At 37.7% G+C, this 144,179-nt stretch overlaps 4 protein-coding genes and 2 pseudogenes across 10 annotated transcripts; all 6 read right to left on the bottom strand.

Moving 5' to 3' along the window:
- Positions 1–11,499: 11,499 nt before the first annotated feature.
- LOC137806644 (uncharacterized) lies at positions 11,500–12,528 on the bottom strand. The gene has a single exon (XM_068606862.1). The coding sequence runs from the start codon at positions 12,526–12,528 to the stop codon at positions 11,500–11,502; it is 1,029 nt and encodes a 342-aa protein (XP_068462963.1).
- Positions 12,529–36,891: 24,363 nt separating this feature from the next.
- Positions 36,892–38,621, bottom strand: LOC137806634 (uncharacterized). Its single transcript, XM_068606851.1, has 3 exons — positions 38,498–38,621; positions 37,361–38,297; positions 36,892–37,306 (listed from the first exon to the last, which is right to left on the bottom strand). Exons 1-3 carry the CDS (start codon positions 38,619–38,621, stop codon positions 36,892–36,894), a joined length of 1,476 nt encoding a protein of 491 aa, XP_068462952.1.
- Positions 38,622–70,666: 32,045 nt separating this feature from the next.
- LOC137828019 (L-ascorbate oxidase-like) lies at positions 70,667–79,844 on the bottom strand. Of its 7 annotated transcripts, none has more exons than XM_068634431.1 (9): positions 79,087–79,152; positions 78,855–78,948; positions 78,622–78,703; positions 72,404–72,624; positions 71,860–72,064; positions 71,605–71,731; positions 71,286–71,352; positions 71,010–71,138; positions 70,667–70,914 (listed from the first exon to the last, which is right to left on the bottom strand). In XM_068634431.1, the coding sequence occupies exons 3-5, from the start codon at positions 78,635–78,637 to the stop codon at positions 71,912–71,914; spliced, it is 390 nt and encodes a 129-aa protein (XP_068490532.1). In that variant the 5' UTR covers positions 78,638–78,703; positions 78,855–78,948; positions 79,087–79,152; the 3' UTR covers positions 70,667–70,914; positions 71,010–71,138; positions 71,286–71,352; positions 71,605–71,731; positions 71,860–71,911. The 7 variants fall into 7 exon arrangements, 5 of the variants coding, with proteins under 5 accessions (XP_068490532.1, XP_068490537.1, XP_068490521.1 ...); XM_068634436.1 differs by having other exon boundaries at positions 71,605–71,727; XR_011083808.1 differs by lacking the exons at positions 78,622–78,703; positions 78,855–78,948 and adding an exon at positions 79,571–79,844 and having other exon boundaries at positions 72,203–72,534.
- A 912-nt stretch (positions 79,845–80,756) lies between these two features.
- On the bottom strand, positions 80,757–103,740 carry LOC137806625 (probable terpene synthase 2; annotated as a pseudogene).
- Positions 82,655–82,801, bottom strand: LOC137812018 (U2 spliceosomal RNA; annotated as a pseudogene).
- Positions 103,741–103,812: 72 nt separating the features above from the next.
- LOC137806614 (secreted RxLR effector protein 161-like) lies at positions 103,813–104,145 on the bottom strand. The gene has a single exon (XM_068606829.1). It carries the CDS (start codon positions 104,143–104,145, stop codon positions 103,813–103,815), a length of 333 nt encoding a protein of 110 aa, XP_068462930.1.
- Between the last annotated feature and the right edge of the window lie 40,034 nt (positions 104,146–144,179).

The following is a 144,179-nucleotide window of genomic DNA, read 5'->3' as shown; positions in this document are numbered from 1 at the left end:
AAATTACCTTGTTGATACAAACCAAGCCAACAAGGAGATGACCAATGCACATTACCATTCACACCATAAGAAGTCATCTCAACAATCAAGTGAAGACCTCACCAAGTATCTAGCAGACCTCACTAGAGGGAGAAATGGACAAAAACCAGAGCATCTAATATTCTTCCTCCTAGTCTTCTAAAGAATTAAATAAGTTGTAAATAAATTGGGCTCACTCTAGAGGTCCAAATAGCAAGATAGGCTAACTTAGGTTCATATAGCATAATAGGGGAGGTGTGCTTATCACTTTAGCTTGTTTTTTACCTAGTTTCTAGAAGAACAAGCCCAAGGTGTGGTTTTGACTTAGTCAAACCCTAAAGGCAGCCCCATTTTTAGGTTTCCCATCGTACCCTTGCTTCTTGTTTTCCAAGGCACCACCTCCTATAAATAGGGTGCCATACTCCTTGTATTTTTTATGTTGAATTTGAATAGAAAAGTTACTTTGCACAATTTGTGTGAGGTTTTTGTGAGACTTGTTTCCTCTTATCATTAGGTCTCATCTTGAGTGATTTGAAAGCTCTCAAGTGGCGACCATCAACACTTATCTGGGAGGAAAACCACACTCCAAGTGGCATATCCAAGTCTCTTCCATCACATAAGTTTTTCCTTCTTTCATCTCTTCCATTTTTCCATTACTCCATTTATCTTTGTGTTATTATGTTCTTATTTTTCCTCCATTGTCAATTCGGTTTGATCATGCTTTTATGTTTCCTTCCATGATCATTTAACTTTCTCCCTTTATCATCAATCACCATATACTTATATTTTTCCTTTTCCCTCTAGAAGTGAACTTTCACACATACTTAACCACTTGGTTAAGTTCGTGTCCAGTGGGGATCTTCTTTGGGTTCTCACCATATAATTGATAAAAGTATCAATCTTAAGTAAAGTGTCATATCTAATATGGAATCATCTAAAATCAACTCACATCACTTGTCTTCCCTGGTTGCTCACATAATTAATATCCTCTTTAAATGGATTGTTTTGGTAAGAACAATGACCATTTGGGTGATCACCTCCACAAAAATCACACCTCATTGGTTGATGTTGACTCTGACAAGAATGTGAAACTTGTATTTGTTGTGGCAACTTAGACATCTACTTAGTCAAAGCTTCAATATGTTGTGTCTAGATTTTGTTTTGAACCAGAATCGCATATGAAGTATTAAGGTCCAACATCCCTTTCTTTTGCTCGATCTTGTCTATCATGATGGGCTTGATAGTTTTTTGATGCCATTGCATCAATAATCTTTGTCGATTGTTCTACATCGACAACCATCATTGTACCATCAACTACATCATATAAAAGCACTTTTGTGTCAAGTCTAAGGCCATTATGAAAGATGTTCATTTGTGCAATATCTTCAAACCCATGTTTTGAGCATTTTCTCAACATCACTTTGAATCTTTCCCATGGTTCACAAAAGGCTTCATCTAATCCTTGTATAAACATAGAAATATCGAACTTTGCTTTGATGTAGCAGGATAGTGGAAAAAATCTTTGTAAACATTTCTCCTCTACATATTTCCAACTTGCAAGGCTTTGATTCAGATGGGATTTGAGTCATTCCTTCGCTTTTCTTGCCAATAAAAAAGGAAACAAACACAAATATACATACTATATCACCTAATTTAAAGCTCATTGTTCCCACTAACTCATAAAATGTAGACAAATATGTATACGGATCCTCATGGTCCATTGTTGCAAATTGATGGATATTGATCAAACTCAGGAATGCATGTTTCATCTCCAAGGCCTTAGTTGTAGCAGGTATTTAGGAATTTTTACTCTCAAATTTTAACAAAATTGTTCCCTGACAATGATGCCAAAAACTTGATGCTTTATTTTAGCAAGTGTATCGAGTCAGAAGTGATAAATTGTCCCTAATATCTAACCCACAAGGAACAATTTTTTTTTTAAAATATCAATGAATAGTATTCACTAAATATCAAAGTATGTGTGAAAGTTTGATTGAAAGGTCATTGATATCATAAATTTATGTGAGAAATTAAATGAAAACAAAGTAAATGATTAAGATAATTCAATTGAGAAAATTGGGATTTGGGATTAATCCTTCTCACTCGTTTGTATTTTCAATAAATAAAAACATGTAACACTCTAACTTGATTGACATTGATGCACATATAAAAATCATTTGTATCAAATTCTCACATATAAAATTATTAAGATTGTCTCCTAAATATTGATTCCTCACAGATGTATAAAACATTCTTATCATTACGAACAAATGTTATAAAGAAATTAAAATTTCAAATATATTCTTAGCATTCAAATATGTTAAGCATTACCATTTAGGTCAGATACTCAAAAGTACTTTTCAGTCAAATCTAAGGATCAAAATTATGAATAAAGATTCAAACTTTAAGAATAAAATAATAATACCATTATCAATCAAGAACATGATATTATAAATAAATATCACCTCAATATATAAGAGTTTGAACAAATTACTCTCATTCCCAAAGGGAAGACTTAGTCACTCATATTGGCCATTATAAGCATTGAAAGCAAGAAAAGAAGATCTAGGGTGTTTCTCATTGACGAATGCCTCCTTTGGGATTTTCTATCTCTGATTATCCTTCCTTCTTCTTTGACGGCTATGCCTCATGCCCTTAATTATCCTAATTTGATGTAGGTTAAGTGACATCTCGCTCAAGCAAGATATTTCTTGCTTAGGTGAGTTTCACGAAAATAAAAACCAACTTCATTGGAGCAAAATCTCTTAAGCGAGACTAAGCGAGTCATAGGTGAGCATGAGCAATTTCTTGGAGAGTTTGCTCCAAAGAGCAAGTTTGCCTTTGGAGTGATTTCACTTGGGAGAATATGGGTGAGTTCTGGGCGAGTTTTCTCTAGAGAGCAAGTTTTCCTTTGGAGTGATCTTGCTTAGGCAAGTCTGGGCAAGTTTTGAGCGAATTTTGAATGCCCCAACTTTGACCATTTTCCTCGTCACTAAATTTCCATTCCTTCTTTAGCCTTTATCTCCCTCTTCCCCTAGATTCCTGATATTATCACAAGTTTGGAAATAAATAGTTCTTATTCATCTCATAATTTAAAAATATGTTAAAAGATTCAAATTCCTAAATTTAAGGTTGAATTATGAAACTATGAAGGCTACAAGCCTTTCATCAAGCTTCAAGCCTCCAACAGAAAAATTTCTCACTTTAGAGTGGGGATTCTTGAGACAACCTTTGTAAAACTAGATTTTGTTAAAATCTTCCACTACTCCGAGGTTTCCCCTATTTATTCTTAGTCCAGAAGACTTTAGCCCGGTCACAACAAACTATACCTCAGTTGTGATGATCATATCTATACCTTTGACATGAGAAACAAGTGAGTCACCATCAAAATTAAGGTTACTGTAGATTACCTTTACAAGATCAGGATAGATATTCCCTGTAAGTTCTAGGAATCTATTCAACTTTTGTTCTTTGAGAATACTCATTACAGAATCCAACTTTTGTTGTTTCATCCAAGTGAAGGAAATAACTTTTGGGGTATTCACATTCTTTCTACTAGTCTCTAGTAGATACTTGTTGATGAGATTGGTATCTCCTACAAACCATCCTTCAAGCTTTCTAGAGCTTTTGACGCCCCTGGACTTCATTTTTTGTGAAGATGGAGGAGTTCCAACCATTGCTTAAATCAGAAACAGTTTCTGCAAAGAAAGCTTTTTAAAGAAAGATAGGAATAACAGTTCTAGATTAACCGGTTATTTGTGAGTGGAAACAACAGATAAATGCATTGGGTTTTATAACAGAGAACCCCTGGTCAAAGCTGGTTGCATTCAACATAAAAACGAATCATAAAGCTGACATAGTCAGTCAAATCAAAAAGTACAGATTCACATGTGATATTTGACCAAGCATTTAAGACATTTTTTATTTTCAAAAATAGTAGTGATCTGATCTATTAAAATCAAATGTACCAGAGTTAAATTGTATTCAAACATTAATTAAAGCAAGTTTGACCATACACGTCACTAGGTTTATCAAAATCACAAACCACAAATTAAAAACCATACGTTCAGAGCTTATCAGATACAAAATAATCGGTTGTTTTGAGGAAATAATCGGTTAAATTTCTGTTATGAAGAAAAACAACTTGTTTTAAACCAAAAACACATGTTGCATGTAATTATTAATTTGTCACATATTTGAAAGCAATAAAATATATGAAAAGTAGATGGAACACATGGAAATTATGTTAGAATGTATGGCTTTAAACTAGAGGGGGGTGAATGGTTTAAATAGGGTTTTCGTAAACTTTTAAGTCTAGAATGAAATTACTTCGAGAAAACTTGATTAAGAAATCAATTTTTCAAAAACACAAAGCAATTTAGCACAGCACCAGAAAAACAATCGGCTGTTTCGCAGAAACAATCGGTTGTTTATACTAGTTCACAAATACAAACAGAAATTAAAGAGTTTAAGGGATAGAGAAATTGTACACACAGGTTTATACTGGTTCACTCTTAAACCAAGAGCTACATCCAGTCTTCCCAGAAACCACTGGGGAATCCACTAAGCAATTAACCCTAGATTACTTACAACACCACCAAAGAAGTGACCTTGATCCCCTCAAGACACACACTTCATTTGGCTCAGCACAAACACCACTAAGAATTCTGATCTTGACAACCTATAGAACATACAACACTTCTCAGCTTCACACACAGAGTTTCTTCAAAGTACAAAAGGATTACACTTGTTACAGAAAAGATCTGAAATCAATACAAGATGAAAATCCTATATCACACTCTCTTGATCAAAGCAATCTCAAAAGCAATCTTCAACTCTTCAAAAGAAAAATTAGTGAAAAACTCAAATCTATTTTTCTTTGATTAAAACTAAGTTCTTGTTTGTTACAAAATATGAACAAACTATTTATTGCATTCAAAGACTAGACAAAGCATTTAAAACTGGAGGGTATTCAGTTATAAAATCATTTAAAGCTCAGTCAAAGCACAAAACAGTTTTCTGTTATGGTCCCAAAACAAACAATCGATTGAATGCTCGAATCAATCGGTTGTTTTGGTTTCACAGCAAGTCAACCATCAAAAATAGTTTTCAACCTTTCTCAAAACACCTAAGTATAAAACAATCGGTTGTTTCGACAAAACAACAGGTTGTTTTTCACTTAGTTTGAAAAGCACTTTCAATTAAAAGGTTTGAGAATGCTTAAGCTTTGGATTCAATCAAGAGTGGATTTAACACAGATAATCTACCCCAAATCCTATTCTAAAACACATCAGCAACAACAAGCACATCCAGCCTTCCATCAACCTTTAAAGGGTTTGGATTCTTCAAAGCTTGAACACACTTGATTCAACAATCTCCCCCTATTTGATGAAGAGAAATCCCTGGTTGCTTGTGTTGGTTTTGATTGAATCTGAAGCAGTTCCTGCAAAAACAACATATATGCAATCCAATGTTTCCTACAGCAGCAGGTTAAATTTTCACATGTTTGAAAACAATATTCCAGACAAACAATCTGTTGTTTACACGAAACAATCGGTTGTTTCTATTAGCAGAAGCAGAAACAGTTTTGATATAAGAGATTTCAGCAGTTTTAAACAATTCCAGAGAAAGATACACAAGAACCAATCAATTCTCCCCCTATTTGTCTTCACAAATAGACTCTAACAAGTATTAAAACAGATTTAGGAAAGGTTTTGAAGGTCAAGGATACCTAACTCATTTCTCAAAAAGAAGAACCTCTCTTTTGGTAATGGTTTTGTGAAGATATCAGCTAGCTGCAGTTTTGTCTCAACAAACTTCACTTCACAATCCCCATTGCTCACATGATCCCCGGTGAAATGATGGCGTATCTCAATATGCTTAGTTCTTGAGTGCTGAATCTGATTTTTGGTAAGATTGATAACACTTGTATTGTCACACATCAAAGGGACCTTACTGATTTGCAATCCAAAGTCTACAAGTTGTTGTTTGAGCCATAGGATTTGTGCACAACAGCTTCCAGCAGCTATGTACTCAGCCTCAGCAGTAGAGAGAGCCACACATGCTTGCTTCTTGTTATGCCATGAGATGAGGCTTGAACCAAGAAGGTGGCAAGTGCCACTTGTGCTTTTCCTATCTAGCTTGCATCCTGCAAAATCAGAATCTGAATAGCCAATTAAATGAATGGGAGAGTGAGAAGGATACCATAACCCAACAGTTGATGTTCCTTTGAGATATTTCAGAATTCTCTTTGCAGCTTTGAAGTGTGACTCCTTCGGATTTGCTTGATATTTTGCACAAAGACATACCACATTTCAAATTTCTTGAGAATCTCTTTACAATACTTTGATTGGCATAAAAAGATTTCATCCTTTGTTTGCTTAACCTGCAATCCAAGAAAGAAAGACAATTCTCCCATCATAGACATTCCAAACTCACCTTTCATAGTAGCCACAAATTTTTCACACAAACTATCTTGTGTAGCACCAAAGATGATGTCATCAACATAGATTTGCACAAGGATAATTTCAGAATTTGACTTTTTGATGAAGAGAGTCTTGTCAATCATTCCCCTTTCATAGCCATGAGACAGCAAGAAGTTGCCAAGCCTTTCATACCACTGCCGTGGAGCTTGCTTCAGTCCATACAAAGCCTTTTTTAGCTTGAAGACATGATTGGGATATTGATGATCTTCAAAGCCCCGTGGTTGATCCACATACATTTCCTCATTGATGTAGCCATTCAAAAAAGCACTTTTAACATCCATTTGAAAGAGTTTAAAACCACTCATACATGCAAAAGCCAACAGCAACCTCACAGCCTCCAACCTTGCAACAGGAGCAAAGGTTTCACCATAATCAATTCCCTCCTCTTGATTGTAGCCTTTGGCAACTAGCCTTGCTTTGTTCCTTGTGATCACACCATCCTCATCCAGTTTGTTTCTGAACACCCACTTCGAACCAATGATGTTCATCTCAGCTGTTTTAGGGACAAGAAACCATACCTCGTTCCTTGCAAACTGATTCAGCTCTTCATGCATAGCTTCAACCCATTTTTCATCCTTGAGAGCTTCATTAATTGACTTTGGTTCAATTTGAGAGACAAAAGTAGTGTGCCTGCAGAAGTTTGAGATGGAGCTACGTGTAGAGACACCTTCCTTTATCTGCCCAATGATGTTCTCCACTGACAGATCTCTAGGAATCCTCCATTCTTTGGGCAACTCACTCTGCTGCATAATTTCAATCGGTTGTTTCGAGGAATCAACCGGTTGTTTTTCTACACAGATGTCCAGCTTCTCCAAACTAATGTTCTGCTCATCCCCTTCAGCACTGTTCTTCGAGATTTGAATGCTTTTGCGATCCATTTCATCAAAGACAACATGATCAGACTCTTCTACAGTCATTAGCCTCTTGTTGTAGATTCTGTATGCATGACTTGTTAGAGAATAGCCTATGAAGATACCATGATCAGCTTTTTCATCAAACTTCCCTAGGTTTTCCTTTCCATTGTTGAGAACAAAACAGCTGCAACTGAAAACTCTGAGATGATTGATGTTTGGCTTCCTTCCATTGAAGAGTTCATAAGGAGTCTTCTTCAGAATTGGCCTAATTAGCACTCTATTCATCGCATTGCAAGAGGTGCTCACTGCATCAACACAAAAATACTTAGGAAGAGAAGATTCACTTAGCATTGTTCTAGCTAGTTCTTCAAGGGACCTATTCTTCCTCTCTACCACACCATTCTGTTGTGGAGTTCTTGGAGCAGAAAAATTATGCAGAATTCCCATCTTTTCACAGAACTTGCTGAACTTTTCATTTTGGAATTCACCTCCATGATCACTTCTTATTGAGCCTATGTTGTTGTTCTTTGTATTTTGGAATCTTCTTGCAAGCTTCTTGAATGCAGGAAAGGCATCACTTTTTTATTCCAAGAAGAGAGTCCAAGTGAACCTAAAAAAGTCATCCACAATAACAAGAGCATAGTAGTTTCCACCAAGGTTCATGGTTCTTGAAGGTCCAAAAAGATCCATGTGAAGTAGCTCAAGAGGTTTTAAAGAAGAAGCAACATTTTTTATTTTAAAAGAGTTTTTCACTTGTTTCCCCTTTTGGCAAGCTTCACAAATATGGTCCTTCTCAAACTTGAGCTTTGGCAGCCCAATCACAAGATCTTTACAAATTAACTTGTTCAAGTGATTCATGTGAATGTGAGCAATTCTTCTATGCCAAAGCCAAGACTCATCATGCTTGGATAGAAGACAACCAATTGAACAAGGCGAAGAGATATCTAGAAGATAAACATTATTGATTCTCTTACCAATTAACATTACCTCTTTTGTGTTGGGAAGACAGATTTCACAGGAGTTTGTTTTGAAGATAACCTGATATCCTTTGTCACAGAATTGACTAATGCTTAGCAGATTGTGCTTTAATCCTTCTACATAGAGAACATCATGAATGACCAAGATATCTTTGTCTCCTATGGATCCTCTCCCAAGAATCCTCCCCTTGTTGTTGTCCCCATAGGTAACGTGCCCTTCTTGCTTAAAGGAGATGCTTAGAAACTTTGATTTGTCCCCAGCCATGTGCTTAGAGCACCCACTATCCAGGTACCATTATTGCATGCTCTCCTCCAAGGTTTCCTACAAAGAAGATTTTCAAGTACAAAGATTTGGTCCCCTTATGAATGTGGGTCCATTTGCTTTACATTCATCATTTGAACCTTTACTACACTTGGGAATCCACTTCATAAAGCCCCTAGGAACAACATATTTTTTGATTTTACAGAATCTGACAGAATGGCCTCTTTTCATGCAGTAGAAGCATGTAACAATCGGTTGTTTCGACAGCCCAATCGATTGTTTTTCTGGCAGTTTCGAAAATGACTTTGAAAATCTATCTTGCTTGTTCTGTGAGTTAAAACCCAATCCAGCTTTTCCAAAAACACAGTTTTGAGATGCCAAGACATTCTCAAAGTTGGATTGACCTTTAGAAACCTTATCCACAGTTTTAACAAGATAATGTACTTTCTTTTCATGATTTTCGAAATTTTCACAAACAAACCTTTAGAAAGCTTATCCACAGTTTTAACAAGATAATGTACTTTCTTTTCATGATTTTCGAAATTTTCACAAATAAGAGTATCACACTTGCAAGAGGAGTTTTTGTAAACTATTTCAAGGTTTTCAAAATCTGTTTTTGAATTTTCCAATTCCTCTTCCAGTGTTTTGACTCTGTTTTCAAGCCAGCTATTCATTCCCTTTAATCGGTTGTTCAAGAGGGCCAATCGGTTAGCTTCTTCATGTGTTTCTTGAAAAGCTTGAAGTAATTAACTGTAATTTTCAGAGTTTGAGGAATTAGAAGAACTTACACTACTTGTGTCATCTTCCTTTTTGGCCATGAAGCAGAGGTTGAGGCTTTTTCTATTTTGCTTCTTTTTCCTTCGTGCTTGACTTCTTGACCTTACTTCCTTTGATTCATTGATGTTCCCATGAGTAGCTTTGAGTGTGTCCCACATCTCTTTAGTAGATTTGCATTTTGATATCCTGAAAAACTCATTAGTATCTAGTGCAGAAGCTATTATGTTTTGAGCAGTACAATCAAGCTTGGCCATCTTACATTCCTCATTGGTCCATTGGGACTAAGGTTTTGCAATAAAAGATCCATTATTTTTAAGCTTTGGAATGAAAGGGCCATTTTCGATTGAATCCCAAATTCCTTGACCAATGGATTCAACAAAGATTTTCATTCTAGCCTCCCAATATTTGTAATTCAAACCACAGAATAAAGGTGGTTTGTAGATTGAAGCACCATTCTCAAAAGATAGTTTTCCAGCCATAGAAAAAGATTTTCGGATCAAACTTGATTATCTTTCAAGTACCAAGCTCTTGATGCGAATTGTTAGAATGTATAGCTTTAAACTAGAGGGGGGTGAATGGTTTAAAGAGGGTTTTCGCAAACTTTTAAGTCTAGAATGAAATTACTTCAAGAAAACTTGGTTAAGAAATCAGTTTGCCAAAAACACAAAGCAGTTTAGCACAGCACTAGAAAAACAATAAGTTGTTTCACAGAAACAATCGGTTGTTTATACCAGTTCACAAATACAAACTGAAATTAAAGAGTTTAAGGGATAGAGAAATTGCACACACATGTTTATATTGGTTCACTCTTAAACCAAGAGCTACATCCAGTCTTCCCAAAAACCACTGGGGAATCCACAAAGCAATCAACCCTAGATTACTTACAACACCACCAAAGAAGTGACCTTGATCCCCTCAAGACACACATTAACTTTGGCTCAGCACAAACACCACTAAGAATGCTGATCTTGACAACCTCAAGAACATACAACACTTCTCAGCTTCACACACAGAGTTTCTTCAAAGTACAAAAGGATTACACTTGTTACAGAAAAGATCTGAAATCAATACAAGATGAAAATCCTATATCACACTCTCTTGATCAAAGCAATCTCAAAAGCAATCTTCAACTCTTCAAAAGCAAAATCAGTGAAAAACTCAAATCTTTTTTTCTTTGATTAAAACTAAGTTCTTGTTTGTTACAAAATATGAACAAACTATTTATTGCATTCAAAGACTGGACAAAGCATTTAAAACTGGAGCGTATTCAGTTATAAAATCATTTAAAGCTCAGTCAAAGCACAAAACAGTTTTCTGTTATGGTCCCAAAACAAACAATCGATTGAATGCTCGAATCAATCGGTTGTTTTGGTTTCACAGCAAGTCAACCATCAAAAATAGTTTTCAACCTTTCTAAAAACACCTAAGTATAAAACAATCGGTTGTTTCGACAAAACAACAGGTTGTTTTTCACTTACTTTGAAAAACACTTTCAATTAAAAGGTTTGAGAATGCTTAAGCTTTGGATTCAATCAAGAGTGGATTTAACACAGATAATCTACCCCGGATCCTATTCTAAAACACATCAGCAACAACAAGCACCTCCAGCCTTCCATCAACCTTTAAAGGGTTTGGATTCTTCAAAGTTTGACCACACTTGATTCAACAAATTACTCACAGAAACATAGAAAAACATATTGCATTTAATTTTGTGCACAAGTAGTTCTCAACAAAGAATGAGAGTTTAATCCTCAAATCACTGAATTTCTAATTAGAGAAGTTCAAGAACCCAGCACTAGACCCTAATATGTAGACATGTACAAAACATTCAGTCCTTGCTAAACCTTTCAAAAGAAATCAGAAATCTGCAAAGCAGAACTTTGTCAAATCTTAAGATTTGATCCCTTAAAGAATTTGGGACCTTCGGTGTTAGTTTTATCTTTTATATTGACAATACATCTTGGAATCAACTTATAGATGCCTTTAGGTACAAGAGATTTACGAAACCGGCTATACCTGACAGAATGACCTTTCTTCATGCAATAAAAGCATGTAACAACCGATTGAAACGACACTTTAACCGATTGTTTTACTGAAAAATTTGAAAAAGGTTTTGCAATCCTTTTTTATTTGCTTTGAGGATAAAATCCCAAACCTGCTTTTCCAAATACACATTTATGTGAGGCTAAAACATCTTCAAAGTTGGACTTTCCAGTTGTAAGCTTTTCCAAGGTTTTCAAAAGATAACAAATCTTCTTTTCAAGAAGTTCACAATTTTCACAACTTATTTTCTCACAACTATAAGAAGAATTCTTGTAGATTAAATCCAGATGTTCTAAATCTTCATTTGTTTTACACAGCTCTTCCTCCATATCCTTAACTTTATTTTCTAACCAGTTATTTAATCCTTTCAACCGGTTGAGAGAAAGGACCAATTGGTTGGCTTCATCATGAGTTTCATAAAAAGCATTAAGCAATTGATCATAGGTGGTACCTTTACTTGTTGAAGTAGAGTCCACACTACTTGTTACTGATGCTAGAAGGCAAAGATTAGCTTCCTTATCATCTGAAGAACTTGAGGATGAGACATCATTGTCATCCCATGCTATATATGTTTTCTTAGCTTTTCTCATTTTCTCCCTTTTGAAGTCTCCTTTTTCCTTGACTTCATTGTTTGGGCATTCAGACTTAATATGTCCCTGTTCACCACATCCATAACAGGTATACTTATTAGAATTGAATTCACTAGATTTCTTTGAATCATACCTTTTAGAAGCTTGTTTCTTTCTCAAGAATTTGTTGAATTTTCTTGATAACAAACTTATGTTCTCTTCTTCACTTTCACTTGAAACATGTTGTTTGCTAGCTTTAAGTGTTATGCTCTTGTTATGCTTGTCTTCACTCTCTTGAACAGCAAGCCTTTGAATCTCAATTTCATGTTCTCTTAGTTTGCCAAAAAGAGATGCCACAGTCATTGAGGTGAGATCCTTTGATTCTGAAATGGCAGTAGCCTTTGGTTGCCATGTTCTATCAAGACACTTCAGTACCTTGATGTTGAGTTCTTTTTCATCAAACTTCTTATCAAGACTCATAAGATGATTCACAATGTGAGAGAACCTCTTTTGCACATCACATATTGATTCTCCCTTCTGCATTCTAAAGAGTTCATACTCCTAGATCAGAGCATGCTTCCTAGCTCTCTTTACATCATTTGTGCCTTCATGTGTGACCTCCAAGATGTCCCACATTTCTTTGGCCTAGCTACATTGCGAAACCCTGAAAAACTCATCACAACTTAGAGCAGATGTTATAATATTCTTAGCTATCCAATCAAATTTAGCTTTCTTACATTCTGCCTCTGTCCATTCAGATGAAGGTTTATCAACTAAAACATCATCTTTCTTAACTTGAGGTACAAAAGGACCATTTTCAATTGACTCCCAAATGCCTTTGTCAGTTGAGTGCATAAAGATCTTCATTATAACTTTCCAAAATTGGTAATTAACTCCACAAAACAGAGGTGGCCTATTTATTGAGGCGCCTTCCCCAAAGGACAAACAACCGATTATCTCAAAACTTTAATCGATTGTTTTTCCCTTTGCATGGAAAAAAACTTTAATCTTTAAAATAGATTGAAATAAGCTTTGTTTGAGAATCAATACTGATCTTACAAAGATTCTAAACCCCATACCAAAACCTAAACCTAAAACATCACCAACTTCAGGCTTCATGAGGATTTGACACATCAAAGTTTCCCATCTTCAACAGAAGATTGGTACTGGAAAGGAAATTTTTTTTTGGAAGACAATTGGCAGTTTGTGGTGCTTTGAAGAGAGTTTTATCGAGGTTTTTCTCCTTGAGCTTGTCAAAAGATTCTAAGGTGGCTGAGCTCGGGGTTTGGAATAATGGGATATGGGTTTGGAAATTTGAATGGAGAAGAAGTTTTTTCAAATGGGAAAAGTATTTGAAGTGTCCAAGGTGTGAGTTTTGAATTGGAAGGAAGATAGTTGGGCATGGAAAGATAGGGAGGTTCTACTTTATACATTTAAATCTACTTATAATCGTCTAAGAGGGGGGGGGGGGGGGTCGAGAAGGGGAGAATACTAACGTGTTTAAACAGTTTTGGATGAGTAAAGCTTTGTCATCTGCACTTGTTACTGCTTGGAGGATGTTGGTAAATAAGTTAGCCACTAGGGCAAACTTGGAGAAGTGTGGAATTGCGGTCGAAAGTCTTCTATGTAGTCTTTGTGGGGTGGAGGAGGAGTCTAGTAGTCATTTGTTCTTTGAGTACATATTTGCGTGGCTAGTATGGTGTTACTGCTTTGCATGGCTTGGAGTGCAGTTTGTGTCCCACAATGTTCCACTGCTAAATTTTTCTCAGTTCAGGTTGAGTAATGATCCTGCCTGTTGACCAAAGCGCTGGAGCCTTGCCTCGTCAACTTGGATCGACTTCTGCGCCGTGTTAGCCTTTGTCTTTCACCGCGATTCACCTCAAGAACCTGCAAAAGAACAGAACGGCGCCGCTGCGGCCGATCACGCTCCGACGCCCAAGTCAGCGACTGAACCACCAATTACTAAGAGTAAAACTCAAGAACTCTGAAGGAACCGTGCAATGTTCTCTCTCCGCGTACTCTTGTTCTCGCAATTGTAAAGAAGTAATCCAAACGTGTGCGTACCTCAGAAGTTCGTTGGAAACTCTTATATACCTGGATACTTTCTCTCTCCTGGCAGTTACATATCTGGACACGTGGCTCGCATCCAGCGGTACACGTGCCACCATCTGGAGCATCCTTGACTTGGGCGCTATTTCTGACTCTTCTTTGGCTAAGTTACTTATGCATGGTATACTCAGTGCATAGTTGCCTTGGAGCGTGATCTCTTCTGGGTGGCGAGTTCGGGTGCCTTCGTACACACCTTCCCTGTGGTCTCGCCGGCCGCCTTCATGATCTGCCCTACCTGCTTCACCGTGTATGTTCAAGTGTACTATCTCCCGAGCTTCATCCTCTGGCCAGCTGGGAAATGACCATCTGCCTTCATTTTTGGCGATGTCCTTGTTTCGGCGATCTCTAATCACTTGGTCGCCTGGGTTCACATCTGGCGACTTCATCTTCAACCCGGTGACTGCCGGTTCCAGTGTGCTGGAGATCGGAGCACGCCAACTTAATAACTGGTGACTACACGAGCCCCCGACTTCCTTCCCTTCTTCCAGCCAGGTGTCCCATCAACACGCCTATACAATAGCTTGATGCCACGTCATCACTTCCGACTACCAGGGCGGTACACAAGCCCCCCAGTCTTAAGCGAAGACTTGTCCAGCGAAAAGACTAAAGGAGTCACGTCAATACTGACCTACGTGGCGCTGGCGCAGAATTCCAAACGTTTGTACTTTCTGCTTCCCTGACGCTCCACCAAACATTCTCCCAATCGCTCGACACGTGGCTTCATCAACGGTTGTCTTTAGTTGTCGTTTGCGCTTCCAAAACCATTCGAAAAACCCTTAAACCCATTTCACTTCTACTGTTCCATCACCTCTTTGCTTTCTAACACGCTCTGAGTTTCTTCTGCAAAAACCCACGACGCTCTTCAACCTTCTGGATTCTCAACTTCCTTCATCGTTCTTCTGATCATAAAAAGGTACCCCCTTTACTTCTTCTGTTGATTTTTCCTGCATTTTAACCAATTCGCATCATCCATTAACTGTCTGGTGCATACGCTGTGGGCTGTTCCTTCTGTTTCTCCCTTCTCGTAACTTAGGGCTTCGTCTCCATTACAACGAACCTTCGTTCGTTCGTCTTTTCATCCTTCTTTCACGATCGAGCCAGCCTCTGCGAACCCTGCTCACCTTTCCCTTTCTTTTTCCTTTGCAGTTTACGCGATGGCTCGCTCAAAGATCACCCCAAATCCTCCTCCCTCGTCACGAAACCCTCCGTCTCAAGCTCATAACCCACCACGAGCACCTGGTGCTTCTTCTTCCCAGGCTGAGAGGCCTGCAACCTCTCGCCTTGACCTGGCTCAGGCTACTCCACCGGTCGCCGGAGGAGCTTCCATTCCTATCCCAGATTATAAGGTGCTATACCCCTGGGCCAACTCGACTTTGCTGAAGGAGACTTCCTCAGTAAACTCTGCGCTGGTGGTGCTAAGGTTGAAGAAAGGGGACCAACCCAATCTTTCGTTCCACAAGGAGCACGACGACAAGCTGGTGGTGCTGCCTTGCCCCCCCGACGTGCCAATCTGCGCGGATGACAAGGGGAACAACGGAAAGTTGTTCTGCTTTGTATACACCACCCTATTTAAGAAGGTGAAACTTAGGTTTCCCTTCACTCGTTTTGAAAGGGAGCTACTTACCGAGCTCGACATCGCTGCCGCCCAGCTCCATCCCAACAGCTGGGCATTCGTGCGGGCGTTTCAAATCATGTGCGCACATCTGGGGCTGCCAGCGTCAGTGGACGTTTTTCTTTTCCTTTTTGAAGCCAAACACCCAGGAGATCGCCTGTGGGTGAGTCTGAACGGGATTGCTGGGAGGTCGATCCTCTCTATCTTCCAACAATCCTACAAGGATTGGAAGGGCAAATTTGTCCAAGTGCGCCCAAACGACCAGGACGCCTCGCTGCTCGACGGCTTTCCCTTGTATTGGGTAAACAAGGGAAATAAAGAATCCAAGGGAAGCTTCAGGAGGCCAAGAAGCCCTGACAACATGGGAGCCTTGGACAAAGATCTGTGCCTCTTCTGGAAGAGCGTGGCAGACGCCAACATCACTTTCCTCACCACTGCGCTCATCTCCTTCGAGTTCTTCGAAGACCAACTCGAGGCTCGAATAGGTTAGAACTTCACCTCAATATCTAAGTTATTGCTCCTGGCAATACCTCTGTTAACTGTTTTTGGGCGTCTTGTCTGTTGTGCACAAGACTCGGGTTTATTTTCTGCACCACTTATCTGCTTTACTTGCATACTGACTCATGTGTTTATCTTTCTCTCTGAGCTGACCCATGTACCTTTGTATTATACAGATCGCATGTTGGGCAAGGGAAAACTGGCTGAATAAAGGGCGCTCGCCCGAGCCCATGGGTTGGCATCGGGCTCCCAAACTGTGCCCAATTCAGTGGTGGAGATCGCCGCTGCCCAGGGCAGATCGCCCCCTAAAGGCCCAGCTCCCTTAGAGGCCCAGCCCGCCCAACAACGCAAGAAGCTCATCCTCAGGAAGCCAAAGAGGAAAACTCCTCAGGTGGTCCAAGAGGATGAAGAAGAAGACGACGAGGCAACTGAAGATGGCCTTATCACCAAGAGGAAGAGGGTGGCGCCTTCTTCAGCACCTGTTCCACCTCCTCCCCCAACATCAACACCACCTTCCACACCAGCTCCGCCTCCAACACTGCTTCCTCCCCAGTTCCCGCATCACCAGTCCAAGTGGTTCCCTTGGCAGCTGCATTTCCTGTGGTTGAGGCTGCCGAGCCCAACTTTATGGAGGACCCCCCGAGCGCCTCCACGCCATATGTATCAGCTGGCGGGGGTCCTCCTTCAACTGCCTCAACCGCGGAAGCCGCACCAGACGGGGATGAAGGTGCTCACAACTCGCCTATCCTCATCACCGAATCCCCGTCGTCGCCACCACGCCAAGAAGCTCCCACTCAACAGCCAACTCAAGAAGGTGGTGGCGAGAACCAGCGACAAGCTCCCCTGGTGCTTCCACAAACAAACCTCTCCCTTGAGGTCAAAAGGGTGTGGGAACCCTTCTCAGCGAAACTCAAGATGATGGCAGAGGATTTCCCCTCTATCATATCAAAAGCTGTGGAGAGTTCCAGCAAGAAGCTCCAGGATGACATCTCCGCGCTCCAAGAGGAAAATCGCACAATAAGGATTGAGACGGAGAAGTTATCCTGCAATCTCGTGCTCGCGGAGATCGATCACTCCCGAGTGGAGGATGCTATGAGCACCGAGCTTCGAGCGGCATGCAAGGAGGCCACCGATCTACGCCATAAGGTGCAGCTCTTAGCTCAAGAGAAGATCGAGTTGGAGAGCAAGCTGGTCCCTTATCGCGTCAAAGTGGCTGACCTGGAGGCGTTGATCAAAGCAGATGCCGCCAAGGTAAAAAACCTTGAGAAAAGGTCAGCAGATCGGGAGGTCTTCTTGGGGAAAGTCGAAAAGGAGAGAGACGACACCATGGCCAAACTCGCCGAGGCCAAAGAGGAAAATGGGAAGGTCGCCGCAGAGCTGGTCCAGGCGCAGGAGGAGAACAAGAAGGTTACTGAAGACCTTCTTCAAGCTCGGGAGGGAGCTGAAGAACTGAAGCACCAGAATGAGGGGCTCAAGAAGCATATTGAAGAACTCGAGCTGAGCTCCGCCCAAATTCTCGCTGTTGGGTTTGACGCCGCCTTGGAGCAGTTCGCCTGCCAATATCCTGATCTGGACCTCTCCATGGTGTCTCTGAACAACGAGGTGGTGGATTGGAAGATTGTTCCTTCTGAAGACTAGTCGCTTCCCTCCATCCATTATGCTTTCTCCTTTATACGTACTTATTTGTAATAAATTTTTTCCTTTTCCTGCACATGTACTTTGAACTGATGCCATTATGTTATGACATTTTCCGCTCCTTACATAATCTCTCCTGTTAACTTTATCTTCCTTGCACAAGTCTCTTAGGCGAAATTAACTTAGTAATTCCGCGAGCGCAATTGTATACCAACTGCTTTGAACTGATCTGCCTTATCAAAACGGGCCTTGGCTTCTCGCCATCGTTTGAATTTCTCCTGGTCGCGAAAGAGTCTTGGCGATACCAGCTTCCTCTTGCCTTCACAACTTGGCCATTTTTCCCTCATCTGGGGGTAGAGGCGCCTTTCGGATCCTTCTCTACCCTCCCTGACTTTCAGAACAGTAAGCCGGATAGCTAGGTGTTCTCTTCGAACCTACCTTAGCTATCCTTTAAACTTCTTCCACCCTCCACGCCGTACCTGAACTCGTTCGAGACGAGAAGGATTTTATCTTGCCTGAACTCGCTCGACGGCGAGAAGGTCTTTAACTCGCCTGAACTCGCTCGACGGCGAGAAGGTCTTTAACTCGTGCCTCTACATTGCCCTAGGGGCTACATCTTCTCTCCCCCAGAAACACTGAGGACTTTTTGCTGGTGCCTCTACATTGCCCCAGAGGCTACATCTTCTCTCCTCTGGAAGCACTAAGGACTTTTACTGGTGCCTCTACATTGCCCCAGAGGCTACATCTTCTCTCCTCTGGAAGCACTGAGGACTTTTACTAGTGCCTCTACATTGCCCCAGAGGCTACATCTTCTCTCCTCTGGTAGCACTGAGGACTTTTTTACTCTTCCTCGCCTGCACTCGCTCGACGGCGAGGAGGTCTTTATCTCGCCTCAGGACGCGCGAGGGCGTTGAGGTCTTTCAACTGGTGCCTCCGATCGCCGAAAGACGATGAGGACTTAGAAAACCTTTTAGAAAGCATGCAACATAACTCCAACTCGCCTTAAATCACATATAAGTGACAAGGTCTTTCTTCAAAACTTTCGGAAAACAATAAACATGCAATCTAAAACACTTTAAACTTTAAAACTCTTCTTTATTGGGCGGCCTCATTAAAAACCCTCCTTAGGGAAAAAGAGTGCCCCCTCCAAACCGTTTTAACAGAAACATTGTAAAGCTCTTCGTGTTTGTTCTTACTTACAAAGTTCTTAACTGTAATATAACTTGAGGTGCGTGGCGTTCCAAGTGCGAGGAATCGCCCCTCCTTCCAACGTTTCTAAGCGGTAGGCGCCGTTCCTGAGCGCCTCGGTTATCCTGAACGGTCCCGTCCACTTAGGCGACAGCTTGTTCTCCATCTCGTACTGGTGGGCCTTCCTCATCACCAGGTCGCCTTCTCTGAACTGTCTTGGCATCACCTTCGAGTTATATCTTCGTTCAATCCTTCTTTTCACTGCCTCAGCCTTCACTCTTGCCTCCTCCCTGACCTCATCCAGCAAATCCAGATTCAGCCTTCTTTCCTCATTCGAGTCTTCCGCTACAAAGTTCTGGAATCTCGGCGAGCTCTCTTGGATTTCCACTGGAATCATTGCAGTCTTCTCTCATTGTTGGCCAGTAGTAACCTGCACGGAGAGTCCTTGCGGCCAGAGCTCGACCCCCGACGTGGCTTCCGCATATCCCTTCATGGAGCTCTGCCATAATTCTTGTACATTTCTCGCCATGCACACATTCCAGGAGTGGGTGAGTTAACCCAAACCTATACAGCTCGCCATCAATCATTGTGAACTTGCTAGAATTCTTCTTTATCTTCCTAGCCTCCGTCGGATCCAGCGGGAGAAGGCCATCCGTCAGGCATCGCTTGTACTGCGTTACCCAGGTGTCTGGCTCATGCGTAGCGCAGACCTGCGTCATGCTCACCCTCTCCCCCCGACATGCTCTTATTCTCGGCGATCTCAAGGTTTCTTGAGTCAAAGACCTGTGACTCCTTGCCGCTTTCTCCATCGATTTGCTTACCTGAAGAACCAGGTGATCTGCCACAAATGCTCTAGGCGTCTTCAGAGTTTCTTGAATCACCGTCCTCTGCCTACCCCCCTTGCCCGAACTGGCGAGCTTGGCTAGCAAGTCAGCTCGAGCATTCTGCTCCCTGGGCACATGCACTACTTCAAAGGAGACAAAGGAACTCTTCAATTCCTGTACATACTCCAGGTAAGCCGCCATTTGTGGATCTTTAGCCTAGAACTCGCCTGTTACTTGTCCCGTGACTAATAGCGAGTCACTCTTAGCCATCAGCACCCTAGCTCCCATCTCCTTGGCCAGCAAGATACCGGCGATCAGCGCCTCATATTCTGCATGATTGTTGCTGGCCTTGAAGGCAAACCTCAAAGATTGTTCGATCAGCACGCCGTTGGGCCCCTCCAAGATGACCCCAGCACCGCTACCCTGCTGGTTCGACGATCCGTCCACTGAAAGCACCCAACGGAAGTCATCCCCCTCAACTCGCATCGCTTTAGACGAGAGCTCGACCACGAAGTCCGCGAAGATCTGCCCCTTGTTCGGACCTCGGGGCTCATACTTGATGTCGAACTCCGACAGCTCCACCGCCCACTTCACCATCCTCCCGGCGACGTCGGGCTTCTTTAAGACCTTCTGGATGGGCAAGTCGATCATTACCAGTATCGTGAAGCTGTGGAAGTAATGGCGTAACCTTCTCGCCGAAAAAACTACTGCCAGTGCAGCTTTCTCCAAGGCCTGATACCTCACCTCCGGGCCTTGCAGCACCTTACTGACAAAATAAATAGGCTTTTGAGCCTGATCTTGGTCCTGGGCGAGCACCGCACTCACCGCCCTCTCAGTCACAGCAAAATACAACCTGAGAGGGGTTCCCGCCAGCGGTTTGCAGAAAACCGGCGGGCTCGCCAGGTACTCTTTAAGCTTGACGAAGGCTTCTTCACACTCCTTCGTCCAAGTAAACTTGTTGTTCCGCCTTAAGCACTGAAAATACGGATGGCCCTTCTCTCCGCTGGCCGACACGAAACGAGACAGAGCGGCCATCTGACCTGTAAGCTGCTGCACTTCCTTCACGGTAGCCGGGCTCCTCATCGCCAAGATGGCAGCGCACTTATCCGGGTTGGCTTCTATTCCTCTTTCAGTTAAGAGAAATCCCAGGAACTTTCCTGCCTCCACGCCAAAGATGCACTTCTCGGGATTCAGCTTTAACCTGAACTTGGCGATCGTGGTGAACAACTCCTCCAAGTCTGCAACGTGCTTGCTCTTCTCTGGCGAGGTCACGACCATGTCATCTACGTAGGCTTGTACATTTCTCCCCAACATTGGCGCAAGTACCCGATCCATCAACCTCTGGTACGTGGCCCTCGCGTTCTTCAGCCCAAATGGCATCACCTTGTAGCAGTAGCACGATCTCTCGGTCATGAAGGCGGTCTTCTCTTCATCCATGGGATGCATCTTGATCTGGTTATACCCCGAGAAGGCATCCAGGAAACTCAGCAGCTTACACCCTGCAGCACTGTTGACCAGGGCATCTATGCTTGGCAAAGGATATGAATCCTTCGGGCAGGCCTTGTTCAGATCAGTGAAATCAACACACATGCGCCATTTCCCATTGCTCTTCTTCACCAACACAACATTAGCTAGCCACTCAGGGTACTGGACTTCCCTAATATGGCCTGCAGCGAGGAGCTTCTGGGTTTCGTCCCTGATCGCCTGCCTCCTCTCCTCATTGAACTTCCTTCTCCTCTGTCGCACTGGTCTCACCTGGTTGTCCATCGCTAAATGATGGCACAAGAAGTCGGGATCGATCCCGGGCATGTCTGAAGCGGACCATGCAAACGCATCCAGATGCCGCTCTATCACCTTGGCGATCTGGTCCTGGAGCTCAACTTCCAGAGATCTTCCCAGCTTGAAGACCTTTCCCCCGATCTCTCTTTCGAGCCACTGCTCGACGGGTTTTGGTCTGGTTTCTCTGGCGATCACCGCCCTAGCGATTCCCAGCTCCCTCGCTTCCTCAGGGCGATTCCTCGCATCTTCTTCCTCTATACCAGCGTTCCCCTCCCCCAGCTCAGCATCTACCATCACCACGTCCCTCCCGGCGGTCTCCTCCGTCACCGTCGACCTGGGCTTCACACCGGGAGGCGGGGTGGTTGTCACGTAACTCACAGACCTCTTGTTCTTCAGGCTATTCTCATAGCACTTCTTTGCTTCTTTCTGGTCGGATTTGATGGTGATCACCACCCCCTCCATAGATGGCAGCTTCACTTTAATATGCCGGGTTGAAGGTATGGCGCCTATTCTGTTGAGCGTGGGTCTTCCCAACAGAATGTTGTATGCTGAAGGAGCGTTCACGACAAGGTACTTGATTTTCTCTGTTCTCGAGCCCGCCTCATCCGTAAACGTAGTCCTCAACTCAATGTACCCCCTGACCTCCACCTGGTCGCCAGCGAAACCATACAAACACCCTCCATAAAGCCTCAGCTGGTCAAGGGGTAGCTCCAACTGTGTGAAAGTCGGCCAGAACATCACGTCTGCCGAGCTTCCTTGGTCCACCAGAACCCTATGGACCTTCCTTTCCGCCGTAATCAGCGAGATGACTATGGGGTCGTTGTCATGAGGCACAACGTCCCGAAGATCTTGCTTTGTGAACGTAATGTCCACATCCGGCGAGTGGTCCTCAAACATATCCACCGTCATCACAGACCTTGCATACTTTTTCCTCTGTGACGCGGTGCATCCACCACCCGAGAAACCTCCTGCAATGGTGTGGATTTCACCGTGGGTAGGCATCTCGTGCTGCTGAGCCTCACCACCTGCTGGTTGGGAGCTCGACGCGCCCCCCGTCCTTCTATCCAGCAAATAATCATTCAGGAACCCGCTCTTGACCAGGTCGTCGAGCTGGTATCCCAAAGCTAAGCATGAGTCCACGGTGTAGCCAAAACCCTGGTGGAATTCGCACCAGGCGTCTGGCTTTGGTCCCAACACCTTATCACCCACCTTCTCGGGCGCTTTCAACCTAGCTGATATATTGGGAATGGCAATCAGGTCCGCCAGTCCCATGACAAACTTGTGCTTTGGCGGGCGATTGTACTCCCGGCGTGCTGGTTGAGAGCGCCCTGGGCCCCTGCCCTTGTTCTTCCTTGGATCATAAGGATGGCGAGTCCTCTGATCCCTCCTGGCCGCCGCTGTCTCCAGCACCCTCTGTGGCTGGATCCTGGTCTGGGCGCGTGGCCTAGCGGGGGCCACGCTTCCCCTCTTCTCGGCGACTTCACCTTCGTCGGCGATGTGAGCCACAACAAGTCGCCTGACCTCAGCAAATGTGGCGGGGTGAGCCCTGATCAATGCCTCACAGAATGGTCCCGGCAGCACGCCCTTCTTGAATGCGTAGACCAGCATCTCTTCGTCTTTGGCTGGCGAGCGGACCATCTGCGCCCCAAAACGATTCAGGTAGTCCCTGATGGACTCTCCCTGATACTGCCTTATGTCGAACAGATCGTAAGACACCCTGGGCGGTGCCTTGTAAACTATGTACTGCTCGATGAAGATCTTCGAAAACTGCTGGAAGTTGGTTATGTGACCTGTAGGCAGGCTTACAAACCATTCCAGCGCCGTTCCCTGGAGTGTGCTCACGAACATCTTACAATATACAGCATCTGATCCTCCTGACAACATCATCTGCGTATGGAACGTGGTGAGATGTGCCTCAGGATCCTCCACACCGGTAAAAACAGCCTTCACAGGTACCACACTTGCAGGGATAGGCGTGTCTGTAATCGCCTGAGCGAAAGGCATGGGAAAAACGCGAGGCGGCGTGGACGGCACGACCTCTTCAGCGACTGGGCGCCCTCGCTGCTCCTGAAGAGCTTGGCGCAATTCCTCCATCACTCTGCTAAGCTCATCATTCCTGGCCCGAGAGGCGACCAGGTCCTCGTGCATTCTTGCCTGCTCTATACGCGAGGCTTCCACATTCGCCTGTAGCGAACGCATGATTTCCACCATCTGCGCCATGGTCATGGCGCCTTCAGCAGCAACGGGCGCAACTGGACTTGAACGGTTGCTTCTCATTTTTCTCATGAAAACTTGACAAATCTCAGAGAGCGATGAACAACACCTTCTTCAGCGACGATCGATTCAGCGATCAATCGGTCAGAACTTCGCGAAACATCGAAAGAAACCTCAAGAACACAGCAAACCTCCACAGAAACCCGCAACTCCACCAAAAACCAACGCTTCTTCCCGAAAATTCAAACGAGCCAAAGAACTCAGATCTCACCGATCGAAACTCGCGCAAGCAGCAAAAAACCTCACTTCACCGAACAAAAACCCAAACGAACGGTGGAAAATGGTTGCACCGGCACACAACCAAACGGAAACCGCAGAAACCTTCAAGAACTCACGCTGTGGATGGGAACAGGTTTTACACGGCCCCACGGTGGGCGCCTGATGATCCTGCCTGTTGACCAAAGCGCTGGAGCCTTGCCTCGTCAACTTGGATCGACTTCTGCGCCGTGTTAGCCTCCGTCTTTCACCGCGATTCACCTCAAGAACCTGCAAAAGAACAGAACGGCGCCGCTGCGGCCGATCACGCTCCGACGCCCAAGTCAGCGACTGAACCACCAATTACTAAGAGTAAAACTCAAGAACTCTGAAGGAACCGTGCAATGTTCTCTCTCCGCGTACTCTTGTTCTCGCAATTGTAAAGAAGTAATCTAAACGTGTGCGTACCTCAGAAGTTCGTTGGAAACTCTTATATACCTGGATACTTTCTCTCTCCTGGCAGTTACATATCTGGACACGTGGCTCGCATCCAGCGATACACGTGCCACCATCTGGAGCATCCTTGACTTGGGCGCTATTTCTGACTCTTCTTTGGCTAAGTTACTTATGCATGGTATACTCAGTGCATAGTTGCCTTGGAGCGTGATCTCTTCTGGGTGGCGAGTTCGGGTGCCTTCGTACACACCTTCCCTGTGGTCTCGCCGGCCGCCTTCATGATCTGACCTACTTGCTTCACCGTGTATGTTCAAGTGTACTATCTCCCGAGCTTCATCCTCTGGCCAGCTGGGAAATAACCATCTGCCTTCATTTTTGGCGATGTCCTTGTTTCGGCGATCTCTAATCACTTGGTCGCCTGGGTTCACATCTGGCGACTTCATCTTCAACCCGGTGACCGCCGGTTCCGGTGTGCTGGAGATCGGAGCACGCCAACTTAATAACTGGAGACTACACGAGCCCCCGACTTCCTTCCCTTCTGCCAGCCAGGTGTCCCATCAACACGCCTATACAATAGCTTGATGCCACGTCATCACTTCCGACTACCAGGGCGGTACAAGTAACGTTTGTGTTTCAGTAAATGAGGTGTGGGGTGTGATTTGGATTATAGTAGCAAGCGAGTTGTGGAAGCATAGGAACAAAGTAATTTTTAAAAGGGGCATAGTCGATGATTTAGAAGTGTTTGCCTTGGTTCAATTAAGGGCTTGGTCTTGGGTTACAACCAAGTCACACTCTGGGTATTTTTTCATTTTATGACTGATGTCTTAACCCTCTGGTTTGTATGAGGATGGTCTTCCGATATTGTTTTTCGGGTGTCTTTTTTAGGTGGTTTTCTAGGTCCAGTCAGGTGTGTTTGTTCTCGATAATTGTCAGTTTGGAGCATTTTTCTTTTTGGTGAGGAAGACTTAGGGTTACTTCTATGTATACGGGTTGGACCACCCCTAAAATGGTTCACATTTATTTATTTTTTATTATTGATAAAAAGTGAGTTACTTTTTTTAATAAAGATTTTACTATAAAAGGATTTTACTATAAAAGGATTTTACTCTCAAGATATTATAGTTTGGTAAAGATTGACTTTACTGTTATATATTTAGGGTTCATACACAATGAAAAATTAAGCTTACACAGTTCTTCTTGTAAAAAACAATTGTGAGACTTGATAATTTATAGTTTTAATATCTTCTAGTATTATAGTGAGATTTTATATTTTTTAACTTCACGTTGTTCAAAAATATATAAGCTACGAAATACTATATTTTATAAATTCATTCAATGAAAAAATAAAATAAAATTCATTCAATGAGTAAAGGTGATGTAAACTACACATATACACTAACATGTAAGCTTTTGCATAAATCTTATTTATGAGAATATATTTAATTAAAAAATATTTTTTTTTTTATATTTGAAGCCACACCACACAGTAATGCATACATATATAAACAACTCTGGTAATATGAGAAGATGGTGTAAATCAGACAATTTCATTATAAAAGTTTGTGCAAATTTAACCTTGTTATTTAAAAGATGGTACGTGACCATGATTATATATTACCAACTGTTTAATGTATGAAGATAATATATATCATATACTTACATAAAAAAATCACCTTATACAATTACTTAAAATATTTATATAATTATTCTATATTCACAAATTTCAGCTTCTCGTTTAGGTGCTTTATCCTTTAAACTGTCTATACTCTTTAAGCTAGTTCAGAGTGTTGTTTGCCAGCAATTCAACCAAAAGGGACCATCTTTGTGCACTTGATGATGATTCTGTATCCACTTTGACAAATATATATCATAATTAAAGAGACTAATGGTAGCCACTCTTCAAATTGCTTTTTAAACTTCGAATAAATTTAGTTTAGTTTCTGAATATGCTTGGGACTTAGGTATTATGGAATGACTTAGTCTTACATTGAGCAGTAGGAGTTGTTTGGTAGTGTGTTTAAGTGCTTATTTCACTACTTTTCATAGTTTTTGAAGGTAAGAATATTATTTTAGTGATGGCTGAAGGGTTGGATAATTCTTCCTTCAAATCTTTGTACGAGGGTAGGGTGTGTCAATATTTTGTTTTTCCATAAACATACCCCTGGGCAGGCATATTTCTTATAAGAGAAATATAAATAAAAATATGATATAAATAAAATTTATAATTTATTTAAAAATTTAAATAAATAAAAAATTTAAATTATTTAATGTTCTATTTAAAATAAATAAATTATTTAAAATTGTAAATAAATACATATTCTAAATTATTTAATATCATTCTTAAATAAAAAATTTAAAATAAATAAAATATGTAAAATTTTCAAAATAGTAAATAAATACAAATCTTAAATCATTTTATTTCCCAGTTGAATAAAAATCTAAAATAAATAAATTTTTTAAATTTTTTCAAAATCTTAAATAAATACAAAACTTCAATTATTTAATATTCTACTTAAATAAATATATGAAATAAATTAAATTCTTAAATTTTTCCAAATTTTAAATAAATTGGGACCAAAATGGTCATTAAATAAAAATAAAAATTCTAAATTATCTAATGTATTATTTCAATAAAAATATAAAATAAATAAAAATTTTAAATTATTTAATATCCTACCTAAATAAAAATTGAAATAAACTAAATTTTTAAATTATTTAAATTTCTAAACAAATATAAACTTTAAACTATTTCATATCATACTTAAATAAAAATTTGAAATAAATTAAATTCTTAAATTGTAACCTTCCGTCAATAAAAACACGGAATAACAACCCTCCTCCCCATCATTTTCCTCTTTTACTTTTTCTTGCTTTCTCTCTACCAACTTCTCTCTTTTTCTTCTTTCTTCAATTTCTCTTTCATACTTCATCTATTCCAAAATCTAATCACGTTATGATGTAGCTGAGGAGTCAGGGAACATTTCTACCCAATCAAATTTTCAAACAGAGTAAGTTCATTTTTGCTCTAAAGATCATTTGTTCTCTGCTGTGTATTAAGTATTGATGCCTATGTGGTAATAGAGATCTCCGAGCTTCACTGATGATCTAAGTCACATAGACTAAGATATCATGTGGTGAGAAGCTGATGGGGGAGTTCATGCACACCGTGACATATGAGATGCACGGCTTGGGTTGTATTGAACTTACCCTGATCCTTTCTGTTGAATTCGCTGGTAATCTTTGGATCAGGTGTTAGTCTCTGGTAGGACTTACTAAATACAGGTCTTCCAGAAGACGTTGGTTGTTGAATATTCTGGATGTGTAGATCCATGTGAGATCTATGTGATTGTTTTATTGTTGAGATTTGAAAAAGATTGAATAATTGATAAAATTAATCATGTAATTTGGTTTTCCCTTTTGATTTAATTATGTATATTATAAAATTCTATTTTTCACTAGCTTACCCTTGGTTTTCTTGTTGTGTTTGAACTACGATGACTGTACTACGTACACGAGCAGATGATCTTACAGGTATCGGAGGGTGTAAAGAGCTTTAGGGTGCTGATTTTGAAACTTAGTAAATATTTGTATTTCTATATGTCTTAATCATGTATTAGAAATATTTTGAAAAACTCTAAACTTGTATAGAAATACGTAAAACTTGTATTGTAATAGTTAGACGTTATTTTTTGGGGTGTTACATAAATTATTCAAATTTCTAAACAAATATAAACCCTAAATTATTTAATGTCATACCTAAATAAAAATTTGTAATAAATAAAATTCCTACATTATTCAAAATCCTGAATAAACATGAATCATAAATTATTTTATGTCCTACTTAAATAAAAATTTAAAATAAATAAATTTTTTACATTTTTTAAATTATAAATAAATTGAAACCCTAAATTATTTAGTTTGCTACTTAAATAAAAATTTAAAATAAATAAAATTTCTAAATTATTCAAAATATTTAATAAATACAAATCCTAAATTATTTAGTATGCTACTCAAATAAAAATTGTACCGATCAGGTAATCGGAAGTAATGACGTGGCAGCAAGCGATAATATAGGCGTGTTGGACGGGACACCTGGCTGACAGAAGGGAAGTGCATCGGGAGGTCTGTGTAGTCGCCAATTGTTGGCTTGGCGTTCTCCGATCTCTAGTATGTATAACCGGCGGTCACCAGGCTTGCGTCATAGCCGCCGTATGTGAGTTCTAGGAGATCAGGTGGTTAGAGACCGCCGAAAGGGGCACGTCGCCGAGAGATCAGGAAGCTTGCTTAAGGCTTTCAAGAGGTACAAGCACGGAAGATGAGGTTATCAGATGATCATTCCCTAGCCAGAGGTTGAGGCAAGGGAACAGTTTCCCAGAACATGCATGATGTGCAAGTGAAGCAGATCGTGATAGCGGCAAGCGAGACCACAGAGAAGGTGTGCATGGTGACACCCCGTGCTTGCCACTTAAAGGGGTCGCGCTCCAAGGAAGCTGTGCAACGAGTTACTCCTTGCATGGGTAACTTAGTCGAATAGCTTGAAGAGTAGAAGTGACGCTCAAGTGGAGGGGGCTCCAGATGGTGACACGTGTACAACTGGATACGAGCCACGTGTCCAGAGGTGTAACCGTCAGGAGAGAGAAAGTGCTCAGGTATATAAGGAACTCTAACAGACTTTTGAGGTACGCGTTTTAGAACACTTCAGTACGCTTTCAGAGTATTTGCTAAGTACACTGAGATTCACTGCGCACGGTTCCTTGAGTTGAGAGATTTCCTCTCTTAGTTTTTGGTGATTCCGTCACTGACTTGAGCGTCGGAGCGCGATCGGCCACAGCGACGCCACTCTGTTTTCTTCAGGTTCTCGCGAGTAATTGAGGCGTGAAGATCGGAGGCTAACGTGGTGCGAAGCTGATCTAGAAGGAGAAACCTTTGACGTGGCAAGACTCTTGCACTCAGGTCAACCGGCAGGATCATCAGGCGCCCACTGTGGGGCCGTGTAAAACGTGTTTCCCATCCACAGCGTGAGTTTCTTGAAGTTCCTGCGGTTCTTGTGTGGTTGTGTGCTGGTGCAACCATTTTCGGCGTTTTTCACCGTTTGTTTGAGCTTTTGTTCGGTGAATTGAAGTTTTTCCCCGTTTGTTTGAGTTTTTGTTCGGTGAGTTGAAGTTTTTCACCGTTTGTGCGAGTTTCAATCGGTGAACCGAGAGCTTTAGTGGAGAAGTGGGAGGTTCGTGCTGAGATCGCGAGTTTCTGTGAAGGTTTTGACCGATTGATTGCTGGATCGATCGTTCCGTTGGTGAAGGTTTTGTTCGCTGAAGTTTGATCGGTTGGTATTTCATGAGAAAGATGAGAAGTACGCGTTCAAGTCCCGTTGTGCCAACTGCTGTAGAAGGCGCCATGACCATGGCGCAAATGATGGAGATCATGCGCACGTTGCAAGAAAATGTGGAGGCATCGCGCGTAGAGCAGGCGAAGATGCACGAAGACCTGGTCGCCTCTCAGGCCAGAAATGAGGAGCTCAGCAAGGTCACTGAGGAGTTGCATCAAGCTCTTCACGAGCAGAGAGGACGCACAATCGTTGAAGAAGTTGCGCCGTCATCGCCACCGAGCGTTGAAGAATAGGCGATCACGGACACGCCGATCCCTGCGAGCGTGGTACCTGTGAAAGCTTCCTTCACCGGCGTGGAGGATCCTGAAGCACATCTCATTGCGTTCCACACGCAGATGATGCTGTCAGGAGGCTCAGATGCAGTTTATTGCAAGATGTTTATGAGCACGCTCCAGGGAACAACGCTGGAATGGTTCGTTAGCCTGCCTACAGGTCACATAACCAATTTCCAGCAGTTCTCAAAGCTTTTCGTCGACCAGTACATCGTGAACAACGCGCCACCTAGGGTGTCTTACGACCTGTTCGACGTGAGGCAGTATCAGGGAGAGTCCCTCAGGGACTATCTAAATCGATTTGGAGCACAGATGGTCCGCTCGCCTGCCAAAGACAAGGAGATGTTGGTATACGCCTTCAAAAAGGGCATACTGCCTGGACCATTCTGCGAGGCGCTAATCAGGGGCCACCCCGCCACGTTTGCTGAAGTTCGGCGACTTGCTGTGGCCCACATCGCCGACGAGAGTGAGGTCGCCGAAAAGAGAGGGAGCGTGGCTCCTGCTAGACCACGGGCCCAGACTAGGATTCAGCCGCAAAGGGTGCTGGAGACGGCGGCGGCTAAGAAGGATCAAAGGACTCGCCATCCTTACGATCCAAAGAAAAACAAGGAAAGGGGCCCAGGGCGCCCTAGGGAGTTCAATCGCCCGCCAAGGTACAAGTTTGTCATGGGGTTGGCGGACCTGATCGCCATTCCTAACATAGCTGCCAGGCTTAAGGCGCCTGAGAAGGTCTCAGACAAGGTGTTGGGACCAAAACCGAATGCATGGTGCGAATTCCACCAAAGTTTTGGTCACACCCTTGATTCGTGTTTGGCCCTAGGTTACCGGCTCGACGACTTGGTCAAAAGTGGCTTCTTGAATGATTACCTGCTGCACAAGAGAACGGGGCAAGCGTCGAGCTCCCAGCCGGCGAGCGGTGAGGGCCAGCAGCATGAGGTGCCCACCCATGGCGAGATCCACACCATCGCTGGAGGTTTCTCAGGTGGTGGATGCACTGCATCACAGCGGAAGAAATATGCAAGGTCTGTGATGGCAGTAGATGTGTTCGAAGATCACTCGCCAGATGTGGACATTACGTTCACAAAGGAGGATCTCAGGGACGTTGTGTCTCATGACAACGATCCCATAGTTGTCTCGCTAATCACGGCGGGAAGGAAGGTCCACCGAGTACTGGTGGACCAAGAAAGCTCGGCAGATGTAATGTTCTGGCCGACTTTCACCAAGCTGCAACTACCCCTTGACCAGTTAAGGCCCTATGGAGGATGCTTATATGGGTTCGCTGGCGACCAGGTGGAGGTCAGGGGGTACATTGAGTTGAGAACTACGTTCATAGACGAGGCGGCCTCGAGGACGGAGAAGATCAAGTACCTCGTCGTGAATGCCCCCTCGGCGTATTACATTCTGTTGGGAAGGCCGACCCTCAACAGAGTAGGAGCTGTGCCCTCAACCAGGCACATGAAGGTTAAGTTGCCATCAATGGAGGGGGTGGTGATCACCATAAGATCTGACCAGAAGGAGGCAAAGAAGTGCTACGAAAATAGCCTCAAGAATAAGAGGTCAGTAAGTTACATCACCACGACGCCGCCTCCCGGTGTGGAGCCCAGGCCAGTAGAGGGGCGAATTGTTGATGCGGCAATGGAAGTGACCGCCGAAGGCGATGTCGTCATGGTAGACGCCGATGCAGGGGGAGAGAACGCCGATCGTGGGGAAGAAGCGAGAAACCGCCCAGAGGAGGCTAGGGAGTCGGGAATAGCCAGGGCGGTGATCGCCAGTGAAACCAGGCCCAAACCCGTCGAGGAGTGGCTCGAGAGGGAGATCGGGGGCAAGGTCTTCAGGTTGGGAAGATCTTTGGAAGGAGAGCTACAAGACCAGATCGCCAAGGTGATAGAAAGGCATCTGGATGCTTTTGCATGGTCTGCTTCAGACATGCCGGGAATTGACCTCGATTTCTTGTGTCACCATCTAGCAATGGACACCCAGGTCAGACCAGTGCGACAGAGAAGAAGGAAGTTCAATGAGGAGAGAAGACAGGCGATTAGGGATGAAACACAAAAGCTCCTCGCCGCAGGCCATATCAGGGAGGTCCAGTACCCTGAGTGGTTAGCTAATGTCGTGCTGGTAAAGAAGAGCAACGGGAAGTGGCGCATGTGCGTCGACTTCACGGACCTAAACAAGGCTTGTCCAAAGGATTCATACCCTTTGCCAAGTATAGATGCCCTGGTCGACAGTGCAGCAGGGTGCAAGTTGCTGAGTTTTCTGGATGCCTTCTCGAGGTACAACCAGATAAAGATGCATCCTATGGATGAAGAGAAGACCGCCTTCATGACTGAGAGATCATGTTACTGCTACAAGGTGATGCCCTTCGGGCTGAAGAATGCGGGGGCCACGTACCAATGGTTGATGGATAAGGTACTTGCACCGATGCTGGGAAGGAATGTGCAAGCGTACGTAGATGATATGGTCGTGACTTCGCTAGAAAAAAACAAGCACATCTCAGATCTGGAGGAGTTTTTTACCACAATCGCTAAGTACAAGTTGAAGCTGAACCCCGAGAAGTGCATTTTTGGCGTAGAGGCAGGGAAGTTCTTGGGTTTCCTTTTAACTGAAAGGGGAATTGAAGCAAATCCTGATAAGTGTGCTGCCATCTTGGCGATGAGAAGCCCGGCTACCGTGAAGGAGGTGCAGCAGCTTACAGGTCGAATGGCCGCCCTATCTCGTTTCGTATCAGCTAGTGGAGAGAAGGGCCATCCGTATTTCCAATGCTTAAGGCGAAACAATAAGTTTGTATGGTCGAAGGAATGCGAAGAAGCTTTCGTGAAGCTTAAAGAGTACCTGGCGAGCCCGCCGGTTTTGTGCAAACCTTTGGTAGGAACCCTTCTCAGGTTGTATTTTGTTGTAACTGAGAGGGCGGTGAGTGCGGTGCTCGCCCAAGATCAAGATCAGGCTCAGAAACCTATCTACTTCGTTAGCAAGGTGTTGCAAGGCCCGGAAGTAAGGTATCAGGCCTTGGAGAAAGCTGCACTGGCAGTCGTATTCTCGGCGAGGAGGTTGCGCCACTATTTTCACAGCTTTACGGTGCTGGTGATGACTGACTTGCCTATCCAGAAAGTCTTAAAAAAGCCTGATGTAGCTGGGACAATGGTGAAGTGGGCGGTGGAGCTGTCGGAGTTCGACATCAAATACGAGCCCCGAGGACCGATCAAGGGGCAGATTTACGCTGATTTTGTGGTCGAGCTCTCGTCGGAAGCAGCGCGAGTTGAGGGGGACGATTTTCGTTGGGTACTTTCGGTGGACGGATCATCTAACCAGCAGGGTAGCGGTGCTGGAGTCATTCTGGAAGGGCCCAATGGTGTGCTGATAGAACAGTCCCTGAGGTTTGCCTTTAAAGCTAGCAACAATCAAGCAGAATATGAGGCGTTGATCGTCGGCATCTTGTTGGCTAAGGAGATGGGGGCTAAGGTGTTGATGGCCAAGAGTGACTCATTATTGGTCACGGGACAAGTAACAGGCGAGTTCCAGGCCAAGGATCCACAAATGGCGGCTTACTTGGAGTATGTGCAGGAGTTGAAGAGTTCCTTTGTCTCGTTTGAAGTGGTGCATGTACCCAGAGAGCAAAATGCCCGAGCTGACTTGCTAGCCAAGCTCGCCAGTTCGGGCAAGGGGGGTAGGCAGAGGACAGTTATCCAAGAAACTCTGAAGACGCCTAGAGCGTTTGTGGCAGACCACCAGGTTCTTCAGATAAGTAGGTCGACGGAGAAAGCGGCGAGGAGTCACAGGTCCTTGACCCAGGAGACCTTGAGATCGCCGAGAATAAGAGCATGTCGAGGGGAGAGGGTAAACGTGGCGCAGGTCTGCGCTACGCATAAGCCAGACACATGGATAACGCAATACCAGCGCTGCCTGGCAGATGGCGTTCTCCCGCAGGATCCGACGGAGGCGAGGAAGATAAAGAAGAACTCTAGCATGTTCACCTTGATTGATGGCGAGCTGTACAGGTTTGGGTTCACACACCCACTCCTGGAATGTGTGCACGGAGAAAAATGTACAAGAATTATGGCCGAGCTCCATGAAGGTATATGTGGGAGCCACATCGGGGGTCGAGCTCTAGCTGCAAGAGCTCTCTGTGCAGGTTACTACTGGCCAACGATGAGGGAGGACTGGAAGAAGTATGCTCAATGTTGTAAGCAACGTCAGCAGCACGCCGATTGGCACAAGGCGCCTCCAGAAGAGCTGAAGTCAATTTACAGCCCTTGGCCGTTTCATACTTGGGGAATTGACATTCTGGGACCTTTCCCATTGGCGGTCAGGCAGATGAAGTACTTGGTGGTGGCGATTGAATACTTCACCAAGTGGATCGAATCGGAGCCAGTAGCCCAGATCACCGCACATAAGATCGAGAGCTTTGTGTGGAAGAACATCGTGTGTCGGTTTGGTGTGTCTAAGCGCCTGGTGTCGGACAATGGGACTCAGTTTGCAAGTCACCTATTGAAGAAGCTGTGCGAAGAGGTGGGAATACAGTAGGTGTTTGCATCCGTCGAGCACCCACAGACAAATGGCCAAGTAGAGTCTGCCAATCGGGTGTTGCTGAGAGGTTTAAAAAGAAGGCTAGAGAAAGCTAAGGGATCGTGGGCTGAAGAGGTACCCCGCATAGTTTGGGCGTACCATACCACTGAACAATCAGGAACCCACGAGACCCCGTTTAGCTTGGTTTATGGATGTGATGCAATGATTCCAGTTGAAATCCAGGAAAGCTCGCCGAGATTCCAGAACTTTGTGGCGGAAGACTCGAACGAAGAAAGAAGATTGAATCTGGATTTACTGGATGAGGTCAGGGAGGAGGCAAGAGTAAAGGCCGAGGCAGTAAAAAGGAGATTTGAGCGAAGGTATAACTCTAAGGTAATGCCAAGGCAGTTTAAAGAGGGCGACCTGGTGATGAGGAAGGCCTATCAGTACGAGATGGAGAACAAGCTATCGCCTAAGTGGACGGGACCGTTCAGAATAACTGAGGTGCTCGGGAACGGCGCCTACCGCTTATAGACGTTAGAAGGAGGGGCAATTCCTCGCACTTGGAACGCCACACATCTCAAGTTATATTACAGTTAAAGCTTTGTAAGTAAAGACGAACATGAAGAGATTTACATGCTTTCTGTTAAAACAGTTTGAAAGGGGGCACTCTTTTTTCCCTAAGGAGGGTTTTTAATGAGGCCACCCAATAAAGAAGAGTTTTCAAGCTTAAGTTTCTGAGATTGCATGCTTTTTGTTTTGAAAGTTTTTAGAAAAAAGTCCTTATCACTCGTACGTGATTTAAGGCAAGTTCAAAGATATATTGCATGCTTTAAGTTAAAAGTTTTAAAGTCCCCATCGTTTCTCAGCGATTGGCGGCATCAGCTAAAAGTTTTAAAGTCCCCATCGTTTTTCGGCGATTGTCGGCATCAGTTAAAAGTTTTAAAGTCCCCATCGTTTTTCGACGATTGGCGGCATCAGATGAAAGTTTAAAAGACCTCATCGTCTTTCGGCGATCGGAGGCACCAGTAATGATTAAAGACCTCAACGCTCTCGTGCGTCTTGAGGCAGTAGAAAAAGTCCTCCTCGCCTTTGAGCGAATGCAGGCGAGAACAGAAGAAGTCCTCCTCGCCTTTGAGCGAGTGCAGGCGAGAACAGAAAAAGTCCTCCTCGCCTTTGAGCGAGTGCAGGCAAGAAGAAGTCCTCCTCGCCTTTGAGCGAGTGCAGGCAAGAAGAAGTCCTCCTCGCCTTTGAGCGAGTGCAGGCGAGAAGAGAAAAGTCCTCCTCGCCTTTGAGCGAGTGCAGGCGAGAAGAGAAAAGTCCTCCTCGCCTTTGAGCGAGTACAGGCAAGAACAGATCGAAAGACCTCTCTGCACAAGCAGATAGAGGCAAGATTAAAAGTCCTCAGCACGTCCAGGGGGGAGGAGATGTACACCCTGGGCAAGCTAAGGCACCAGAAAAAGTCCTTCTCACCTCAGAGTGAGTTCAGGCAAGATGAACTGAAAGGCCAGGGGTGTTCGTGACCTTAAACGGTGGGAAGGGAAGGAAAACACCTTTTCCCCTTTAAGTGAAACATCAATATTGACCCGGTAAGACCAGATGAAACTTCCACGCTTGCAGGCGGTGTGAAGATGGACAAAATCCTCCTCGTCTTGAACGAGTTCAGGTACGGCGATCAGAAGAGTTTCAGGCGATGACAGGAGTAAGGGCTCACTTCGCTGGGCAGATCAGGTGAACTGTGTTTTAAATACCAGTTTGAGTTAAAACTTGCTGTTTAGTAAGTAGTTTTACGCTGAGGTTTGTTGCCTTAAGTTCGCAAGTTATATTAAAATGTCATCGCTTAAGAGTTAATAGTTGCTCAAGTTTTACTTTCAGTTAACAGTTCGATAAATTGTTATGAGATTAACAGTTTGCTCAAGTTCAAAGCAGTGTGTGAGTGGTTGAGCTCGAGTATTGCTAAGTTAATTCGTTTGAGTAAGTTTCACCGGTTATGTTGATTAACCACACAGCGAATAAGAGGCGTTTAAGGCGAGGTATCAAAAAGCAATACATTTCAACAATAGAAGTTATATAAAAAGTGGCAATTCAAGTCTGTATGCATATATAAGAAAATACATAGGCAGTGCAATTACAAGATAAAGTTTTTTACAAAGAAAAGGTGATGGAGGAAGGCAGCTAATCTTCAGAGGGTACAATCTTCCCATCCACCACCTCGTTGCTGATCGACACCATGGAAAGGTCGAGCTCAGGGTATTGACATGCTACTTGCTCCAGAGCGGCGTCAAACCCAGCGGTGAGGACTTGGGCAGCACTCTGCTCGAGCTCGTGTGTTTGCTTCTTCAGCTCTTCTGTTTCCTCGCGAGCTCGAGCGAGTTCTTCAGCAGCCTTTTTGTCTTCGTCCCGAGCATGGGCCAGCTCTGCAGCGATCTTTTTTGCCTCCTCGCGAGCTTCGGCGAGCTCGGCGAGAGCATTGTCCCTTTCTTTCTCGACCTTCCCAAGGAGAATCTCCCGATCTCCCGATCTCTTCTCCAGATTCTCCACCCTGGACGCTTCCGCCTTTTTTGCAGCCTCCAAATCTGCCACCTTGAGCCTATAGGGGACCAGCTTGCTCTCCAAGTCGATCTTCTATTGGAGTTGGAGGTGCAGTTTTTGGCGCAGATCGGAGGCTTCCTTGCGCGTGCTCCTTAGCTCAGCATCCATGGCGTCCTCCAGCCTTGAGTGTTCAATCTCCACCATCATCAGATTGCAAGAAAGTTTTTCAGCCTCAGCCCTTATCATCAGATTTGACTCCTTGAGCGCGGAGTTCTCCTCTTGAAGCTTCTTGAGTGAGTCCTTCACAGCTTTTGATACAAGCACGGGAAGATCTTCCGCCATAGTTTTCAGTTGGGCTGTGAAGGGCCTCAAGGTCACTTCAAAGGAAGTTGGGAGGCTTGAGGTTGCTGCTAGAGGTGTTGGAGGGGTTTGGTGCTGACTTTCACCACCACCCTCTTGAGTTTGTAGGGCAAGGGGGGCTTCTAGGCGTGGTGGTGAGGTTGGGGATTCCGTTATCAGTATCGGCGAGATCTGAGCGCCCTCATCTTCGCCTAACGCGGCCCCAGCGATAGATGTGGTGGAAGGAGGACCCTCTCCAACAGATATGAACGGTGTGGAGGCGCTTGGAGGGTTCTCTATGAAGTTGGGATCGCTGTTTTCGACCACTGGGGGCGCGGCGGCCAAGGGCGTTGCTTGGACTAGTTGTAATGGAGCTGGAGGTGAGGGCGGTGTTGGTGTTGGGAGTGCAGGTGGTGAAGAGGTGGCCACCCTGTTCCTCTTAGTGATGAGGCCATCCTCAGTAGCTTCATCATCCTCTTTTTCTCCTTGCACCACTTGAGGAGCCTTCCTCTTTGGTCTCCTCAAGACCAGCTTTTTCCTTTCTGGGGCGGGCAGTACCCCAGAAGAAGTCGGACCTCGGGGAGGAGTCTTGCCTTGAGCAGCGGCGATCTCCACCACCGAGTTGGGCACGGTTTGGGAGCTTGCCGCGAGCTTGTGAGATCGGGCGATCGCCCTCAATTCTGCCAGTTTTCCTTTCCCCAACATGTTATCTACACAAGGTAAAGGGTAGATGAGCAACCAAGGCAGAAGCAGAACATGCGAGTATGTCCATACAAAAAAAAACACAAGTAGCACATGGATGAAAGATTAATGCCAATACAGAATAGTGGGATGCCAAAAATAGAGTGGTAAAAATTCTAAGTTAGTTCTAACGCGAAGTGGGAGGCTTGGTGTTGAGGTAGGGGCTGACCTATGTGAGCTTCGAGTTGGTCCTTAAGAAACTCGAAGGAAATTATTGAGGCGGTGGGGAAGGTGATGTTGGCAGCAGCCACACTCTTCCAGAAGAGACAGAGATCTTTGTCTAGCTCCCCCATGTTGTCGGGACTTCTTGGCCTCCTGAAGCTTTCCTTAGAGTCTTTGTTCCCCTTGTTTACCCAATACAAGGGGAAGCTGTCGAGCAGTGAGGGGTCTTGGTCGTTTTGGCACACCTTGACGAACTTCCCCTTCCAGTCTTTGTAAGATTGCTGGAAGATCGAGAGGATTGACCTCCCAGCAATCCCGTTCAAGCTAACCCAGGGACGATCTCCGGGATTCTTAGCCTCGAACAGAAAAAGAAAGACATCCACCGAAGCCGGCAGCCCCAAGTGTGCACAGATAATTTGGAACGCCCTCACGAACGCCCAGCTGTTGGGATGAAGCTGGGCAGGGGCGATGTTGAGCTCGGTCAGTAGCTCTCTCTCGAAACGGGTAAAAGGAAGCCTGAGCTTCACTTTCTTGAACAATGTGGCGTAGATGAAGCAGAACAACTCGTCGTTGTTCCCCTTATCGTCCACACAGATCGGTTCTCCCGAGAGGCAAGGCAGCACGGTCACTTTGTTGTCATGCTCCTTGTGAAAGGAGAGGTCGGATTGGTCTCCTTTCCTCAGTCGGTGCACGCCCAACTCAGTATTTATCAAAGAGGTCTCTTTCAGTAGAGTTGGGGTGGCCCAGGGATAGAGTTCTTTATAGTCTTGCGGAAGAAGGGGGGCTCCTCCGGCGACTGGTGGAGTTGCCTGGTTAGGGTTGGCGTGAGAAGAGGTAGGCCTCTCAGCCAGATTAGAAGGAGCACCAGAGGCTCGTGATGGGTTGCGTGCTGGTGGAGGATTTGCCCCAAGGGCAACCCTACGCGTTTTGGGTGGAGGGTTTCGCGATGAAGGAGGAGGGTTAGCGGTGGACTTTGTATGAGCCATCGCAGGAACTGCAAAGGAAAGAGAAAGGGATGAAATGAAGATAGCAGAGAATGACTCGATTGAGGACGAAGAAGATAGAACGAACGATTAAGGGTTCGCTGGGATAGACGTTATCAAGGACGAAAACTTAGGTTACGAGGAAAAGAAAAACAGCCCACAACGTATGCTTCAGACAGATAATGGATGATGCAAACCGATTAAAATGCAACAAATACCAATAGGAGGAGTAAAAGGGTTACCTTTTTATGATCGGATGAACAATGAAGAATGTTGAAGATTGAGAGAGACGAGAAGCTTCGTGGTTCGTAGAGAAACGTTTGGAATGCTTGAGAATGAAGAAAGATGATGGAACAGTGAAAAGCGCGAAGGGTTTAAGGGTTTTCGAACGTTTTAGGAAGCGCAAACGACAGTTAAAAATGACCGTTGATGAAGCCACGTGTCGTGTGATTGAAAAGGGGGTTGGTGGAGCGTCAGAAAGGCAGAGAGTACGAACGTACGGAAAATCCGTACGAGTGCCACGTAGATCGACGACGATGTGACCTCTTAGTCTTTTCGCTGGTCAAAGTCTCAGCTTAAGACCGGGGGCTTGTGTACCGATCAGGTAATCGAAAGTAATGACGTGGCAGCAAGCGATAATATAGGCGTGTTGGACGGGACACCTGGCTGACAGAAGGGAAGTGCATCGGGAGGTCTGTGTAGTCGCCAATTGTTGGCTTGGCGTTCTCCGATCTCCAGTATGTATAACCGGCGGTCACCAGGCTTGCGTCATAGTCGCCGTATGTGAGTTCTAGGAGATCAGGTGGTTAGAGACCGCCGAAAGGGGCACGTCGCCGAGAGATCAGGAAGGCTTGCTTAAGGCTTTCAAGAGGTACAAGCACGGAGGATGAGGTTATCAGATGATCATTCCCTAGCCAGGGGTCGAGGCAAGGGAACAGTTTCCCAGAACATGCATGATGTGCAAGTGAAGCAGATCGTGATAGCGGCAGGCGAGACCACAGAGAAGGTGTGCGTGGTGACACCCCGTGCTTGCCACTTAAAGGGGTCGCGCTCCAAGGAAGCTGTGCAACGAGTTACTCCTTGCATGGGTAACTTAGTCGAATAGCTTGAAGAGTAGAAGTGACGCTCAAGTGGAGGGGGCTCCAGATGGTGACACGTGTACAGCTGGATACGAGCCACGTGTCCAGAGGTGTAACCGTCAGGAGAGAGAAAGTGCTCAGGTATATAAGGAACTCTAACAGACTTTTGAGGTACGCGTTTTAGAACACTTCAGTACACTTTCAGAGTATTTGCTAAGTACACTGAGATTCACTGCGCACGGTTCCTTGAGTTGAGAGATTTCCTCTCTTAGTTTTTGGTGATTCCGTCACTGACTTGAGCGTCGGAGCGCGATCGGCCGCAGCGGCGCCACTTTGTTTTCTTCAGGTTCTCGCGAGGAATTGAGGCGTGAAGATCGGAGGCTAACGTGGTGCGAAGCTGATCTAGAAGGAGAAACATTTGACGTGGCAAGACTCTTGCACTCAGGTCAACCGGCAGGATAAAAAATCTAAAATAAAAAAATCATAAATTATTAAAAAAGTCTAAATAAAGACAAACCCTAAATTATTTAATGTACTATTTAAATAAAAATTTAAAATAAATAAAATTTTAAAATTATTCAAAATCTTAAAAAAGTAAAAAATACTAAAGTATTAAGTGTTATACTTAAATAAATAGCTGAAATAAATAAAATTCATATATTATTTAAAATTTTAAATAAATTAAAATCCTAAATTATTTAAAGTTCTATTAATTAAAAGTATAACGACTATTTTGGTCCCAATTTTATTCTATCTTTTAAAAAACTTGAATTTGGTCACAATACATATAATTTTATACGGGGTGATAATAATCTAACATAAGAGATATTGTACTGAAAGTTTTAAAAAATATGATCATAGTGAACCATTAAAAAAGTGAGGACGAAATTACTTTTCTCTAAATAATATTTGAAAAGAAATGGTGATTAACCTAATATACAAATCCCAAATTATTTAATGTATTATTTCAATAAAAATCTAAAATAAAAAAAATATTAAATTATTTAATGTCGTATTTAAATAATAATCTAAAATAAATAAAATTCTAAAATTATTTAAAATCATAAATAAATATAAATCTAAATTATTTAATGTCCAACTCATAAAAATCTGAAATAAATAAAATTTTTAGATTACTAAAATTTCTAAATAAATATATATCCTAAATTATTAAATGTCATTCTTAAACTAAAACTTAAATAAATAAAATTTCTAAATTATTTAAAATATTAAATAAATATAAATATTAAATTATATTTAATGTCGTACTTAAATAAAAATTTCAAATAAATAAAATTCTTAAATTATTCAAAATTCTAAATAAATACAAATCCTAAATTATTTAATGTGTTACTTAAATAAAAATCTGAAATCAATAAATTTTTTAAAATCCTGAATAAATAGAAACTCTAAATTATTTAATGTCATACTTAAATAAAACTCTTACCTAAATAAAATTCATAGATTATTCAAATTTGAAATAAATATAAATCTTAAATTATTCAATTTCATACTTAAATAAAAATTTGGAAATAAATAAAATTTATAAATTATTTAAAATCTTTAATAAATAAAATATTGACTATTTTGATCCCAATATTTTTTTTAAATATAATTTCATATCAAATTTGAAAAAAAAAAATCAAATTGATCCCAAATATTTTTAAAATATTCAATTTCAACACAACACATGTAAATTGACAACAAACATTCAGGTGAATATATTATAATGATGACAATTTAACAAAAAGGGAAATAACACTTCACTTTTTAAGACCTTTCAGATCTTACTTAACTTTTTAAAAATCTAATGATGAAATTGTATTTTTATAAAAACTATTTTGATCCCAATTTTTTTTTTAAATGTAATTTCTTCCCCACTTTTAAAAAAAAAAAATCAAATTTGATGATAACATGTATAATTGAGAATCTGTTATAATTATAACAACCTAACAAAAGAATATTGCAATGAATTTTTAAAGAAAACTGAGATCATTGGAATCAAAATAGTTATTAAGCCTAAATACAAATTCAAATTATTTAATGTACTATTTCAATAAAAATCTGAAATAAGTAAAATTCTTAAATTATTTCATGACTTACTTAAATAAAAATATAAAACAAATAAAATTCCTAAATTATTAAGAAAACTAAATAAATAGAGATCCTAAATTATTTAATCTCCTACTTAAAGAAAAATTTTAAATAAATAAAATTTTCAAATTATTCAAAATCTTAGATAAATACAAATCATAAATTATTTAATATTATACTTAAACAAAAATATAGAATAAATAAAATTTCTAAATTATTTCAAATCTTAAATAATAATAAATTATTTAATGTGCTATTTGAATAAGAATATAAAATTAATAAAATTAATAAAATTATTAACTTATTTTAAATCCTAAATAATTGTTGAATTAATGGGGGACTAAGTTCAAGACGGGGAGGAAGGGGTGAATTGTATTTAGGTAAATTTTTGCAAAAAATAGTTTAGTCAATCCTGACATAAATTTAATTGATTGTTTTTTAAAATAATAGATTGAATTTTTCTAAAAGAACACTAATTTAGAAAAGGAACCTATTTTTATAAAAAAAATATTAAAAATTTCTAAATAAATTTAGAATTAATTTCAACATATTATATTTGAAAACAACTTATTACTTTTCTGGTTTTAGTAACAGAAAAAAAAATTAACAAATTAAACTTGAAAACAACTTATTACTTTTCTAGATATAATAAGAGGAAAAATATTATCAGATTAAACTTGAGAACAACAAATTGTTTTTCTGATTTTAGTAACCAGAGACCGGAGATATTTTTGCTTTAAAAAACCAATGTAAAATCCAACAAAATCAAACTTAGTTTTCAAGAAACTATTTTTATTCAAACAATCAATGCAAGTGTATTTAAACATAATCAATACACAAAATTCCACACATAATTGCTTAGGACATTAGTTAGTTCAATTCAGAAAGTCAAACAAACCTGCATATAAAAACAACCGATTGATTTTTAAAGTAGTAAGAACAGTTATGAAGAAAAAATAAAGTGCAGTGATAAAAAAAGCTTAAAGCACACAATGATTTATACTGGTTCACTCACAATAGAGCTATATCCAGTCCCACCTCACACCAAGATGGAATTCACTAAATAAAAAAAAATCTTTTTACAAAAGAAGATAAAAAAATAGTTCTTGAATACTACAAGAAACAAACCACAACCTACAACACCCTGCCATAGCTGTGATGTCAACCAAGAAATCCTATATTGGCACTTACAAACACAAAATTACAACACAATAATGAAAAGGAACGAATTCACCTTAACTATGAACCAATAACTACTAAGGGATCTCCCAATTCACATAAGCACTTTGAATAACCTTTGACTTCAAGTTGGATGATGAAAATTAAGCACCAAGAACACTCAAAGATTAACAAAGACTAATTTTCCCAAAAACAACTCACTCTTTGATTCTCTCGAGTTGTAAAAGTGTATTGTGTGTAAGCAATTCTCAAAACATTTTTCAAAAAACAAACTCACCCTTTTATAGGATTTAAAACATAAACAATTTTAAAACAAAACAGGGTATTGTCAAGAAAATCAATCAGTTAAAAATCAAAACAATCTGTTGTTTTACTTAAAACTAATAGTTTGTGTCAAGACTGTTTTTTCTTTAAAAAAAATGTATTTAAACTAAAAATACCTTATATATTACATATTAAAATATCGTTTTTCAGAGGTAAAACACATTACATAAAAAATATAAAACATTTCAGTATTTTCAATCAATTGATTTAAAAGATAATAGATTGAAAAAATGTAACTTTTCAGGAAAAAAAATTCAAACCGGTTAAAAACGTTTTTAATCAGTTGAAAACCTTTTTAACCAATTAAAAAAATAGTTTAACCAATTGAAAATCATTTTGTTCTTGGACCCTTTATCATTCCTAATGGTTAAAGATAAATGAAGACAACCAAAACAAAACCTAAGCTAGGTAGTCACAGGCACCAAGTTTTCACTCAAGGGTTCAATCATGGCTTCATCAAACACTTTGAGTTGGGATTCTTGAGATGTCCAACAAAAAATACAAATCATAAAATATTCTTTTTAATTTATTTTTTATTGTTTATTATTAATATTATTAAATACTTTTATTATATAGAAAAAATTATGTTCTAATTATTCTCCTCCTACAACCAGCACCCATTTCAACAACGACACCTATAGTAAGAGTCTAAAGGGAGCGTCTACGGGGAGTGTATACACCAGAGTGTGTACAACACGGATCCTAGTGTCTAAAGCACAAACCCTATGTCTATAACACCTGCAACTCAAGCATGTCTAAATGAGTGTCTATAGAGAGCGTCTACTATATATGGAGTGTCTACTATTTACTCCCTTTCAATCATTGAAATTTATTTCAATATTTAAATTTAAAAAATAAAATTATTTTTAAATATTTTGCATCAATTACCTTTTTATAAATTTTAATTATTTTCTTGTATAGTGTTTTTATTTATTTATTTATTTATTTATTATTATTATTGTTTTTATTATTGTTATTATTACTCATTTACGAATTGTGTGTTTGTTTTTTTTTTTCGAAAATGAAAAGTTTATACTAGTGTTAAATGATAATTTGTTGAGTTATCAAACAGTGATATGTGTTTCTAATAATCGAAGTTTGGTCCAATGTTTGCACTAAAAAAACAATACATTCATTTTTAAATATTTTGCATTAATTACTCTTTTACAATATTTTTAATTATTTTATTGTATCATATTTTTTTAATCATTATGATTATTACTCATTTACGAGTTGTGTGTTTTGTTTTATTAGAAATTGAAAAGTTTCCTATAATGTTCAATTATAATTTGTTGAGTTACCAAAATGTCACATTTGTTCACTCTCTTTTAATTATTGAGATATGTTCCAATATTTGAATTGAAAAAAAAATAGTAAATTTAATTTTAAATATTTTTGCAGAAATTACCTTTTCACAATATTTAATTATTTTTTATAGTATTTTTTAATTATTATTATTATTAATCATTTACGAATTGCATGTTTGATTTGATTGAAAAATAAAAAGTTTCTGACAATGTTAAATAATAATCTACTGAGTTACTGAAAGGTATACTCTGTTCACTCTCTTTCCATGATTGAGGTATCATCCAATATTTGAATTTAAAAAACAATATTTTGTTTAAAATATTTTGCATCAATTACCATTTTTCAATTTTTAATTATTATTACTCGTTTTATAATTGTGCGCTTTGTTTTATTAGAAACAAACCATCTTTCAACCATGTTAATGGATAATTTGTTGAGTTAGCAAGTTGTCAAGTTTGTTCACTATCTTGAATCGTTGAGAGATGTTCCAATATTTGATTTTAAAAAACAATAAATTTGTGTTTAAATATTTTTACATCAATTACATTAATATTTAGTTGTTGGACCACGTTAAACTAATGTTAAAAAAGTTAGGATGAAATTTAACTTTTAAAAATTCTTCAGGATCATACTAAATTTTAAAAAAATAGGATGAAATTGTATCCTTTTAAAAAACTATTGGGACCAAAATGGTGGTCATTAAGCCTAAATATATTTGCATCAATTACTCTTTTACAATATTTAATTACTTTATTGTATCATGTTTTTTATAATTATTATTATTATTACTACTTATTTATGAATTGTTTGCTTGGTTTTATTGAAAACTAAAAAATTTCATTCAATGTTAAAGTGATAGTTTGCTAAGTTACCAAAAGGTCAAATATGTTCACTCTCTTTCGATCATTGAGATGTGTTCCAATTTTTAAAAAACAATAAATTTGCTTTAAAAGATTTGTCATCAATTATCCTTTTATAGTTGTTCTTGCCGGCTGAATTTTTCGCCGGTTGACTCTGGTGAAAAGCTCCACTTTTGATCCGTCTCCTTTGGAATCTGTTCTACGTCTTCTTGTTGAACTGGAACGTGACTCTGTTGAAACAGAGAGGGCTCTACCTGTTGATCACACTCCGACGATCGAGGTAGTAAGAGCATACATTGACCGGGATACTCAAGCCCTCTTTATAACTAGTCTTGTAATAGCTTTTTCTCACGAGAATCTTATCTCTACTAAAAGCATAAAATAACAATAGAAAAATCACCTGTTAACGGGCACCACTTATCTTCAGGTGCTAACAGTAGGAAAATATTTTGTTTACGTGTGCACCCTTACTCACGGTGCTTTCCTCTTATTAAACAACTTTGTCTTTTCAACCAACAACTTTATGCATATATTTACTTAACTGACACCCACATATATTAATGTATACACTTATCTTCTAGGTTCAAAAATATATTCTACTAATAACTTTATATCAATATATGACAAGCTTATTATTTTAATTATACTCTAACGGGCTTATCAATATATCTGGGCCAAACTCACGACCCACCCTTTGGGCCCAACAACCGAACTAACCTACCCACGCCCATGCACCAAGGTCCGAGCACCCGAGCACTCTGTCCAGTACACATGCCCACCGGGCTCGAGCTGGGCTTGGCTAAGCGAAGAGGCTTCTGAGTGCTTTGGTGGCTGACATGACGATTTCCCAATGGTAGGTGTGGCACGACGCACGAAGTGTCTCTGAGGTTACGTCTCACCAAACTCAATCCCAAGCATACACGTGGCACCACCATCAACGGTGGGAAAGCATTGCCGCTTTACATTCCTCTTCGAAAATCTCAATCCTACTCCACTATTCCATTGCACCAAAATCTCTAAAACCCTCTTCTACTAACTTCTTCCTCACGCGAACCTTCACTCTTCAGAAAACTTCTCACACTCTCAAACTTCTTCCCAAAGCTTTCCTCTTCCTCTTGCGCCAAAGATAAAAACACCCGTTCATCGTAACAGGTATTTCCTCTTAACCATCATTCAATATTGTTGAGTATACTGCTTGAGCTCATCATCGACTATTCACATTATTATTCATATTGTCTGAGTTGGGAATTTCCCTAAATTACTGTTTTCTGCCAATGACTGCTACTAATTGCATTGCATGGATTTAATCTGTTGGTTTGAACAATGTTTACATCTGTTTAATTTTGTGTTCTAGATATACTCTGCAATGGATTACAAAACCCAGTATCCTTGTGCACCCCAAAATCTTTTAGAAGAAACCTCCCATTATACTTCACATGAGCACATCATAACCCTTAGAAAAAGCGATTGTCATTTTGGCAAAGAGAATGATAGGTTGAAAATAGTTCCATGTAGGGAGGATGAGCCTGTCTGTTGCGATGAGTCCTCGGACCCAGAGAGCCGTTGTTGTTCTTCTATGCAATTGTTCTAAAAAAAGTCTTTTTATGTCTTCCCTTGACCATTTTTTTAAAATTTTTTTTGACCGAACAGAATGTGACTCCTGCCTAGTTACATCCAAATAGTTGGGCATTTATACGTGCCTTTTCCATTCTTTGTTCCCAGCTCAGCATTTCCCCGACTGTGGAAGTTTTTCTTTACAGTTTTTTGGCCAAACGCTTGAGTTGCCAATTGTGGATATCTTTTAATTGTGTATCTAGAAGAGCTTTGTTCACCCTCATCCAGTCTTCATATAGAAACTTTAAGAGCAAATTTATGAAATTTCGATGTAACAAGAGGAATCCAACCCTTATGGACGGGTTCCCCTTATATTGGACCAAAGAGCCACGATTCCACGGTACTCGGTGCTTGGAAGATCTGCCCCCTTCAGATCAAGAGGTTTGCAAGTTTCTCACGAGCCTGAAGGTGGTCTTTGACACTGCCTTCCTCTTAAGCAAAGAGTTCTCTCCTAAAGTCTTAAAGGCTTACACCAGTACTCCCCATTCCCTACCCTTAGTGAGATGAATCTTTAATGGATGAGTAATCTTACTCTCCATCTATTTGTAAATCTCTGAACATTTTGAACAATATCATGCTCTTTATCTATAGGCACTTTACCTCATGCACGTTAACTATGACTTTTTTTGCTAGTTTTGCTATTTAACTTAGTAAACTTCGATTAGCGTAAGCCAGTATATGCCTCGTTATTTAACTTTGTGAACTTCGATTAGCCCAAGGATAACAACTATTACTAACATATCAATTTAAAACTTAGGCTAGCTCTTTAGGCTTGAAGTAATAAAACTAACAAGAACTCAATGCACAAACTAAGCACGAGAAATCACAAGGTTTTCAATGAACTAACCTTTTGGCGAATCATACCCCCTAGCCACAAGGAACTGATGCCCATTCTTGACGTACGTAGGCGTACTTCATATACTTGGTTAGGGGCTGACCTTGTCAGGCATTGCTTCGCATACTCGGATAGTTGCACCTTTCTGAGCTTGGTCGTCTTTTCCTGCGCTAAGAATGATTCCTTTATCTCTTAGGGTATCTAACTCGGATGCTATTTTATACACCGAGTCAACCCCAATTTATCATAAGCATAAGCGGACAATTTCACCGCGCATTACTTAATCATTCAATAGAGCACCTGAACTCGGGTGATCGTCCTCTCAACGAGCTAGCCCGACTTACCATACACTTAGACAACTTAGTCACAACCCACATCTGTAGAGCGGCTGAACCCAGGTGGTCATACTGACACCAAGCTTGGTCATCTTACCTTCCTATAGATGACAAATTTACACACAGAGCGCCTACTCGAACAATCTTACCGAGACAGATAGTCTTATCTGTCAATAGTTAATGAACTTAGACACATGGCGCCTGCTCGGATTATCTTACCGAGACAGGTCGTCTTATCTATCAGTAGTTAATCAACTTGCACACAGGGCGCCTTCTCGGATTCTCTTATCGAAATAGGTCGTCTTACCTGATAATGGATAATTAATTTACACACAGGGCGCCTGCTCGGATAATCTTACTAAGACAGGTCATCTTACTTGGCAATAGATAATCAATTTACGCACAGGGTGCCTGCTCGGATAATCTTACTGAGAAAGGTCGTCTTATCATGTACTAACAAATAAACAAATCTAATGCACCACCTTCCAAGAACAGTTTTTTCATTAGATGACCTTGTTAAAAAACCCTCTTAAGGGAAAAAAAGTGTCACCTTAAACATTACATTGTTCAGAAAGAAAGTATTAAAACAAAATGTCTTAGCTAAAATAAAATTTGAGATTCTCCCCATTCCATGTTCAAGGTATAGCTCCCCGCTCTAGGGTTTCTAGCCTGTATGCTCCATTCTCGAGCACCTCGACTACGCAAAATGGGTGTTAGAATATATGGCTTTAAACTAGAGGGGGTGTGAATTGTTTAAAGAGGGTTTTTGAAAACTTTTAAGTCAAGAATGAAATTTCTTCGAGAAACAATTGATAAAGAAAATCAGTTTGCCAAACACAAAGCAAAAAGCAACTGCACCAGAAAAACAATCGGTTGTTTCGCAGAAACAATCGGTTATTTATACCAGTTTGCAAATATTAAAACTGAATTTAAAGAGTTTAAGGATAGAGAGAATGCAGACAGATGTTTATACTGGTTCACTCTAAACCCAGAGCTACATCCAGTCTTCTCATAAACCACTAAGGAATTCCACTAAGCAATCAAACCTAGATCACTTACACCACAACCAAGAAAGTGACCTTGATCCCCTCAAGACACACACTTCTCTTGGCCAACACACCAACACTAAGAATGCTGATCTTGATCCCCTCAAGAACACACAACACTTCTCAGCAAACACACAAAGATACTTATTCAACAAATACAAGGATTACACTTGTTACAGAAGCAAATCTGAAATCAATACAAGCAGAAATCCTATCTCACACACTTTGATCAATCTCAATCTCTAAGCAATCTCAACTCTTTGAAAAACTCATAAACTTGTGTTAATTGTTATTACTCAAATTTGTTTTTCTGAATATATTCAAAGATGTTGTTTGTTATCAAATCTTAACAAACTTATTCATTGCATTTAAAAGATTGGTCAAAGCATTAAAGACTGGAGCGTAATCAGTTAAAATATTTAAAGCTCAGTCAAAGCAAAAACCATTTTTCTGTTATGGTACCAAAACAAACAATCGGTTGTTTCCTCGAATCAATCAGTTATTTTGGTTTTAACAACTCAATCATTTGAAAAACAGTTTTCAATCTTTTCTAAAAACACCTAAGTATAAAACAATCGGTTGTTTCGACAAAACAATCGGTTGTTTTTCACTTAGTTTGAAAAACACTTTTCTTTTAAAAAGATTGAGAATGCCTATGCTTTGGATTCGATCAAGGGTGAATTACAAAACTCAAACTACCCCAGATCCTATCTAAGAGAACTCAACAACAACAAGCACAACCCTTCAACATCCTAAATGACTCTAGAAGCTTGCAAGGACCATCCTAAATGACTCTACTCTACCAAAATGCTTTTGGGTTGATGTTGTGAGCACTGTCTGCTACGTGATGAATCGTGTGCTGATTCGGCCTATTCTGAAGAAAACTCCTTATTGTTGATCAAGAGTGATGAAGTGCTTTGAAGAATCCAAATCCTTTGTGTTTGATGAAAGGCTGGTGTTGTTGTTGTGTTTGGGTGGGATCTGGGTAGTTTAATTTGTAATCCACTCCTTTGTTGAATCTAAAGCTAATGTGTTTTAAATCCTTTTTGAAATAAAGTGCTTTTACAACTAAGGGAAAAACAACCTGTTGTTTTCTCGAATCAATCGGTTGTTTTACTCTTAGGAGTTTTTGAAAAGGTTGAAAACTATTTAAGTTTGGTTGACTTAACTGCCAAACCAAACAATCGGTTGTTTCGTGGTTTCAACCGATTGTTTATTTGAAAATCCTAACAGAATTCTGTTTTGGTGGTTGAATGTGCTTTAAAGGATTTCCAACTAAATACGCTCCTTCATTAATTGCTTTGACCAATCTTTGGAAAGTATAAATGGTTTGTTTATGTTTTCAAACAAAAAAGAGAAACAGATTTGAGTTTTTCAGTTGTAAATAAGTTGATTTCAAGATTTGAACATTCACATCAAGCTTTGGGTTTTCTAGGAGAGTGGAATAGGATTGCAATTGTATTGATTTCAGATTGTTCTGTAAACAAGTGTAATCTCTTCTCAATCTACTGTATTTCTGGTGTTGTGTTGCCAAGGAGTGTTGTGTGCTCTTGAGGTGGTCAAGATCAATACTCTTGGTGTGTGTTTTGCCAAAGGGAGTGTGTTTCTTGAAGGGTTTAAGGTCACTACTTTGGTGGTTTGTGTGTTGTAATCTGGTTTGATTACTTAGTGATTACCCAATGGTTTTCTGGGGACTGGATGTAGCTCTTGGCTTAAGAGTGAACCAGTATAAACTGTTGGTGTATCTCTCTCTTACACTCAAACTCATTTAAATTTTGTTTTAAGTTTTACTGGTATAAACAACCGATTGTTTCGCAGAAATAGCCGATTGTTTTTCTATTGCTTTGTTGTTTTATTGCTTGTGTTCTTGGCTAATCTGATTTCTGTTATGGATTCATACAAAGAATTTTGTTAAATTTGAAAAAGATTTCAAAAACCTCTCTTAAACAATTCACCTCCCTCTCGTTTATGGCCATATATTCTAACAATTGGCATCAAGAGCTTGGTACTTGAAAAATATTCAAGTTTGATCCTAAATTTTTTTTCTATGGCTGAAAAACCACCTTTTGGGGAGGGTGCCTCAATTAACAGGCCACCTTTGTTCTGTGGTTTGAATTATCAGTTTTGGAAAGTTAAAATGAAAATCTTTGTTGAATCTCTTGATAATGGAATTTGGGATGCAATTGAAAATGACCATTTTATTCCTAAATTTTAAAAGGATGGATCTTCTATTGAAAAACCTTGGTCCCAATGGACTGATGCTGAAAATAAAAAGGCCAAATTTGATTGCATTGCCAAGAATATCATAATCTCTCTTTTGAATTCGAATGAATTTTTCAGGATCTTACAATGTGCATCGGCTAAGGAAATGTGGAATACTCTAGAAATCACCCATGAAGGAACAAATGATGTGAAGAGAGCTACGAAACACACTCTAATTCAAGAGTATGAGATGTTTAGAATGCTCAAGGGAGAATCAATTTTTGAAGTACAAAAGAGATTCACTCACACCATCAACCATCTAATGAGTCTTGGAAAAACCTTTGATAAAGAGGAGCTAAACATCACGATTCTCAAGTGTCTTAATAGATCTTGGCAACCTAAGGTCACAGAAATCTCTGAATCAAAGGACTTGACATCATTGACTACGGCTTCCTTGTTTGGTAAGCTTAGAGAACATGAGTTGGAGATTAATAGAATCAATGTTCAAGAAAGTGAGGATAAGCATGTAAGGAACATTGCCTTGAAAGCTGCCAATTACAAGAAGAAGCAAGATTCAAGTGATGAAAGTGAGGAAGAAAACCTAAGCTTGTTGTCCAAAAAATTCAGCAAATTCTTGAAGAGAAATCGCAACAAAGAATCCAACAAAGAAAGGTATGGAAACAAGAAAACTAGTCATTTCAATTCTAACAATTATACCTGCTTTGGTTGTGGTGAACAAGGGTATATAAAAGTTGATTGCCCAAATAAAGAAGGCAATAAAAAGAAGTCAAGCAATAAGGAAAAGAGAGGGAAATCAAAAGGAGCATATATTGCTTGGGATGAAAATGAATTCTCTTCATCAAGCTCCTCATCAAGTGAAGATGAAAAGGCCAATCTTTGTTTAATGGCAGAAGGAGATGATGATTCAAGCAGCTCAAGCAGTGTATTGTGCTTCCTTAAGTGCTGAAAATTATAGCCAATTACTTCAAGCTTTTAAAGAAACTCATGAAAAAGCTAACTGATTGGCTCTCTCAAACAACTGATTGAAGGGAATGAATAACTGGCTTGAAAACAGAGTCAAGACTCTTGAAGAAGAACTGCAAAAGTCAAAAATTGATTTTCAAAACTTGAAATGCATTGCAAAAATTCTTTTCACTTGAGTGACTCTAAGTTTTGTAAAAACCGTAAAACTCTTGAGAGTAAGACCCACTATCTTGTAAGAACTATGGATAAACTTTTAAAGGGTAAATCCAACTTTGAAATTGTCTTGGCATCCCAAAAATGTGTTTTTGGAAAATCTGGTTTGGGGTTTTATCCTCAAAACAAGAAAAAAGGGATTTCAAAGCCTTTTCCAAAAGTGCCAGAAAAACAACCGATTGAAAGATCGAAACAACCGGTTGTTACATGTTTTTATTGCATGAAGAGAGGCCACTCTGTTAGATTCAGTAAAATTAGGAAATATTATGTTCCTAAAGGTATCTTGAAATGGATTCCCAAAGGTTGTAAGGTTTCAATTGCTAAAATGAATAAAAAGGACCCACATTTGTAAGGGGACCAAATCTTGTTGCTTGAATTCATTATGATGCAGGGATACTAAGAGAAACATGAAGTCCTGAGTTATCTGATCAAGCCCTTGGAAGAAAACAAGTGAGACTTGAACTGAATGAACCAGTCCAAAATTTTTTGAAAGCCAAAAGAAGCATTCTTGATCACAAACAATGATTCATTGAAAGAACTTCATAACAAAAGGATAAAACCTTCCCTATCTCTGCTTTTCAATTATAAATTCATATTAAATTCTTCATTTACATAAGAGAAATTGCATTTGTTTTAAACTCTTCTCAGTTTTTGTTTAAAATAAAAACACTGTTGTTGCTATAGAAAAACAACCGATTGTTTCTTCTCTGACAGCACTGCATAAACAAATTTAATTTCTTTATGCATTCTATCTTTTGCAGATTCATATCTTAAAGAGTCTTTAAGTAAATAAAGCAATCATGAAAGCCTTATTTGGTTTTGAAGGAAGTTACATCTTGTCATAAAGGAATATATTCCATATCTTTGAAATTCAAGTGCCTTTATGTCTAATCAAAGTCACATGTGCTGACCATGTGTTTTTCTGCTGTATGCTAACATTTTTTTTCTGTGCAAAAGCTGGACCAGAATTCTTCCTTGAAGACTAAAACCCACTTCAACCAAAGGTTCAAAGAGGGATTCTGTTTTGCTATAAAACCCTCTGCAACTGTTTTCCTTCACAAAAACAACCCATTGGCTCATCTCTTGCTACATCTCTTTCTCTCCTTGTGTGTGTGTCTTTTTCTCATTCTGTTTTCATGGATTCCACTCTTCCTACATAAAAAAGAATTAAAACAAGGGCTGTGAGATCAGGAGGACATCTTGAGGGCTGGTTTTCAGGTGACAATGAATTGATCGAGAGATATCGCTCTGAAACAAGTAGAAAAGTAATAAACAACCCAAAAGTTGTCTCTTTTGACTGGTGGAAAAGCAAAAAGCTGGACAATGTGAGGAGGCTTCTCAAAGAACAGTTGTTGAAGAGGTTCTTGGAGATGAAAGGAAACATCTATCCGGATCTTATTCGAATTTTCTACACCAACTTGAAATTTGAAGGTAACAATCTTGTTTCTCATGTCAAGGGTGTGGATATGGAGATCACTCATGAGGTATGGGCTTCTGTGCCTGGCCTAAAGTATGTTGGGTTGAGAATCAACAAAGGGAACATTGGTGTGGTGGAAGACTTCAACAAGATTCAATATTACAAAAGCTGTTTGAAGAATCCACATGCACAAGTAAGAACATGTTCGGTTGGAGGGCTGAAATTATATGAAAGGTTGTTGGCTCTCTTTGTCACTTGGATTCTAACACCAAGAGGAAGCAACCATTTTGTTCTAACTGAGGAAGATCTTATCTACATCTACTACATAATGAACAAAGTCAAGATTAATTGGATTCATATCTTTGAGGTTAAGTGATTACGATTACCCTTATGCCATCTTGATTTCTAAATTCTTACACTATTTTGAAGTGAATCTTGAGGGTGAAACATCTGAGTTGGTGAAGTCAACATTTGAAGTGAACAATGGATCATTAAGCAAGATGGGTTTTACCAAGATCAATGAAAAATGGGTGAGTAAGGATGATGGACAAGGTGGTTCCTCAAGTGGCCTTCATGCTGAACATGGTGAAGAAGATCAAGAGGATGCTGATAAGGAGTTTCCAGATGCAGATCAACCTGCAACTGGTTTTGGTGCTGGAACAAGTGTTGGACATCAAGGAGATGGGACTCCTTCAATGACTTCCTTTGAGAGCTACATGGTGAATAAGCTAGATGACTTTGCGGAAAATTAAAGGAATCTTCATGATCTTTGTGTTTCAAACTTTCAGAACTTTGATAATAGATTTCAAAGCATGGATACAAGATTTCAAGCGCTTGATGAACAGATTGGAGCTGTTCAGAATCAAATTTTCGAGCTGTAGTATGGAAAGGAAGACTGAAGAAAAACAACCGGTTGATCTGTCGAAACAACCGATTGTTAAGCTTGACTGTCAAGGCTTTGTTGTTTTTTGTCTTTGTATTTCCTTATTCTAAACTTTTCTATTACATCTTTGTTTTATCTCTTCCTAAAGTCTATTTGCGAAGATAAATAGGGGGAAAATATTTGGTTTTGTGTTGCCAAACTCTGATATGTTTGAATGTTGGTTAAATTCTGTTGCTACTGCTGATGTTTTTTAACTTGTTTTTTGGCTGTTTTTTCTGCTCTAAGGTTTATGCAGAAAACTAGTTAATGTGCCAATCTAACCTGCTGTTAAAGATGCTTTGGTTTGCATAAGTTTTGTTTTGCAGGTGTTGCTTCAGATTCAAACAAAGACCAACACAAGCAACCAGGGATTTGTCTTCATCAAATAGGGCGAGATTGTTGATCAAGAGTGATCAAGTGCTTTGAAGAATCCAAATCCTTTGTGTTTGACGAAATGCTGGTGTTGCTGCTGTGTTTGGGTGGGATCTCGATTGTTTAATTTGTAATCCACTCCTTTGTTGAATCTAAAGTTAATGTGTTTTAAATCCTTTTTGAAATAAAGTGTTTTTACAACTAAGGGAAAAACAACCTGTTGTTTTCTCGAATCAATTGATTGTTTTACTCTTAGGAGTTTTTGAAAAGGTTGAAAACTATTTAAGTTTGGTTGACTTAACTGCCAAACCAAACAATCGGTTGTTTCGTGGTTTCAACCGATTCTTTCTTTGAAAATCCTAACAGAATTCTGTTTTGGTGGTTGAATGTGCTTTAAATGATTTCCAACTGAATATGCTCCTTCATTAATTGCTTTGACCAATGTTTGAAAGTATAAATGGTTTGTTTATGTTTTCAAACAAACAAGAGAAACAGATTTCAGTTTTTCAGTTGTGAATATTTTGATTTCAAGATTTGAACATTCACATCAAGCTTTGGGTTTTCTAAGAGAGTGGAATAGGATTGCAATTGTATTGATTTCAGATTGTTCTGTAAACAAGTGTAATCTCTTCTCAATCTACTGTATTCTGGTGTTGTGTTGCTGTACCGCCCTGGTAGTCGGAAGTGATGACGTGGCATCAAGCTATTGTATAGGCGTGTTGATGAGACGCCAGGTTGGCAGAAGGGAAGGAGGTCGGGAGGCTCGTGTAGTCGCCAGTTATTAAGTTGGCGTGCTCCGATCTCCAGCAGCACCAGAACCGGCGGTCACCAGGTTGAAGATGAAGTCGCCAGATGTAAACCCAGGCGACCAAGTGATTAGAGATCTCCGAAGCAAGCACATCGCCGAAGATGAAGGTGGTGCAGATTATGAAGGCGGCCGGCGAGACCACAGGGAAGGTGTGTACGAAGGCACCCTAGCTCGCCAATCCAGTAGAGATCGCACTCCAGGACAGCTATGCACTGAGTAGTATCATGCACAAGTAACTTAGCCAAAGGAGAGTCAGAAGTAGCGCCCAAGTCAAGGAGGCTCCAGATGATGGCACGTGTACAGCTGGATGCGAGCCACGTGTCCAGATGTGTAACTGCCAGGAGAGAGAAAGTGTCCAGGTATATAAGGGTTTCCCAACGAACTTCTGAGGTACGCACGTTCAGATTGTCTTCTTTACGCTTGCGAGTTCTAGAGAATACTGAGAGAGAACTGGTTCACGGTTCCTTGAGAGTTCTTGAGTGTTACTCTTAGTAATTGGTGGTTCAGTCACTGACTTGGGCGTTGGAGTGCGATCGGCCGCAGCGGCGCCACTCTGTTCTTTTGCAGGTTCTTGAGGTGGATCGCGGCGAAGGACGGAGATTGACGCGGCGCACACGTCGATCCAAGTTTGACGAGGCAAAGCTCCAGCGTTTTGGTCAACAGGCAGGATCATCAGGCGCCCACCGTGGGGCCGTGTAAAACCTGTTCCCATCCACAACGTGAGTTCTTGGAGGTTTTGCAGTTTTCTGTGTGGTTGTGCGCTGGTGCAACCATTGTTCGCTGCTCATCTAGGTTTTGTTCGGTAATTTCGCGTTTTCCACCGTTCGTTTGGGTTTTTGTTCGGTGAAGTGAAGTTTTCTGCTGTTTTCGCGAGTTTTGTTCGGTGAGATCTGAGTTCTTTGGCTCATTTGGTTTTTCTGTGGAAGAAGTGCTGGTTTTTGGTGGAGTCGCAGGTTTCTGTGGAGGTTTTCTGCGTTCTTGAGGTTTCTTTTGCAGTTTCACGAAGTTCTAACCGATTGATCGCTGAATCGATCGTCGCTGAAGAAGGTGTTGTTCGTTGCACTCTGTGATTTGCCAAGTTTTCATGAGAAAAATGAGAAGCAACCGTTCAAGTCCAGTTGCGCCCGTTGCTGCTGAAGGCGCCAGCGCCATGATTATGGCGCAGATGGTGGAAATCATGCGTTCGTTGCAGGCGAATGTGGAAGCCTCGCGTATAGAGCAGGCGAGAATGCATGAGGACCTGGTCGCCTCTCGGGCCAGGAATGATGAGCTTAGCAAAGTAACTGAAGAACTGCGTCAAGCTCTTCAGGAGCAGCGAGGGCGTCCAGTCGCTGAAGAGGTTGCGCCGTCAACGCCGCCTCGTGTTTTCCCTATGCCTTTCGCTCAGGCGATTACTGACACGCCTATCCCTGCGAGTGTGGTACCCGTGAAGGCTGTTTTTACCGGCGTGGAGGATCCTGAGGCTCATCTCACCACGTTCCATACGCAGATGATGCTGTCGGGAGGATCAGACGCCGTGTACTGCAAGATGTTTGTGAGCACACTCCAGGGAACAGCGCTGGAATGGTTTGTGAGCCTGCCTACAGGTCACATAACCAACTTCCAACAGTTTTCAAAGATCTTCGTCGAGCAGTACATCGTGAACAAGGCACCGCCCAGGGTGTCTTATGATTTGTTCGACATAAGGCAGTATCAGGGAGAGTCCCTCAGGGACTACCTGAATCGTTTTGGGGCGCAGATGGTCCAATCGCCGGCCAAGGATGAAGAAATGCTGGTCTACGCATTTAAGAAGGGCGTGCTGCCAGGACCATTCTGCGAGGCATTGATCAGGGCTCACCCTGCCACGTTTGCTGAGGTCAGGCGACTTGCGGTGGCCCACATCGCCGATGAAAGTGAAGTCGCCGAGAAGAGGGGGAGCGTGGCTCCCGCCAGGCCACGCGCCCAGACCAGGATCCAGCCACAGAGGGTGCTGGAGACAGCGGCGGCCAGGAGGGATCAGAGGACTCGCCATCCTTATGATCCAAGGAAGAACAAGGGCAGGGGCCAAGGGCGCCCGCAACCAGCACGCCGGGAGTACAATCGCCCGCCAAAGCACAAGTTTGTCATGGGATTGGCGGACCTGATCGCCATTCCCAATATATCAGCTAGTTTGAAAGCGCCCGAGAAGGTGGGCGACAAGGTGCTGGGACCAAAGCCAGACGCCTGGTGCGAGTTTCACCAGGGCTTTGGCCACACCGTGGATTCGTGCTTGGCTTTAGGATACCAGCTCGACGATCTGGTCAAGAGCGGGTTCCTAAACGACTATTTGCTGGACAGAAGGACGGGGGGCGCGTCGAGCTCCCAACCAGTAGGCGGTGAGGCTCAGCAGCACGAGATGCCCACACACGGGGAAATCCACACCATTGCAGGAGGTTTCTCGGGTGGTGGATGCACCGCATCACAGAGGAAGAGGTATGCGAGGTCCGTGATGACGGTGGATATGTTTGAAGACCACTCGCCGGATGTGGACATTACGTTCACCAAGCAAGATCTTCGGGACGTTGTGCCTCATGACAACGATCCCATAGTCATCTCGTTGATCACGGCAGGAAGAAAGGTCCACAGGGTTCTGGTGGACCAAGGAAGCTCGGCAGATGTGATGTTCTGGCCGACTTTCACGCAGCTGGAGCTACCCCTTGACCAGCTGAGGCCCTATGGAGGGTGTTTGTATGGTTTCGCTGGCGACCAGGTAGAGGTCAGGGGGTACATTGAGTTGAGGACTACGTTTACAGATGAGGCGGGTTCGAGAACAGAAAAAATCAAGTACCTTGTCGTGAACGCTCCTTCAGCATACAACATTCTGTTGGGAAGGCCCACGCTCAACAGAATAGGCGCTATACCGTCGACCCGGCACATGAAGGTGAAGTTGCCGTCTATGGAGGGGGTGGTGATCACCATCAAATCCGACCAGAAGGAAGCGAAGAAGTGCTATGAGAATAGCCTGAAAAACAAGAGGTCGGTAAGTTACGTAACAACCACCCCGCCTCCTGGTGTGAAGCCCAGATCGACAGTAATAGAAGAGACCGCCGGAAGAGACGTGGTGATGGTGGATGCTGAGCTGGGGGAGGGGAACGCCGGTCTGGAGGAAGAAGAGGCGAGGAATCGCCCTGAGGAAGCGAGGGAGTTGGGAATCGCCAGGGCGGTGATCGCCAGAGAAACCAGACCAAAACCCGTCGAGCAGTGGCTCGAGAGGGAGATCGGGGGAAAAATCTTCAAGCTGGGAAGATCACTGGAAGTTGAGCTCCAGGACCAGATCGCCAAGGTGATAGAGCGGCATCTGGATGCGTTTGCATGGTCCGCTTCGGACATGCCCGGGATCGATCCCAACTTCTTGTGCCATCATTTGGCGATGGACAGTCAGGTGAGACCAGTACGACAGAGGAGAAGGAAGTTCAATGAGGAGAGGAGGCAGGCGATCAGAGACGAAACACAGAAACTCCTCGCTGCAGGCCATATCCGGGAGGTGCAGTACCCTGATTGGCTGGCCAATGTCGTGCTGGTGAAGAAGAGCAACGGGAAATGGCGCATGTGCGTCGATTTCACCGATCTGAATAAGGCTTGCCCAAAGGACTCATATTCTTTACCAAGCATAGATGCCCTGGTGGATAGTGCTGCAGGGTGTAAGTTGTTGAGTTTCCTGGATGCCTTCTCGGGGTATAACCAGATCAAGATGCATCCCATGGATGAAGAGAAGACTGCTTTCATGACCGAGAGATCGTGCTATTGCTACAAGGTGATTCCGTTTGGGCTGAAGAACGCGGGGGCCACGTACCAGAGGTTGATGGATCGAGTACTTGCACCAATGCTGGGAAGGAATGTGCAAGCGTACGTAGATGACATGGTCGTGACCTCGCCAGAGAAAAGCAAGCACGTTGCAGACTTGGAGGAGTTGTTCACTACGATCGCCAAGTTTAGGTTGAAGCTGAATCCTGAAAAGTGCATCTTTGGCGTGGAGGCTGGAAAGTTCTTGGGTTTCCTCTTAACTGAGAGAGGAATAGAAGCCAACCCTGACAAGTGTGCCTCCATCTTGGCGATGAGGAGCCCCGCCACCGTGAAGGAAGTACAACAGCTTACAGGTCGGATGGCCGCCCTGTCTCGCTTCGTGTCAGCAAGCGGAGAGAAGGGCCATCCATATTTCCAGTGTTTAAGGCGGAATAACAAGTTTGCCTGGACGAAGGAGTGTGAGGAAGCCTTCGTCAAGCTGAAGGAGTATCTGGCGAGCCCGCCGGTCTTATGCAAACCGCTGGTGGGAACCCCCCTCAGGTTGTATTTTGCTGTAACTGAGAGGGCGGTGAGTGCGGTGCTCGCCCAGGACCAAGATCAGGCTCAAAAGCCTATTTATTTTGTGAGTAAGGTACTGCAGGGCCCCGAAACAAGATATCAGGCCCTAGAGAAGGCTGCACTGGCAGTAGTCTTTTCGGCGAGGAGGTTACGCCACTATTTCCATAGCTTCACGATACTGGTGATGACCGACTTGCCCATCCAGAAGGTCTTGAAGAAGCCTGATGTTGCTGGGAGGATGGTGAAGTGGGCAGTGGAGCTGTCGGAGTTTGATATTAAGTATGAGCCCCGAGGTCCGATTAAGGGACAGATCTTCGCAGATTTCGTGGTCGAGCTCTCATCTGAGGCGACACGAGTTAAAGGGGACGACTTTCGTTGGGTGCTTTCAGTGGATGGATCGTCGAACCAGCAGGGTAGCGATGCTGGAGTCATCTTGGAGGGACCCAACGGCGTGCTGATCGAACAATCTTTGAGGTTTGCCTTCAAGGCCAGCAACAATCAAGCAGAGTATGAGGCGCTGATCGCTGGAATCTTGCTGGCCAAAGAGATGGGAGCTAGGGTCCTGATAGCAAAGAGTGACTCGCTGCTAGTCACGGGGCAAGTAACAGGCGAGTTCCAGGCCAAAGATCCACAAATGGCGGCTTACCTGGAGTATGTGTAGGAATTGAAGAGTTCCTTTGCCTCCTTTGAAGTGGTGCATGTGCCCAGAGAGCAGAATGCCTGAGCTGACTTGCTGGCTAAGCTCGCCAGTTCAGGCAAGGGGGGTAGGCAAAGGACGGTGATTCAAGAAACTCTGAAGACGCCGAGAGCATTTGTGGCAGATCACCTGGTTCTTCAGATAAGCTAGTCGACGGAGAAAGCGGCGAGGAGTCACAGATCCCTGACTAAGAGACCTTGAGGTCGCCAAGAATAAGAGCATGTCGGGGAGAGAAGGTGAACATGACGCAGGTCTGCACGACCCATGAGCCGACACCTGGGTAACACAGTACAAGCGTTGTCTGGCGGATGGCCTTCTCCCGCTGGATCCGACAGAGGCTAGGAAGATAAAGAAGAATTCTAGCAAGTTCACAATGATTGATGGCGAGTTGTACAGGTTTGGGTTTACTCATCCACTCCTGGAATGTGTGCATGGGGAAAAATGTACAAGAATCATGGCAGAGCTCCATGAAGGGATATGCGGAAGCCACGTCGGGGGTCGAGCTCTGGCCGCAAGGACTCTCCGTGCAGGTTACTACTGGCCAACAATGAGAGAAGACTGCAAGAAGTATGCGCAGTGCTGTAAGCAATGCCAGCAGCACGCCGATTGGCACAAGGCGCCTCCCGAAGAGTTGAAGTCGATTTACAGCCCTTGGCCGTTTCATACTTGGGGAATCGACATCCTGGGACCATTCCCGCTGGCGATCAGGCAGATGAAGTACTTGGTGGTGGCGATTGAATATTTCACCAAGTGGATCGAAGCAGAACCGGTGGCCCAGATCACCGCACACAAGATCGAAGGTTTCGTGTGGAAGAACATTGTGTGCCGGTTTGGTGTGCCCAAGCGCCTGGTGTCGGACAGTGGGACTCAGTTTGCAAGTCACCTGTTGAAGAAGCTGTGCGAAGGGGTGGGAATTCAACAAGTGTTTGCATCCGTCGAGCACCCTCAGACGAATGGCCAAGTAGAGTCAGCCAATCGAGTGTTGCTAAGAGGTTTGAAGAGAAGGCTAGAGAAAGCCAAAGGAAGTTGGGCTGAGGAGGTACCCCGTATAGTCTGGGCGTACCACACCACCGAGCAGTCAGGAACCCATGAGACCCCGTTCAGCTTGGTCTATGGATGCGACGCAATGATTCCAGTAGAAATCCAAGAGAGCTCGCCGAGATTCCAGAACTTCGTGGAGGAAGACTCGAATGAGGAGAGAAGGTTGAACCTGGATCTACTGGATGAGGTCAGGGAAGAGGCGAGATTGAAAGCTGAGGCATTGAAGAGAAGGATTGAACGAAGATATAACTCGAAGGTGATGTCGAGACAGTTCAGAGAGGGCGACCTGGTGATGAGGAAAGCCCACCAGTACGAGATGGAGAATAGACGGGACCGTTCAGAATATCCGAGGCGCTTGGGAACGACGCCTACCGCTTAGAGACGTTGGAAGGAGGGGCGATTCCTCGCACTTGGAACGCCACGCACCTCAAGTTTTATTACAGTTAAGAGCTTTGTAAGTAAAGACAAACACGAAGTTATATTACAATGTCTCTGTTAAAACAGTTTGAAGGGGGCACTCTTTTTTCCCTAAGGAGGGTTTTTAATGAGGCCACCCAATAAAGAAGAGTTTTCGAAGCTTAAAGTTGTTTTAGATTGCATGCTTGTTGTTTTCCGAAAGTTTTGAAGAAAGACCTTGTCACTTATGTGTGATTTAAGGCAAGTTAAAGATATATTGCATGCTTTCTAAAAAGTTTCTAAGTCCTCATCGTCTTTCGGCGATCGGAGGCACCAGTTAAAGTTAAAGTCCTCATTGTCTTTCGGCGATCGGAGGCACCAGTTAAAAGACCTCAACACCCTCGCGCGTTCTGAGGCGAGACAAAGACCTCCTCGCCGTCGAGCGAGCGCAGGCGAGGAAGAGCGAAAAGTCCTTAGTGTTTCTGGGGGAGAGGAGATGTAACCCCTGGGGCAATGTAGAGGCACCAGTAAAAGTCCTCAGTGTTTCTGGGGGAGAGGAGACGTAACCTCTGGGGCAATGTAGAGGCACCAGCAAAAAGTCCTCAGTGTTTCTGGGGGAGAGAAGATGTAACCCCTGGGGCAATGTAGAGGCACGAGATAAAGACCTTCTCGCCGATGAGCGAGTTCAGGCGAGTTAAAAGACCTTCTCGCCGATGAGCGAGTTCAGGCGAGTTAAAGACCTGATCGCCGATGAGCGATTCAGGCAAGATAAAATCCTTCTCGTCTCGAACGAGTTCAGGTATGGTGTGAAGGGTGGAAGAAGTTTGGAGGGTGGCTAAGGTAGGTTCGAAGAGAACGCCTAGCCACCCGGTCTTTTGTTCTGAAGCTCAGGAAGGTAGAGAAGGATCCGAAAGGCGCCTCTACCCCCAGATAAAGGAACAATGGCCAAGTTGTGAAGGTAGGAGGAAGCTGATAAACGCCAAGAGTCTTTGGCGACCAGGAGAAATTCGAACAATGGCGAGAAAGTCAAGACCAGTTTTGATAAGGCAGATCAGATGAGCGGTGTCTTAAGCCGTTAGTTGAGTTGAAGTTTGTTATTTGAAGAGCGATTTCGCTCTAAGGTTCATTGCCTTGAGATTGCAAGTTGTTAAGAGTGTTTTTGTTCGAAGACCGGTGGTTCGAAGTAGTTAAGTATGCAATCGCGCTTACGAAATTGCTAAGTTAATTTCTTTGAAGAAAATTATACAAGAAGAGATAAAGCAGACAGAGAAGTTATAAGAAGAATACAAAGACTTTATAATGAAGTAAAACATCAGTTCAAGGTACATGTACAAAAAAATAGAAAGTTTATTACAAGCAGATCGGGTAAGGGAGAAAGCATAAGAATCGTGGATGGAGGGAAGCAATCAGTCTTCAGCAGGAACAACCTTCCCGTCCACCACCTCGTTGTTGAGAGACACCATGGTAAGATCCAAGTCGGGGTACAGGAAAGCGAACTATTCCCGGGCGGCCTCGAATCCAGCAGCAAGAATCTGGGCAGAGCTCAGCTCAAGTTCTTCGATTTGTTTCTTTAGCCCTTCGTTCTGCTGCTTCAGCTCTTCAGCTTGTTTCTTAAGTTCTTCAATGGTTTCCCGAGCTTGAAGAAGGTCTTCAGCAACCTTCTTGGATTCTGCCTGCACCTGGGCCAGTTCTACGGCGATCTTCCCGTTTTCTTCGGTGGCTTCAGCGAGATTGGCCACGGTGTCGTCTCTTTCTTTCTCCACCTTCCCCAAGAAGACCTCCCGATCGGCTGACCTTTTCTCGAGGTTCTTTACCTTGGCGGCGTCAGCTTTGATCAACGCCTCCAGGTCAGCCACTTTGACGCGATAAGGCACCAGCTTGCTCTCCAGCTCAATCTTCTCTTGAGCCAGAAGCTACACCTTATGGCGTAGATCGGTGGCCTCCTTGCGCGCCACCCGGAGCTCGATGCTCATGGCATCTTCTACTCGGGAGTGTTCGATCTCGGCGAGTGTTAGATTGCAGGATAACCTCTCCGCCTCAATCCTTATGGTGCTATTCTCAGTTCGGAGTGCGAAGAGGTCATCCTGGAGCTTCCTGGTGGAACTCTCCACAACTTTAGATATGATGGAGGGGAAATCCTCCGCCATCATCTTCAGTTTTGCTGAGAAGGGCTCCCACACCCTTTGGACCTCAAGAGAGAGGCTTGCTGGTGGAGGCACCGGGGGGGCTTGTTGTTGGTTCTCGCCGCCACCTTCCTGAGTTGGTTGATCAATGAGGGTTTCTTGGCGTGGTGGCGACGTCGGGGATTCAGTGATGAGGATTGGAGAGTTGTGAGCACCCTCATCCCCGACTGGTGCGGCGTTGGCGGTCGAGGCGTTTGAAGGAGGACCCCCTCCAGCTGATACATAGGGCGTGGAGGCGCTCGGGGGGTCCTCCATGAAGTTAGGCTCGGCGGCCTCAACCACAGGAGGTGCAGACGCCAGAGGAATCGCTTGGACTGGCGAGGCGGGAGCTGGTGGAGGAAGCAATGTGGGAGGCGGAGCAGGTGTGGATGGTGGTGTTGATGTTGGAAGAGGAGGGGGAGCAGATGGTGAAGAAGGCGCCACCCTCTTCCTCTTGGTAACGAGGCCATCTTCAGTCGCCTCGTCGTCTTCTTCTTCTTCCTCGTGAACCACTTGAGGGATTTTCCTCTTTGGTTTCCTGAGGATAAGTTTCTTGCGCTGGTTGGCGGGCTTGGCCTTGGAGGAAGTTGGGCCTTTGGGTGGCGATCTGCCCTGTGCAGCGGCGATCTCCACCACTGAGTTTGGCACGGTCTGGGAACCCGATGCCAACCCATGGGCTCGGGCGAGCGCCCTCAGTTCAGCGAGTTTCCCCTGGCCCAACATACGATCTGCATAATGCAAAGATACATGGGTTAGTTCAGAGAGGAAGATAAACGCATAAGACAGTGTGCAACAAAAGCAGATGAGTGATGCAGAAAGTAAAACCAAAGTCTTGTGCGCAACACACAAGACGCCCAGAAACAGTTAGCAGAGGTAATGTCAAGGAAATAACTTAGACGTTGAGGTGAGTTCTAACCTATGCGAACTTCGAGTTGATCTTCGAAAAACTCGAAGGAGATGAGTGTAGTGGTGAGGAAGGTGATATTGGCGTCTGCTACGCTTTTCCAGAAGAAGCACAGATCCTTGTCCAAAGCACCCATGCTGTCTTGACTCCTTGGCCTCCTGAAGCTGCCTTTGGACTCTTTATTCCTCTTGTTTACCCAATACAAGGGGAAACCGTCGAGCAGTGAGGCGTCCTTGTCATTTGGGCGCACCTGGACAAACTTGCCCTTCCAGTCTTTGTAAGATTGCTGGAAGATAGAGAGGATCGACCTCCCAGCAATCCCGTTCAAACTCACCCACAGACGATCTCCTGGGTGTTTGGCTTCGAAGAGGAAGAGAAAGACGTCCACTGACGCTGGCAAGCCCAGATGATCGCACATGATCTGGAACGCCCGCACGAACGCCCAGATGTTGGGATGGAGCTGGGCGGCGGCGATGTCGAGCTCGATGAGTAGCTCTCTTTCAAAGCGAGTGAAGGGAAACCTAAGTTTCACCTTCTTGAACAGGGTGGTATATATGAAGCAGAACAACCCGCCGGTGTTCCCTTTGTCGTCGACGCACACTGGCAGGTCGGGGGGGCAAGGTAGCACCGTCATCTTGTCGTCATGCTCCTTGTGGAACGACTGGTGAGGCTCGTCCCCTTTCTTCAGTCGAAGAACTGCCCCAACAGAGTTTACTGAGGAGGTTTCCTTCAACAAAGTCGAGGTGGCCCATGGGTACAATTTTTTGAAGTCGAGAGAAGGGACGGAGGCTCCTCCGGCGACAGGTGGAGTAGCCTGAGCCAGGTTAGAGCGGGAGGGTGCAGGCCTCTCAGCCTGAGAAGAAGAAGCACCAGGTGCTCGCGGTGGGTTGTGTGCTTGAGATGAAGGGTTTCGTGACGAGGGAGGAGGATTTGGGGTGATCTTTGAGCGAGCCATCTGCAAAGGAAGAAGAAAAGAAAAGGTGATCAGGGTTCGCAGAGGCTGACTCGATCGTGGAAGAAGGGTGAAAAACGAACGAACGAGGGTTCGTTGTAACGAAGACGAAGCCCTAATTTACGAGGAAGGAGAAACAAAGAAAACAGCCCACAGCGTATGCACCAGACAGTTAATGGATGATGCGAATCGGTTAAAATGCAGGGAAAACCAGCAGAAGAAGTAAAGGAAGTACCTTTTTATGATCGGAAGAGTGATGAAGGAAGTTGTTGATTCACCAGGTTGAAGATGAAGTCGCCAGATGTAAACCCAGGCGACCAAGTGATTAGAGATCGCCGAAGCAAGCACATCGCCGAAGATGAAGGTGGTGCAGATTATGAAGGCGGCCGGCGAGACCACAGGGAAGGTGTGTACGAAGGCACCCTAGCTTGCCAATCCAGTAGAGATCGCACTCCAGGACAGCTATGCACTGAGTAGTATCATGCACAAGTAACTTAGCCAAAGGAGAGTCAGAAGTAGTGCCCAAGTCAAGGAGGCTCCAGATGATGGCACGTGTACAGCTGGATGCGAGCCACGTGTCCAGATGTGTAACTGCCAGGAGAGAGAAAGTGTCCAGGTATATAAGGGTTTCCCAACGAACTTCTGAGGTACGCACGTTCAGATTGTCTTCTTTACGCTTGCGAGTTCTAGAGAATACTGAGAGAGAACTGGTTCACGGTTCCTTGAGAGTTCTTGAGTGTTACTCTTAGTAATTGGTGGTTCAGTCACTGACTTGGGCGTTGGAGTGTGATCGGCCGCAGCGGCGCCGCTCTGTTCTTTTGCAGGTTCTTGAGGTGGATCGCGGCGAAGGACGGAGATTGACGCGGCGCACACGTCGATCCAAGTTTGACGAGGCAAAGCTCCAGCGTTTTGGTCAACAGGCAGGATCAGTTGCCAAGGAGTGTTGTGTGCTCTTGAGGTGGTCAAGATCAATACTCTTGGTGTATGTTTTTCCAAAGGGAGTGTGTTTCTTGAAGGGTTCAAGGTCACTACTTTGGTGGTTTGTGTGTTGTAATCTGGTTTGATTACTTAGTGGATTACCCAGTGGTTTTCTGGGGACTGGATGTAGCTCTTGGCTTAAGATTGAACCAGTATAAACTGTTGGTGTATCTCTCTCTTACCCTCAAACTCGTTTAAATTTTGTTTTAAGTTTTACTGGTATAAACAACCGATTGTTTCGCAGAAACAACCGATTGTTCTCTGTTGCTTTGTTGTTTTATTGCTTTTGTTCTTGGCTAAGATTTCTATTCTGGATTCATACAAAGAATTTTGTTAAATTTGAAAAAGATTTCAAAAACCTCTCTTAAACAATTCACCCCCCCCCCTTCTCGTTTAAGGCCATATATTCTAACACTTATGAGTTGCTGAATGGAAGAAAGCCAAACGTGAGCCACCTAAAAGTCAGTCACACTGTTGTAGATTCTTGCGCAAATCCTCATTGGTCTTGCGCAATTCCTCATTGGTTGCCCAGGAAGCCTCTATCTTTGCCATCATCTGATCCTGCAGAAGCACTTGCTCAGCTCGGGCTTCTTCTTGTAGACTCTCTTGCTCGACTTTAGCTTCTTGCTGAATCCATTCCTAGTTCTGCCTGTTCTGCTCATTGGCTTCCTGAGAGCCCTCATAGTCTCCATGAGTTGTTGTAGGGGGGGGCATCACTTCCCTCAGATCCCAGTGGTGCTTGCCTAGGGTTCCTTATCATTTTGGAAGGCTTTAAACACGAATGTGGATGGGATCAGATTTTATCGGGCCCGCGATGGGCACCAAATGTTCTCGCCAGTTGACTCTGGTGAAAAGCTCCACTTCTGATCTGTCTCCTCTGGAATCTATTTTGTGTCTTCTTGTTGCACTGGAACGTGGCTCCGTTGAAATAGAGGGAGCTCTACCTATTGATCATACTCCGACGATCAAGTTAGTGAGAGCATACAAAACAAGAGAAGATTTAATTTCAGTGTAGTATTCAAAAATAGCGTACCTTGACCGGGGGACTCAAGCCCCTTTTGTAATTACTCTTGTAACAACTTTCTCACACGAGATTTTTATCTTTACTGAAAGCATAAAATAACAACAAAAAAACCACCTTCTAGTACTACTACGGTTTGAGATATCTTGGGTGGCAAGACACAAACCCTAATCCTAACTTGTCATAAAAGTTAGGGTTAGGTAGCTTGCATGGCACACTACTCCTCTCTTCTTCTCTAATAAATAGGGCACTCTTCTTTTATTTTTCGACTTCATTTGAGTAATGAAACCGTTGCAGATCTCACATCGACTAGACATAAAGACATTTCATAGTATATAAGTGGGTACAAACCTCACCTTATACACTACAAAAAAATTATTTTTAACGGGGGTTATATTTGGCGTTAGCGGCGGTTTTAACCCCCGTTAAGTGCGTTACCCGTGGTTTGCGCTTTTCCCCTGGAAGATCCACGTCGCTATTTCGGCGGTTTTGAAAACCCCGCTATTCCCGGCGGTTTTTGAAAACCTCTGCTATTTCCAGCAATTTTGAAAAGCCCTCCTATTACTGACGGTTTTGAAACCCCCACTACTTCTAAGAGGTGCATATATAAAAAAGTCGGTTACAAATAATAAAAATGTCAAACCAAAATAACCCAATAATTTTGTCAAACCCTATGTTCTTCTTCTATCATCTAACACTAATTCATTAATCTTATTCTTTAAATTACTTACTAATTCATTATTTCATTCATCTTATTCAATTTGAATTCATTATTTCATTCATCTTATTCATTAAAATCCATTTATTAATAATAAACAATACCTTGGTAAAACCAACTTTGGTGTGGCCCTGTAAATCCAAATCAATACGACTAAAAATTCAAGCCTTTTTTAAGTTAGCTTATAGTTTTATGTGAAGTGGTATAATAGTGTTGCAGCAGGTCAATGATATATATATATATTATCGTTACAACTCAACGTGATCTTATTTTTCTTTTCTGGAACACCTTTTGTACATCTTTTTAAACATTATAAAAAAAGAAATGTTATAGTAAGATCATTGGGAATAATATATAAAAATTAATACCCATTTATGATTTCTTAATTTGAGAGGTAATATTTAAATACAAATTCAGAAGAAATTAAATTCTAAATTAATATAAAACATGTTTTGTAAAATAAAATAAAAAAACTGATAGTAAGATGTTAAATAACAATAACCTATAAATACAATTATTTAGTTGAATTCGATCTATTATAAAATAGTAAGGCTAAAATCACTTGCTCGTACTTGGAGGCAGCGAATAATAACAAGGTTTACACCTGCAAGCATATCTCTCTAGCAAATTCTTCATCGGTTCTCCATGCAGACTTATCTTCTGCTCAAAATTTATAAGAATGTGGTCATCATATGGGAGTCATTTACAAAAATACGTGACATTTTCAGGTTTCTTTGTCAGCACAGTAAAAATACCTTTAATCACCTGAGGCACGGGAAACTTGAGGAACCTTTCTCCATCAGTTCGGAGAAGTTCTTTGAGCAGCTCTGCAGGGATTTTATCCCTAACATTCTTAAGTATACCTTCAGACACCTTGATCCCACCTACGTAGAGTTTAAACACATCTTTAAAGCTATCTATTAAACTCATCAGGGCTGCTGTCGAATAGAGATTCCAACTCAGGTTTGATAACCTGAAGTATGGACTTCAGTGCGTTAACAAGAAAGTCTGACAATTTCAAGTGATCAGACCTTTCATCCCTTGGAACGTAGATGTCCAAGCTCATGGCCAAGTTCAATCTACTCTTAATCTTGGCATCTGGTAAACAACAACACCACATCAGAAATTTAAAACTAAAACTGAAAAGGCCAAAAATCATTGTTAGCTAAATTGGACTTCAATGAATACCAAAGCAACACATGAAAAGCTTAACCTGATTCTGTAGGTGGTTTACAGAATAAATTGATAACCTGATTATCTTGGTAAACTAAAAAATAAATTGATAATGTTTAGAAGATTTGTTTAGAAAGGATGGATGAAAATTTATTTATATACAAAACCTTTGATTACCTCTATTTGGAGCCAATTCTGAGTCGGTATGTTTTGCCTGGGATCACAGTTTGTATAAAGGGAGAACATTTTGATATGTCACAAACATCAGTGCTCAAGCTTGGAGATTTGGAGCAGTTGAATCTTCCTTTTCCATGAATCAGAAGTGATTGGGGAAAACAAATATATACAAAGAGTAAGAATAAAACCAACAGTTACACATTGAAGAAAGGAAATAGAAAAGATGGTAGATTTTGCATTGAACAATTAATTTACCTGAGGCTCTCCCACCCATTGAAAGGCAATTGAAGATAGTTCAGCAGCTTGTTCATAAGTGCTCTTGTGGTACCAATCGTTCAGAATAATGCTTGTCAAAGTCATAGGTAAAGGGTTCAGGGTCACGGGGTGCCACACGAATTAGTCCATATAGCCCCGCTTCCCTTTGCATTCCATAGTGAGCATGGTAAAGATATATACCAGGCTGTAACATAAAAGATTCAAGCAAATAAGACACTAAGAGCTGTTTTGGTGTTAAGTATGAAAGAATTGAACAGCAAACGGCAAACAGAAGATAAGGAATTAATATGATTATTCATGTGGGTAGAATATTAGAACTTACCTTGTCTACAACAAACTGATAAATAAATGTGCCGCCAAGCAATATATGAAAAGTCTAAATTAATCATTTAAATCTTTTTTTATTTAAGCTTATATTTTGAAAATATATTTTGGGTAGAAGATGAAGCCAAACTTGTCTAATCTCATGCCAGTGAATGGAAAGGTTTTCCGTCATCAAAGTGTTGTTAAGTTGAACAACAACCGTGTCACCCTCCTGAGCCTGGATGGTGGGTCCTGGAGTTATTCCATTGATTGTGATAACAAGCTTCTTAAAGCAATCAGGGGACCTATACTCATTCTTCACCTCCCATTTGTAATGTCTATTTCTGGCCTCTGCATTGTGGAAATTCCCAAAAATAAGGAAGAAACAGAGAATGAGCAATGTTGGAATAGCCCTTGAGCTGAACGGAAGCTCAACCATGCCTAGCAAGTAAAATAGGCGTAAGAAAGAGAGAAAGCTAATTGAGATATAGTTGAGAGATGTTAAAAACTGGGATGGTCTTTATATAATGGATGAACTGAAATAGATTGTTATTATATAATATATTTTATTGTTGGTTCCACCTTTTAAACTAAGTTTGTGTCATGAAATGTAAGTTTGTGTCATTATTGCCATACACTTATTGCATATATGATTCAATTAAATGAATATGGCAATAATGAATGGGAAGAGGATAGACCACTAAACTAACAGAAGAAGCCATCTATGATGAATGAGGAAAACCTGATATCCTGTTTAATGAGTTATTCCAAATCTTAAAGATCTGACCCAAGAACATGAGTATACAAAATTATCAAATAGTTTCCTCAACAACAGAAACTAAAACACTTTTTGCGACAATTTTTTTATCTAGAAGAATGAGTGCTGCAAGGATTGAATACTTTATCATGTAAGCTCAATAAGAAGATAAGAAACCTTCATTTTTTTAATAGTAAAAGACCTTATACTACAGAGATTGCAGCTTTCTTCGTATAGGAGACAAAAAAATGATAACATGTGTAACAGTGTCATTACAGATCAGGGCACCAAGTGTTTTTGGAAACACTTCAATCACCAGCAGATACTAGATACAAAAAATATTTGTGATTCCTTCAAATCTGGTAGCATCATCAACACTTACACAATACTAGATTCCAAGTGTCTCTCTACTATAGATTTCATCTTTTTCTCTTTTTCATAATAATATCATATCTAAGAAAAAACACTAAACTAACTATGTACAACATGATTGGTGTGAGCACCATTCAATTTAGATTTATTTCAAATATAAACAGAATAAAGATAGCTCTTTCATTTTTATTTTTTTTTAATACGTGGATCTTAAGAAATCTCACAATTACCTTAACAACTGTAGCATGCTCAACATAATAACCAAGTTTAGTTACTTATTTAACTATAAATAAGTTTTATCTTTTAATATTTATATTTTAAACTAATGTACTGTAGTTTTTATGCATACCCTCGCGAGACACATTATAAGGTATAGCTATAGTACTGGGAATAATGATAATAGACTAATAATATATTTTGAAGTTCTGCGTTCCCACAGTGAGTAATAAAGGGCAGAGCCAAGGAAAGAGAAGATGAACAGTAACAATGAGAGAGAAACTAAAGCTTTTATTATTAACGTAATGTTTAACGTTTTTCATGCATGGAGTTGCATGCATTGAGTCATATATATATATACACGTGGAGAACGAAAGGAGAGAAGACTCACCCCAACAGTTTTGTGAGAGAGGGCCCAGCCCAACAGTAAAATAACAGGGAACATCAAAACGCCTCCTCAAGCTGGTGGGTGAATGTTTAACACACCAAGCTTGGAAAGGAATTTGTAAAAGATCTCTTTGTTAAGAGATTTGGTAAGAAGATCAGCAGGTTGGTTTTCTGTGCGAATAGGCAATAGGTGGAAAAGACCTTGACGCAGCTTCTCCCTCACTACATGGTAGTCTATTTCTATATGCTTCGTTCTTTCATGGAAGCTGTTATTTTGTGCTATATGCCTTGCTGATTGACTGTCACAAAATAGGCTGGCAACTCCATCAGAAGTAATGCGTAGATCTTCAAGCAAGAAACTTAGCCATTGAATCTCGCAACTAGTAGCTGCAAGAGCTCGATACTCTGCTTCAGATGAAGAACGAGATATGGTGCTTTGCTTTTTGGTTCTCCATGATATCAAAGATTCACCAAGGAAAATGCAGAAGCCAGTGGTAGAGCGTCGTGTTGTAACGCATGATGCCCAATCTGAGTCGCTGAATGCCTTGATCTGCCAGCTTGTGTCTCTGGGATAAAAAAGACCTTGAGCTGGAGAGGCTTTTATGTAGCGAAGAATTCTTTGTGCTGCTTGATGGTGTGCTTTCGTGGGTGCCTCAACAAATTGACTAAGGAATTGCACAGAAAAACTAATGTCAGGCCTTGTATTTACCAAGTAAAGCAGTCTTCCAATGATTCTTCTGTACATGGAGACTTCATGCACCGCTGCATCTTTGTCGAACAGAGTTTCATTCTTTTGCACCATAGGTGTGGCTGCTGGTTTAGCATTCAGCATCCCTGCATCTGCCAAAATCTCAAGAGCATACTTGCGTTGACAAATATGAATGCCTTTCACAGTCCTAGCGATCTCTAGACCTAAAAAGAACTTCAAATGACCTAAGTCTTTTATTTTAAATGCTGTATTTAAGGAATCTTTTACTGCATTAATGTCATCAGCATTGTTTCCAGTAATGAGAATATCGTCTACGTATACAAGAAGTGCAATGAAGGAATCCTCAATGTTTCTCACAAAAAGTGAGTTGTCAGCTTTGGAGTGCGTAAAATTAATGGAATGAAGGAAGGAGGTAAGCTTATCATACCAGCGTTTGCTTGCTTGCTTTAGACCATAGATGGACTTCATCAAACGACATACCTGATGGGCCTTCTTGGAGGCAATGCCTGGTGGCAATTCCATGTAGACTTCCTCTTCTAGGTCACCATGCAAAAAAGCATTGTTAACATCGAGCTGTTCAAGGTACCAATTCATGGTGGATGCCACTGCTAGGATGGTGCGAATCGTTGTGAGTCTTGCCACAGGTGAGTATGTCTCCATGTAATCAATCCCTTCACGCTGTGTGTAGCCCTTTGCTACAAGTCTTGCCTTGTATCTCTCTATGTCTCCATTAGCTTTCCGCTTAATTTTGAAAACCCACTTGCACCCGATGGCTGTTTTGTTTGGTGGGAGCTCCACTATCTTCCAAGTTTCATTCTCTTCAAGAGCTTTTATTTCTGCTTTCATGGCTTCCCTCCATTCAGGATATTGCTTGGCTTCCTCATAGTTTTGAGGTTCATTTTGGCATGAAATTGACAGAGCATATTTTAGATGACTTTTTGCTAATCCTTTATAAGATATGACAGAGCTAAGGGGATACAGTACCTTGCTTTTCTGTGTCACATTGCTGCATGGTGATGCCATTATGCTGTGATGATAGTCCTCCAAATAAGTTGGTGGTTTCTTGATTCTCATGGATCGTCTAGGCTCTTCTTGTTCAGTGTTCTCTTCGGTCACAGCAGGCTTAGGAGGTGCAGCATCATATATAGCAGAATCAATGTCTTCGAGTGCGGTATCATTACCATTTTCATTTTTCGAATTACAAAAATAAGTCTCATAGAATATCACATTCCTTGATGTGAAGATCTCTCTAGAGTGAATGTCTATTACTACATAACCCTTGGTACCATGTTTGAAACCAAGAAAAATGCACTTGCGTGCCCTGGGGTCCAGCTTGTGTCTATTTTGCTCAAGTGTAGAAGCAAAGCAGAGACACCCAAACACCTTAACGTTGGAAAGGTCAGGCAAGCTTCCATACAACAGTTTATATGGGCATTCGTTTTTAATAACAGGAGAAGGTAAGCGATTTATAAGGTGCACAGAGTGTAAAACAGCATAAGACCAGAAAGGATTTGGCAAGTTGGACTGATACAAAATGCAGCGAGCAATATTGAGAATGTGTTGATGTTTTCTCTCAACAGTAGAATTCTGTTCAGGTGTTTCATTACAAGATGTTTGGTGTATTATGCCATGTTTATCATAGAAATCTTTCCAACAAAACTCTTTTCCATTATCAGTTCTAATAGCTTTTATATCTTTATTAAATTGGTTTTTGATGTGAGCAATGAAATGTTGCATGTAGTCTCTAGTTTCACTTTTACTTTTCATAAGATGAATCCATGTATATCTACTATGATCGTCAACAATGGTTAAAAAATATCTGTGACCATGCAAAGAATTAACATTTAAAGGTCCCCATATATCCATGTGAATTAAATCAAAAACGTGTTCGCTACTGGTTTTGTTCAAGGGGAAGGGTAGTTTGTGTTGCTTAGCAAGATGACAAGGGGTGCATACATCTATATCAGCAAAGTGTATATCAGTGTATTGCTTAGCAAGTTTTTCTAATACCCTCTTTGATGGGTGACCCATTCTACAATGCCATATATTGAGATCTTTAGCAGCTTCAAAACTTCTTTGTTGTCGTAAGAAGCATATCAGGTTTTCTTTCTCATTCGTGTGCAGATGATACAACCCATTCACAATGTTAGCTTGACCAATCATCTTCGAAGTAGACCTCTCCTGTATCTGGCAAACATTGTCAGTGAAAATAAGCTTACACCTCAAAGAAGTTATCAGCCTTTGCACAGAGAGGATATTTAAAGTGAAAGCGGGTATATATAATACATTATGGAGAGTAATGTTATGAGTCAAAATGATAGTCCCAGCGTGAGTAGCAATAACATCATGGTTATTAGGTAGTTTAACATTCACAGGCTTTATCTTGTAATAGTTTACAAAGGAAGAAATAGAACATGTTACATGATCCGTGGCCCCAGTGTCAAGTATCCAGAAACTTTTACCTTCCTTACCCATGTTGCTTGCTTTTGAAAAATCTCCAATGCTGTTATTCACCACTTTCTGTTTTCCTTTGCAGTCTTGAATCATATTCACAAGTTGTCGTAATTGCTCAGAGTCAAGATCCTTTAGAACTTGATCACTGTAAGCATCATTATGTGTATTCTTTCCTTTCTCTGTTTCACTACTCACCTCACTTTCCATGGCATTCGCAGCATGACCCATTCTCTGTTTGATCCAAGGAGGGAACCCATGCTTTGAGTAGCACTCGTCGGCCGTGTGATTCATTTTATTGCAAAAAGAGCATTGTTTTCCATAATTCTTTCCTCTTCCTCTTCCTCTTCCATAATTGCGCCATGTAGGGTTAGTACCGTTGTTCTTTCCATTCATCTTTTGACCATATTGGTTGGCATTGTTGATGAGAATTTTTGTATCCACTACTGCACTTTCGTTTAGATGTCTCTCCTGTTGCAGAACCAGAGAGAAGACACGGTTGACCCCTGGAAGGGGATCCATTAATAAGACTTGCGTTTTTACAGTGTTGTAGCTCTCTCCCAATCCCTTCAAAAAGCACATGATTCTCTCTGATTCTCTGTATTCTGCCATGGTTTTAATCACATTGCACGTACATTTCGATTTGCAGGTGCAGGTAGGTAGAGGATGCAGAGAATCCAGCTCTTCCCATAACGTTTTAGAATCAGTGTAGTACTCATTGATGCTTCTTTCACCCTGTTTGATAGAATTGATTTCTTGTAGAAGGTCAGAAATGCGAAAATGACTCCCTTTTGAGAATCTTTCTTCAAGATCGTTCCATAGATCTTTTGCATTATCAATGTACACAGTGCTTTGTGCAATCTGTGTGCTAAGGCTTCGTGTAATCCAGGAAACTACTGTAACGTTGCATCTCTCCCATGCTTCGTATTTGGCATCATTACGTGAGGGTTCAAGAATCTCACCATTGACAAATTTGTATTTGTTTTTCGACAGCAACGCACGTTTCATTGCTCTGCTCCATGAATGATAGTTTGTTCCATCAAGATGTGGCGTGACCAGCACCATGCCTGGGTTTTCTCCAGGATGGAGATAATATGGACTAGCGGGGTTTTGTAGATCATTCTTGAATGAATCTTGTATACTGGCAGCCATTGTCGGAAAAACAAAGCAAGAAGCAAAAGGAAAAAAAACGAAGAACGAAGAGAGCAAGATAAGATAGCAGAGTTTAAAAGACAACCAGTTTGCAGCGGAGAGCAGAGCGGGTTAGACCCGCTCTGATACCATTTTGAAGTTCTGCGTTCCCACAGTGAGTAATAAAGGGCAGAGCCAAGGAAAGAGAAGATGAACAGTAACAATGAGAGAGAAACTAAAGCTTTTATTATTAACGTAATGTTTCACGTTTTTCATGCATGGAGTTGCATGCATTGAGTCATATATATATACACGTGGAGAACGAAAGGAGAGAGGACTCAGCCCAACAGTTTTGTGAGAGAGGGCCCAGCCCAACAGTAAAATAACAGGGAACATAAAAAATGTAAGCACTAACCAAATAATTCAAACATTAATAACGAACTCCCAATCTATAAATCAGCGAGATCATGAGATAATTATTGGAGTTGTAGAATTATCTGTAGGAGACACCAAAAGGCAAATCACTTGCAGTCACAACAGAAACACATGAAAAAAAAGTCAAACACTAAAGAATAAAGAAGATGTGGAAATCACATTTAAGGAAGAACCTAAGAACAACTACATAAATAGATTAAGAGGTTTCTAAACCTGCAACAGGCATGCTAATCCTAGGAGCGGTAACTACAATCCTTGGTTGCGTGCCCCTGGCCGTAACGTAAGTAAAACAAGTAGCTTTTGTTCTCTAAAAAATTGTAAGAATAATTGGTTATACTGTTCCTTGGTATACCTATTGCAAAGAAGCAATAACAGATCAATAATCAAGACAGAGACAAGCAATCACATTTTAAAAAAAATCTATATTTGTTAAGGAGTTGCTTACTTTGTCATTAGTAACATCCTAGTTAAGAAAAACGTCAAAGCAGGACTCAAGGTCTGTAAAATCTACCTTTAACATGACAATAACAAACAATTAGATCTTTGAACAATAAGTAAGAACAAGAATAGCAAACTAAAATAAAATTCAATAATTAGTCATAAATAATTCAACCTTTAAACTGATATAATTAGTGTTTCAATCCAACATAAACTGAAATCCAATAACACAAAAGGGAGAAACAAAATCCTACATGCATGATTTCAAATAACACGTCCCTTTCTCTTTCTTCTTAGTAATTTTAGAAAATGATAATTCCTAATATGTATAGCTACACAATTTGCCATCGACCTATTCTACATAAAGAAGAGCAAAAACTAAAGAATAAAATTTAGAAAAGTAAAGAATAGCGAGACGAGAGAAGAATTGATGATAGTAAGACATGGTTCCAAATTCGTGGAATGCACCATCGGAAGGAAAACCCACGCACCGCCGGAAGGAAAACGCTCGTAGACAAAGAAGTACATTTGAAGGAAAACGCTCGTAGGCAAAGAAGTACATTTGAAGGAAAACTCACGCATCGCCGAAAGGAAAAGCCACCACTAAACGCACTAGTGAAAGAAAAACGCTCATAGACAAAGAAGTAGGGTGCGAGAAATGGGGAAAGAAACCAATTTGTGAGAAATCAAATAGGGTACAAGAAGACATAAATCTTTTTGTGCCGAAAATTTTGAGAGATGAAAATGGGAAGAGTTTTGAATTCTAAACAGAGACTTTTTTTAGGGCAACATGAAAAAAAACTTTTTTGTTAAAAGGAATGTATTTGCCTCTCTGTATTGAAAATACCGAAAGTAAAAAATAAGAAAAAAAATCATAATACACTTATCGGGGGTTTAGAAAACTCCCGCTAAGGACGGTCTTATCAGAGGTTATCATAACCTCCGGTAATAAACCTCCATTAAAATTAAATTTTGTTGTAGTGATAAGCCAATTTTATAAGATTGAGTTAGGTTTAAAGTTCACTACTTAATATGGTATCGAAGTCATTTAGAGTCTATCATAGCGAGGGTTTGTTGGGCTTATCAGGCCACCTGCTATCGGATTGCTATCAAACCACCCATAATATATAGTCCCACTTAAGAGTTGACAGGTCTCAGTGTGAGGGAGTTGTATTTGAGATCTCACATCGACTAGAGATAAGAACAATTCATAGTATATAAGTGGAGCAAACCTTATTTTATAAGTTGGTTTTATAAGATTGAGTTACACTTAAAGTTCACTTCTTAATAGAAACTCTACCTAAATTACATTCATTTGCTCTCTTGTCTCAACTTTCTCTTTGCTAGAGTTCAAGTGAACCTAGGCTAGGAGAACCATGAAATAGTTCTTTATCTCTCCAAGTTTTTATGTGAAACTACTAGCAATGATTCACTTCTTCACTTCCTCCATTAATTTACATATTTTGCTGCCTCCAAAGGTAACCTTAGGTTCAATTTGCTTGGAATTGTATGGATGCAACTCGCCTTCCAACAAGATGTTTACTATTTCCAAAAGTTATTAATTGAAAGAAGTCTTCCTTTTTGACAAATATTTGTTCTTCGATCGACTTGTCGAGCAATCTGAAAGTGATATTCAATCAACATGTAATTAATAAAAGACCAAAGTTGATCAACAATAATTGATAAAAGACCAAAGCTTCTAGCTTATAGGGAAATCTTTTTAACTAATAAAGATTCAATATGATCCTTCATTATCCCTCCTGCATTTGTATAGTTATCTTCATCTTTGTAAAACACATCGATCACACGTGCAAAGTTGACTGCACGCATAAGAAAAGTCGTTGGTACTTGAGTAGGAGCTAAGCATGCATCATTTATGTCCTTCCAAGCATCCTCAACTAACTTTTGTAGTTCTTCAATGGCACATTTCCTTGACACTTTATGCTGCTTCATATAGCAATAAATGCTTGAAACAACATGTTTTCTCTGTTGTTCAACCTTCATAAACAAAAATAGCAAAGTAAAAATGAATCCCAACAAAATCAATTTTTAACAGAACATAAAGGATTTATTAATGGTCTTACCAAATTATTATTCAGTCTACCTCTTTCAAATTTTTAAAAGTTTTGCAATTGCCAACTCTTTATATAAGATAAAAAAGATGTTTATTGTTAAACTTAAATTATAATTCTATTATTACTATTTCTTCTCGACATATTTTTTAAAATTAGATGCATTTATCAGTAGTTCCATAAAAAACTTTGTCACATTCTCTTTTTAGTTAAATTAATAGAAATTAATTAGTCTCTAACATACCTCATCTCCAACAATGTCATCCATGATTCTAGCTATAGTTGTAGAAGCTACAATAATTGTTGGTTCATTCGTTGCCCATATAAGGACCTCCTTTGTTGTATCTTCCATGCCTAGGAAAGATAAGGTCATCAAGAAAGGGTAAGCAGATGAGATTCCTCTTACTTCCATGTACTCCTCCATTTTTGGAATGTGGTTGGTATGACACCGTCTTGCCTTAGCCATGTGAGCCTGGACTAGTCTTTTCATCTAGCATTAAAAGTACAAATATATAATATTGAGAAAATATTGCACAATCACTAGTGCAAAAAGAGAGTTTTACGACGTGTACAGACAGTGATTTAAGAAGGAGCATCATCTACAAAAATGTAGTGACAATTTTGAAAATAAGATCAACATATAGACCACGATTCTAATTATAACCATCATCTATTTAAATTAGAGCATAAAGACTACGGTTTGGTGACCAACCATTGCCTATAATGACCATGATAGACTAGGGTTTTTTAGGCAATTGTCGCTTATATTTGTGTTTGTAATATAGACTACGGTTATTAGGTCATAACCGTCGTCTATATGTTTTTTTATTTCTCGCTTCAGGTCTTTTCGTCTTTGTGTTTTCTTCTCCGCTGCTCCCCACGGTTGTATTTTTTTGTGACCTCTCTTGTTGGCATTGCTCTTATTCCTTGTAATGTGTCTTCCTTATTATTTTTATGTTGTTTTTCCTACATTTGTTCTTTTTTATGAGTTTTTCTCTATTTTCAGTGTTGAACGAGTGGGTTCCCAAGTTTGAAATTATTGTTCATGTTCTCCTTGTCATCGTTGTTGTGTGTTACCGTTGAAACTTTTGAGCTCCTTTATAATCTCTTTTCCTTTACCAACCTTTGTCCATCATCTTGAGTTTCCATAACCCGAAGTCGTTCTCTCTCAAAATTTCTCGACATCAAACTTGGTCTAAAAAATAAGAACAAAATTGAAGAAAACATTTTAGGTTCACATATACTATAGGTGACGGTTTTGTAAATTAACATCACCTATAATGGTTTAGTAAACTACGATTGATCAAAGAAGCTTTAATCACTACATAAAAAAATTCTTTTGTCATATTATAATTTTTATTATATATATATATATTATTATTATTATTATTCGTAATATAAATATTATTAATATTATTAATATCATTTATATTATAAACATTATTAATATTGTTAATATTATTAATATTGTTAATATTATTAAATATTGTTAATATTATTAACAACAGCTATGCACGAAGTCTCGATAGCAAGCCATTACACTTGACCCTTTCTTTAAAAAAAAAATTAATTTAATATCAATGACCCATATACCAGATATTAAAGTGATAAAAACATATACTACACTTGAAGCCAAAAGGCCAAAAGGGTATCCCACATTTTATTATAATATACAATATACAAAAATAAATATTATATAAATTTATTTAACAATTTTAAAAATATTTAATTATACTATTAATAACAACATATAATTATTAATAATAAAAATAAAAAAATAAATTATTATATAAATCCTAAACATTGTCATATAAAATAACAAATTTATATAATAAAAATATTATTTTCATAAATTTTAATATAGTTAATGAATTTATTTATATTTAACACAATAATATTTTCTATTATATTTTTATTTTTAAAAAAAATACAAGTAATTGTGAATATTATATATTAGAAAAATTTAATTAGTTCAAACCTAAAAAAAATATATCAGAATTTATTATTCAAATATTTTTTTTAATTATATGGATAAATTTGTAAGCCTATATTTTATATCTTTAAAATAATTTCTATTTTTCTTACCAACTATCACATCATTCACAAATTATGTTTTTTAAATTAAATTTTTAATAAATTACATACGAATTATATTCGTATGTAATACTTTTTGTTATTTTTTAATTAAATTTGAAATAAGTTACCTACAAATTTTATCTGTATGTAATAATGTATTTTTTAATTAAATTTTTAATACATTACATAGGAATATAATCCTTATGTAACACTTTTTGTTATTTTTTAATTAATTTTAAAATAAGTTACATACGAATATAATTCGTATGTAACCATTTTTTTTTAATTAAATTTTCAATACATTACATACGGATATAATCCGTATGTAAAACTTTTTATTATTTATTAATTAAATTTGAAATAAGTTACATACGGATTATATCCGTATGTAACAATTTTTTTAATTAAACTTTTAAATAGTTTACATACGGACTATATTTGTATGTAATAATTTCTATTTTTTGAATTAAATTTTAAATATCTTACATATGGATTATATGTGTATGTAATTATTCCCGCTTCATGGTGCCAAAGTTACATACGAATTATAGTCGTATGTAATTACCTTTGGTTTACATACGGAAAAATCTATATGTAATGTTTATTTACATACTGAATAGAATCTGTATGTAAATATTTGTATGTAACGTTCATTTTACATATGATTTTTTATCCGTATGTAATAATCGTTATGTAATTTCATATTTTCTTGTAGTGTGTATTTGTGCATAAGTTTGTTTTGAGTCACCCTATAAACCCAATCTTAAAACTGAAAATTATTTTGACAAATAATAAGTGTTGTATAATTTAAAAGAAATTAAAGCTTATTTAGATCAAATTATATTTATTAGTGGTTAGAAAATTTTGATAACTGATAAATCTACATAAACCGATGTATTTTGCTTTTTTTCAAAAATCTATACCAAACAAATTGTAATAATAATAATAATAATTATAATTATAATAATAATAATAATTATTATTATTATTATTAATATATTTATTAATATTAATAATATTAACAAAAGTAATGAAATATATATGTGATTCATATTTCACTATTGAAACATATTGAAAGTGAGAGACAAGAGAATTGTAACCAAGAGTTAGAGGTCATGATCAAGTCTGATATCATACTCTCTTACCCTTGATATTTATAAAATTTGTCTTTTCATTTCTGAAATTGAGTAAGACTAATTTTTATTGGTTTAAGCAAGACTTATTCTAATGTAGTTTATTCATTTATAAAGACAACACCTTAAATCTGTGACTTAAATATAAATAGTTTATAAGACAAGGGGTACACACTTACAAAAGGTGTTTCCTTTTCATATTTAAAAAACAATTATATACCCGTAGATAAGTTTAGTGTTGCTTAAGAAAAAAAAATATTACAATTTAAAAAATATGAATTAAAGTAATCATGTTTTAAAAATAGTTTCTTATATTAAAAATAACTTTAATTAAATATAATTTAAAATAATCATAATTAAATGTCATATTTTTATTATTTTAATCATAATTTTTAATTTATTGTTTTCTTAAAATTCATAACACACAAGACTGTGACTTATACATTTATAATCCAAAATATATGATCTATAATAATTTATTAATCATATTTATAAAATTATAATATTTTTACTTTTTAGACCACATTTATACAACGTGACCAAATAGTGTAGTATAAAGTAAATAATAAATGATATAGTGAGTCTATTTTTATCTTTCTCTTACATATTTAACTTCATCCTTACTTTTGTTAAGAAACTCATTATTTTATTCCACTAGTTTGTCTCTTCAAAACCACGTGTTCTTCAATTTTTCTTTTTCTTTATTTAAAAATATGTAGACATGCATCTGTCTCGTTATCTGTTTCAAACCAACTTGAGCTTGATTAACTCATTTATGATTCATCTATGCAAAGAAAAGTTCAAAATTGGATTCGAACAAAGTATTTAAATTTGTTTAGACTTGTTTGTATATAGTTGACTCGATGATGTGATGATGCAATACAACTAGTACCAAAGTAGCTCAAAGAGCAAACTCAAAGAATAAATTTAATAGCATCACAAAAGAAGTTATTGTTTTTGAAAAAGAAATTGGTTAAAAGTAGATGAACACATACTTGAAGAAATGCGGTATCCATGCTCTCTAAACAACCTAAAGAGTAGAGCCGTTTGGTAAAGATGATCGCTATGAACTATGATATTATTGTCCTCTGTTGAAATGTCATAAATTTGACATAGAAGAGTGTTAATTTCATGCTCAAAATGGTAAGAGACACCCAAACGTTGGACAGAATCAATGAAGTTCAATTTAAAAGAGAAATTGTTATGATCAATAGGTGAGACAAGGTTCTTCCTCACATCCTCTTTTAATAGTTTAACTTGTTGAATGTGACTATCACATTCCTCCTGCATGAAGTAGATTAAATGTTAAATACATAAAAATGTAACATCTTAGCTAAAAGATTGAAAATGAACAATGAGATACAGCGGAAGTAGGAACTTAATAAAAATTAACGTGATATAATTTATAATCTATTCATATTTGAAAATAATGTTTTTTTCTTATCAGCAATTTGAAAATAAAGTTGACACGAAACTGTTGATAATTAAAGAAAGAAATTAGAAATTAAGAATTTTATCTTCAAATATCTATAAATTTAATGGTCTGCACTATTTTCGTAGGAAACACGTTTCTTTCGCATGGATTTACAGTGTATATTGTAAATTTTAAATAATTGAAGTGGTGACCCTGGCAGAGACTCTAATATTTTTACATTCTCATTTGACAACCAATAATATTATTATATTATTTTAAAATTTTATTTATTTTTAATTTTATTAGATAATTATAATAAAATTATTATTAAAAGAAATTGTAAAATAAAAGTGAGAAAAAAGGACCGAGTGAAATAAATTCTGTTTTTTATTCTCATCATGCACATATAAGATATAAGTTCGTGATATCATTTTATTTTGTTGAAGCACTTACTATTACTATTAGAATTTTTTATTTTATTAAATTTTAAAATTAGTAATTAAAATTTTTGTAATTAATTAGATATTAATTAATTAACTATCAATTTAAAAATTAGTTTATAAATTTATAAACTATTTTAAATATTAATAACTTTTTTAATTTATAAAATTGTTTTTTAATTATAATATTTTTTATTTTTTATTTTTAAAATTGATTTTTATTTAACCACTTTTTAGTAGTGATTATTAAAAAATACTTAAATTGTTCTCTAATACTCGTGGTTGTGAAGTTTACTTACAAGTCCTAACTCATTGTCTATGGATATGAGAATTCAAATAAACAACTTCTTCATCAGGTACTATAAGAAAACAACACATTTTTAAACTAATAAATTGGTTTATATAGAATTCTTTTTAATAAAAATAAGTAAAATAAAATAAATAATAAATTTTAAGAATACCTCATCCCTTATATACAGGTTTAAAATTCAATTTTTTTTAATGTACATACCAACTTAAAATGAGTTTAAACCCTCAACCAAGTACAAATATCATACATAATTCCTATTCTTATCACTTGCAAAAATTCACAAAATTTTAAATAGTTATTATATTAAAATATTAATTGTATTTATTTCATATAATAATCCATATGAGTAACAACTTTAAGAACTAAATACCTTTTTGATGAACTTGTATAATTCAATTAAATATAATGTGAGCTGTTTAGTATTTATATGATAGTTACTAGTGCAAAACTGACTTATTTCGACATTATATTTAAGACGTTTTTACAGTCAGACGTTGTCCTTCAAAACGTGGTGACATTTTTTAAATTAAATTTCTTTAAGAGGGCGACTATTTAATAAAGTTGTGTTCTTACAACAAAGCGTGATGTAAGAACGTAGCTATGAGGTAAAGTCACCCTATCAATACTAAATTTTTAATAAGAATTTAGTTATTTTGAAAATTTAAAATTATTGCTAATTAATACAAATACTTTTTAGACCCCTTTCTTTCATATTCCCACTCTCAACCATCTCTCTCATAATTCAAAGACCGCTTCTTGGTAGGCCTAGTTTGTTAATTAAAAAGATGAAGCATAAAACAACAATGTCTTTATAAATCAAACTAACTTGAAGTTTTTAACTAGATTGATGGCTATTAAAATAAAATATTTGGGTTGAAGATAAGGGAGTTGAGGAATAAGAAGTAAACTTTGGAAAATCTAACCCTTCATAAAATACTGTAAAATGTAGATGCAATCATTTTTTGCCTTACAACTCTTAATCTTATTTTCTAATTTTGTTCTCCTTAAAAGTTCATCCAAAAACATAGATTTTTCACATAAAAAAAAATTTGCATATATATGATGTGTATCTAACTGCATAGTTTATGTGTGCATAATAATGTTATTTTGTTTCACATCATTACCACTTAACATCGTTCATGTCAATTTAATATAAGGATCAAATTGCTAACTTTTTAAAAAAAATTAAGAAAAAACTGACTTTTTTTTTAAAACTATTAAAACAAATTGACTTTTGACTCTTAATGTAAAAACAACAAAGTAATTTAGCATTTTTTTACATTGGAGATGTAGAATCAAGTATGATCAAAAATTTGAAGAATCCAAATCCTAGCGTTTGATGGAAGGCTGGAGTTGCTTGAAGTTGCTGATGTGTTTTAGAGTAGGATATGGGGTAGTTTATCTTTGTAATCCACTCTTTGTTGAATCTAAAGCTTAAGTGTTTTCAAATCTTTTAAGTTTAAATTTTTTTCAAACTAAGTGAAAAACAACCTGTTGTTTTGTCAAAACAACCGATTGTTTTATACTTAGGTGTTTTTGAAAGAGTTTTGGATGGTTGACTTGCTGTCAAACCAAAACAACTGATTGATTCGCTTTTTCAACTGATTGTTTGTTTGAAATCCTAACAGAATAAGTTTGGTTAGTTGAATAAGCTTTAATTGATTTCATAACCGAATACGCTCCTGCTTTAAAGGCTTTGACCAAGATTTGAATACTATAAATAGTTTGTTAATGTTTTATGACAAACAACAAGAAGGAAAAACAGATTTGAGTTTTTCAAAGAGCTTTTAAGCATTTGAGTTTTAACTTTTAGCTTTGGTTATTCAAGAGAGAAGTGGAATAGGATTACTCTGCATTGATTTTAGTTTATTCTGTAACAGTGTAATTCGTTCTGGAACTTGTGTACATTCTAGTTTTGTAAAGCCAAGAAGGGTTGTGTGCTCTTGAGGTTGTCAAGATCAACATTCTTGGTGTGTGTGTGTGTGTTGAGCCAAAGGAAGTGTGTTTCTTGAAGGGATCAAGGTCACTTCTTTGGTGGTGTGTGTATGTAATCTGGATTTGATTACCTAGTGGATTCCCCAGTGGTTTCTGGGAAACTGGATAGAGCTCTTGGTTCAAGAGTGAACCAGTATAAACTGTTTGTGCATCTCTCTCTTCCTTAAACTCTTTAATTTCAGTTATTGTTATTTTTACTGGTACAAACAACCGATTGTTTCTGCGAAACAACCAATTGTTTTTCTGGTGCTTTACTGTTTTGAGTTGTGTTCTTTGCTAACTGAATTCCTAATCTGGTTTCTTGCAAATAATTTCATTTTATCTTAAAAACTTTGCGAAAACCCCCTTTAAACCATTCACCACCCTCTAGTTTAAAGCCATACATTCTAACAATTGGTATCAAAACTTGGTACTTGAAAAATACTCAAGTTTGATCCTAAAACCTTTTTTCAATGGCAGACAAACTACCTTTTGGAAAGGGTGCTTCAATCAACAGACCACCTCTTTTCTGTGGTTTGAATTACCAATTCTGGAAAGTTAGAATGAAAATCTTTGTTGAATCTCTTAACAAGGGAATTTGGAATGCAATTGAAAATGACCCCTTTATTCCAAAACATGAAAAAAATGGATCTTCCATTGAAAAACCTTGGTCTCAATGGGCTGATTCTGAAAACAAGAAGGCCAAATTTGATTGTATTGCTAAGAACATCATAACATCTGCCTTAAATTCGGATGAATTTTTCAGGATTTCTCAATGCTCATCGGCCAAAGAGATGTGGGACACTTTGGAGGTGACTCATGAAGGAACCAATGATGTGAAGAGAGCCAGAAAGCATACTCTAATTCATGAATATGAAATGTTTAGAATGCTTAAAGGTGAGTCAATCGCTGAAGTACAAAAGAGGTTCACCCACATCATCAACCACCTTATGAGCCTTGGGAAAACTTTGATAAAGAAGAACTAAACATCAAAATCCTCAAGTTTCTTGATAGATCATGGCAACCTAAGGTGACAACAATTTTTGATTCAAAAGATTTGACATCCTTGACAACGGCTTTATTGTTTGGTAAGCTTAGAGAACATGAGTTAGAAATGAATAGACTCAATGTTCAAGAGAGTGAAGACAAGCATGTGAGAAGCATTGCCTTGAAAGCTGCCAAGCAGAAAAGCAAGCAAGAATCAAGTGATGAAAGTGAAGAAGAAAACCTTAGTTTGCTGTCCAAGAAGTTTAGTAGATTCTTGAAGAGAAATTGCAACAAAGAAAGGTATGACAACAAGAAAACCAGTGATTTCAATTCTAACAATTATACTTGCTTTGGTTGTGGTGAACAAGGGCACATTAAAGCTGATTGCCCAAACAAAGAAAGCAATGAAAAGAAATCAAGCCACAAGGAGAAAAAGGGAAAATCAAGAAGAGCATATATTGCTTGGGATGAGAATGAAGTCTCCTCATCAAGCTCCTCATCAAGTGAAGATGAAAAAGCAAACATATGCTTGATTGTAGAAAGAGATGATGAGTCATGTAGCTCAAGCAATGTTAGTTCATGTGCTTCCCTAAGTGTTGAAAATTATAGTAAATTGCTTCAAGCTTTTCAAGAAACTCATGAAGAAGCTAACCGATTGGTTCTCTCAAACAACCATTTGAAAGGGCTTAACAACTGGCTTGAAAAGAGGGTTAAGACACTTGAAGAAGAGCTGAAAAACTCAAAAATTGAGTTTGAAAAACTTGAAAAACATTGCAAAAACTCTTCTCATGTGTGTGACTCTCTTGCTTGTGAAAATCTTGAAAAAAAGTACATTATCTTGTTAGAACTGTGGATAAGCTTTCCAAGGGAAAATCCAACTTTGAGAATGTCTTGGCATCTCAAAATTGTGTTTTTGGAAGAGCTGGATTAGGTTTTAATCCACAAAACAGCCAGTAAAACAACCGATTGTTAAGTCGAAACAACCAGTTGATACATGCTTTTATTGCATGAAAAGAGGTCATTCTGTCAGATTCTGCAAAATAAGGAAATATTCTGTTCCCAGAGGTTTTATGAAATGGATTCCCAAAGGCTGTGAGGTTTCAAATGATAAAAATAAATCAAATGGACCCTCATTTGTAAGGGGACCAAACCTTGTTGCTTGAATTCATTTTTATGCAGGGAAACTAGAAGAACATGAGGTTCTGAGTCATCTGATCAAGTTCTTGGAAGGAAAGGATTAAGACTGGAACTGAATTAAGGGTGTGTACCAGTCCAAGTCTTTTCAAAGTCAAATGAAGCTTCTTGATCACAAACAAATGACTCATTGAAGGGACTTCATAAAAGGATAAGACCTTCCTTATCTCTGCCTTTGATTTTGATTACTATTTCATGTTTAATTCTCTTTTTTTCAAATGAACACTTACACCTGTTTTGAACCTTTCTCAGTCTCTATTTGAAAATCTCAATCTGTCAAACATGCTGCAGAAAAACAACCGATTGTTTCCTCGAAACAGCCGATTGTTTCTTCTTTGACAACACTATGAAAGAATTGAATTAATTCCTCTATTCTTTCTATTGCAGATCTCAATTATGAAAGGATCCTGAGTCAATAAAGCTGTCTTGAAAGCCTGATTGTGTTCTGGAGGAAGTTACAACATGTCATAAAGGAATATAATCCATATCTTGAAAATTCAAGAGCCTTTATGACTAGTCAAAGATCACATGTGATGATCATGTGGTTTTCTTCTTTTTTCTGACGTTTTTTGTGCAGGTCTTGGTCCAGTCTTTTGTTCTTGAAGACTGAAACCCACTCATACCAATTGATCACAATAGGGTTCAATTATGTTATAAAATATGGTGCAGCAGTTCTCTCTCACAAAAACAATCAATTGAGTCATCTCTTGCAACATCTCTTGCTCTCTTTGTATGTGAACCTTTACCTCTTTTTTCTGCAATCATGGAGTCCACTCCACCTACATCAAAGAGGATCAAAACAAGAGTTGTAAGGTCTGGAGGGAGACTTGAGGCTTGGTTTTCAGGGGATAATGAGCTCATTGAGAGATATCGTTTTGAGAGAAGCACAAAGGTGATCAAGAATCCAAAAGTGGTCTCCTTTGATTGGCTGAAAAGCCAAAAGCTAGACAATGTGAGAAAGCTTCTCAAGGATCAATTGCTGAGAAGATTCTTGGAGATGAAGGGAAACATATACCCTGACTTGATTCGGGTATTCTACACCAACCTTAAATTTGAAGGAAACAACCTTGTTTCTCATGTGAAAGGTGTAGACATGGAGATTACCCATGATGTGTAGGCTGCAGTAGCTGGATTAAAGTATGTTGGTCTAAGGATTAATAAAGGAAATCTTGGAGTTGTGGAAGATTTCAACAAAGTCCAATACTACAAGAGTTGTTTGAAGAATTAGCAAGCCCAAGTGAGAACTTGTTCTGTTGGAGGCTTGAAGTTAGATGAAAGGGTGCTTGCTCTTATTGTTACTTGGATTCTAACTCCAAGGGGGAGCAACCATTCTGTTTTAACAGAAGAAGATCTTGTTTATATCTACTGCATCATGAAGAAGATCAAGATCAACTGGATTCATATCATCAAAGAACATATGCAAAAATCCATGAGGTTAAGTGACTACCACTATCCCTATGTTGTTTTAATCTCTAAATTCTTGCTCTATTTTGAAGTGAATCTTGAAGATGAGACCTCTGAGCTGGTTAAATCAACACAAGAAATGAATAATGGTTCTCTAAGCAAGATGGGATTCACTAAAATAAATGGAAGATGGGTGAGCAAAGATGGTGATCATGGTGGTTCATCAAGTGCTGCAGCTGCTAATTTTGATGAAGAAGATCAAGCTGCTGATATGGATATCCACAATGATGAACAACCTGCAACTAACTTGATGCTGGAACAAGTGCAGGACATCAAGGGGATGAGATTCCTTCTATGTCTTCTTTTGAAAGATACATGGTGAATAGGCTTGATGGCTTTGCTGAAAATCAAAGAAATCTCCATGATCTTTGTGTGACCAATTTCCAGAGCATTGACAACAGATTCCAGAGCATGGACACTCGTTTTCTGACCCTGGATGAACAGATTGAAGCTGTTCAGAAACAGATCTTTGAGCTTCAATATGGTAAGGATGACTGAAGAAAAACAACCGGTTGAAAGCTCGAAACAACCGATTGTTTTTTCTCTGTATCAGTTTAAGTGCCTTTTCCTTTAAATTTTGTTTTATCTGGAACAATTTATGTTTTATCTCTTCTTATAGTCTATTTGTGAAGACAAATTGGGGGTTGTGTTTTCTTTAATTTTGTAAACTCTATTTGTTTAAGTAATTAATGTTTCTGCTGCTTTGCTGCTGATGTTTTGGTTGGTTTTTGACTGCTGTTTTGGTTAAGCAAAGCACAAGTTTTTTGTACTACTCTAACCTGCTGCCATAGATGTTGTATGTTGCTTAAACTTTATTTTGCAGGATCTGCTTCATATTCAATCAAGTCCAAAACCAGGGATTTGTTTTCATCAAATAGGGGGAGATTGTAGAATCAAGTATGATCAAAGCTTTGAAGAATCCAAATCCTAGCGTTTGATGGAAGGTTAGAATTGCTTGAAGTTGCTGATGTGTTTTAGAGTAGGATCTGGGGTAGTTTATCTTTGTAATCCACTCTTTGTTGAATCTAAAACTTAAGTGTTTTCAAATCTTTTAAGTTTAAAGTGTTTTTCAAACGAAGTGAAAAACAACCTGTTGTTTTGTCGAAATAACCGATTGTTTTATACTTAGGTATTTTTGAAAAAGTTTGAAAATTGTTTTGATTGGTTGACTTGCTGTCAAACCAAAACAACCGATTGATTCGCTCTTTCAATCGATTGTTTGTATGAAAACTCTAATAGAATCAGTTTTGTTAGTTTAGTGAGCTTTAAATGATTTTATAACTGAATACGCTTCTGCTTTAAATGCTTTAACCAAGATTTGAATGCTATAAATAGTTTGTTAATGTTTTATAACAAAAAACAAGAAAGAAAAACATATTTGAGTTTTTCACAAAGATCTTTCAAACATTTGAGTTTTCACTTTGAGCTTTGGTTATTCAAGAGAGAAGTGGAATAAGATTACATTTGTATTGATTTCAGTTGATTCTTTAACAAGTGTAATTCGTTCTGAAACTGTGTACATTCTGGTCTTGTAAAGCCAAGAAGGGTTGTGTGCTCTTGAGGTTGTCAAGATCAACATTCTTGGTGTGTGTGTGTGCTGAGCCAAAGGAAGTGTGTTTCTTGAGGGAATCAAGGTCACTTCTTTAGTGGTGTGTGTATGTAATCTGGTTTTGATTACCTAGTGGATTCCCTAGTGGTTTCTGGGAAACTGGATGTAGCTCTTGGTTTAAGAGTGAACCAGTATAAACTTTTTGTGCATCTCTTTCTTCCTTAAACTCTTTAAATTCAGTTGTTGTTATTTTTACTGGTATAAACAACCGATTGTTTCTGCAAAACAACCGATTGTTTTTCTGGTGCTTTACTGTTTTGAGTTCTGTTTCTTGGCTAACTGAATTCTTAATCTGGTTTCTTGCAAAGAATTTCATTCTAGCTTAAAAAGTTTGCGAAAACCCCCTTTAAACAATTCACCCCCCCTTCTAGTTTAAAGCCATACATTCTAACAGGAGACACGTTTCCTCGTGTGTCGAATTCAGTTGGTCAATATGGTGATTATTGGATTTCTAGCTTATAACTTTAATATGTATAAATGACCTATTTCACTTCTTAATCAAGTTAAGCAGTGGTATCTAAATTTTATTTGGACTGGTGGTATTCTGAGAAAAGGCACAGTGATATAATCCAAGAAGACAAATAGATGACCAAGGATTCAAGAGACAATTCACACAGTCAGCAGTCATCTCAACAATCAAGTCAAGGACCCACCAAAGATCTGACAGACCTTACCAGAAGAAGAACGGGGCATACACCAGAACATCAACTATTCTTTCTTCTGGTCTTCTTAAATGTAAAAACATGTTGTAAATAATTTGGGCTCACTTTTGGGGTCCAAATAGTAGAATAGGCTAGAGTAGGTTTATTTAGCATAATAAGGGGGTGTATTTATCACTTTAGCTTGTGCCTAGTCCATTAGGGTTAGAATATAGCGCTAACTTCTAGAAGTTATGCCTAAGGGATGGTTTTGACCATGGTCAACACCCTAGGCAGCCCCTCTCCCCTTCCTTTTCTACCTCTCACTCATCTTGCCCTCCAAGTTACTCCTTCCTATTAAAGGGTGTCTTCCTCCATGTATTTACACATTGAAATTTTGAGTAAAGAAACTCTGTTTGAGGGAATTGAGATTTTGAGTACTCCTTTTTATCTGGATCTTATCTTGGATGGATAGTATCCTAAGTTGCAACTCTGAGTCTTATATTGAGTGAGTGACATCTCAAATGGTGACTCTTGCATCACTCATCTTGGAGTCCCTCTGCTCCAAGTGGCGTGAATTCCCTTTCTCATCCATAAGTTCTTTTCATCCCTTCATCTTTTTCCTTCTTTATTTGTTCCATTATCCATTTCCATTTCATGTTCTTTAACGTTCCTTCCATTCGGTCATTCTTTATCATTTTAGTCTTGTTTCGTTTCCTTTTTCATGTTCTCTTCAATTCCGCACCTTTACATCATTGTCACCATATTATTGTGTTTTTCTCTTTGCCCTTGTGAAGTGAACCTTCACACTTACTTAACCACTTGGTTATGTTTGTGCCCAATGGGGATCTTCTTAGGGTTCTCACCTTTAAATTGCTAAAATCCAAAATCTAAACAAAAGTGAAACCTTTAAAATGTGAAATCTAAAATCAACTCACATGATGTGGTATTCAGAGCATGGTTATTTTGTGCTTATATTGCTGACTTGATATTTTGCCTTTAAATTTCTGCACATTTTTAAATTCTCGCTTTTATATTCAAGAAATTTAAATTTCACCTTTAAATTCCTGTCATTTACCGTTTCTATCTTTTTATTCATTAAACACTTTAAATTTCGCTTTGTGAATTCCGTTTTCTGTCGAATTTTTTTCTCTTCTCACTTTTCCTTGCGCTGATGTTCTTAGTGTTCTAGGAGTCTTTCATTTTTTTTGCTTATTTTTATTTTAATTGTGAAGAACTAAAACCAATTTAGAAGTTGTTAGAGTAATGGTTGATTTAATTCCAAACATAGATTACAAGCGTTCATATAACTTGAATCCCAATATCTTATCTTTTTTAAAAATTGAAAAGTGAATCCCATCCGCATGCACAAAATCATCTGGAAATTTGAATCTGTCAATTCAGGACAAAAAAAAAAAGGAAGCAAAAACTACACAAAATGTTTCAAGTGCATTTACTTTCCAAATTTCACTTACGAAAAGAGGTTTTAACTATATGACAAATTTTTTTCGTAATTGTGGAGTTTAATCCCACTTGCTTTCTCAATTTCTAAAACCTTTCAAATCTTCATAATTAAAGTTAAGTAAGTTTCCTTGTGTCTTTTTCGTGCTTTTCTTGTTTGTCTTGTTCAAAGTTTTGTCTTCACCTTAATTTCTTTCGGCTTTTATCACCATATTATTGTGTTTTCCTCTTTGCCCTTATCAAGTGAACCTTCACACTTAACCACTTGGTTAAGTTCATATCCAGTGGGGATCTTCTTAGGGTTCACACCTTTAAATTGCTAAAATCCAAAATCTAAACAAAAGCGAAACCTTTAAAATGTGCAATCTAAAATCAACTCATATCATATAGTCACCATGAAATGGGATCAATTTGTTTTCTCCTCTTGAGAATGGAGATTTAAAGATTATTCATCTTCATCATGAAAATAATGCATATCTTCTTAAGCTTGCTTGGAACTTTGCTTATAGCAACAAGCCTTGGTCTTTTCTCTTAAAAGTAGGTTTCTTAAATCAAAAGACGAGTTTAGAATGGTTTATAGATCCTCATCTCTGTAGCTTGGAATCAAGCAGTTTTATTTTACTATACTTGATTATACTTCTTAGACTTTTGGTACATGTTCTTTTATTAATTTATGGAAATGATAAATGGTGTTATACTACTTGTTTAGCAAATATTGCAGGGTAATCAGATGGTGCTAGCATTCCAAATACAGTCTCTCAGTTTTGGACAAGTTGTGATTGGAATATTCCCTTATCTTTACCGTAGATGCCTCATTTTTTTAATCATATCATGGTTAGGGAGGAACATGATATTCCTAATTGGATTCTAGATGAGTTTGGTCGTTTCATTCTTAAATCGGCTAGGATTTTTTCTTAGAACTAGGAGTTTCCTGTGGTTGGGGTAAATTCATTTGGTTTTCATCTATTCCGCCTTCCAAAACTGTACTCTAGAAAGTTTTTCATAGGCGGCTTCCTACAGATCAACATATTCAAAATAAAGGTTTGCATATATGTTCTATGTGTACGCTTTGTGAAAAGCGTGAGGAATCTATTTAACATTTATTTTTTGAGTTGGGTTCGACAAATTTTTTTTACTTCTCTTTTCTCTAATAAGGATGATCTTCTTTCTTTTATTAAGAGTGATAGTCCTTTGGCTAAATTGATTAAGCTTGCTATGATAACTTTTGCTATTTTGATGATATGGCGTATGAGGAATTATGCTAGATTTCATGATAAGGTTGAGGTTTTTAGGGCTATTTCGGTAATTAAAGATTTAATTTGTCTAGTGAAAAATTCGTCTAAAGCTTCAATGAAGAATGATATGTTGGATTTCAGCGTGATTAAGTTTTTTGGTACTAATCGTCATAGTGGTAAAGTTCTTTGTCCTCTTTCTATTAGATGGGAGTTTCCTTCACCAGGATGGGTTAAAATTAACACTGATGGGGTTGCTAGGGGGTATCCTGGTCTTGCTACTTGTGGACGTATTTTTCATGGGAGTATGAGGGAGTTTATTTGTTCTTTCTCTGCGTTTCCTGAAGTTCAGACTGTTATGGTTGCTGAGTTTTATGGAGTTGTACATGCTATGGAGGAAGCTCAAAAGATGGGGCTTACTAATGTCGAGCTTGAATGTGATTCTGCTTTGATTTGTGTTGCATTTACTGCTAGGACTGATGTTTCGTGGATGTTTCGTAATCGATGAAATACTTGTCTTAATTACTGTGGGAAAATCAAGTTTAGGGTCACTCGTATTTTTCGTGAAGGGGATGTGTGTTCTGATAAGTTGACTAATTTAAGATTTATTCATAGATAATCATTTCATCGGTATAGTAGGCTTTTATCTAGTCTACTCCTAGAATTCTTTATGAATAGGTATAGTCTACCTATGTATCGTTTTTGTTAACATATGAGTTTTGGTCTAATTCTCCCATATTTTTGTATTTTTTTTATTTTTTTTAATAATAATACTTTTTTCATGTGATGACATATGATTATTGTTACTCGAAGTATCAATCTAGCTCAGATGTCAAGTTGTATAGTGATGTCTAATATGAAAACTTTTATAAAATAAAAATAAAAAATATAGGTCAAACATGTTCTAGTGTTAGAATCTTTAAAAAAATTACATACGTTAAAAAATTTAATATGAATGACTTATAACCATACTCGTAAAAAATTATAATTTAATTCTAACATTATGAATTTTTAATTGTACATAATAAAAGACTATTTTCCTAATTCTTCCAACCATTGAAAATTATTTATGAGAAAATAAAATATTACTCGAGATTTCAAATGCAAAAAATGTTATGACCAAATATATAAGCAATCTAATATGCAATTAGTTTGATATTTTCTATTGAAAAAACAAAATTTTAAAAGTAACAATTTAAAAAATAATTAACCGTACTTCTTTTTTAGCATACTTGACGAAGTCTTCTTTTCCTTGATTCTCAACTCCTGCTCTGTTTCTTCAAAAATATGCAAAAGTGTCTTATAACATAATTTCATATATTCTGGTAGATCAACCAATGAGGAGATAACCCACCTGCTAATCATTAGAAAGTTTACTTTAATTTTGTTTAAAGAATAAGATTGAAAGAGACTATTATATCCCTATAAGAATATTATTAAGTAAAAATCATTTTTTAGAAAATAAAAATAATTAATTATTATATTAATTAAATTAAATACTATTTTAGTAATTAAATAATATTAATATTTGATATAATTTTTTATTATTAATAAATATTTATTTATAGTTTTTTAAATTATTATAGATATTTTTATTCTCTTTCTTATATAGTTTTCTATTTAAAAAATGTAAAAAATGCACCATAGTATGTTCAAATCAACTTAATTTTGATGAAGTAATTTTCATTTAGGTTGTGCAATAAAAATTTCTAAATTTAAATTTAATAAAAATTTACAAATTGGTTTGAACATATCTTTCTTCTAAACTTGACTACATGACATTTCTATAACACGTGCAATTTCAATATGTTCATGGAATTTTTAGGTATGAAGCCAGGACCAATTGGGTTGGACTGACTAGACACATGTTTAGTAAGTGGGCTTAATTATTATGTCCCTTTATTATCTCTATTTATCTCTATTTAAAGAGATCATTGTACTTGTAATTGGTGTGCAACTGGATATAATGTAAACCTAATAGTTGCCCGGGTGGATGTAGGTTGCAGTTGGCGACTGAACCACGTTAAATCTTGTGTCGTTTATTTTTCTGCAGTTGATTCGTGATTATGTGTGTTGTTTCCGCGTGCGTTTTTCCCATCAAGTGGTATCAAAGGCTTGGTTCGTTTACACACTAGAGATCCGATCAGCAGAAATTAATCGACGAGATGTGAAAATTGCGGTTGCAGTAGCGTCCCAGAGTTAGGGTTTCGCAGAGGCGGCAACAATGTCCCAAAGTTAGGGTTTCGCAGAGGCGGCAACAACATCCCAAAGCTAGGGTTTTGCAGGGGTTTTGCAGCGTCCTAAGGCTTAGGGTTTCCCAAATCTGCTTCACAACAGCGGTGACCAGCGACGGTGGTGGTGCGGAGCGCCAGGGCAGTGGGGACTGCGACCAGGTCTGTTGGTGAGTGATTTTGGGTGGTGCAATTTTTTTTTCTTGATTTAAAAAAAAAAAGATTGCCAAGATCTGAAATCAGTTGTACCGAGTATCTCGTCTAGTCATTTGAGATGACAGAAGAAGGGAGGTTCCGAATTGAAAAATTTGATAGTATAGATTTCAGTTGGTGGAAAATGCAAATTGAGGATTTGCTAGTTCAAAAAGATTTGGATGTGGCTTTGGATGACAAGCCAGAAAAGATGTCTAATGCAGAGTGGGTAGGTTTGGATCGGAAAGCTATGTCCGTTATCCGACTCTCTTTGAGTAAGAATGTTGCGTTCAACATTTTGAAGGAGAAGATAGCGAAAGGTATCATGGAAGCATTGTCTAACATGTACGAGAAGCCATCTGCTGCAAACAAGGTGTTTCTGATTAGAGAATTGGTAAACACAAGGATGAAGGAAGACAGTTCAGTTACTGAGCACATCAATAAAACGAATTTGATCTTAGCCAGACTTATGTCAGTGGGCATTAAGTTCGATGATGAAGTTCAAGCTTTACTACTGTTATCGTCTTTGCCTGACAGTTGGTCCGGAACGGTTACAGCAGTTACCAGTTCAGCGGGATCCGATGGATTCACTTTTGAGAAGATTCGTGATCTCATTCTTGGCGAGGATGTCCGAAGAAGGAGTTCTGGGGAATTATCTAGTGAATCGCTATATGTCATGAGAGGTAAGAGAAATATCAGAGATAGTGGGAGCAAGAACAACGGAAGGAGTCAGTCAAAGACTTGGGATTGCTCAAGTGTAACATGTTGGAACTGCAAGGAGGTGGGGCATTTCAGGAATCAATGCCCAAATGATAAACAAGTCAGCATTGCAGAAGATTCCGCGGACGAGGACCTTTTAGTCTGTTGTGCGGAGAGCAGTGTGGATTCCTGGGTCATGGATTCTGAAGCATTGCAGAATCTAGTTATTGGAGACTTTGGAAAGGTAAGACTAGCGGACAATAGAACTCTTGATGTTACGCGGGCATGGGTGACATAGTGTTGAAGACACCAGTTGGTTTTTGGACTTTGAAGGATGTCAGAGTTGTTCTAAGCTTGAGGAAAAGTTTGATTTCTGTTAGGCAGTTGGACGAACAGGGACATGAAGTGAAGTTCAGAAATCAGTAGTGGAAGGTCGTCAAGGGAAATCTTATCATAGCCTGCGAAAAAAAGAGAGGTTCGTTGTATATAGTCAGATTACCGTGTCTGAGGGAGTGACCATCCCAGTTCAGAAGATAAACAAAGTCCGGTTCACAGAATCTCGTGGGCAAAAGAGGGTTGTCTTTACAAGAGAAAAACCCAGAGCCACAGGTCAGATTCAGGATGAACGAGCATGGAAAGGTTCAGGTAGACCAGTCAGAGGTACTTGTGGCAGTGGGAGCACGGGTCGTGCTTCAGCTAAGGTTCCCAGATGACAGTGGGTTAGGAGAACCAGTATTCCAGCGGTTGAAACTTCTCTAGAAAAATTCTTGTTGAATATGGAGAGTGTTTGTTCTCAGGTTGTTCCAGGATCCGGCAGTTCCTGTAAGTGGGAGTCGGTAGGAACAGAGAACGGGTCAGTGACTGACGTGTTGAAACTCAGGGGAGTTTTAACGAAGTCTTCAAAATGATTAAGAAGGATGGTGGCAACTAGAGGTGGAACAATGAGTTCCATCGACAAATTACAGAAGTACATGTACACAGTTGAAGCGCAGGTGAACATTGTTCCGTGACTTCAAGTGGGAGATTGTTGGTATGAAGTCAAGACCAATTGGGTTGGGCTGACAAGACACCATGTACACAGTTGAAGCGTAGGTGAACATTGTTCCGTGGCTTCAAGTAAGAGATTGTTGGGTATGAAGCCAGGACCAATTGGGTTGGGCTGGCTAGACACATGTTTAGTGAGTGGGCTTAATTATTATGGCCCTTTATTATCTCTATTTATCTCTATTTAAAGAGATCATTGTACTTGTAATTGGTGTGCAACAGGATATAATGTAAACCTAATAGTTGCCCGGGTGGATGTAGGTTGCAGTTGGCGACTGAACCACGTTAAATCTAGTGTCGTTTATTTTTCTGCAGTTGATTCGTGATTATGTGTGTTGTTTCCGCGTGCGTTTTTCCCATCATGAATCAGTTATACAAACTGGAACATGAGGTATAATGTATTAATTTTGTTTAACGACGGAAATTCTTTAGGATAAATTGGGTTGGAGTATCCCAAAATATCCTTCTTCTTTTTTATAGCAAGAAATAGTGATATAATGAAAAGTGTAAATGCAGATGAGGAATTAAAGATGAACGTGGTAAGATCATACCTGATGAAATACGATATTCTTGTTGTCTAAGCAAGCGGAAGAGCAAAGCGAGATGATGAAGATCATCATCATAACTTACTATGTTATTCTCCTTTGTTGAAATCTCATAGATTTTATGCAATGCTTCATCAATTTCATGTTCAAAATGATAAGAAACACCCAAACGCTGAACTGAGTTGATGAAGTTTAATTTGAAAAGGAAATTGTTATCAACAGGATGAAAAACATACAACCACTAATACTTGAATTTTCTCTAAAAAGACACTCTTCTTCATGTATTTTTCTCTCTATTGTATTTCTTTCTGCGGTGTATCTTACAACTGAGAGAGCATCCTATTTATAGGCTTTAGGAAACTCTTTTAGAAAAGTCTTGATGAGAATCAAATAAAGGAGGCTTTTATTAATGAAGGGAGAGGTCATTCACCTACACATTTGAAGTTCTTCCTTCTAGTCTTTTCAAAATTAAAAAGAAGACATAAAATAAAGAGAGGATCAAGCCATAAAGCCAAAGAAGTCTACAAGCTTTCAAGAATAGGCTTCATTTAAATATCTCTCTTTATAGTTTCTTTTATAAATTTGTAAATAATATAGAATGTTTAAATACATAGTTTTTAGGAAAGGTGCTTAGAGGGAAACCTTAGATACCTCTTTTGTAAAAGCATCTTTAGGCATTAGTTTAGAATTTTCTAGAAGGTGACTCTTCATGCTTCACTTTAGGTGCTAGAAGTGAGTAGCATGCAAAGGACTTTTGGTTAGCTTGTTTTGTAAGCTTCATAACCAGCCCTTGTTCCTATAAAAGGAGGGCTTAGGTCCTTCATAATGCAGATTTGGAATTTGTAGTAAAGAAACTCTCCCAATTTGGTGATTGAGTGAGTGAGATTTGATTTCTCCTCTTCCTAATCTCATCTTGAGAGCCTTGGTTCCCTCAAGTGGCGGCAATTCACACTTATCTTGGAGCAATCACACTTCAAGTGGCGTGCTCATCAATCAAGTTCGTCATCCACATAAGTTTCCTCTCTTCTCCATTTAGTTCTTCCATTTCCATGTCCATATGAACTCTAAAACAAGTGTAGTTTCTTTTATTCGGTTCATCTTCCTTTTCTTGCACTTTTGTTCGGTTCTTTTCAATTTCTTACTGTTTTAATTCAGTTCAGTAGCTCCTTTTCATGTTTTGTTCGGTTCAATTGCTTTCTTTAGAGTTTCAATCGGTTCATTTACTTTTCCTCTCATTTTAATCGGTTCAATTTGACAATAATTGGAACTTCCATATGAGTTTGTGTTTTGGCACTAGTTTTGGTGAGTTCTTGTTCATAGAACCTTGATCCAATTCTATGATAAAGTGCCTATCTCATAACCAACTCAAGATGATTCCTAAGAATGTCAAGAATCATTCTAATTGTGCTAGTGGAATCACATCATGTCTTCATTATGGTCTTAAAACTCCACTAACAACATAATAAAATCTTACTCACAACTTTTGACTTTTCATCTATCAAAACTCTCATTATTTTATTTTCTAGTAACTTATAATTTTAAAACCCACAAACTAACTTTTAAAGTTTATTCAACAAAACTCCCCCATAGACTTAAACGTTTCTACCATCCATCATGCCAATCATCTTCTTGTATTTGTCAAAAAGTACTTTCAGTAGCGATTTTGTGAAGATATCCGCAATTTGATCCTGACTTGCCATATGCACTAATTCCACACTTCCTTTCTTCACATGATCACGGATAAAGTGAAAATGAAAGTCAATGTGTTTGCTTCTTTCATGGTTCACTGGGTTCTTTGCCAACTCAATTGTTGATTTGTTCTCAACTTGAATCACGATTGCACCTAGTTTCTTTAGTTCCATCTTGCTCAACAAGTTTCTAAGCCATATCGCATGACATACACACCAAGATGCTACCACATATTCAATTTCACACGTCGATAGCATCACGATAGGTTGCTTCTTTGAAAGCCAAGAAAATGTTGTGTTGCCCATAAAGAATACATATCCCGATGTACTTTATTGATTATCTATGTCTCCCCACCAATCGCTGTCAGAGTAACCCACCAACTTGTAATCTTCTGCTTTTGAGTAGAACAATCCAAGTGATACAGTACCTTGAATGTATCGTAGGACTCGCTTCAACGCCTTCCAATGTGAGTAGATCAGTTCCTCCATAAATCGACTTATGATGCCGACACTTAATGAAAGATTCGGCCTTGTGCATATGAGATAATGAAGGCTTCCTACCAAACTCCGATATCTACTTGCATCGACACATTCTCCTTCATTGAACTTTGAGAGTTTTGCATCTGGTTCCATTGGTATTGATATTGGGTTAAAATTTTCCATCTTGTACTTCTTCAAAATCTCTTTTGCGTATGTCTCCTCTGATATACAAAAATACTCGTATTTTCTTGTCTAACCTCCAAACCAAGGAAACACTTCATCAATCCCAAATCTGTCATCTCAAATTCTCGTCTCATTGTGCCCTTAAACTCTTATATCATCTCATTATTTTTACCCATAAAAATGAGATCATCAACATAAAGAGTAACAAATATCATGTTACCTTCACTGTTCTTTACGTAAAGAGCATGCTTGTAAGGACATTGCTTGAACCCGTTCTCGTTGAAGTATGTATCGATATGAGTATTCCATGCCCGCGGTGCTTGCTTCAACCCGTAAAGTGACTTCTTCAATTTTAGCACTTTCTTCTCTTCTCCGATTTTCATGTACCCGGGTGGTTGTTCGATGTAGACTTCTTCTTCAAGAACACCATTCAAGAAAGCCAACTTGACGTCCATTTGAAATATTGACCATTTAAATTGAGCCACTTGGGAAATGAGCAACCAAATCGTCTCCATTCTTACAGTGGGAGCAAACACCTCATCGTAGTCGATTCCCTCCTTTTGTTTGTATCCCTTCACAATGAGTCGCGCCTTGTACCTCTCTATCTCGCCTTGAGCACTCATCTTTTTCTTGAATACCCACCTCACACCAATGGTTTGACTTCCCTCTGGAAATTCTGTTAACTCCCATGTGTTGTTGCCATCAATCATTTTAATCTCCTCATCCATGGCAGTTTGCCATTTCTTGTCTCGCACCGCCTCTTCAAAGCTGATATTTTATGCATTTGCCAAAAGACATACAAGGTGTACCTCATTTCTCGAATCCTACAAATCTTGCAAACTTCACATTTTAGTTTGTCGTGGTTCATCTTCATCATCGGTAGTTTCAGAATTTATACTTGTCGATGCAATGACTGATGATTCTCCAACTTCAATCATAACCTCTGCAGAATTGTTCCAATCCCACTCATTTTCTTATTCGCACATCTCGACTCACCATCACCTTCTTGCTTATCGGGTCAAGAATCTTGTATCCTTTTGTCTTCTCATCATACCTAATAAAAATATACCTTTTTCTTGAATACCCACTTCACTCCAATGGTCTGACTTCCCTTTGGAAATTATGTTAACTCCCATGTGTTGTTGCGATCAATCACTTTAATCTCCTCATCCATGGCAGTTTGCCATTTCTTGTCTCGCACCGCCTCTTCAAAGCTAATATTTTCTGCATTTTCCAAAAGACATACAAGGTGTGCCTCATTTCTCGAATCCTACAAATCTTGCAAACTCGCATCGTAGGCTTGTCCTTCTAGAAACTAGGTCAAAATGCCTTCCAAAAGGACTAGGAACAAGCTAAAATGCTACCCACACCCCCTATTATGCTAAAGGCACCTTATTCTAGCCTATCTTTGCTATTTGGACCCCTAAAGTGAGCCCAATTTATTTACATAACTTTTCTCTTGTGGAAAGACCAGAAGGAAGAACTTCTGATATTCTGGTTCATAACTTCTTTTTCGTTGATGCTTTCTCGAGGTTTGGTGGGGCTCGACTTTGAGATGACTGGCCTTTTTGTGATGTGTTTGATGTGTCCTTAGTCATCTGTTGGTTGCTTTGGTTTGTATCAAATCTTCTCAAAGCCCAACTCATCAACCGCTCGAAACAACAAGTATAGTGTCGCCTTATCCTTTGATCGCATCTCTTTCAACGCCTTGGTTTGAGCCGTCGTATAACCCGTAGTATGTGTTGGTTCCTCGAAACCTTCTTCGACCACCTCCCATGCATCTTGAGAACCCAGAAGAGCTTTCATTTGAATGCTTCAGTTATCATATTTAGTCGCCTTCGTTAACTATGGTAGCGGTATTTGACACGTCACATTTGCCATTGGCTTTTGATACCAAATTGAAAAACAGACAACCACTTAGACTTGGATGTTCTCTAAAGAAACACTCTTCTTTTATGTATTTCTCTCTATTGTACTTCTTTATGTGGTGTATCTTACAACTAAGAGAGCATCCTATTTATACACTTTAGGAAACTCTTATAGAAAAATCTTCATTATGGCCTAAAAACCCCACTAACATTATAATAAAATCTAACTCACAACTTTTGACTTTTCATCTATCAAAAATCTCATTCTTTTATTTTCTAGTAACTTCTAATTTTAAAACCCACACACTAACATTTAAAACTCACATTTAAAGATGATGATACTATTAAAGATGGCATGCAAATGAGAGGAAATGTAATGGCATGTACCGACATCCAACTGATTCTATTCAATGGAAGAAATTTGATGATGAGTTTCCAGAGTTTGGTAAAGAGTCAATAAATATTCGACTTGGTTTAGCTATAAACGGAATAAATTTGTTTGGTAATATGAGTATGAATCACAGTTCATGGCCTGTTGTACTAGTTATTTACAACTTACCTCTTGGATTGTGCTTGAAGCGAAAATACATGATGCTATCTATGATGATATCTGGTCCGAAACAGCCAGGAAATGACATAAATGTTTATTTAAGTCCTCTAATTGAAGATTTGAAGTTAATGTGGGATTAGGGTGTCGAAGTATTTGACAGATATGCTAATGAAACTTTCAAGATGCATTCCATGTTATTTTGTACCATCAATGATGTTCCTGCATATGGTAACTTATCAGGGTATATTGTTAAAGGTCATAAAGCATGTCCAATATGTGAAGAAAACACCTCTTCTCAACAATTGAAACATGGAAGAAAGAAAATATGTCTTCGGCATCGGAGGTTCCTTAGAAGTCATCATCCTTATCGGAGGTTGAAATAAAGCCTTTAATGGACATCAAGAGACTAATAGTCCACCAACTCCATTAACTAGTGTTGAGGTTTACGAAAAGGTAAATAGCATAGACCACACCTCCGGTAATTCGAAAAAAAGTCATTTGTAACAAACATTTGGAAGAAAAAATCAATCTTCTTTGATCTTCCGTACTGGTCGAGGTTAGAAGTCAGACATTGTATAAATGTAATACATGTTGAGAAGAATGTGTATGATAGCTGAATTTGTACACTTCTTAACATTAACAAGAAGGCAAAGGATGGTTTAAATGCTCGTTTATATTTGATTGAGATGAACATACGAGGCGAGTTGGAACTGATAGAAATGGGTAAGCTTACATATTTGCCCCCAGCCTGTTACACCATGTCAAAAGATGAAAAAAATAAGGTTTTTGTGAATGTCTAAAGGGTGTGAAAGTGCCACAAGGACATTCCTTAAATGTGAAGAGCCTAGTGTCAATGCAAGATTTGAAGTTAATTGGGTTGAAGTCTCATGATTGCCACATCATGATGCAACAATTGCTCTCGGTAGCTATTCGTAGGATCTTACCAAAATATGTTAGACATATCATAACCTGTTTGTGCTCATTCTTCTCTTCCATCTGTTGTAAAGTCATTGATCCATTAAAATTAGATAAACTTGAAGATGAACTTGTTGTTATCTTGTGTGAATTGGAGATGTTTTTTCCTCCATGTTTTCTTGACATCATGGTTCATCTAGTTGTGCATCTGGTAAGAGAGGTTAAATTGTGTGGACTAGTGTACTTAAGATGGATGTATCCTGTTGAGCGGTATATGAAAATTTTGAAAGGTTATGTGAAAAATCATTATCGTCCAGAACCTTCAATGATTGAAAGGTACACAGCTGAAGAAAGTATTGAATTTTGTTTAGAGTACATGTCAAAAGAAAATCCAACAGGTTTTCCAGCTAATTCATGGCACCACAGGCGTTCTACAAGTAAATGTTTACGTGGTGTACATATTGTAAGGAAATCTCAATAAAAATTCTTGCAAGCACATTTGTATATATTGAATAACACAAATGAAGTTATACCTTACATAGATGCTCATAAAGCCATTGTGAAGGAAAATAACCCAAGACAACTATAGAATTGGGTATTGATGGAACATAATAAAACTTTCATGCCTTGGTTTTAAGATGAGGTGTTAAAGGATTCAACGACATCGGAGACCTTGACCTGGTTGGCTGCTGGATTGAAGTTTGATGTTATTTCTTATACAACGTACGAAGTGAACAATTGTATATTTTACACCAAGTCTATGGATGAAAATAATACAACTTAAAATTTTGATGTTACTCTTGAAGCTTATTTAATGCAGTTTTCTGCTTTGAAAGATACAAATCTTGTACTTGGATCAATGGCATATTATGGGTTTATAGAAGAGATGCGAGATTGACTATACTAAGTTTTTCGTTCCAGTTTTCAAGTGTAAATGGGTTGATAATAAAAGTGGAGTTGAAATTGATGAATTAGGATTCACACTAATGGACTTTCAAAAGATAGGGTATCGAGACGAGCCATTTATAATGGTTCAACAAGAATCTCAAGTTTTCTACGTCAAAAATCCAACGTCAAAACATTGGTATGTCATTTTACATGGGGAAAAACAGGGGGAGGCCATAAATGATATTGAAAAGGGTGACCCCCGTTCATTCACACCAATGATAATTAATAAAGATTATGATGTAGGTTATGATGTACATGCAACCCGTAAAGACCATGGGGAAGAAATTTACATATGAACATTCAACCCACTATGGTAATAAATTTAGAAATATTTTTTATAATATGCATTTAGAATTTTATGTATTTGTTTTATATGATTTTCTTTCGATGCAGATTAACTAATGTTTGTTACCTAACTTTTTAACAAAGATATGGATAACGATCAGACTCCAATTACACCTTGATCAGTAGGAGGCAACAAAGGACCTACTAGATTAAAGCGTCTCTCATTTAGACGTGTTGCTGGTGAGAAGACATTGACATTGACATCAACACTAGAGTGGCTTTTGGTCCTAAATGCTGAGACGTTTAACAACTATCTTGAAGTTGTTTCTCGTGAGAGGCTCTCTATTTTGATTAACTCATGGGATGATGTGTCAAAGGTTGATCAAAAGATGCTATGGGAGGATTTTTGGGTAAGCTTTACATTATTATCGTTATAATATAATTCTTTTTAATATTTATTGATTAATTTTAATTTGATGATCTTATTTTGTAGCAAAATTTTGAAATCCCTAATGTGGAACCTCTTCGATCAAAGATTATATCCAATATCGAACTTAAATTCTGTCAGTTTAAGTAAACATTGATGATGAAATATATTTTTGGCAAGCTTAAAGGAAAAACTCCTTTCTTTGAAGTACAAACATATTGATGAAGAGACATGACATATTTTTGTTCAAAGCCATGAATGTGAAGCTTGAAAGGTAAGTGAAGTTACTTAACTATTTTTATTTATATAACATTAATAACTTAATATTATTTAATTCACTTTTTTTATTTCATTTATGACAGGATCGTCAGAAGAAAGTTCAAGAGATAGCTTTAAAGAATGTTACCCCGCACGTATTGTTTCGTTCGGGGTATCGAAAGCTTGAACAATCACTAATGGTGGAAAATGAGCAATCCAGACAGGGGACTGGGTCTGAGATTGATACAGGGGTCACTTCTCCTCCATCACCACCTTTGTGCCATGTAAAATCGAAGATGACTCGAATTAAAAAGTCAAGTGCATTTAGTTTTGAGCAATCAAAGATAGTCTCAGAAAAAATTGTAAGTTCTTTCTATTCTTTTTTGCATTTATTTTAAAGCATTAATTATATTAAAAACCTATATGATTTTGGTCTCTTGAAGGATTCTTTAGTTGAGGAAAACTCCCGAGGTAATTTTGTCCTTAAAGGTCGTCGCGATATCTTGGTTGAAGCAATTGGACGACCTGAGCACTGTGGTCATGTTCGTGCAACTGGAAAAGGGGTTGAAATTAAACTATATTTTGGAGCTGCACCACGACACTCACCCTCCTCCCCGCAGAAATCAAAGCAGAAATGACGAGTAAGATACGTCAAGAATTAATGGAGGAGATGAGAAATGAGGCTGATCGGATGCAGTTAGAGTTGCGACAGGAGTTTCTATCACAACAAGTTTATGCTAAGCCAGTTGAGGCGCTTGTTAGTCTTGCTCCCAAGAGCACAAAGGGGAGTTGTGTGACTCCTACAACATCAAGGGAGGATATTATTGGCCAGACGAGCCAATTTGAGCTACTGGTAGAGGGCGACATGCTTCCTCAGGTGGTGGCCATTGGAAAAGTCTATCAACAAGCCACCACCTCACATAACGTTCCCCTCTCCCCTGATGTGGTGAAGGTAACAGTTGAAAAAGTACGAGTACCTGGTGCTCGTGTTCCACTACCTTTAGATGAGGTAACAACTGTGGCCAATGCATTTCATACATTTATAGCTTGTCCCATATACCTCATTCGAATTATGCCAGAACCTCCGATAATAATTTCATTTCATTATATTAATTTATATTTAAATACATATAATTTAATACAAATGTTCTTTATTTTGTAGAAACCTCTTCGGAAACCAAGTCCGAAAAAAAGCATTTGGTTCCGATTGACGATCTTATAGCTTCCTTAGTGGTAGTAGCTAGACTGATTGGTTGAGACCCCTTTGAAGTTTCGTGGGATGATACGTTTTTTGAAATAAACACTGACCTGCCATTGTACATATACATGTCATATTTGTTAGAATTTGTAGCTGGGGATCAGGAGCTTAATATAAATATAATTCAATTTTTTATGAAAGTATCTTTACCAATATTTCAATTTACTTTATGTTAAATTATTATTGATTAAGCTTTAACTAATAACTTGTAGGTTTTTTAATGGAGCCTCTCTTATTGAGGGGAAGGAAAATGTGTATGGATTCTTGGATCCCGCATATACTAATCCCACTGAAACAAAGACAATTGAAACCCAATCATACATCACTAACACCCTGGAAAAAGAGGAAAAAACAAATTTATTTATGCCCTTATATTATTGAGTAAATTTAATTATAAGTCGTCAATTATTACTATTTCAAGTTTTAAATATTTACTAACTCTTTTCATGGATGATATAAGGGTCATTGGCAGTTACTTGTCTTATTAATGGTTGAAAAGATTGTAGTGTGGTCCTGTTCCCTACATAAGAAGGCATCCACAAATCTAAAGAACATCATTGATAGGTATGTACACTATAAACTTAACTCTGTATGTTAATAATTAAACATCTACTAACGCGGTTTTTAGTATTAATTAGTTCATGGCGTGGATATAACATCCTAAAAGGTCAATCCAATTCAATTTTTCAAAATCTGAACTAGATAAAACTAAATTTTTTTAATTTTTGTCTTTCTCTTTTCATTGTTTATCAATATTAACTTTTACTTTTTATTGAATTATAGTGTAATAAACAACCAGGAAGCTATGAGTGTGGCTATTACATTATGCAATGGATGGTTACCATTGTAAGACTAGGCCTTAAAAGTGATTGGCATGAGGTAACAAGATGATGAGTTATTTTTATAATTCTTTAACATATATGTATCTTAAAACTAATTTATGTGAACCTTATTTTGTAATGCAATTCTTCACAGATGAGCGACCAATGTCTTCGGAAGCCATAACTTATGTGAGACATTCTTAGTCCACATATTTCCTAAATTTTGTTAACTCTAGGATAACTGATGAATATGTAGGAATTAGATAGATAGATAGAGATATATTATTAATGTTTTTAATACATTTTTATCAATATATAAAATTTGATTCTCTAAATTTATGTATTTGTTTGGATGAGTTCTAATTGAACAGGTCAATTTAGATAGGAATTAACATTAAACAGATTGTACTTAAAAAAAACAACCATATACAACGACGAATATTTACCATAGCCGCATTCTTAAATCCAGCGCAAAGATTTATAAATGCGGCTATGGTAAATAATCGCAATTGTAAATGCGATTTATAAATGTGGGTATGGTAAATAGTCGTATGCATTACTCCTCCCTCTTAAAATCATTCAGAAGCATATAAGAATGCGATAATTTACCATAGTCACATTTATAAATCGCATTTACGAATGCAGTTAAATAGTCGCCTTCTTATCTATTAGATTTAAGACTACGTGTACATCAAATGCGGATATAAAGTCGCCGTTTATAATTGAAAATAATTGTCGTCTTTTAACCTTTCTGCACCAGTGAAGGGTTCAAGAAACCTGAGCTTGGGAGCACCAACGAAGATAAGCACCCCTAAATAGTTAAAAGGTAAAATGTCATGACTGCAAGAAAGATGACGTTGAATTTTTGTAACGAATCTTGCAGAATTATCCATGGTGAAAAAGCTACTTTTAGAATTGTTAACATACTAACCAAAAAAATCACCATATTTTTGAAGAAAAATACTCAAATTTTGAAGAGACTTATTATCTGCCCTACAGAAAATAAATTTATCATCAACATAGAAAATGTGAGAAGGAGTGATATAACCTTTAGGGCTAACCATATGCAGAATTCTCATACTATTCATAAGTTTAAAAATGGCTCTGCTTAGAACCTCCTCTGCAGGACAGAAAAGCAAGGGAGATAAAAGGATCATTTTGTCTCACACCTCTACTACAAGGAAAAAAACCTAGAGAACTTCCTTTTATCCAAATAGAAAGCATAGCTGATCATAGAATTGTACTAATGCAAACGAAAAATGAAGGATGAAATCTGAAATGTGTCAAAACCAGTAATAAGAAATTTCAACTATGAGTTTCAAATGCTTTATGAATATCAACTTTATAAACCACATTACCTCCTCTAACCTTTTTACAAAGCATGTTAATAGCCTCAAGCAATACCAATACAATGAATCTATATACCCTACACAAACCTATATTGATTAGGAGAAATGATCTTAAATTTGAAATTGAGAACAACAATGAGTTCAAAATCTTTATTGAAATCAATACCTTGAATCTTAAGAATGAAGAATACCACATTACTATTCATCCAAGAAAGAATTCAATTTTATTTAATTTTATTTAAAAAACCGTTTAACTCACCTCATATGTTTAATTAAAACAAGTAAACATTTATACTCACATCATATGTTTAATTAAAACAAGTAAACATTTATAAAACTATATAAGCATATAAAAAATTATATCACTATAAAATTAACATAAAGAATCAAGAATAAAACATTTAATAAAAAAAAAGTGAATCAGCATTGACTTTTTAACTTATATTAACATCAAATCAAATAGATAAGACTATAAAAAAATCTATTTTTATTTAAATTTTTATTTTTAAGTTTAATTTGACTTAAACAATACATCAGATTAACGATCACCTTGCGATTTAATTAATGGCCACAGTTTCTAAATTTAGCGAGTGAAGTCTGTGATCCTTTCTGTATTGAATTATTTCATCCTTAAATTAAAAGTTGTTATTGATTAAATTAAGTGTTTGTTAAAAGATAAGATAACATTTAAAGTTTTTTTTCTATAATACGTTTCATCAATATTTCAAGATTTGGTTTTAAATTATTCTAATTATAAATAAAGTTTGACTAAAAATTATTTTTCAATAACTAATTGTGGTCCAAATAGGTATATATTTTTAGAGATTAAAAGTGGCGAAAATAATTTTATTAAACTGGTTCTTTAAATTTAAGTTTTTTTTTTCTTTTAAATGTAAAAGTGATAGAATTGTTGGTGTGAAATATAAGTTGAAATAACCTTAAATATTTTTATTTATTTCTTACTAATCTCTTTAAAGTGGAAAGTACCAAACAAAGGAACCTTAACCAATCAAGAAGAGACCCAATCCCTTGCAGGATGGCTCCAAAAGAAGACTCATCAGTGCCATTTTAGTTATCATGTCTACTCTTTTCTTCTAGTCCACACAACCTAATTTAATATCACATTTTCATGCCTATTTCGCGTTTGTTGTAGACTCGCTATATTTCACATCATTCACTATTTTTATTCTTGCCCACACGTTGAAAAAATCATCTTATCTGATTCAATTACGTTTTCATTAATTTTGTTTTTCCATAACATCTCATTTAATCACTCTACTTTATTTTCTTTTCAAACCTCTAACTTTATGTGAGAGAGAAAATAAAACATACGGACAATGATGAAAAATAGAATTAAAATATAACAGAAAATCGAAAGAAAATTAACAGTTTTTTTTTTAAAATGGCCATATATATAAAAGTTGAGGTTTAAACATAATTTTAATCTTATAATTTTGTGAATGTGTATCTTTTAATTCTAGCTAGACTTTAAAAATTAAATTATTATAGCTCATTATTAATTTATTATTTAATCATTAAAAGTATTGATGTATTATATAAACATCAAACGCTTAGGATTTGGATTCTTCAAAGCTTGAAGACACTTGATTCAACATCTGAGGCGGTTGGTTGTGAGTCAGGAGGTGCTGATTGAGATACATAAACAGGCGGTTGCTGAAAAGCAGTTAAAGAGGGTGAAGAATCGGAGTGAGGGCTATTAGAGGGTGAAGAAACAAAAGAGAAAGGCTTAGATGAAACATCATAAGGAAAAACAGATTCATTAAAAGTAACATGACGAGTAATATACATACGCCCTGTGGGAGAGAGACACATGTAACCTTTGTGATTGGAGGCATAGTCAAGAAACACACACAATGATGAACAAAAACTCATTTTATGTTTATTATATGGGCGAAGAAGAGGATAACAAGCACATCCAAAAGTTTTGTAAAAAGAAAAATCAGGGTGTGAGCTAAACAACAGATAATATGGACTTTGATTGTTTAAAACAGATGTGGGTAAAACATTGATAATGGAAACAACAGTAGTGAAAGCATAGCTCCATAAACGCATGGGTAATTTTGAACAAGCAAGTAAAGTCAATCCTATATCAACAATATGCCTATGCTTACGTTCAATAGAACCATTTTGTTCATGAGTGTGAGGGCATGTTAGACGATGAGATATGCCATTAGATAACAAGAAAGATTTAAAACAAAGAAATTCTTTTGCATTGTCAATCTGAATGCTTAATAGAGGAAAACCAGTTTGTTTTTCAACATATAATTTGAATTATTTGAAAACAATGAGAGCTTGAGATTTAGCGTGAATTAAGTATAACCAAACATATCTAGTATAGGCATCCACAAAAGAGATGTAGTAAGTAGCACCATTAGTTGCAGGGGTAGCAGACGACCCCCAAATGTCAATGAAAACAAGTTGTAAAGGTTTAGAATATATAGTTTGAGAATCATTAAAAGGAAGCTGATGGGACTTGCCAACAACACAAGATTCACAAAATTCACGTTTAGCAGTAAAAGGTATATTACAAATCTTCATAATTTGGTGAATCACTCTTGGTTGGGCATGACCAAACCGGGAGTGCCACAAATGATAAGCAGAAGAGCTCGCAGTAATAGCAATATTGTGAGCAGAATAGGGTGTAGTTTGAACAAGATTTGGAAACATATAAAGACCATCTTTAAGCTTGCCTTGAAGCAGGATTTCGTTGGATCCCTGACGTTTAACAAGACAAACATCAGCATGAAACTCAAAGTAAACGTGATTATCACTTGCAAACCTAGAAACACTTAACAGATTTTTAAAAATAGTAGGCACATGTAGAAGATGTTGTAAGGAGAAGGTATTATGGCTATTAAGATCTGTAAAACTGGCAGAACCAATAGAAGCAATAGGAAGCTGGAAACCATTACCTACAACCACCTTTTCCGAACCTGTGTAAGGAGTGGTTGTGGAGAGATTGTTGTTGTTGGTAGTGAAATGGTGGGAGGCAGCACTATCAGGATACCAAAGTGGGTCATGGAGAGTATTGGGGGTTCCAAGGATCGAAGGTTCATCATTACCAAGAGATGTAGAAAAATGGGCAATATTAGCAGTAACTTGAGATTGGGTAGAAAAATCAAATCTATGCCAGTAGTGAAGAGCAGTGTGGCCATATTTTCCACAAATTTGGCATTGCACCCGGGTTGAAGAAGAATTAGATGGCATCTTAGGGAAGTTCTTGGATGGTGTAAAACGAGGTTTTGAATAAAACCGTTGTTTAGCAGGAGCAACGGGGCGGAAGGAGGAGGGATAATGTGTAGAAATGGAGTTGTAATGAGAGAAAGAATGTGGGACAGAAGCAACATTTGCCTGCAAAATGTGATCAACCCTTTCAATACAATTTTCTTGGGCAAGAAGCAACACTTCAATGTCTACTACCATGTATGGGTCAAGGCGAGATGTGACAGAGGTGATAAAAGTGTCATATTCGTCAGATAGCCCATCAAGAACAACTTCAATGTGATCTTCTGTAGAAATTGGACAACCCACAACAGCCAATTGGTCCACGATTTTCTTGATATCAAGAAGGTAGGCAGAGATGGAACGATCCTTTTTGGGTGTACGTAGCTGCTGTTTGTGCTTCTTTATTTGAGCACGAGTTTGAGACGCATAATGGGTTTGGAGTTTTTCCCATACTTGGTTTGAAGTTTCCATTCCAACCATCTGAGTTAGGATACCTGCAGTCATAGATGCCAATAACCAGGCCAAGATTGCCTGATCTTGACGATCATACTGGATGTATTTTGAATTAACAATCGGGGAAGAGTCTTCCTTGGCAGAGATGAAGCACAGAGGAATGCAAGAACCATCTAGAAAATAAAGAAGGTCGAGGCTGCGAAGGGTGGCATTAACCTGCTGTCGCCATACAAGGAAATTGTCTGGATCCAGTTTCAGAGGGATTGGGGTATGAAAGATATGAGGGAGAAGAACCTCGGGCTTGGAGGAAAAAAATTCATAATTGGGTTCAGTGGTAGATGAGGAGGCCATTTTGGGCTCTGGATACCATAAAAGAGTATAGAGAGAATGAGAGATTTAGAGAGAAGAAAGATAGAGAATGAGTAAAACTTTATTATCTGAATGTCTTGTAATGTACGGGGAAGGCTGGATATTAATAGTACCCAGTGCAGTATGTAATACAATGCAAACAGTTAAGACTGTAATATACCGTTAATATTGTTATACCTAATATTGTCACAATGAAGCCATACTCGGAGCAGATAAGAGAGACGTGACTCCAAACCCAAAAAGAGGTGTGTTTATCCTAGGTGAACCGACGGAGAAGTCAGCTCACCAGAACAAATACATTATACAATAATAATATTAAATGACTTAGTTTAAATATTAAATAAAATAATTTTTTTAATATCTTTCACATCATAGTATGTTTAATTAAAACAAGTAAACATTTATAAAACTATATAAGCATATAAAATTAACATAAAGAATCAAGAATAAAACATTCAATATAAAAATAAGTGAATCAACATTGACTTTTTAACTTATAATAACATGAGACTAAAAAATCTATTTGTTCCAAAGCAGAGGAACCTTAACCATTCAAGAAGAAGAGACACAATCCCTTGCAGGATGGGTCCAAAAGAAGACTCATCAGTGCCATTTTAGTTATCATCCTACAGTAAGAAATAAACTATACTGCACTCAAAGGATTGAGTCCACACAACCTAATTTAATATCACATTTTCATGCCTATATCGTGTTTTGTTGTAGACTCGCTATATTTCACATCATTCACTATTTTTATTCTTGCCCACACGTTGGAAAAATCATATTATCTGACTCAATTACGTTTTCATTAATTTTGTTTTTCCATAACATCATGTTCAACATTCATTTGATCACTATACTTTATGTTCTTTTCAAACCTCTAATTTTATGTGAGAGAGAAAATAAAACATACGGACAATGATTAAAAATAGAATTAAAATGTAACATAAAATTGAAAGAAAATTAACAGTTTTTTTTTAAATGGCCATATATAAATGTTGAGGTTTAAACATAATTTTTATCTTATAATTTTGTGAATGTGTATCTTTTATTTCTAGACTTTAAAATTAAATTACCATTGCTCATTATTAATATATTATTTAATTATTAAAGTTATTGATGTATTATTAACAAAAATAAAAATTATTTCACTACAAGAATGCAAAAAAATAGTTATCATAACATTTCAACGATCATGAAAGGAACGTTATTAGAGTTGGCGTAATTCATGGTAATTCACTGTCAAAATAAATATTAAACAGTGTCGACTAAGTGAATTTTATACCGATACTAAAAATTATTAAAATAAAAAACTAATTAACATCAGTTTAAGAATAAAAAAAAATTATTAAAATTATATTTTATATTAAATAAATATAGAGTAGCATCAGTCTAACTGGCACAAATTTTATTGTAAAATATAATATATAAATTAAATACGAATAAAATACTACAAGAAAATAAGCAATTAGCTTCAAAATACTTGTGCGGGCCAACTACGGACGCTAATATTGTCGGACAAAATGGCTCAAAACCCACGCAAAATGACATTCGACGCAAAACGGACGCACTTATGGATTTATTTTTTTTTAAAAAAAAAATCCAGTTTGCGTCGGCCGTGACCCACACATATTTATTTAAAATTTATTTAATGTATAACATTATAAGAAATATTTTAAAATTTAATTTTTTATTGTATTTGTTTTAAAATTATTTCTTTAATATTATAATAAATTGTTTAATTTATCAATTTTTAATATAAATTAGTTAAATTAAATTTATTAAATTAATTAAGTGTTTGATTTAAAATTAATTGAGTAAAAAAAATGTATTTAAAGATTATTTATTATTTTAAAGATTATTTATTTTAAATTTATTTTATTTATATATTGTCATAAATATTTTATTTTTGAAATTGTGATATAAATTATTTAAATTAAATTTATTAAATTTATGAAGTGTTTAATTTTGAAATTATTTAAAAGAAGTTATCTTAAAAAGTTTATAAAGATTTGAAAATATGTAGAAAAATAATAATTAAGTAAAAACTAGTAAAACAAAATGCGTATTTAAAAATAGAGAGTAAATTTTATCTAAAAATGTTTTATTTGCCTTAAGAAAAAAAAAGTTAGATAAAACTTTTGATTAGTAACTTAAATAAATTTAAATGTTGTATGTGTGCAATGGATGAATGAACTAGGAATTTTGTTTTGATATCCATTATAATTTTAAAGATGTTACTTCTCATAAATGAAGCATAAGATCATTATAAAGAATTAGCGAAAATGTATATGATACAAACATATTAAGACTAAGTGCGTGAGTAAGTAACTTATTCTTAATTGTTAGATTGGTACAATATCCAAAGTGTTCCAAAGTTGACTACATGCTCTATAAATGTCATTGTTATAGTTACTGAGTATGATCTCGAAAAGAAATTAATGTTTTCCAACTGAAGCACATAATAATATAGTAAGTTGTAAGTAACGAGATGGCACATATGCAATATTCCTTATAAGTGTGTTAATACAGTTTCCCAATGTATTAAATAATAGGTCTTTGACATAATAATTTTAGTAGACTTAGTTCTAATAAATGTAACATAAATAAGTAAGTTTCGACTGAGTGTGATATAGAATGAACTTAAAATCATGGAATAGAGTTCATGATTACATTTTGGATTATAAGTTAATAACCCTAGTCCATTGTCAAGGTAAGAGTTGAACTAAGAAGTGCATTGTAAAGGCTGAAAGAGAGTATCATAAGCAAATTGAGAAATATGAGTCATTTCCTGATAGTTATAGAATTAACTTAGAATCATGGAATATAGTTGATTATTAGATTTTGGATTATAAGTTAGAAGGGATGATGAGGGTATCATGAGCAATTTCAATAATACGGTTCATTGATATTTGTGATAGTAGATGTTATGTCACATAGAAATTATACTTAATTTAGTTTTTGTATAAATTAAATTTGTTTATTGTTGTATAAATTAAATAAAGTTTTTTTTTTCAATTTAAATTAATTTTATGTTGTAGAAATTAAATTAAATTATTTTATATAAACTAAAGTAAATTTTTATTGTATAAATTAAACTAAATATTTTTGTATAAATTAAATTAAATTTTTTATTGTATAAATTAAATTAAATTGTTTTTTATAAATTAAAAAAAGTGTTTGTTGTATAATGAAATTAAATTTTTTTAAAAATTAAATTAAATTTTTTTGTTATTTAAAAAAGTTTTAATTTAATTTTTAAATTTTGAATTCGATTTTAAATTTAATTAAAATTAAATATTTTAAAGTATGCGTCGGATGTGGCCGACGCATACTGGGACTATATATAAAAAATTTTGTGTTCCCGCTTTTCGAGCACCCCCAAATTTCAAAACCTATTTTTTTCCCAATTCTTCAACTCTGCCTCTGTGTTCTTCAGCTGTGCTTCCGCGTTCTTTAGCTTTACCTTCGCGTTCTTCAAGTCTGCCTCCGCGACCGTCACTGCTCCGGGAGAGTCCTCCGCCTCCTCCGCGTGCCTCCGCCTCACTGCCTGGGCGTCACCGCCTCCTCCGCGCCAGTGCCTGCGTAGCCTCATCCGCGTCACTCCATTTAAAGGTTCAGATTTTACCGATTTTTTATTTGGATTATTGAGCTGTGGTTGCTGGTATACGTTGTTGGTTTGGATTATTGAGTGTTGGTTGCTGGTATATATGTTGTTGTTTGGATTATTGAGTGTGACTTAATCTCATGCATGAAAACAAATTAATTGACTAGAATTAATTCTTTCTTTTTTTACTAGTCTTAGTAAAATTTATATTACATCCTAAACTTGTTAAGCGATAATTAATTATATCTAGTTTGATAAACATATTTACACATGCTTTCCCGATTTTTACACATCCTAAACTTGTTAAACGATAATTAATTACATCTACTTCAATTTTGCTCTTTTTTTTTTAATTTCTTTGTTGTAGTTGTAGATTTAGACCCTTGTCAATATTAAATTGGTATTTCTGTAGAGACAACAAAAGTAAGGCTAACTTCCATCTAATGGTTTAAATAATTTAATTTTTTATTTATTTAGAATTTTTAATAATTATGAAGTTTTTAATTTTTGTAGTGTTAAAAACAAATATTAATGATGCAAAGAATAAAGTTTATTTAGTGACGTGGGTGTTTAAATAAAATAGGGGATGCAGAAAGTAAAAAATAAAGACAACAGATTGGGCCAGAAAACTTGAAATAGTTGTGGGTTGTGTAAATTTAATAAGGGCTGCAGAGAGTAAAAAAATTAACCAGGATATTGGTCAGAAAATTAGAAAAAGTGATGTGGGGTGTGTAAATTAAATAAGGGCTGCAGAGAGTAAAAGAATTGGCCAGCATATTAGGCCAGAAAATTAGAAAAAGTGATGTGGGGTGTGTATATTAAATAAGAGCTGTAGAAAGTAAAAAAAATTGGCCAGGATATTGGGCCAGAAAATTAGAAAAAGTGATGTGGGGTGTGTAAATTAAATAAGGCTGCAGAGAGTAAAAAAATTGGCCAGCATATTGGGCCAGAAAATTAAAAAAAGTGATGTGGGGTGTGTAAATTAAATAAGGGCTGCACAAAGTAAAAGAATTAGCCAGCATATTGGGACAGAAAATTATAAAAAGTGATGTGGGGTGTGTAAATTAAATAAGGCTGCAGAGAGTAAAAGAATTGGCCAGCATATCGGGCCAGAAAATTAGAAAAAGTGATGTGGGGTGTGTAAATTAAATAAGGCTGCAGAGAGTAAAAAAATTGGCCAGCATATTGGGCCCTTCAAGCAAATAGTTCTTAGGACTCTAACACTGATGTCCACCAACTTGATCCTACAACTAAGCTTCAAACATGGAAGGAAGCTGCCGGATGAAAGAGTAGAGGTCGAGTGTATGGTACGACTGACTTGGCTGCTAACTTCCGCGAAGGAGTCTCTTCTCTCACTCAAGCCTTTGCTTTCGGCACTTCACAATCTGGGCATGTGATTGAAAATCAAATGCTTCGTGTCGAACTTAGTATGTGGAGTCAGAAGTATGCACACTTGGATGATGAGTTGAAGGTTATAAAAGATAAACTTATCTCAATGGAACGTGACAAAAATACTTCCAATAGCACAACACAATTCGATCATGAGTATGATCCAGAGCAGGATGATCAACTTGTTCCTTAAAGTGCATCCTATACTGTAAGTTTAACTATTTGACATTTTTATTATATACTAAGTATTTTAATTATTTCATTTATTTATTTATATTGTTTATATTTTTTTACAGGTTTATCACATCACTATAGGATTCATTTTGCTACTTTTAGTTAGATTTGTAAAGTACAATTTTAATTGTAATATTTTTTTTAAGTATTCATATCATTTTGAATATTTGAATTGATCAAAGATTTTGTTTAACTATTTGTATTACTTTTGTACTTTGGATGTGTTTGTGGATGTGTTGTGAATGATAGTAATATGTCTGAATGCGATTTAATTGGTATTTATTCTTTACAGGTAACCTAGCTATTTACAGGTAAACTGGCTAGAAAACAAAATAATTTTTTTTCTTCCCTTTATGCGTTGGCCACTGGCCCACGCTAGCTTTTTTGTTTTTAATATGTGTCGGCTTTTGCGTGGGCCTAGCCCACGCAACATCTGATATATATATATATATTTATTTTTTTAATGTTTTTTTAAAAAAAGAATTTTTTTTTAATTTTCGTCGGCCAAGCCGACGCATAGGCGATATTTAAATTGTGCGTCGGTTTGGCCCACGCATAAGCTGCCGCATATGTGTCCATTTTGCATCCACCCAGATTCTGCGTGTTGCGTCCATTTTGCGTGGGCTTGGCCCACGCAACATGCGTCCAACTTGCTGGCCCACGCTAGTTTCCATTTGCTTTCAAGGTTTTTTCGTCAGGACTGTGGCCGACGAAAATCCGACGCATGAGCGTCCGTTTTTTACCTTTTGCGTCCGTTTTTGGCCCACACAAAATCGTTGTTTTCTTGTAGTGAAATATTGCGTGAGACAAAAAAAAAGTTAAGTTTTTACTAAGATAGAGGGGCTAAACCGACGTTTTAAGTACACAAATATTAGAGTTCATGTAACTGACACTTATTTATCGTATTATTAAGCCAAGTCACACTCCCTTTATTTTCTATTTCCCCTTTTCTTTGAACTCTATTCCTTACTTTCACCTTTCGTGATTCTCGAATTCTCTATGCCATTGATTATCTGAGATTGGATTATCACAAAACTAGTAAGTAGTCTTTCAAATCATGATGGAGATCAAGCTCAAGTGGACATGGAGGCCAATAAACAAGATCAAGAAGAGGTAGAGGCGCAAATGGAGGACGGCCATGGAGGTCAAAACCCACCTCAAAGGCTTACAAGAAGCATGTTCAAAGCTTTAGGAGCTAGGGGACAATTATTTTCTCTTTTTGTAATTTCTTTGGTTGAAGGTGCTTAGAGGGAAACATTAGAAACCTCTATTGTTATAGCATCTTTTAGGCTTTAGTTAGGAGCTTTAGGAGGGGGGGTGCGTTAGTAGATAGGTGTAGGAGTAGAATAGGAGGTGCCAAAGTGAAGGAAGAGGTCACACCTTCCTCATGCTTTGTATTTGGCGCCGGTTCTAGAAACTTTTTATGAAGGAATTTTGAATTTGTGTAGCTTGCATTTCAGCACCTTAGGCTATAAATAGAGGTGCTCCCTTTGTAAAATTCAGATTGGAATTTAGAGTAAAGAAACTATACTCAAATTTTGAGTGAGCATTGGAGAGCTTTTGAGCCTTCTTCTCTAGTCTTATCTTGAAGGATCCATGGTGTCCTCAAGTGGCGGCAGCACACTCATCTAGGAGCAACCATCCTTCTAGTGGCGTGATCATCCAACCTTACATCCATCTTCATGAGCATTCTTTTCTCCTTCCTTCCTTCTCTTTCAATTGTTCATGTTTAAGCTTGTTTCCTTGAAATTCTGTCTTGTGTTCTTGAGTTTATGGTTCGGTTGTTCTTATTTTCCAGCAATCCTTTTCAGTTCTTTGCCTTTTAATTTCATTTTGTTCAGTTCAATTTGATTCTTATCCAATTTTGTTCGGTGTTTTTAAGTTTTACCTCTTTTTGTTGGTTCAATTTGACAATATGAGGAACTTCCATGTGAGTTTGGATTTGGTGCTAGTTTTGGTGAGTTCTTGAGTTTGAACATTGATCCAATTCTAAGAAAAAGTGCCTAACAATTGTCCAACTCAAGTTGATTCCTAAGAATGTCAAGAATCATTCTCTTCTTTGCTATTGGAAACACATCATGTGGTATCAAGAGTTTAGGTGTGTTCTTGTTTAATTGTTGAGTTGTGTAGCACTTTATTTCAAGAGCTCTTTAATTTCTTGCAATTTAAGTTTCTGTTTTAGGCTTATTTGAGTTTGCTTGCTGTTTTAAATTTTTGTGCCTATCATATGTTTGAGTATTTTCCTTTTTGAATCCATACAAGTTTTGTCTTAGTCTTGTTTTTCCATAATTGTCATCACTTCTAGTAGTACTTTTATTGCTTTTGATTGTTTCTTGCTTTAGTGTCATATAATTTTCTGAGTTGATATTGATCCTTTGTGCATTTTATGTTTTAGTTTGAGTTCATGCTTGTATTCTAGACCTATACAAGTTCCTATACATCATTTTCCATTATGTCTTTGCTAGTTCATCATTCTGTTTTTCATTCCTATTAGGATTCCTCTGTTTCTGAAAAAAGTGCTTACTGTTTTTCCTTATTGCAATTGATTTACTCACTGGAAAATTCTGAAATTCTGGATTTGTGATATTCAAAGTGTTAGAAAAGAGTAGAAAAAAGAATTACTCAAAAATTCAAAGTACACAAAAAATGATAAATAAAATAAAAAAAGTGTACAATTCTGCCGAAAAGAATACGGTAATCTGGCAGCGATTTTGAAAAATTTATCTCAATTAATTGGCTTACTGTTTTTAATTGATTCCAGTGCCATTATTGAGTTAACATCTTGAAGTTTCTGTGGTTTAAATTTCATAATCCAGTTCGCTCTATATCATTCCAGTTAAATCAGTGAACATCAAGCACAATTTGCATAATTTTTTTTTTTTCCAGTAGCTAGACTTTTTTGTTTTCTTCATCTACTCTAGTGCTTTTCCTTAAGTATTATTTTGTGTGCCTACTTTCTCATTGAGTTCTTTATTTTCTTGATTGTCTTTCATTCCTCACTCTTTGAGTTTGTCTTACATATAGTATTCCTTTTGCAATTACCTTTCTTTGCTTATACCTTTTCTTGTTTGTCTTTATTGTTTCATTGGTTTTGTGGTGGTTGCCTTTGAGATTGGTGTGCTTGCTTTGACATCTTTCATTTGAGGATTCTAAGACCTCAAGATCAGATTGGTGCAAGAACATTATTTCTTTGAGAGTGACCTCTTTTTCTGCCTCAATTCACTTCGGCATTTTTTATTGAAACACTCACTGTTTTTGCTCATTTTGTTTCTTAACTTGTTTGCTGTTTTGTGTGTTTGCTGTTTTTAATTCCAAATGGCTGGATTTTCAAGTGATGCATCCTACAAGCAGAATTCTCCTTCCAAAGCTTCCATCCTTGGTGAATTACATGAAGCACAAAGAACCATTAGACGCTTGGAAGAGAAATTGCAAAAGATGGAGGTGCAACAAGCTAGACCATCTCCTTCAATCCATGATGAGCATCATAGACCTTCAACAAGAGCCTCTTCAAATGATTTTGGCCGTGAAGATGAACATAGGAGAAGAAGAACTCCACCCCAATTCCATGGACAAAGACATCATCATCAAGGGGAAAGACATCACTACGGCAATGGCTTCTATCAAGATGCAAAGTCTAGGCTTCCTTCGGTCAAGCTTCCTTGTTTTAATGGCTCTAGTGATCCTAATGTATATTTAGATTGGGAGGCTAAGTGTGAACAAATATTTGAGATCCATGAGATCCAAGATGATCATAAGCTTAAGCTAGCCACCCTAGAGTTTAGTGATTATGCCATGAAATGGTGGCATGGAATTGTAAAGGACATTATCTATCACAAGGGTCCTCCCGTGGACTCTTGGAACTCTTTAAAGGATCATATGCGCGCTAGGTTTGTGCCCCCACATTTTAGGAAAGACCTCATGTTGAGACTCCAACGGTTTCAACAAGGCACGCTAAATGTGGATGAATATTATAAGGAGCTAGAGACGCTTGTGCTTAAAATTGAATTAGAAGAAAGTGAGGAAGCTATGATTGCTAGGTTTGTGAGTGGTCTTAGGAAGGATATTCAAGACATTGTTGAGTTACAAGAGTATTCATCATTGGGCTCTTTAGTTCATCTTGCAATGAAGGTGGAAGCCCAACTTGCTAAGAAAAACTCTTTCAAAAATGCTTCCAATGATGGATACTACTCCAAGTCTTGGAGAAACAAAAATTCTTTTTCTAAACATCCTTCCAAAGATTCTTCTTTCAAACCTAAGGAAACTAAGCCATCTATTTCTAGGCCTAAATCTCCCACTAGAACGTCTAATACTAAATGCTTTAAATGTATGGGTTATGGTCATATAGCTGCAAATTGTCCTTCAAAACGAAGTATGTACATGCATGAGGGCATTGTAATTAGTGAGCATGATTCGGATTCTCCTAAGCATTCATTGCATTCTCATGCATCTAGTGAGGAAGAGAGCGAATGTCCACTTGAAGGGGACTTGTTAGTTGTGAGAAGACTTCTTGGACAAGTTTCACAACCTTTTGATGAAAGTCAAAGGGAAAATATTTTCCATACAAGATGTCTTATTCAAAACAACATTTGCTCTTTAATAGTGGATGGGGGTAGTTGTGCAAATGTGGCTAGTACAAGAGTTGTAGATAAGCTTGGATTGCCTACTATCTCTCATACAAAGCCCTACAAATTACAATGGCTTAGTGAGGTAGGAGAAATAATTGTCAATAAACAAGTCCTCATCCATTTCTCCATTGGAAAATACAAAGATGAGGTATTATGTGATGTTGTGCCCATGGAAGCCACTCATGTTCTTTTGGGAAGGCCTTGGCAATTTGATAGAAAAGTTTTACATGATGGCTTTACCAACAAACTATCTTTTGAATTCCATGGTCACAAGGTTACTTTAAAATCTCACTCTCCAAGAGAAGTCCATGAGGACCAAGTTATCATGAAGAAAAAGAGGGAGAGTGAAAAAGATAAAAAAGATAAGAGTTATACGCCTACACTCCTTGTGTCTAGGCGTGAAATTGAAAGGGAAATAGTGGCTCATCATCCTCTTTTTTTAGCCATCCCTAGAACTCTTAGAGTAGAATCACTTGTTGATAGTCGTCATTGCTTGGAAAATTTGGTAGAAGAGTTCCAAGATGTGTTTCAAGATCCTCCAAATGGACTTCCACCTTTGAGAGGGATTGAACACCAAATTGATTTGATACCGGGCTCTTCTTTACCAAACCGTCCAACATATAGGACCAATCCAAGTGAAACCAAGGAAATTCGCCAACAAGTTGAGGCTTTGATTGAGAAAGGGTGGGTGCAAGATAGCATGAGTCCTTGTGCTATGCCTATCATCTTAGTGCCAAAAAAGGATGGCACATGGTGAATGTGTTCAGATTGTAGGGCCATCGATAACATAACAATTAAGTATAGGCATCCCATACCTAGACTAGATGATTTGTTGGATGAATTACATGGTTCAAAAATCTTTTCAAAGATTGATCTTAAAAGCGGCTACAATCAAATCCGTATTAAACCGGGTGATGACTGGAAGACGGCTTTTAAGACCAACTTTGGTTTATATGAGTGGTTAGTTATGCCTTTTGGTCTAACTAATGCACCAAGTACCTTCATGCGCCTCATGCATCATGTTCTTAGACCATTCATTGGTAAGTTTGTTGTTGTTTACTTTGATGACATTCTCATTTATAGCTTATCTTTGAATGACCATAGGTTGCATGTTAGGCAAGTTTTAGAAACCCTTAGGAAGGAACATTTGTATGCTAATCTTGCTAAATGTATGTTTGCTCTTGATCATATAGACTTCCTAGGGTTTGTTGTGAGTTGCAAAGGGGTCCATGTGGACAAAACAAAGGTGATGGCCATTCAAAATTGGCCTACACCGAAATCTTTGAATGAGGTCCGAAGTTTTCATGAACTTGCTTCTTTCTATAGAAGATTTGTCCCAAACTTTGGTACCATTGCCGCACCACTCAATGACATAGTGAAAAAGGATGTGGTCTTTCAATGGGGAGAAGCACAACAAAATGCTTTTGACACTTTGAAAGAAAAATTGACTAATGCTCCCATCTTGGCCCTTCCTAATTTCACTAAGACATTTGAGATTGAGTGTGATGCTTCAAGCAAAGGTATTGGGGCTGGTCTCCTTCAAGAGGGTCACCCCAAAGCCTATTTTAGTGAGAAATTGAAGGGAAGTCATCTCAATTATTCCACCTATGATTAGGAATTATATGCACTTGTTAGGGCTTTGTTTACTTGGCAACACTATCTTTTTCCCAAAGAGTTTGTGATACATAGTGATCATGAATCTCTTAAATATTTGAAAAGCCAAAACAAACTTAACAAGAGGCATGCTAAGTGGGTGGAATTCATTGAGCAATTTCCTTATGTGATCAAACACAAGCAAGGCAAAGTAAATATTGTGGCGGATGCTCTTTCTAGAAGATACACTTTGCTAAATCTTTTAAGCTCTCAATATCTTGGTTTTGATCACATTAAGGAACTTTATCATGATGACCTTGATTTTTCCCTCATCTATCAAGAGTGTCTTAAGGGAGGACACAAAGACTTTTTTATACAAGATGGCTTTCTTTTTAAAGGGAAACATCTTTGTGTTCCTCAATGCTCTATTAGATTATCTCTTGTTAGAGAAGCTCATGAGGGGGGTTTAATGGGAGATTTTGGGGTTGCTAATGTGTTGCATGAACATTTCTTTTGGCCTCATATGCATAAACATATTCATAGTTTGTGTGATAAATGCATAGCTTGCCGCAAAGCTAAGTCTAAGATGCATCCCCATGGTTTATATACTCCTCTTCCTATCCCTTCAATGCCTTGGGTAGATATATCTATGGATTTCATCTTAGGCTTACCCAAGACATCAAAGGGAAAGGACTCCATTTTTGTGGTAGTGGATCGTTTTTCAAAAATGGCTCACTTTATTCCTTGCCACAAAGTGGATGATGCATGCCACATTGCAAACCTCTTCTTCCAAGAAATGGTTCGCTTGCATAGGATTCCTAGATCTATAGTATCCGATAGAGATCCCAAGTTCTTGAGTCACTTTTGGAAGACCTTGTGGGGCAAGCTTGGGACTAAGCTTTTATTTTCTACCACTTGCCACCCACAAACTGATGGTCAAACCGAGGTGGTGAATAGAACTTTGGGACAACTATTGAGATGTTTTATTTCGGGGAATCCTAGAGTGTGGGAGAATTTACTACCCCATGTTGAGTTTGCATATAATCGTGTAGTAAATTCTACCACCTCACATTCTCCTTTTGAGGTTGTCTATGGGTTTAACCCCCTAACACCTCTTGATCTTCTTCCTATTCCCCTTCTTGGAGATGTCTTGTGCAAAGATGGGGATGAAAAGGCTTCTTTTATGAAAACTTTGCATAAAGACATCAAGAAGAGAATTGAGAAGAAGGTTGGCAAGTATGCTGAACTTGCCAATAAAAGGAGAAAAGCATTGTTGTTTGATGAGGGCGATTGGGTTTGGCTTCACTTGAGGAAGGATTGCTTTCCTACTCAAAGGAAGTCCAAACTAATGCCTCGAGGGGATGGACCTTTCCAAATCCTCAAGAGGATTAATGACAATGCTTATGAGTTAGATATGCCTGATACATTCTTAGGTAGTCATACTTTTAATGTCAGCGATCTAACTCCTTTTTCTGTAGGTCTCCAAAATTCGTGGTCGAATTCTCTCCAACTAGGGGAGTATGATGGAGATCAAGCTCAAGTGGACATGGAGGCCAATTAACAAGATCAAGAAGAGGTAGAGGCGCAAATGGAGGACGACCATGGAGGTCAAAGCCCACCTCAAAGGCTTAAAAGAAGCATGTTCAAAGCTTTAGGAGCTAGGGGACAATTATTTTCTCTTTTTGTAATTTCTTTGGTTGAAGGTGCTTAGAGGGAAACATTAGAAACCTCTATTGTTATAGCATCTTTTAGGCTTTAGTTAGGAGCTTTAGGAGGGGGGTGCGTTAGTAGATAGGTGTAGGAGTAGAATAGGAGGTGCCAAAGTGAAGGAAGAGGTCACACCTTCCTCATGCTTTGTATTTGGCGCCGGTTCTAGAAACTTTTTAGGAGGGAATTTTGAATTTGTGTAGCTTGCATTTCAGCACCTTAGGCTATAAATAGAGGTGCTCCCTTTGTAAAATTCAGATTGGAATTTAGAGTAAAGAAACTATACTCAAATTTTGAGTGAGCATTGGAGAGCTTTTGAGCCTTCTTCTCTAGTCTTATCTTGAAGGATCCATGGTGTCCTCAAGTGGCGGCAACACACTCATCTAGGAGCAACCATCCTTCTAGTGGCGTGATCATCCAACCTTACATCCATCTTCATGAGCATTCTTTTCTCCTTCCTTCCTTCTCTTTCAATTGTTCATGTTTAAGCTTGTTTCCTTGAAATTCTGTCTTGTGTTCTTGAGTTTATGGTTCGGTTGTTCTTATTTTCCAGCAATCCTTTTCAGTTCTTTGCCTTTTAATTTCATTTTGTTTGGTTCAATTTGATTCTTATCCAATTCTATTCGGTGTTTTTAAGTTTTACCTCTTTTTGTTGGTTCAACTTGACAATATGAGGAACTTCCATGTGAGTTTGGATTTGGTGCTAGTTTTGGTGAGTTCTTGACTTAGAAGATTGATCCAATTCTAAGAAAAAGTGCCTAACAATTGTCCAACTCAAGTTGATTCCTAAGAATGTCAAGAATCATTCTCTTCTTTGCTATTGGAATCACATCAAATCATCTGTGCTTTTGTTGATGAGTAGTACATTAGCAAACCCTAACTAACCTAATACATATTAGGAAATAGAAGCATAGGTAGTATGTGGTCGTAAGGAGAAGGAGAACACGTAGTTTTCTGGTTGGGCTAAGGATTTTCAAGTGGTGGTTAAACTCTTTACTATCATTGCGGTAGGTAAGTTTTCTAAGTTGATACATTGTAAAATTCTTGTGTATTTTTTATTTTGAGGCGATTTTGTGTTGGGAATCAGCCGGTGTAGTGGTTTAGCTTTTGACTTCTGTTATGGAGATCAAGGTTGTTCTTGAATCCTAAAAATGATGTGTGTTTTTATTAACTTTTCTAATATTTTTTATTGTAACAAATTTTGGATTAAACGGATGTATGTGGTATGAAAAACAAATCAAACACTGTAATACTAGAGTTTAGAAATTCAAATTCCTTTTAAGCACAGAAAGAAAAAACTCAAAATTTATTGCAAAACAAATACAATAAATTTGAGGTTCAATTTTTTTTATCACAAATGAAAAACACCATAACTAAGATCTAGTAAAAATTTTAGGTAAAAAAACTTAAATAATAAGATGTAATAAATTTAAAATCGAGAGCAATCAACACAAAAAAACTTTTTTTTTGGGAAGAAAACCTCCCGCCTTTTATTGTTTATATATTTTTTTCTATTTTGTTTTTGGACGTACCTTTTTAACAGGATGTAAACAATATCTCGATGAACTTTTTAAAAAAAATTCAGATTAATTTTTTTACCAAAAAACAAACTCAAAAAAAATTGTCAAAACCGAAACAAAAACTTGACAAATCTGGACAGGAAGAAAAACCTAGGAATCCAAATGAAATAAGAACAAACTAACAAGACATAATGGAGAATTATGTAATAGAAAGAACTAAGGAACAAATAGTACTCAAGAACTCAAAGATTACAAAAGCTTATACTAAATTTTATGACAAAAAGCACAACACTTGGTGTGGACTTCTAAGAGGCATTTTAACAAACACATATGTAATAGGTGGAAAACTAGAATTATGTGACAATTGAAACAAAAACTAGACAAAATTAATAACAAAATAAGATTAGAAACATTAAAACTCACCTAATTGCACACAAAACTGAATAGAAAAACACAACCATTAAAAAAAAATACCCAAACTTGAATAAAATCGAATTTCAACAAACTTTTTTTGGAGGTTTTGCTGTGGATTCAACATCAACACAAAGAAACCACAAAAAATATAAACATATATCTCTACAACAACTAAAATGAAATGAACCAAACCAAACAATAGGAACATGAAGAACAACCCATGGAAATTCAAGAAGCATAAGAAACAATGAAAATAATCAATGGAAATTGAAAATAATCAACGAAAATTGAAAATAAACGGTGGAAACTTACAAACAATGAAGAGCATATGGAGAAACACTAGAATATGGTGCAACATTACTCAAGAAAACTCAAGAACAACCAAATTTATTTTTTAGATTAAGGCTTATCTAGATTGTAGACTTGCTATGATCCACCTGATGCAATCCTTCTTGAGTTTTGAGTGGAGATTTACGGAAGGCAGCGAAAGACTTGTAGATTTTTGGATGAAACACCGAATGACTATGGAGGTTTTTGGTTTGGGCGTGAGTTTACAAGGTACAAGGGCCAAGGAAGAGGTTAGACCAACTTCCTTGAGTTTCTAAAAATGAAATGAACATCATAGAAGAGATACTTGGATAAGTGTGATCAGAATTTTCAGAAACACAATTTCATATATCAATCAAGTTTGAAGAGTTACAAGGTAAGCACATTTATTTATTTATTCGGCACTACATGTAACACCGATTGGATAGAGCAACCAATGTTATATGTAATTTCCATATTTAAAAAAAAGTTTTCAAAGTTTTAAAATTACATATAACAACATTTAGGCTATGCAACCGGTGTTATATGTTATTTCAGAGTAAAAAAAAGTTTAAGTTAATAAAAAGATATATTACACTGTTATAGTATATGTTTTTACCCTATTTTCTTGGCTCGTGCCCTTACTCTCCATTCATGCTATTCTAAGTTTTCTTTCTCAAGAGTTCATTTTCCTTCTGCCAACACTGTTGCCAACTGTCAGCTCCACCGCTCCCCCTGCATTTTCTCTCTTATTTCGTTCTCTTCACTGTGAGAGCATCCATACCGAACGAGATTCTTCTGTTCACGCTTCTCTGCTATTTTATTGCCATTCTTGTTGTCGCTCTTGCTATAGCTCTTCCTGCCTCTGTCGCCGCCACAACTTCGTTCACGTTCATGCTCCATGTTAGTTTTTCCTTTTTAAATATTTTGATTTTACTTATTATTTGGTATACAATTATTTATATAGATAATTAGTTTTATTATATTGTATTTGGAATATAATGTATTATGTTTTAATTTGGGTAATTGTTATATGTTGAACGTCTTGGTATTGGGTACGGGGGTGATCAACTTGGACAATGATTTATATGTTGAACGCTTTGGTATTAGGTTTAGGGTTTAGTTTGTGACTCTAGAGCACATATTTTTTAATATTTTATTCAGATTTTGGTACATATTACATTGGTTTTACAACCGATGTTATATGTAATTGACATTTTACATCTTAGAGATCTACATATGTGATGGAACCAGTTTTAAATGTTTCCTAGAACCGGTGTTATATGCATTTTTTGCACTAGTGGTGGCAATCCTGTTTTCAAGAAACTCTCTATTCAGTGATTGGCAATCCTGTTTTCAAATCAATTTGTTGTTTAACACTTAGTGGTTTTCAAAAGGTTTTGAAATATCTTTGCTTTATTTTGTCTTTTCTGTCAAACTGAAACATTTGGCTGTTTTATAAAAATCCTTCACAGAAAAACAAATTCAATCAATTGTTTTGTAAAACAATCTATTGTTTTTCTAACAAAATTATGTTAAGAATTCTAATATATTTTTAAATGTTTCTAACTGCTTTTGATTAATGATCTAATAGTCTTAACCACTTCCTTAAGTCTATATAATGTATGTTTTATGATCTTTTCAACAACCTAAGAAAGAGAGCTTATTAAAAACGTTTTCAAGAGAATCAAAAGCTTTTGGATCATCACTTGTGTGTGAAATAGGAAGTGGATTTTCTACACTTATGTACTACTACTTTATAAAGCCCAGGTGTATTCTATTTCCTTCTTTGAATACTTTAAATTTGTGTAAGGCAGTATCAGAAACAGGTTCTGAAAACTGTGTTGTTGATCAAGAGTGTTGTGTGTTCTTGAGGGGTTCAAGATCAACATTATTGGTGTGTGTTTTGCAATCTAGTTTTGATTGCATAGTGAATTCTCAGTGGTTAGTTGAGGTCTGAATGTAGTTTTTGGTTAAGAGTGAACTAGTATAAACCTTTTTGTGCAAATCTCTCTATCCCTACACTTATACATTGTTTTGAATATGTTCTTTGTTTGCTGGTATAAACAACCTATTGTTTTGAGAAAACAACTAGTTAATGTTTTGTAAAGAACTATAAAACTGAAATTTTATCCAATTGAACAGAAAATCTATTGGTTGATTTTTCAGAACTTTTCACTCTACTTCCAATCTTTGCAAAAATGTCATGAAAACAATTCACCCCTTCTTATTTTGACCACACATTTTAACATCAATTGGGAAAATTGAGAATGAATAAAAACGTATAACATTCCATCTTGATTGACATTGATGCACATATAAAAATCATTCATATCGATTCCTCGCATACAAAATTATTAAGATAGTCTCCTAAATATCAATTCCTTGCATATTTAAAAAAAACTTCTTATCATTACGAATAAATGTTAAGCATTATCATTTAGGTTAAATACTCAGAAGTACTTTCCAGTCAAATCTAAGGATCAAAATCATGAATAGTTTCAAGCTTTGAGAAAAAAATGATAATACCAATCATTAATCAAGAACTGAATATTATAAATAAATATCATCTCAATAAATAAGAGTTTGAACAAATTACTCTCAATCGCCCCAACCTAGAACCTTTTTTGTCCTCAAGCAAAGTAAATGAATATAAATATATCATATTTAAGTTCAAATATAAAAACTACTTTATTTACTAAACAGATTAAATTAGAAACTTATGGTGCTTCAACTTCAAATATAGAAATATATATATACAATCAACGTCTAGGATAAAAACTAAAACAATGAAATGAAAATTGATTAAGGAATTTTTTCTCATATTCTCATAGGTAAGTGTTTCTCTCAACTTCCACTGAATCCTAACAAATCACATTTGTTTTTCATTTCACCTCCATATCACAATCACATTAGAACATGAATCTTAAGATCTTCTGCAGGGTTATAGTGAGGTTTAGCTTTCAAAAAAGTATTGGTTTTTCAGATAACAAAATTCACATTTAAAAGAAGAAGAACATCCTACAATCTAAGTACAGTACATATGCACATTTTTTTTTCCATTTTCCTACTTATTCATGATTTCAACATGAACCTTTTTGTTCTTTTCTTCTCTTCTCTTTTTTTTTCAAATCAAAGATAGTAGAAATAAATTATTCCTATTTCCAACCAAATAAATTATTTAAACTTAATTTATTCAAACAACTAAAAGCAATCATTCCTTTTTTCTATATAAAATTTGCATCTATGATCTCTTTCCTTAAAGATGTCAACAGGTAGGAAAATATATTAGTTAAGGTTCAAGGTGCAATAATCAAAAAAATATTCTCGACTCAAAAAGGGATATCACTAAGATATAATTAGTTTAAATAAAGGTTGGCTATTTGGTCCTGGGTTTCTAATTAATACACATGCCTTAATCATTTTCATGCTCTTTTATGATGTAAGATAAAATAAAAATTAAGCAACCACAATTGTCAAACTGTTTAAGATTAGCATACACTTACTTGGCTTAATTAGTCTAAATCCTTATTGTTTGTCATTCTTTGTTCTCACTAATCATCCTGTTTAATTTTCATGTACCACAATATCAAATAAATTTGAATATGGATTCAACACATTTTCTTTTCAAACTCGTGTCTATATCATTTCAATGTTCTAATCTTTAAATACAAAGTCTGGTTATTAATTTTACCATGATTCAAATTAATATTCTAGTTCTCACAATAACATTTTAAGAACTAAATAAAACTAGAAAAACAACTCAACAAATAAAATAAAACTAAAAATACTCAACAAATAAAATAAAACTAAAAATATAAGCAAATGAAACAACTAAAATAATAACAATAAGAAAATTAAGCAAACTGAAAAAAATATAACTAGAAAGATAAAACCATGTTTTGTGCTCAATCATCTCTTCTCAGCAACTCATACAACTCTTTGTTGAAATCCTCGTCTACAGTTGTAGATGGTCTTATTTCATCTGTTGGAACTGCCTCCCAGGAAAAGAATACTTATCCCCAGGTTACAAAACATTCAATCCAAATTGTTTTGGGGTTATCAAACCTGGTTTCACCACACAACACAAAACTTCAAACAAAAACAAAACAAAACACAAAAAAACAAAACATAGTAATTAAAATATTGGGTTGCCTCCCAACAAGCGCTTATTTAATGTCATATAGCTTGACTTCTATTTCTTTATAGCTCATTCAACAAAATCATTATGATGATCCTTTCAACTTCACCATTTAAATAAGGCTTCAACCTTTGACCATTGACTACCTAACTTTTGTGTGACACTAGGTTCTCCATCTCCACTGCTTCATAGGATTTAACAAGTGTTCTTCTAGGTGGTGGTAGTCCTTCCTCAGCCATGTTAATTTCTTCTTGAATTATCTCAATGTGAAGTGTAGATGTGGTTGAAGGTTCTTTTCTAACTACATCTTGCTTTTCTCTTCTTTATTTACTTCTATTATCCCAAGTTGTCTTCTCAATTCCCAATTTAATTGCAATTGATCTTTAGAAACTAGTCTTCTTAATATCATAAGACAACTCAAGCAAGAACTACTTTAAAAAAAAAAATATATATATATATATATATATATATATATATGTGTGTGTGTGTGTGTGTGTGTGTGTGTGTGTGTACCGACCCGTCCCCGGGCGTTGACCAAGGTCAAAGTCAAACATATGGTGGGACCCACCAAAGGGGCCCCAAGGAGGAAAGTCAGTAGGGTTGACCGCTTTGGGCGTCGCCAGGTGTGGGCATCGCCAGGTGTGAGCGTCGCCAAGTATGGCGTCCCCAGGTTTAGGCGTCGATGGTGTCACCCCCCGATACCCACAGGTAGGGAAGACCGTGGAGGGGGCGACACAGTAAAAGGCCACGGTACGGGCGAGGAGGCCTCGGGCCCTGGTACCTCAGAGCAGTAATGAAGAGAAGATAAATGTGGCTTCAAGGCCATATTCCCAGTACCAGCAGAGAGTAACCTAACTCGCGAAGTACCCACGCCACCTCTGGAGAATCCTTGGGACAGATACGACTCGGGAGAGGGCCACGCCCAGGGTGATCCACGTGCATGGTACGAGAGTAAGGCTGATACACTCCCAGGGCGAGTGACTAGAGGCTGGGGCGCATGAGTTGGCACCCAGGTAGTCACCCCTTGCGCCAGATGCACTTCGAGGAAGGAAGACTTACACGCTGGGATTTTCCTAAGTTAGGTTACAGCGTCGTAAGGCCTTCCACGTGGAGTTGCGATTAAGTCAGAAAGGCCACGTGGCAATAAGCACTGAAACCCAAGGTATATAAGCTTCTCTGAAAGCTTAGTGAGGTATGTTTTACTCATTTTACACACACTCTAATTATTTGCTCGCTTACTCACTGTACGCACGAGTGATTGGAGAGAGAGAGAAGTTAGTTACAATTCAGTTACGCGCCTTCAGAGCATTCAGTTACGGTGCTCCGATACGAAGGTGTTTGATGTTTTCTGCTTGTTGACTTGATCGTCGGAGTGCAAATGACCGCGAGGACGCCCTTTTGTTCTCTCATTTTCAGGTAATCACGGCGGAGTAGGGTGAAGATTTGAGTTGGAGGCGAAGGAGTCCTTGTTCGCGAGTCAAAGCAACGCGCGAAGATCTTTTCGGTCAACCGGCAGGAACAATATATATATATGTATATATATATATATATACATATATATATATACATATATACATCTATATATATACATATATATATATATATACATATATTATTTTTTTAAAAGTAAAAAGAAAAGAAAAACAAAACAAGAAACATCTAATTAAAATTAATTAACTAAATAAAACTAAAAATAAAAACAAAATAATAAAAAATAAGAAATATAAAAAAAATAACAAAAACTTACTAAAAAAATAAGAATAAAAAAATTAAAATTAAAACAAAAATACTAAGAATAAAAAAATAAAACTAAAATTAAAATTAAAACAAAAATAAAACACAAACTTATAATTTAACTAACTAACTAACTACAAAACTAAAACATAAACTTATAATAATAATGAATAAGAGTTTGAATAATTACTTCCAATACGAAAGAGAAGAAGTAGCCCCTCATATTGGCTATTACAAAATGAAAAACAAAAACAAGAAAAGAAGATCCAAAGTGTTTCACCTTGACGACGGCCTCCTCTAGGGTTTTCTATCTCTCCATTGATAAAAGCTTAATTTGAGTAATATTTCATATTAAAATATAGACACTTATGAGGATTTATTGCTAATTTAGATATAAAATAATCCTTAATTTATGAATTTATACCTTTTTATATTTTTTTATGATCTTTATTTGAATAAGAGCATTTTATTCCCAGATTTGGTGTTAATTGCAGATTTATAGGGAAGATTGGAGATTTGGGTTAAAGATAATGATTTGAGCTAAAAAGAGAAAGATGGAAGGTCCCAAAATGGAAAAAGATGTAGAGACATATTGGACTTTTTTTTTATGTTTTATCACTTAGCCCATTAGCACGACATAGGAAGCAACCTAACCCTAGAAAATTAGGTTAAATAGGGGGCTAGAGGCTTAACCCTATGGTGCTAGATTGAGAGGAAAACACCATAGAGTGAATTGTAACCCAATTGGTAGAATGGAAGGTGTGTTAGAAGTATGCGTGGCTAATTTTACCCTTTGGGATTGGGAGTAATCTGCTCAAACTCTTATGTATTGATGTGATATCTTATATATTAATATTCAGTTCTTGATTGATTATTGGTATTGTTGTTTTACTTTTAACTTTCCGTGACAAATTGAGAATCTTAAATCTGACCGAGAGGTATTTTTAGGGTTCATACCTAAACACCAATACTTAACATATTTGAGTGCTAGAGATAAACTTGAAATGTTGTTAATTGCCATTAATTAACGTCTGATTGTGATTTCTAAGTTGTTTTTATAAGTATGTGAGAGATCGATATTTAGGAAACATTTATATACGAGAGATCGATATAAATGAATTTTCTAAGGGCATCAATTTCAATCAAAGAACTCAATATTAACATGCTAATCAAAATACATTAGAGTGGGAGAGATGAAACCTAATCCCTATTTTTCCAATTGAAGCAACTAATTCTTTGTTTCTGTTGTTATATTTAGCGAATTTTGTAATCGATAATTCATTGTTCCTTATGGGATCGATATCCGTCTTTAGGAACAATTATTACTTTTGACAAACGTGGTGCACTTGCCGTAAAATGTCATCAAGTTTTTGGCGTCATTGTCGAGAAACAGGTTTGAATTGTTGAATATAATTTCCTAAATATTGTGAATATACTAACTCTTCTTTTTTATGTGTTTTTTTTTTTAGTTTTTTTTTTTAGATTTGAATATTTTGGTAAAGATTTTGTTTTTCTTTTTAGATGTGAATAATTTTATAGTTTTTTTATTTTAGATCGGTATATTTTTTGTAAAGATTTTTTTTTTTCTAGTTGAATATGTAAAAAGTTTTTTTTAGATGTGAATGTGTTTGATTTTTTTATTAAACTATTTTTTTATGTTAATATTTTTTCTTTTAGTTTTTTTTTTATTTGTTTGCTTTATTTATTTTATTTTATTTTGATTTTGTTTTGTTATATTTTATTTTATTTTATTTTATAATTACTGTAATTATTTTATTTTGTTTTTTTTTCATTCTTATTTTTATTTGGATTTTGTTTTATCATATTTTATTTTAGTCTTTTTTTTTACGTTTAGCTTAAGTCGTTTATTTAGAGTTTACGTAGTTTTTATTTATTTATTTTAATTAGTTATTTATTACTACTAGCTTCTGTTTCATTTTTATTTTATTTTATTTATTTATTTATTTTCTATTAATAGTTATTTATTTTATGTTATTTTATTTTATTTTTATTTTTAGTTTTATTATTTTCTTTTATTTTATGTTTTCTTTTATTTTACGCAAGTTTTTTTTTTCTATCTATACATTCTGTTTTAGTTTTCTTAGTTAGTTAGTTATTTAAGTTTGTTTTATTTGTTTTATTTTGTATTTTTTTTGAGTTTTTATATATTATTCTTGTTTTATTTATTTATTTTCTCTTTGTTAAAAATTTTAGTTTTATTATTTTATTTAGTTTTTAGTTTTTATATAAGTTTTTTTTTTATTGTTCTGTTTTTCCTTTACTATTTATTTCTCTTTCTTTTGTTATTTTAAATTTTCTGTTTTTCTTTATTTCATTTTATAAAAAAAAAACTATTTGCTTGTTATACTAATCCTTACTTGAGTTGTCTTATGATATTAAAAAAATAAGTTTTTATAGATTGAGAAATTCAGAAGACAACTCAAAAGAATAGAAGTTAAAAATAAAGAAAAGAGAAGCAATGAAAAGTTAGAAAAAACCGAGAGATGATGACTGTACTTATCACTAGTTGAGAGAGAACATATGGTTTTAATAATGAAGTGGTAAGAGAATTCTGTCTAGCCAATCACTCCTATCAAACAAGTCCAGCTGGTAAATCATGGAGAATTTCAAGGGAAACCCAACCTATGTACGTCGCCCTGGAAAGAAACTGGCATCAAGCTATATGACGTTAAATGAGCGCTTGTTGGGAGACAACCCAATATAAAATTTAGTTTTATAATTTGTTAATTTTTGTTTGATTTTTACTTTTAAGAAAAAGAAAATTAACAAAAAAAAATCCTCAAAGGCAACCCAATTCCTATATGCTTCCTAATCATTTTGCAGATCCAACAAACGAAGCAAGACTCTAGATAAAGATTTTAACAAAAAGTTGGATGACTTCTTAAGAAGGGAGGATTGAGCAAAAATATAGTTTTATCTTTCTAATTCTCTTTTCTTTCAGTTATTTGAATTTTGTCTTATTTTTCTGCTTAGTTTTTCGGTTATTTTGTTTTCTGTTTATTTACTTAGTTGTTTATTTGCTTATTTGGTAATTTGAATAAATTTGGTTTTGTTAGTTTTATGCATTGAATTAATTTTCTTGAATAAATTTTAATTTAATATTTTGTTTTCTAGTTTTATTTTTCTCAAATAAAAAAAACTAGAATATTAATTTTGAATTGTGGGAAAAAAGAATTTGTGTTTAAATATTAAATAGTGAGATGAATTAGACACATGTTAAAAAAAATATGATTGAATCCATATTCAAATATAGTTGAAATTGTGACACATAAAAATTTAACAATTTAATAGATAACTGATTAGGACAGAGAATGACAAAACAAAAGGAATGAGACCAATTAAATGAAGTCAGTGTGTGAACCTTAAATAGTTTTGAGAGTTTTAATGATGAATTAACAGTTGTGGTTGCTTAATTTTTATTTTTGTTACATTATAAAAGAGCGTGAACCCTAAACCCTAAACCCATATCCTCTCAATGATGTCTAGGGTTATGACTCACGCCTTCTATTTAATCTAATTGGGCTTGGGCTAGGTGACATCTCTCTTAAGCAGGATATTACTTCCTTAAACAAGCTTTAGAAGGAAAAGCCCAACTTCACTGGAGTGAACTCGCTTAAGCGAGCCTTGGGCGAGTTCCTCTGGAGTGATCTTGCTTGGGCAAGTTTGGGTGAGTTTTCATGATGTGATTCCACTAGCAAAGACATAATGAAAAATGATGTATTGGAACTTGTATAGGTCCAGAATACAAGTATGAACTTAATTCTAAAAAGAAAAGTGCACAAAGGATCAATATCAATTCAGAAAATTATATGACACTAAAGCAAGAAACAATCAAAAACAATAAAAGTACTACTAGAAGTAATGACAATTATGGAATAACATGACTAAGACAAAACTTGACATGATTCAAAAAGGAAAATACTCAAACATATGATAGGCAAAAGAATTAAAACAGCAAGTAAACTAAAAAATAAGCCTAAAACAGAAACTTAAATTGCAAGAAATTAAAAGAGCTCTTGAAAATAAAGTGCTACACAACTCAACAATTAAACAAGAACACACCTAAACTCATGATACCACATGATGTGATTCCACTAGCACAATTAGAATGATTCTTGACATTCTTAGGAATCATCTTGAGTTGGTTAAGAGCTAGGCACTTTATCATAGAAATGGATCAAGGTTCTATGAACAAGAACTCACCAAAACTAGTGCCAAAACACAAACTCATATAGAAGATCCAATTATTGTCAAATTGAACCGAACAAAAAGGCACAAAAGCTAAGCAAACTGAATTTGAAAGCTGGAAATTAAATTGAACCGAACAAAAGGTGGAAAAAGAAGAGAATAAGATGAAGAACAACAAGGAACATAAAAGAACCGAAGCTACACAAATTAAATCTGAAAATGCCGAACCAAAAACAACAAGGAAACAAGCTAAGACAAGGAATTAACAAAGAAGAAAGGAAGGAGAAGAGAATTGCTCATGAAGATGGATGTATGATGAATGATCACGCCACTAGAAGTGTGGTTGCTCCTAGATGAGTGTGCTGCCGCCACTTGAGGACACCATGGATCCTTCAAGATAAGACTAGAGAAGAAGGCTCAAAAGCTCTCCAATGCTCACTCCAATTTTGAGTATAGTTTCTTTAAATAAATTCCAATCTGCATTTTACAAAGGGAGCACCTCTATTTATAGCCTAAGGTGCTGAAATGCAAGCTACACAAATTCAAAAACTCCCTCCTAAAAATATTCTAGAACCGGCGCCAATTGCAAGGCATGAGGGAGGTGTGACCTCTTCCTTCACTTTGGCACCTCCTATTCTACTCCTACACCTATCTACTAACGCACCCCCCCTCCTAAAGCTCCTAACTAAAGCCTAAAAGATGCTATAACAAAAGAGGTTTCTAATGTTTCCCTCTAAGCACCTTCAACTAAAGAAATTAAAAAAAGAGAAAATAAATGTCCCCTAACTCCTAAAGCTTTGAACATGCTTCTTGTAATCCTTTGAGGTTGGCTTTGACCTCCATGGGCGTCCTCCATTTGTGCCTCTACCTCTTCTTGATCTTGTTGTTTGGCCTCCATGTCCTCTTGAGCTTGATCTCCATCACCTTTTATCTCCTTTTTCCACTTGATTCCTTAAATTAACAAAAACTTGGGAATAAATTGTTCATATTCATCTTATAATCCAAAAATATGTCAAAAGGTTCAAATTCCTAAATTAGAGGTTGAATTAGAACTATTTTATCAATTAAAGTCCATAAATGCCTATCTTTTTATATAAAATATTACTGAATTATGACACTTATCACACCCTTGTAGACAATATTTCAACTTCTCCAATTTTCTTCAACATGGATAATGTCATGAGATTTACATTTGCTCCAAGATCTAATAATAACTTTCCAAATGTAAGATTGCCTATTGTGATTAACAAAGTGAAACTCTTTAGGTCTCTATAATTATCTAGCAAATATTACTGAATGACAGCACTATAGCCAACTTCTAACTCCACTGTTTCTTACTCTTTAAATTTCCTTTTTTTGTCAATAGATCCCTCATAAATCTAGCTCCAAAGCTTCAGTAAAAGGAATATTTATCTACAATCTCTTAAGGATATCAAGAAATCTGGAAAATTGTCGTTCCTTGTTCTTCTATAGATTCTCATTTTTTTCTCTTCTTTGTTTTTTATATGTACGTTTTTTTTTCTTTTTTTTCTTCCTCTTCTCCCTCACTCTCAATTTTTCTTTCCTCATTATTTTTCTCCTCAAAAGTAACCAAATTGTCACTAATCCCCTCTCCTATAACTATTCCACTTCTAGTAGTAATTGACTTACATTCCTCCTTGTTTGTGTGTTAGCTGAAAATTGACCACTATGTGGATCTGCCAACAGCTTTGCAAGTTGTCCCACTTGTGTCTCTAAAATTCATTTTGAAGCTTCAGTATTCTTCTGATTGGATAGTGAAGCTTGCATGATTTTTTCCAAGGCATCCT

The sequence above is a fragment of the Phaseolus vulgaris genome, chromosome 11 (genome assembly GCF_000499845.2).
Source record: "Phaseolus vulgaris cultivar G19833 chromosome 11, P. vulgaris v2.0, whole genome shotgun sequence".
Taxonomy (NCBI): Eukaryota; Viridiplantae; Streptophyta; class Magnoliopsida; order Fabales; family Fabaceae; genus Phaseolus; species Phaseolus vulgaris.
This window is presented reverse-complemented; position numbering and strand designations above follow the sequence as displayed.

Coding starts and splice junctions, on each gene's coding strand:
- LOC137806614 (XM_068606829.1), bottom strand. CDS start 104,145: ATGGAAAATTTTAACCCAATATCAATACCAATGGAACCAGATGCAAAA.
- LOC137806634 (XM_068606851.1), bottom strand. CDS start 38,621: ATGGGGGAGCTAGACAAAGATCTCTGTCTCTTCTGGAAGAGTGTGGCT. Junction 38,298..38,497: donor CCAACTCGAAGCTCACATAG/GTCAGCCCCTAC, acceptor TACCTTGTGTAG/ATAACATGTTGGGGAAAGGA. Junction 37,307..37,360: donor TCCGATCTGCGCCAAAAACT/GCACCTCCAACT, acceptor GGTCCCCTATAG/GCTCAAGGTGGCAGATTTGG.
- LOC137828019 (XM_068634420.1), bottom strand. Junction 72,065..72,403: donor AGGCTCAGGAGGGTGACACG/GTTGTTGTTCAA, acceptor TTTATGTTACAG/CCTGGTATATATCTTTACCA.
- LOC137806644 (XM_068606862.1), bottom strand. CDS start 12,528: ATGCAGAAGGGAGAATCAATATGTGATGTGCAAAAGAGGTTCTCTCAC.